Source organism: Elaeis guineensis, chromosome 6 (assembly GCF_000442705.2).
Source record: "Elaeis guineensis isolate ETL-2024a chromosome 6, EG11, whole genome shotgun sequence".
Classification (NCBI taxonomy): domain Eukaryota; kingdom Viridiplantae; phylum Streptophyta; class Magnoliopsida; order Arecales; family Arecaceae; genus Elaeis; species Elaeis guineensis.
The window spans coordinates 94,462,194-94,606,372 of NC_025998.2; the positions used below are offsets into that span (position 1 = coordinate 94,462,194).

Below are 144,179 nucleotides of genomic sequence, written 5' to 3' on the forward strand. Positions count from 1 at the left end.
TTCAATGGGTCTAATTACACCTATTGGAAAGCTCGGATGAAGATATTCATACAAGCACTCGACTATGATATGTGGAGTATCATAGTGAACGGTCCTCACACACCCACCAAGATTATAAATGGTGAGGAGTCAACCAAATCCGAAAAAGAATGGGATGAGGTTGACAAGAAATTGGCACAATTAAATGCCAAAGCCATGAATGTCCTTTATTGTGCACTAGATGCAAGTGAATTTAATCGCATTTCTACTTGTGCATCTGCTAAAGAAATATGGGATAGGTTAGAAGTAACCCATGAGGGAACAAATCAAGTAAAAGAGTCTAAAATAAACATGCTTGTACATAAATATGAATTGTTCAAAATAGAGCATGATGAGTCCATAACTGCTATGTTTACTCGTTTTACTGATATAATCAATGGTTTAAAGAGTCTTGGCAAATCTTATACTAACAGTGAACTTGTAAGAAAGATTCTCAGGTCACTGCCAAGAACTTGGAAAGCCAAGGTGACTGCCATCCAACAAGCAAAGGACTTGAACACTCTACCTCTAGAAGAGCTTCTTGGATCCTTGATGACTCATAAACTTAGCATGAAGCAACATCAAGAGGATGAAGTCAAAAAGAAAAGAACCATTGCCCTCAAATCCACAACTTCGCCTGATTATGAAACGGATGACTCTGAAGATGAAGAACAGGATGAAGAGATGACACTCATCACCCGAAAATTTAAGAAGTTCCTAAGAAAAAGGAAACAGGGGATGAGAAAGAAGTTCACAAAAGGGGAACAAAGCAAAGAGAAAGAGAAAGATCAACCCCTTATATGCTACGAGTGCAAGAAGCTGGGACATTTCAGATTCGAATGTCCACAACTGAAGAAAGGTCCCAAAAAGTTCAAAAAGAAAGCAATGATGGCGACTTGGAGTGCGAGTGATGACTCAAGCTCCGACGAGGAAACCTCAACAGAACAAGCCAACCTGTGCCTGATGGCACACGAAAATGAGGTAACTTCTGAATCCACTAGTGAATTTACTTTTGAAGAATTGCATGAAGCATTCTATGATTCAATTGATGAATTAAAGAAACTAGAGTAGAAAAATAAAGAACTGAAATTGGAAAATCAGTCCTTAGTGAAACAAGCTGAAAATCTTTCAATTGAAAAATTCACCTTGATTCAAGAAAATCAAAACTTTAAGGATGAAATTAACAAGCTGAAATCTATAGTAGATAAGTTCACCTTAAGTTCAAACAAACTAAATATGATCCTTGATAATCAGAAAGCTATATATGATAAGGCTGGACTTGGCTATAAACCCCTGAAGAAACAAAAATTTCTGAAGGATATTTATGTAAATTATTCAAGTAACAAGTCTACAAGTATTACTTGTTTTAAATGTGGAAGAATAGGACATAAATCATACACATGTCTTATTAACAAATATGCAAACACAAAGAAAATATGGGTTCCAAAAGGAACCATCTTGACTAACCTAAAAGGACCCAAGAAAGCTTGGGTACCTAAGACAGAAACTTGATCTTTGCTTGCAGGTGTGTCTAGCATCCCAAGAAGGAAACAAGAAATGGTATCTTGACAGTGGATGCTCGAGACACATGACTGGTGATGAATCACAATTCATCACGCTTGATGCTAAGGATGGAGGGATGGTCACCTTTAGAGATAATGGCAAAGGAAAGATCATCGGGATAGGTAACATTGGTATCACTCCCTCCAAATACATTGAGAATGTTTTATTAGTTAAAGGTTTAAAGCATAACTTACTTAGCATTAGTCAATTCTGTGATAAAGGGATAAAGTAGTTTTTGAATCATCTGTTTGCATTGTGACGAGTCCTATTAACGATGGCATTAAATTTATAGGACATAGGCATGGCAATGTTTATATGATAGATTTGAATGACTTAGCCAAATTAGACATGCAATGCCTAGTATCCTTGAATGCTAAAATCAATGAGACTAGTTGGCTGTGGCATCGTAGACTTGCACATATCAGCATGCATTCTCTTTCAAAATTAATTAAGAAAGATTTAGTTCTCGGTTTGCCAAAACTAAATTTTGAAAAGGATAGAATCTGTGATGCATGCCAATTAGGTAAACAAACTAGAGTATCATTTAAATCCAAAAATACTGTTTCAACTTCTAGACCATTAGAGCTCTTACATATGGACTTATTTGGACCAACAAGAACCACCAGTCTAGGAGGAAAACGATATGGCTTTGTAATTATAGATGATTACTCTCGTTTTACTTGGGTTTTCTTTTTGGCTCACAAAAATGAAACTTTTCATATTTTCACTAAATTTTATCGAAAAGTCTCTAATGAAAAAGGTTTTTCAATTCAAAATATTAGAAGTGATCATGGAACTGAATTTGAAAATCAAGATTTTGAAAATTTTTGTGATGAAAATGGAATTGGCCATAACTTCTCTGCTCCTAGGACACTCCAACAAAATGGAGTAGTTGAAAGGAAAAACAGAACCTTAGAAGAAATGGCCCGTACCATGTTGTGTGAAAACAACCTTCCAAGATATTTTTGGGCGGAAGCTATTAACACAGCATGTTACATTTTAAATCGTGCTTTAATTAGACAATTTTTAAAGAAAACCCCCTATGAACTTTGGAAAGGAAGAAAACCAAATATTGCATATTTTCATGTTTTTGGTTGTCGATGTTTCGTATTAATTAATGGCAAAGAAAAACTTAGTAAATCTGATGCAAAATCAGATGAAGCAATCTTTCTAGGTTACTCCTCCACTAGTAAAACATTTAGAGTTTTTAACAAAAGAACTTTAGTAGTTGAGGAGTCCATACATGTTGTTTTTGATGAATCTAACGATCTTCCTTCAAGGAAGAATGAGGGTGTTGATGATGCAGAGCTACTAATAGAAGGTATGAAGAAGATCACTCTGAAAGACTCAGCAACTCCAGAAGACAAGGATCAAGAAGATAAACAAGATGAGAGAAGTGAAGAAATTCAAGAACAACCTCAAGGTACAAATGACCTACCCAAGGAATGGAGGTATGTTCACAACCACCCTAAGGAGTTAATTATTGGTGACCCTATGTATGGGGTAAAAACACGTTCTTCACTTAGAGATGTACTTAATCATTGTGCTTTTGTATCTCAATTTGAACCTAAAACTTTTGAAGAAGCTGAAAATGATCATAATTGGATTAATGCTATGCAAGAGGAACTTAATCAATTTGAAAGAAATAATGTTTGGACCTTAGTGACAAGACCTAAAGATTATTCAATAATTGGCACAAAATGGGTCTTTAGAAACAAATTAGATGAGCATGGAAATGTAATTAGAAATAAAGCAAGACTGGTTGCTAAGGGATATAATCAAGAAGAAGGAATTGATTTTGATGAAACCTTTGCACCTGTTGCTAGATTAGAAGCTATTAGACTTCTACTTGCATATGCTTGCTTTATGAAATTCAAATTATTTCAAATGGATGTTAAAAGTACATTTTTAAATGGTTATATCTCTGAAGAAGTATATGTAGAACAATCTCCTGGATTTGAAAATCATACTTTTCCTAATCATGTCTTTAGATTAAATAAAGTTTTATATGGATTAAAACAAGCACCTAGAGCATGGTATGAAAGGCTAAGTAAATTTCTACTAAATAATGGTTTTACAAGAGGTAATGTAGATACAACCCTATTTATTAAAAGAAATCAAAATGACATGCTAATTATACAAATTTATGTTGATGACATAATTTTTGGGTCTACTAATGAATCCCTTTGTCAAGACTTTGCTAAGCTTATGCAGGGAGAGTTCGAGATGAGCATGATGGGAGAACTCACCTTCTTCCTCGGACTCCAAATCAAACAATCAAAAGAGGGAATCTCCATCACCCAAAGCAAGTACACCAAGGAACTACTCAAAAGATTTGGAATGGAGAACTGCAAACCAATTGGCACACCAATGAGTCCCTCATGTAAGCTTGACAAGGATGATGAAGGTAAAAGCGTAGACTTAAAATACTATAGAGATATAATTGGTTCATTACTATATTTAAATGCAAGTAGGCCTGATATCATGTTTAGTGTTTGTTTATGTGCTAGATATCAATCTAATCCTAAAGAATCTTATTTGAATGCTGTTAAAAGAATCCTTAGATACTTAAATGGTACTCAAACTCTAGGGTTATGGTACTCTAAGGACTCACAAATTAATTTATTAGGATATTCAGATGCTGATTTTGCTGGATGTAAATTAGATAGAAAAAGTACAAGTGGAACTTGCCAATTTCTTGGAGTTAACCTATTCTCATGGTTTAGCAAGAAACAAAATTTGGTGGCACTGTCTACGGCTGAGGCCGAATACATTGCAGCCGGAAGTTGTTGTGCTCAAATCTTATGGATTAAGCAACAACTCGAAGATTTTGGAATCAAACTTAATGAAACACCAATAAGATGTGACAACACAAGTGCCATAAATCTATCTAAAAATCCAATTCAACACTCAAGATCTAAACATATTGAAATAAGACATCATTTCATAAGAGAACATGTTCAAAACAAAAATATAATTCTTGAATATGTTTGCACTAAAAATCAATTAGCTGATATCTTTACAAAGGCCCTTAGTGAGGATAGATTCTGTGAAATTAGGAGAAATCTAGGAATTCTAGATCCATATGCCTAAACTTCTCTTAATTGATATCAAATATTCTTGGAGCCCAATTTCCAACAACTATCCTGATCCCAAAAGCTCAAATTTATTATTTTAAAAACTTATCATTAAGCAAAATTTCTTCACCCAAAATTTCGAATTTTTCTGGAATTTATTTGCATTTTTTCTGAATTTCTGAACTTCATGAGTCGACCCCCATGAGTCGACTCAATGGCAAACTTGTAAATCCCACCAACTTTCAATGGGTTCATTGTTTTTATAAGGGTTACTGTTTGTGAGACGACTCATCTTCCCATCGTCCTTCTTCCAAAAGCCGTCTTCTCCAACTCTTTTTGCTCCAAATCCAAGGATTAATTTCGAGGCAATTCTCCCTCCTCCTCTCCACCAAAAATCGCCTCCTTGAAAAGGATTTTCTGTGCTTTCTCGCATTGCTTGGCGCGGTTGGAACGTGCCCTAGCACTTTACTGATCTTCCAAAATCCACTTCTTTTCTCCACCAAAATCCTTCTTCACTCTCTTGTGATCCCTCCTCCACTCAATTCAAGTCTCCTTGTCTACTAGTATAGTGGATATGGCTCCAAAGATGAAACTTCCCCAAAGAAGAAAATCAATCCGTGAGCCTGAAGAAATTGTCAGAAAGAAAAGGCAAGCCGCTCAATCTTCAACTGCTCCCACTCCAGTTTCAGTACCTACTCAAGGTCCCTCTCAATCCTCCATAAGCCCCAGTGTAAATCCTCTTTCTGATAGAAAAGTAGAAATCAGGAAAAATATAGATTTTCGGTTCTTTGAGAAAGAAGGTTTTACTTTTGCAAGTAAAATTAAAAATCAAGGATGGAAACTCTACTGCTCCCTTAAGGAAGTCACCTATGTTGACCTAGTTAGAGAATTCTACCAGAATCTACATTATGGAAACGGGTCAGTGACTTCAACAGTCAAGGGAATTGATATCTGCTTGGATTCTAGAATATTGGGAGAAATACTTCAGTTGCCTAGTGAAGGATACTCATATATGGAACTTCCAAATTAAAGAAGAGGGGATCAGAATTATTTTAGGAGAAACTTATTCAGAAAATTTAAACAAATTGGAAGTAAAGATTTTATCCATTGAGATGAGGGTCCTGCATCAGATAGTATCAAAGCTCTTCTTTCCTAGGAGTGGTAGACATGACTTACTTTCCAGCAGAGATGTATGTGTCATGTTTCATGTCATCACTCAGACCCCCCTAAACCTCCCTGCACTTATGATAGAGGCAATGAGAGAAACTTTGAACAGATCCAAGGCACACTTGCCTTATGGTATGGCCCTTACTAGAGTATTCAGGAGGTTTGGAGTTAGCTGTGAGGGGGAGGCTGCTACTAAGCTCTCTCATGTGGACACTTTCAACCAACACAGCCTGCACCGAATGGGAATTACAAAGACTGATGGTGGTTGGATCAAGGGCTCTGAAGAAAGAGCTGAGGATAGAGCTGAAATAAGAGCTGAGAACAGAACTGAAGGCAGAGTAGAAGAAGAAGGTCCATCTTCTCCTGTACATGACTTCAGGGCAGCTTCACCAGATACCCAGTTCATTCCTGATACTGAGGCTGGCCCTTCAGAGTTTGCTAGGATGCCCACACTAGTGTATCAGTCAGAGAGCAGAGCACCTCATTCAGAGTTCAGACTGGCTGACGATCAGATCGAGCATATTTCATAGCGTGTGGCTTCTTTGCTCTCTAGTCAGTGGGGTAGTACTTCTTTTGCATCTGGAGCCACCTCTTCTGATCAGACCATTACTCCCCACATCTCCACTGTGTTTCAGATGATTTTAGATCAGTCCATCAGGATACAGCAGCTTGAGGACACAGTCTGGAGACTGACTGGCAGAGTTCTTGACTTGCAGGGGCAAGTCCTTGCATTGGCCCATCCCAAGCCACAGGAGTCAACCTTTGAGGTCACAGACCTCACTGCAGAGGCTGGCAGGCTCAGAGGAGCACTAGAAGGTGGATATAAGCTACTGAGGAAAGAGATTCGAGGATCGAGTGAGCATGCTACCACTCAGTTCACTGCTCTACTTCAATCTGTTTCCAGAGCACTGAACGTACTTGATTCTATCAGACTCACCCTTTCTGTTCAGTCCTTAGCATCTCAGCGTTCTCAGCCTCCCAGTTCATCTCGTTCTCCTGCTCGTGCCAGAGGCAGACGGGGTAGAGGACGCACTTCTGATCCATCAGCTTCTCATACCATATCTGATGACTCCGATCCATGATTTGTCTTGATCATTACTAGGTCCTAGGAGTTAGTATCTTATTTTAGGATCTATACCTTGGGGCCATGTATTAACAATTAGCTGGTTAAATTTTATTTTTAAGAACTATGTATTGAAACAATTATGATTTTAATGGAATCATCTTTTACTTATATTTCTACCTTTTTGTAATGATATCGATCATATTTTGGTTATATATTTTCTTCTTGTTGAAATATTGTCTTCTCCTTGTTGTTGTTTGCTGTTGATAATTGCTATATTAAGGGGGAGCAAACTTCTATGATAAACTCTAAAAGGAGAAGAAATTAAAGAATGTTTCAGAAAAAGGAAGAGTTAACCATGTTTGATAATGTCAAAAAAGGGGAGAAATTAAACAAACAAAAATTGGAGATATTAAACAAAAATTGGAGAAATTAAACAAAAATTTGAGAAATTAAATATTTGGAGAAATTAAACAAAAATTGGAGATATTAAACAAAATTGGAGATATTAAACAAAAATTGGAGATATTAAACAAAAATTAGAGAAATTAAACAAAAATTTGAGAAATTAAATATTTGGAGAAATTAAATAAAAATTTGAGAAATTAAACAAAAATGGTATTTTGAGAAATTAAGCAAAAATTTAAGAAATTTGATATCAGACAGAAATTAAACAAAAAGCCATCCATCAAAAGCAAAATCATAAGTACAATGCAAATAAGTAATTTTTTATATGCTCTGATATATTTCAAAATTCAAACTTGCTCTGATATATCTTTTGAAATTTACCTTGATACATCTTAAAAAATTTGATTTACTCTGATACACCCTAAAATTTCTTTTAACTTGCTCTGATACATGATAAAATTTAATCTGATACAGTGTGAAAGTTTCTCTGATATATTATAACATTTGCTCTGATACAGTGTGAAATTTTCTCTGATATATTATAATATTTACTCTGATACACTGTAAAATCTTTTCTGATAACATTATAAAAATTATTGTTCTTGCTCTGATACATTGCAAAATTTATTTTCTCTTGCTCTGATATATCTTAAGCTCAAAATGAGTTAATACACTTAAGCTCAAAATCAACTTTTAAACATACTTTGGTACACATAATTTTTTTAAGCACATAAGTATTTTTTTTGCTCTGATGCTAAATGAGAATGGAATTTTCAAAATAGAGCTCAATCTGATAACAAAAACAAGTTTTCTGCTCTAACACCAAAATCACATAATCAAATGAGCATATCTTCAAATCCTTAAGCAAATGGATAAATTATTTTTTGCATATGACTATTTATATTTCATGCCAAAAGAATCATACTCTTTTCAAGCATATACACCTATAATGTATTCTTTTGAAATTAATGCATTCACATAAATATTTTTGTTCAAATATTTTGTCATCATCAAAAAGGGGGAGATTGTTGCTCCTAGATTGATTTTGATGATTACAAAGCAGATTGAAGGGATACAAATAATTTTAAAATAAAAAAGTCCTTATGCTCTTCAAGGGTAAAATCGTAATTTCACTAAAATCCTGATTTGATAGTATCATTTGATAAAACAAATGATTTGAAAACTATTGATGAAAATTTCATTATTTTTGGACTTATATTTTTGAAGTTATGAAGGTTTGAAGTGCATGAGTCGACTCATGAGTCAACTCATGGCACTGTGAGCTGATTGGCACGCTAGTTTTCTGGCTTGGCACGACCTGTGAGTCAACTCATGAGTCAACCCACAAGGCATGAGTCGACTCATGAGTCGACCCCTGCTGATTTGAGCCAAAAATTTCCAGAAACGCATTCTCTGGTAAATGCAACAGAAGTCGACTCATGAGTCGACTCATGAGTCGACCCCTGCGACGGAAAATATCTTCAACGGATAGTTTTTTGCCCATTTTAATTGCCTTTTATGCTTCCTAAAATTGCTCTAACGGCTCTTTATCTGCCTAAATTATTTTCTCTTGCTTCTAATGCTGTAAAATGCTTAAAATGGTGAAAGAAATTACAGATTAAATAGAGATCAAACGTGAGATCAAATACAATAGAGAGGATCCGAAATCTGCACGAAAAAGCCTGAGATCAACGAGATATTCGAAAGAAAAAGAAAAGAGGATCCAAAATCCACACGTGAGATTGTGAAAGAGATTCAAGAGTTTTCAAAGAGAGGATCTTTCAAGCCTATTGTTCAACCTTGATCTAGAGATCGTTCAAAGCCTTCAAGGGATCTTCAATCAACGATCATCCTCTTCTCAAGCATTCGTTCAAGCATTCATCCATCTTGAGAAAATTCAAAAAGGATTTCTTCATTTGAGTAAAGTGATTTTATTGTTATATTCGCTCATTTAAGGAGTTGTTATTGTATTAATTTGTGCTTTAAATTCTCTTACTCTTGTAAGTAATTGTTCTTGTTTTTGGAGGATTTCCAAAATAAGAAAAGGTTGATCCGAACCTGAAATCGGAGTATTTTGGGTTTACTTGTACCCAGGAAATAAGTGATCTAGCTTGGGATAGCTAGTGTCGGAGTTTCCGATATTTTGTATTCGGGTTGAATACAAAGTATAGTGGATTGAAATTCCCAAGTAGGATCTTGGGGAGTGGATGTAGGTGCAAGGTTAGCACCGAACCACTATAAATCCTTGTGTTTGTGGTGTGCTTTATCGCTTCACTTTATTTCTTTATTATATTCTTGCATTCCTACTTTAGGTAATTAATATTGAATTAAAGTCTTTGTTTTGTTCTTCATAAGTAATCAGTTGGGCTTAAAATTTTTAGAAACCCAATTCACCCCCCCCCCTCTTGGGTTGCATAGCTGGGCAACAGTTGGCGTCTTCTCGGGCCATAGGTGCCCTTCAAGTCGTCCCTGTCCTCGCCCCTCTGCATCCCTCAGAGCGATCTAGGTTAGTCCCAGCACCTTCATCTTTCTTCCCGCCACTTAGGGGCCTCTTCTTCGCCATTATTTTTTTGTATTCCTTCGAGTTAGTTTCCTGTGACCTCTCGCTCCTTATCCTGTCCGTCTTCTTCGAGATCTTTAGAGTCCTCATTCGAAGTTATTCGAAATGTCGTTCGGCTCTTCCGCTCCCAGCGGTTCTGGGAGTTCTTCCGCCTCAAACCCCCAGGTCCCTCGCTCTGTAGACGAACCCGCGTCTGGGGCTGGGCTCCGCCCGATTTTTGCGCCGGATGCCATTCCATATTTCCTGACTCCGGAGGAACTCCTTCTGATAAGGGTTCAGTATGGAGTTCCTCCGGAGTACGACCTGGAGCTGCCTGGCCCCTCTGACCGGGCTAGCACTCCCCCACCCGGTCATTTTTGCCTGTATCAGGAGGCGTTCCGTGTCGGACTCCGGCTTCCGCTTCCGTCCTTTGTTGTCGCCCTCTTCCGCTTCCTAGACATCTCTTTGGCTTCCGTTGCTCCGAATTCTTTTAGGTTTTTGATAGGGTTTCTCTCCCTTTGCCACATAGTCGAGGTCCAACCGTCCCTCTCCCTGTTTAGGCACTTCTATACCTTCAAGCGTCATCCTTCGACGAAGGACTGGTGGTACTTCTCCCCTCAGTTCGGCAAGAAGGGGTTGCTGAAAGGTGCCCCTTCTTCAATCCACAATTGGAAGGAGAAATACCTCTTCGTCCATTGCCCGACCTTGAGGCTGGGCCTGCCCCCTTGGGGCTCTCTGAGGGATTCTGTCCGTCGGACCCCCAGTTTGGGGGAGGATGACCTCCAGGCTGCCCGAAAGCTTCTCGCCTATTCCGCTCCTTCCCTTTCCAATCTTCTGAGGGAGCAATTTCTGTTCAACATTGGCTGAGCCCCCAGGATCCTGCGAGTACTTCATCTTTTTCTTTCTCTTCTTTTCTTCTGTCCTTCTTCTTTCTTCTCTCTTTTTCTTTTTCTTTTTTTTTCTTTCTTCTTTTTTTTTTTTTTGATCTCTGATTTCTCTCCTCTTTCTCTTCTTCTTTTCTCTCTTTTTTTTTTTTTAAGGGATGGACGCCGAAGCAGCACGGATGCTTGCCAGGGGCCTTAAGGCCCACAAAAGAAAGGGTGCTGCGGTCGTCGGATCGGCAAAGAGGGCCAAGGCGGAGGAGTCGAGCTTGGCCGCGCCCGTCCAGGTGGCTCCAGCGATCAACATTCCCTCGGACGTCGAACCAACGGCCCCCCGGGCCTCTTCGAGGAGTCCACCGACTGGGGCTCCCGCTTCAGGGGTCCGCCCCATGGAGGCGCCCGTAGCCGAGAGGGGGAAGAGAAGGAAGTCGGTGGCCCGTAGGGTGAGTAGCCACCGAGCCACCGCTGACGAGTCCCTCTGTTCCGAGGAGGAGCCGAAGAATCCCTTCAATGACAGGGACTTGATCAGGCGGTTAATCGACGGCTGCATCCTGCTGGAGGTCGTCGAGAGGATCGACCGCACCGATCCTGAGCAGCGGGTCTGGGACTCCCTAGGGTTCTTCCTCGAGGTAAACAAATCTCTATTTAACCGGCTATTCGACCCCTGTTCTGACCCCTTTATCGCCCTTACAGATTGAGCACCAGCTCCTCGCCAATATCGAGGCGACAAATCGGGCGAGGAGGGATGCCGTCCAGGTGGAGGAGCGCTGTCGGGCCGAGGTCGCCTGCCTTAAAGAAAAGGCAGCCGAAGTAGTCGCCCTCCAAGAGGCCCTGGAAAGAGAGAAACAAGCCTGGGAGGAGGAGAAGCAGACCTTGGAGGAGTCAGCGAGAAAGGCGGAGGCCGAGGTCGCCAACTTGGCTGAGCAGATTCCAGTCCTGGTCTCGAAGGCCAGGGTCCTTGCGGTAGAGGAATTCAAGACCTCCGCGGAGATGAGGGACTTGAATGTCCAATTCGGCCAGGAGGCGTTCATCAAGGGGTTCGAGCTCTACCAAGAGAAGGTGGCCAGAAAGTTTCCAGAGCTCAACCTCAGCTTCCTAGGTGAGGAGTCCGAAGATGAGGCCGGTCCCTCGCCCGCTACCACTGCTATCGCAGCCCCCTTGCCGGGGACGTCGAGTTCTCCAACCCCTGCCCCTGAGGTCTGAGACCTCCGACCTTGTATTTTTATTTCATCGTAATTTTTCTTTTCCTTTTTGTCTTCAAGAATCATCCAATCAATAAAGTTGAATTTCTTGTCGTGGGTGGCTTCTCCCTCCTCCCCTTCTTCTCTCTGCTTTTCTTCCTGCGATGAGTCGTGTTTTGACGCTTTTGCCTTCCGATGGCAGTGTCCTGCAGAAGTACTTTTCCTGCCCCTGGGGATCCTGCTGAAGTCGACGATCCAGCGGCAGAAGAAGGAAGTCCTTCACTTGACAAAAAAGTCAAAGAAGATGGAAGGCGAGCTTCGTAGATTGAGAGAAGGTCATTCTGAAGCCACCGCGGAGGCCACCCACTTTCGGAATCTCCACATGAAGGGGATCATGGAGTATAGCCGGAGGAAGGCGGATTTCACGAAGGAGCTTGAGGAATTCAAGAAGAGCGCCAGCGATCGAATTTGGGCTCAAGCCGCCAAGATTAGCGCCCTCAAGGTGGAACTGTCGGCTGCGATGGAGAAGATCGGCCAGCTGGGAGGAAGTTCGTCCCAGCTCTTGGCTCGGGCCGACGGCGACCGGGAGTGGTCGAAGAAGGTCTCCGACTTTCAGCAGCAGCTTTAGGATGCCGAGGTGAGCTACGACATGCATCAGACCGATTGGCGCAGGCAGGTAGAGGAATATAAAGGGAGACTCAGGGCGGCGACCGACGAAGTCGTCCGTCTTCAGAGGCAGCTGGCTGACAAGGCTCAGCTGACTTCTGCCCGGGATTCCAATGAACTCCAGTCCCTGAGAGAAACCATCGAAGGGCTTTCTGTCGCCCTCGGGGAAAGGACGGCTGAGCTGCAGTAATTGAAGATCCAGCTGGCATACGAGCAGCAGTCCGTTGCGGATGCGGAGGTGAAATCTGAGGTCCTGAGAAAGAGGCATCGAGAGGCGGAGACCGAGAGCCAGCGACTTCGTCGGGCGCTCCAGGATGCGCTGCAAAGAAGGAGAGAGCTAGAAGAAGAAATTGAGAATCTAAGGCAGTCCTGGATGAGGGGTGGAGCAGATAATTCTAGGTCGGAGGGAGCAGAGCTTCCCTAGGGCTCTTTTCGTCCTTTTATCCTTTCATGTATATATTTTTTCTTTTGTTGTTTCGTCCCGCTTTTGTCGTTTTGCTTTTCTTTCCTTGGCCTTCCGGGCTTTGTAGTGTGTATTTCAGAAATAGAATGAAAAGGAGATTTTGTGTTACCTCGTCTGCACGTTGTATTAAATTATCGTCCATCGAACTTTTCTTGTCGTTCGACTTGTCTGATGTTGACATCGTTGAGAGGTGCCCAGTCGTCGATACGTTGGCTTGCCTTCCTCGTCGTTCATGGCCGTAAGCTCGAGCTTGGCGGTCCGAATTCCACATTACTTTGGAGACGTCGCTGTCTTCTTGACCTGTGTCGAGGGCCTTCTTAGAGGCTGGGGGGGTTTGGTGGGAACTCCCCGTCTTTGTTGAGACGAGGTTCTTTAGGCCTTTGGTGTGGTTCGTCCTTTATCTGTTTCCGTCATAGCTCGTCGCTCTTCCTCTTTAATTTTCCTCCTCTTTCCAGAGTGAGGGCCCTCCCCTCACTTTTTGCGGGGTTGCATAGGAGTGTGGAGGTGCCGCTGAGGGGCCTTTTTCCTTCACCCGATCTTGTCGGGCGATCGGGTTTCGTCACCATCAGGACGAGGTTCTCCTCCCATTCCTGCGGGGGCACGTAAGGGCCATCGCCAGGGTCTCTCCCCCCAATCCGGTCTAAAAGAACCAGACCTTCAACTTTGCTCATGTCAGGACGAGGTTCTCCTCCTGTTCCTGATATGGCTGTGGGGGCACGTTAGGGCGCTGTAAGGCCTCTCCCCCCATCCGGTCTAAAAGAACCGGGCCTTTGACTTTGCTCATGTCAGGACGAGGTTCTCCTCCTGTTCCTGACATGGCTGTGGGGGCACGTTAGGGCGCTGTAAGGTCTCTCCCCCCATCCGGTCTAAAAGAATCGGGCCTTTGACTTTGCTCATGTCAGGACGAGGTCCTCCTCCTCTTCCTGACATGGCTGTGGGGGCACATTAGGGCGCTGTAAGGCCTCTCCCCCCATCTGGTCTAAAAGAATCGGGCCTTCAACTTTACTCATGCTAGGACGAGGTTCTCCTCCTGTTCCTGACATGGCTGTGGGGGCACATTGGGGTGCTGTAAGGCCTCTCCCCCCATCCAGTCTAAAAGAACCGGGCCTTTGACTTTGCTCATGTCAGGATGAGGTCCTCCTCCTGTTCCTGACATGGCTGTGGGGGCATATTAGGGCGCTGTAAGGCCTCTCCCCCCATCCGGTCTAAAAGAACCGGGCCTTCGACTTTGCTCATGCCAAAACGAGGTTCTCCTCCTGTTTCTGACATGGCTGTGGGGGCACATTGGGGCGCTGTAAGGCCTCTCCCCCCATCCGACCTAAAAGAACTGGGCCTTTGACTTTGCTTATACCAGGACGAGGTTCTCCTCCTGTTCCCGACATGGCTGTGGGGGCGCATTAGGGCGTTGTAAGGCCTCTCCCCCAATTCGATCTCGAGATAATCGGACTTTCATTTTAGGTATGTTAGGATGAGGTTCTCCTCCCGTTCCTAACATAACTTTGTTTTAGACGTTTGAAGGGGTTATACCCAGTCGTGACAAATCCATGCCAAATGGGAAGAGCATGTCAAGTAGAGAGGAATTTAGATTCAAGATAAAATCGTAAGCGATACATTTACAGGTTTCTCGAGTTCCACAGTTACGGGAGGTCTGCTCCTCATTGAGGCCTTCCGACGATGGAGTCGATGGTCCTGATAGGAGGCCGATCTCCAGGCTGCTCCTCCCTTCTTGGCGGTTCAGGTTGCGGAAGGGCCCTTGGCCGATCTCCTCTACCCTCAGGCCGGCGTCGGATGAACCTGTTGAGTCGACCTCGTCGGATGAGCTCTTCGATCTCATCTCGAAGTTGGATGCATTCCTCCGTGTCATGGCCGTGATCGCGGTGGTAGAGACAGAACTTGTTAGGGTTGCGCTTCCTGGGGTGTGTGCGCATCCTCTCCGGCCTAGGGAGCTGCTCCCTGACCTCCATCAGTACCTGGGTCTTCGAGGCATTGAGGGGGGCGTAGTTGCGGAACCTTCCCAGTGGAGAACCCCGTCGAACCCCGCGATCCGGACTCCTCTGCCTGCGCACCCGGGGTGGAGTATGGGCACGCTTGCGCCCAGGAGGGGATCGAGAACGCGACCGGGCTTCTCTCGACCTTTTTTCAACTGCGGGCTTACTCGAGTCTCCCGCCTGCCGCTCTCTCGCTGTCTCTTCATCCTTCATTTTGAAGGCTTCTTCCGCTCGGACGTATCCTTCAGCCCGAGCCAACAAATCAGCAAAATCCCTGGGGTACTTCTTCTCCAGAGAGAACAAAAGGTCATTCTTCTGAAGGCCGCCCTTCAGAGCGACCATTGCGATTGATTGGTCCAAGTTCCAGACCTCCAACGCTGTGATGTTGAAACGGTTGATGTAGGCCCGAATGGACTCCCCTTCTCTCTGTTTGATATTGATGAGAGACTCCGAACCCTTCCGGGGGTGCCGGCTGCTGACAAAATGGGCCACAAATTGGTAGCTCATTTGATCGAAGGAAAAGATGGTACCCGATTTCAGAGCCGAGTACCAGTTTCTCGCCGCTCCCTTCAAGGTGGATGGAAAGGCCCAGCATAGAATGGCGTCGGGAGCACCGTGAAGCAGCATCATCATCTGAAAGGCTTCCAGATGATCAATCGGGTTCGAAGTCCCGTCGTAGCTTTCGAACTGGGGGAGTTTGAAGTTTGGCGGGATCGGTTCCTGCATGATCATTTGAGAGAAGGGAGGGTCAGTACAAATATCCTCACCATAAGTGGGGGGAGCATGGCGGAGTTCTTCGATCCGTCGGTTCATCTCTTGGAGTCTCCAGTCTAGGAAATCCTTCCGACTTCGAGTCTCGAGGGTCCTCTGACAGAACGGGGGCAGGGATCTTCCAAGGGTGGAGTCGTGGTCCGATTGAGGGCTCTCCACCCTCGGGTTCATTTTCCCAGGAAGGACGGGGCGGCTGGCCCAAGTGGCCCGCCCCGCCATCGGATTCTGGTGTTCCGAGGATACCCTTTCCAGGCGCACTGATGCCTGCGGCTGCTACTGCTGCATAGCCTGCACAGCTTCTGTGAGGCCTCTGACCTGCTGCGCTAGCAGATCAAATTGCTTCGCGTCGACCGTCGTCGCCGGAGGAGGAGGAGAAGGTTGAAAAACAGGAGGGGAGGCCAGAGCCTGAGATCTGACTGCGGAGGCCGTGGATCGTCGCGTGGGTGCCTTGCGGGGAGGCATCGAGCAAGGACCAAGTGGAGAAAGGAGGGGGGAGGGGACGCCGGAAGAGATGTTCGGGGGCGGTCCCGTTGAGCGCTCCTTTAAGAACAAGGATACTGCGAAGACACAGGACCCTTCCTCTAGCGCCAATCCTGTTAGTGCAAAAATTCGTTTGCGCCAGAGAAGCTGGAGTCGAGGGAGTTGCGGTCACCGTCGGGACCTGCAAAAGAAGTCTAAACTGGAGGTGGGGTTGCTCTGGAAAGACCCTCTGATGCTCAAGTCAGTTCTCTGCCTCAACAAGAATGGAGTGCTCGAACGAAAATTTTAGCAGAGTTTTTAGGTAAAAATGAAAGCTTATAGAATAACGTATCTGGGGTTCCACTTTTATAGACGGAGGGGGCAACAAATTGATAGCGACGTCTGTAACCGTCTGGTAGTGGGCCGCCCAGAGTCAGGAGGAATTTATTGCGGAGGGTAGTGGAGTGGGATCGTGGCTATCGCCGTGGCTCGCCACGTGGAATCAGTTACGGGGAGTGGAGCGGCGTCCGCTGTCGTGACTCGTCAGGGAGTGGTAGAATCGCACAGGATCCATCGCAGGGAGTGGAGTAGAATCGTGGCCGTTAATACGGCCTGCCAAGGAGAGATGGAGCCTCGTGGAATCCATCGCAGGAGGTGGAGCAGGGTCGTGGAATGCTGGAGCCACGTGGGATCTGCCGTACGGAGTGGGGCAGAGTCGTGGAGTGATGGAGCTGCGTGGGATCTGCCACAGGGAATGGAGCAGAATCGCGGCTGTTACTGCAGCGTGCCAGGGGGCGGAGGTCTGTCGGCTGAAGTCCGGCTGGAGTGTCTGGCAAGAGGAGCTCGAAATTCGACTTTCGCAGGGGTTCAGACGGAGTCTTCCTTTAGTTACAGCCGGGGACGGAGCCCGGCTCCCGTAGGAGTCCGGGCGGAATCTTCCTATAGTTAGGTGCAAAGTCCAGCTCCCGTAGGAGTCCGGACGGAGCTTACCGGCAGTTGAAGTTGACGACGGAGCCTGGCTCCCATAGGAGTCCGGGTGGAGTCCTCCTTGCGGTTGAAGTCATGGGTGGAGTCCGGCTCCCATAGGAGTCCGGACGGAGTCTCCCTTGGAGTCGTGGACGAAGCACGGCTCCCGTAGGAGTCCGGGCGGAGTCTCCCTTGGAGTCGTGGACGGAGTCCGGCTCCCGTAGGAGTCCGGGCGGAGTCTTCCTTGGCGTCGTGGACAGAGCCCGGCTCCCGTAGGAGTCCGGGCGGAGTCTTCCTACAATTAAGGTTAGGTGCGAAGTCCGGCTCCCGTAGGAGTCCGACGGGGCTTATCGGTAGTTGAAGTTGGCGACGGAGCCCGGCTCCCGTAGGAGTCCGGACGGAGTCCTCCTTGCGGTTGAAGTCATGGGTGGAGTCCGACTCCCGTAGGAGTCCGGGCGGAGTCCCCCTTGGTGTCGTGGACGGAGCCCGGCTCCCGTAGGAGTCCGGGTGGAGTTTTCTTTGGCGTCGTGGATAGAGCTTGGCTCCCGTAGGAGTCCGGACGGAGTCTCCCTTGGAGTCGTGGACGGAGCCTGGCTCCCGTAAGAGTCCTGGCGGAGTCTTCCTTGGCGTCGTGGATGGAGCCCGGCTCCAGTAGGAGTCCGGGCAGAGTCTTCCTGCAATTAAGGTTAGGTGCGAAGTCTGGCTCCCGTAGGAGTCCGGACGGGACTTACCGGTAGTTGAAGTTGGCGACGGAGCCCGGCTCCCGTAGGAGTCCGGGCGGAGTCCTCCTTGTGATTGAAGTCGTGGGTGGAGCCCGGCTCCCGTTGGAGTCCGGGCGGAGTCCCCCTTGGAGTCGTGGATGGAGCCCGACTCCCGTAGGAGTCCGGACGGAGTCTTCCTTGGCGTTGTGGACGGAGCCCGGCTCCCATAGGAGTCCGGGCGGAGTCTTCTTGCAATTAAGGTTAGGTGCGAAGTCTGGCTCCCGTAGGAGTCTGGATGGGGCTTACCGACAGTTGAAGTTGGCGACGGAGCCCGGCTCCCGTAGGAGTCCGGGCGGAGTCCTCCTTGCGGTTGAAGTCGTGGGTGGAGCCCGGCTCTCGTAGGAGTCCGGGCAGAGTCCCCCTTGGAGTCGTGGACGGAGCCCGGCTCCCGTAGGAGTCCGGACGGAGTCTTCCTTGACGTCGTGGACGGAGCCCGGCTCCCGTAGGAGTCTGGACGGAGTCTTCCTTGGCATCGTGGATGGAGCCCGGCTCCCATAGGAGTCCGGGTGGAGTCTTCCTGCAATTAAAGTTAGGTGCGAAGTTCGGCTCCCGTAGGAGTCCGGACGGGACTTAACGGCAGTTGAAGTTAGCGACGGAGCCCGGCTCCTGTAGGAGTCCGGGCGGAGTCCTCCTTGCGGTTGAAGTCGTGGACGGAGCCCGGCTCCCGTAGGAGTCCGAGCGAAGTCTTCCTTGGCGTCGTGGACAGAGCCCGTAAGGATCAATCCCGCTGAGAACTTCGGCCGTGGGTATTTTATACCCAACAACCTGATACTTCATCGAACAAAGTGAAGTTGATGTTTTTACCATTATTAGAGGATTTAGATTTTAGTCGTAGGCTTAGTTGGGGCAGTGCAGTACTAGCTTACCTGTATCGGGCTATGTGTCAGGGTTCTGTGGCAGACCAGTCAGAGATCGAAGATTATCTTATATTATTGCAGGTACAAGAAATATAAATTTTAATTTTTTATATTGTATTATATATGATTTGGGCATATCATATATGATTTTTTTTTGAATTCGCAAATTTGGGCATGGGAAAGGATGCCGACTATCAGTTCATTATGGAGACAGTTGCTTGAGATACCATTAAAGCAGCACGACCCCGATGTTTTATGCAGATTAAATGCACCTTGGGAATATAGATATACAAATATTAATTTCATTACTTACAAAATTTAATTATTGATGAATTTTAATTAATGTGAGCCTACTGTCGAGCAGATGGAATGTTGCATTTGACGTTCATCATGTGTTGACAAAGATGACATGAATTTATAGAGAACAGTTGGATACATTGACTGATTAATATAGACGGATAATTTTAATTTATATACACATATAATTTTGTAGTATTCATAGTCTATTGAAAAATGAGCTTACTAATCTGATTTTATGTTTAACTCTATCAGTTTTTGTGAGAACCATATACAGATCATATATTGTCCATATTATCATAGAGTTGCGCGGATGAACTGTTGGGAATAGTGTCCCAAAGCCAATCGTCAGCCTGTTGACGGTTGTGCTCCTTTTGTATTAGTACATGAATTATAAATAAATAAAAGTTATTTTGGTATTTTTTCATCACAAATGTTTCATCTTCTAATGAACTCCTGTGTTGTGGTGAAGTCCTTAGGACTATTTAGACTCGACAAAGGAGGATTTGTCGTTTAGTCCTTAAACATGTTCGCAACCAAATAATACGTTGTTACCAAGGACGACAATATTTATCGAGCATAGATCGTTGTGTGCCATATGGGTTGGTTGTCCTCATAACCAAAGAGTGTGGAGACACTGGTATGGCATACAGGTGAGATGTAATGGTACATCTGCACTGAACGTAACCAACTCCGGAGCTATTTCTGCTGTCAAGATTTGCTCCGATGGGATATGGGTATAAATATCCCTCCGACCTGAGACCGCCACGGTGACTTGCAAGCAACTCACTGCACTTAGGCACTGGACTACCTGAATTTCTAATTCAGTGACGGAAGGTTGCTGGGTGTAGTCAAGTACTTGACTTGTCAGTGCGTGTGTCAAGATGGGATTGACCACTCCAGTTTAGGAGCTGTGTACAGTCATGTTTCAATTTAGCAAAACCTTGGCCAGGATAGTCCTAGTGAGGAGTCACAGGACTAATTGAGTTGAGCACGATTCGGATGATATCATCAGGGTTGACAGTTTAACCCTGAGTCATCCTAAACACAGGGGTCAAAAGGGATGAATTATACGGTAACCATATTCACGTAGGTTCTGAATGTTGCGATTGCGATTATTCGACCTATCCAGTCGTCGGGTACCATTGCTAGATGGTCACTTCGATTAGTACAGAAATTGGTTCCTGTGCTACCGGCTTAGGTTCGAACCTGCGGGGTCACACACATTAGAGGTTCCTTTCTGATCTGATGGCTGATTATGAGTCTTATCTATCTGGAACTCTATGATTGAGAATTAGAATTCTCTAATCATGAGTTCCACACATTTTGGGTACCGGGGTCAAAATTTTGAATTTCGAATTTTGAATTTGAAATTTGAACTCTTTGATCAGGGTTTCATATCGATGGTCTCTGATGCCTGATTGCCCATCGAATTTGGACTCAACATTTATGAGAGATTTAATTAGTGATTTAATCACTAATTAACTCAATTTGATTGAGTAATTATTTTTGGATCAAGTCCAATTGAATTGGATTCAGTTTGGATTGACCCGATTAGGTTAAATGTTGACCTAATCGCTAAGGTGGTTTAGTCCCTGATTTGATCAGGGGTTAGGTTTAGTTAATTCTTGATTTGATTAGGATTTTATTAAGCCTAATTAAGCCTAATTATGTTGGGTTTAATTTGGTCTAATTGTGCTCAACCTATTTTAAACTAGGTTAGCTCAATTTGAATCAAACCACCTTGTTTTAAATTCCCTGCGTCACCCAACTTCCTTGCACCCATTTGAATTCACGAGAAGAAACTTCTCATGAAATTTTTCTCATGCAAAACCCTTCCCCATGTCCTCATTTGTGCACCATATGGATGGATAAAATAATTATTTAGCCATTCAAATTCAAAGCATGTTTGAATTTGGGTGCAAGGTGAAGGTCCAAAACCTTCCGAGAGAAAAAGAAAGAAAAGAGAGAAAATTGGGCGCAGGGTTTTTGGTGTGTACCCTAGGGTTTCTACCTAGGGTTCGAGAAGTGAGATTGGTGTGCCACGAGTGTCGTGAGTCCACCAAATTTCAGAGAGAGATCCATCAGCCTCTCAAGTAACTGTGCAGATGATCCGGAGCATCCAAGAAGTCGGCACACATCGATCGAAGGAGTTCGATCAACATCTGCCATCAAAAGGATGAAATCACGAACTAGCATTCGTGAGGAGCTGATCAGACGGGAGCATCGTGTGGACGATCTGCAGAGGCTAGACAGTTGGGTGGCTGCGATGTGATGATCAGAGCCCTCCGACGGTGATCAGATTGCGGTGATCGACTACCCGCAAAAGGTGATGTGTTCTGAACACAGTACTGTAAAACGTTTACTGATTCAAATTTGAATTTCAAATTTAAATGCATGCTGTTGTATCATATTTAAATCCTAGTGTAGGGTTAATTAGTATTAATTAATGAGATTAGGTAAATCAGTATGACTGATTTAGGTGCTCCTAATGCCAGCTTTAATTAAATCCTTTTTAATCTGACTTGGTGAAGTCAGTGGGAGGATTGAAATTAGCTGGATGATTTCTTCTCTACTATTCTTTAATAAAATCCTCAAAATTATTAGGTCCCTAAAATGATTAAGTTATAATGATAACTAAGTCATAGCCTCCCATTAAGTGAATGATAATGAGTCCATTAGTTCAATGATCATTGGAGGCCCAAAGGCCTGGTGCTCATTGGCTAATGGAATTATTATTCATAATATGATAATTTGATTGAGTCTTTCTGATGGTGGTTAGGTTGGCCGGCCAAAGTCGGGCCTGATCATTTATTGGTCCGATTCACTAAATTAAGTCATGTTAATGGTTGGACCTAACCAGATCTTTTCAGTGGAGGCCAAAGCCTACTGATTAGGTTCTGGGGCAAAATAAATTACTAGAAGTTGTTTAGAGAAACAACTGGTTAAGAACCTACCCATAGATGCACATGGGTTGACCAACCAAAGTTGGGCTCGTGTGTAGTCTGTGTGGATTCTAGTACCCATTAAGGAATTAAAGTAATTTCTCGAATTGGAGGATGAGGCTACCAGTTCGTAAAAATATTGGGAAAAACTTTAGACTAAAGTCCAAGTCTTTAGTATTAATTTATGTACTAATAGAGGTCTCGTTTTCCTTTAAGCAGCTATGGCCACTACCCTATCGCTCCGGTCATTATTAGATAATGACAAGCTCATGGGACCCAATTTTGATAGCTGGTATCGAAAATTGAAAATCGTCCTTGAGCATGAATGAATCCTTTATGTAGTAACGGATCCAGCACCTGAGGAGCCAGCTCCGAACGCTAGTAAGGCGATCCGAGATACTTACTTGAAGTGGCTCAATGACCGCACCACCGTTCGATGTATTATGCTGGCAGTAATGAATGATGAGTTCAGCCGAAGGTTTGAGAACGCCCAACCACAGGAGATGCTTCAAATGTTGAACGACTCCTTTGGCACGCCTGACGACGTTGAAAAGCACAAAATTAGTTGTGCTATTTTCAATGCTCGGATGAGGGATGGGGCCTCAGTCACTGATCATGTACTGTATATGATCGAGATGATTGAGTGCCTAAGCAAATTGGGCTTTCCTCTGCACGAGCAGCTCAGTAAGGATGCGATCCTTAATTCCTTGCCCAAGTCCTTCCTCCCATTCCTTACTCATTTTCGAATGACAAAGCCTGCAGTAAACTACCACGGATTGTTGGGGTTGCTGCAGAACTTTGAGAAGGATCACCAACTCCATAAGGAGTCGGTGAATGTAGTGGGAGGATCTTCTTCTCGTCGTCAACCCTTTGGGAAGGGGAAGAAGAACAAGAAGAAGAAAAATAAGAAGGTGCAATCTCATGCTGGGACAGTAGCACGGGGTCAGACCAAGAAGCGCAAGCATGACCAGAGCCAGGCGGAGTGCTTCTTTTGCAAGAAGCACGGGCATTGGAAGAGGAACTGTCCTCAATACATTGCCTCACTGGACCCGAACAGGCCAAAGAAGAAGCAAGGTAATTATATGATAACTCCTTGCAACTTTTCGATTTATGATACTACTGCCTGGGTATTGGATACCGGAAGCCCTTATCATATTTGTAATTCGATGCAGGGTCTGCAGGTCAGTAGGAGATTTGATGAAGGCGAGAGGTTCCTGAATGTTGGAGATGGAAGCAAAGTTCCAGTTCTAGCTTTAGGAATCATGAGTCTTGTAATCAATTCTCGTAATGTAATTCTGAGTGAATGTCACTATTATCCAAGTTTTTTATTAAATATTATTTCTGTAGGCCTTTTGGCCATGTACGGTTATGATTTTTTAATAAAAGAAAATATTTGCAATATCATTTTGAATGGTGTTACAATATTTGTTGGACAATTAAATAATGGAATTTACTTACTATCACAGCCTGTTAATGTGGTTCAAAAAATTTGGTAAATGCTCTAGAATAGATAATGTGTCAGAAGTCTACCTTTGGCACTGTAGGCTAGGTCATATCAATAAGAACAGGATAAACAGGTTGGCTCAAGAAGGAATTCTTGAAGTTAGTGATTGTGAATCACTTCCAACCTGTGAGTCCTGTCTTCTTGGAAAGATGACCAAGTCACCTTTTACTGGAAAAGGTGAGCGAGCCAGTGAACTCTTAGGTCTGGTACATTCTGATGTATGTGGACCCATGAGCTCAAGTGCAAGAGGTGGATTTTTCTACTTCATAACCTTCACAGACGACCTATCTAGGTATGGGTATGTCTATTTAATGAAGCATAAGTCGGAATCATTTGAAATGTTCAAACTATTCCGAAATGAGGTAGAAAAACAAACTGGGAAGTGTATTAAAACTCTTCGATCTGATCGAGGAGGTGAATACCTTTCCAATGAGTTTCTGATGTATCTAGGGGAGAATGGGATTCTCTCTCAGTGGACTCCTCCTGGAACACCACAGCATAATGGTGTGTCTGAAAGGAGGAATCGGACCCTGTTAGACATGGTTCGATCCAGATGGGGTTTGCTGGTCTGCCGATCTTCCTCTGGGGATATGCGCTCGAATCGGCTTGTTACCTTCTAAATAGAGTTCCGAGTAAGTCTGTAGCCAAAACGCCATATGAGATATGGATAGGACGTAAGCCAGTACTCTCGCACCTTAGGGTTTGGGGGTGTCCGGCTTATGTTAAACGTTTAATTACAGACAAGCTTGGACCTAGGTCTGACAAGTGTAATTTTATAGGGTACCCAAAAAAGACCAAAGGGTATTATTTCTACCTTGCTGATGAGCAAAAGGTGTTTGTCAGCCTTAAGGCAATCTTTTAAGAAAAGGAGTTCCTTAGTGAAGGAACTGTTGCCTCTAAAGTCGAACTTGACGAAGTTCGACAGGTGGAAAAACCGACACATGTTACTGAACCTGAACCGGATTTGATTAGATCAGATCCGGAGCCCATTGATTATGCACCCTTAAGGCGGTCTGGTAGAGTACCACATCAACCGGACAGATATTATGGTTTCTTGGTCTGAGATGGTGATCCTATCGAACTTGATGAAAAAGATGAGGATCCGATCACCTACATGGATGCAATGCAGAGACCTGACTCTGAGAAATGGCTAGAGGCCATGAAATCCGAAATGGAGTCCATGAAGGTCAACGATGTGTGGACATTGGTTGACCCACCCGAAGGAGTAAAACCCATAGGGTGTAAGTGGGTCTTCAAAAGGAAGAGGGGCGCAGATGGAAAGGTGGAGACCTATAAAGCCCGTCTGGTTGCCAAGGGATATCGTCAACATTATGGTATAGACTATGACGAGACATTTTCTCCTGTGGCAATGCTCAAATCCATTTGGATTATGCTTGCGATAGCTGCCCATCTGGACTATGAAATCTGGCAGATGGATGTGAAGACAGCTTTCCTAAACGGAGAGCTGGACGAAGAGGTGTATATGATACAACCTGAAGGGTTCACATCCACAGATGAGTCTAAGGTGTGCAAGCTACAGAGGTCCATTTATGGACTTAAGCAGGCATCTCGGAGTTGGAACATACGTTTTGATAGGACGATCAAAACGTATGGCTTCGTTAAGAACGGAGAAGAACCCTGCATTTATAAGTGGGCTAATGGTCCAGCAGTAGTATTTCTTGTATTGTATGTGGATGACATTCTCTTAATCGGGAATGATGTCCCTGCATTACAGGGAATAAAGATTTGGCTATCGTCACAGTTCTCCATGAAGGATCTGGGAGAAGCTTCCTACATCCTAAGGATGAGGATCTATAGGGATAGATCCAAAAAGTTGCTTGGCTTATCCCAGTCCACGTACATTGATACTATACTGAAAAGGTTCAGCATGGAGAATTCCAAGAAAGGCTTGAAGCGAAAATTTAGTGCAGGGGCAAAATGGTAATTTTAAAACTTTTTCAAAATTACTATTTTACAGCAGAATTATTAATTAATCTTATTAATTAATACTAATTAACCCAATACTAGGATCTAAATATGATACAACAGCATGCATTTAAATTTGAAATTCAAATTTGAATCAGTAAACGTTTTACAGTACTGTGTTCAGAACACATCACCTTTTGCGGGTAGTCGATCACCGCAATCTGATCACCGTCGGAGGGTTCTGATCATCACGTCACAGCCACCCAACTGTCTGGCCTCTGCGGATCATCCACACGAAGCTTCCGTCTGATCAGCTCCTCACGAATGCTAGTTCGTGATTTCACCCTTTTGATGGCAGATGTTGATCGAACTCCTTCGATCAATGTGTGCTGACTTCTCGGATGCTCCGGATCATCTGCACAGTTACTTGAGAGGCTGATGGATCTCTCTCTGAAATTTGGTGGACTCACGACACTCGTGGCACACCAATCTCACTTCCCGAACCCTAGGTAGAAACCCTAGGGTACACACCAAAAACCCTGCGCCCAATTTTCTCTCTTTTCTTTCTTTTTCTCTCGGAAGGTTTTGGACCTTCACCTTACGCAGAAGCCTTCCTCACACCCCAAAGTTTCTTTCCTAATTTTTCTACGCACGTCTCACCTTTCTCCTCTTTTTAAAACAACGTCGAACGTGTCTTATCTGCGTGAGAGGATAAAGACAAGAGGTTACACATTTGAATTCAAATCAAATTTGAATTCAAACGAAAATCAACTTATCCCTATCCTTTTGGGCGTGAGAAGAGAAAGGGCGTGGCTCTTTGTGTGTGGAAAAGTTTCATGAGAAACATTTTCTCGTGTAAGTAATGTGGCGCACAAATGGATAAGGATGAAAGGGCAAGTGATAAGTTATCCATTCAAATTCAAATATGCTTTGAATTTGAATGGCTAACTAATTAATTTATCCATCCATATGATGCACAAATGAGGACGTGGGGAAGGGTTTTACGTGAGAAAAATTTCACGAGAAGTTTCTTCTCGTGAATTCAAATGGGTGCAAGGAAGTTGGGTGACGCAGGGAATTTAAAACAAGTTGGTTTGATTCAAATTGAGCCAACCTAGTTTAAAATAGGTTGAGCACAATTAGACCAAATTAAATCCAACATAATTAGGCTTAATTAGGCTTAATAAAATCCTAATCAAATCAGAAATTAACTAAACCTAACCCCTGATCAAATCAGAGACTAAACCACCTTAGCGATTAGGTCAACATTTAACCTAATCGGGTCAATCCAAACTGAATCCAATTCAATTGGACTTGATCCAAAAATAATTACTCAATCAAATTGAGTTAATTAGTGATTAAATTACTAATTAAACCTCTCATAAATGTTGAGTCCAAATCCGATGGGCAATCAGGCATCAGAGACCATCGATATGAAACCCTGATCAAAGAGTTCAAATTTCAAATTCAAAATTTGAAATTCAAAATTTTGACCCCAGTACCCAAAATATGTGGAACTCATGATTAGAGAATCCTAATTCTCAATCATAGAGTTCCAGATAGATAAGACTCATAATCAACCATCAGATCAGAAAGGAACCTCTAATGTGTGTGACCCCGCAGGTTCGAACCTAAGCCGGTAGCACAGGAACCAATTTCTGTACTAATCGAAGTGACCATCTAGCAATGGTACCCGACGACCGGATAGGTCGAATAATCGCAATCGCAATATTCAGAACCTACGTGAATATGGTTACCGTATAATTCATCCCTTTTGACCCCTGTGTTTAGGATGACTCAGAGTTAAACTGTCAACCCTGATCATATCATCCGAATCGTGCTCAACTCAATTAGTCCTGTGACTCCTCACTAGGACTACCCTGGCCAAGATTTTGCTAAATTGAAACACGACTGTACACAGCTCCTAAACTGAAGTGGTCAATCCCATCTTGACACACGCACCGACAAGTCAAGTACTTGACTACACCCAGCAACCTTTCGTCACTGAATTAGAAATTCAGGTAGTCCAGTGCCTAAGTGCAGTGAGTTGCTTGCAAGTCACCGTGGCGGTCTCAGGTCGGAGGGACATTTATACCCATATCCCATCGGAGCAAATCTTGACAGCAGAAATAGCTCCGGAGTTGGTCACGTTCAGTGCAGATGTACCATTACATCTCACCTGTATGCCATACCAGTGTCTCCATACTCTTTGGTTATGAGGACAACCAACCCATATGGCACACAACGACCTATGCTCGATAAATATTGTCGTCCTTGGTAACAACGTATCATTTGGTCGCGAACATGTTTAAGGACTAAACGACAAATCCTCCATTGTCGAGTCTAAATAGTCCTAAGGACTTCACCACAACACAGGAGTTCATTAGAAGACGAAACATTTGTGATGAAAAAATACCAAAATAACTTTTATTTATTTATAATTCATGTACTAATACAAAAGGAGCACAACCGTCAACAGGCTGACGATTGGCTTTGGGACACTATTCCCAACAATCTCCCACTTGGCCTAAAGCCTATCGGTGCAGTATCTAATACCCATCTTCGACTTGTAGTCGTTGAACTCCTTCACCGCAATGGCTTCAGTGAATGGGTCGGCCAGGTTCTCCTTCCCGTCGATCTTCTGAAGGTCGACGTCACCTCGATCCACGATCTCCCGGATGAGATGGTAGCGGCGCAGAATATGCTTCGTCCGCTGGTGTGCCATTGGTTCCTTCGCCTGAGCAATGGCTCCAGAGCTGTCGCAGTAGAGCAGAACTGGACCAACAAGGGAGGGTGCTACTCCGAGCTCGGTGATGAATTTCTTCAGCCACACCGCTTCTTTGGCAGCATCTGATGCAGCAATATACTCCGCCTCGCATACTGAATCAGCCACAGTGTGCTGCTTGGAACTCTTCCAGCAGACAACCCCACCATTAAGGGTAAAAATAAATTCTGACACACTCTTGCTATCATCTCGATCAGACTGGAAACTAGAGTCTGTAAACCCTATAAGCCTCAAGTCCGATTCACCATATATAAGCCACTGGTCCTTAGTATTTCTCAAATACTTCAGGATGGTTTTAACAACCTTCCAGTGATTCTCTCCTGGATCAGATTGGTATCTACTCACTACCCCTAGTGAGTATGCCACATCTGGTCATGTACATGTCATGGCGTACATGATAGATCCCACTGCCGAAGCATATGGAATCCTACCCATACACTCTCTCTCTTGAGGTGTTGTCGGACAATCCCTCTTCGAGAGAGAAATTCCATGGCCTATCGGTAGATAGCCTTTCTTAGAATTTTTCATGCTGAACCTTTTCAGCATAGTATCAATGTACGTGGACTGAGATAAGCCAAGCAACTTTTTGGATCTATCCCTATAGATCCTCATCCCTAGGATGTAGGAAGCTTCTCCCAGATCCTTCATGGAGAACTGTGACGATAGCCAAATCTTTATTCCCTGTAATGCAGGGACATCATTCCCGATTAAGAGAATGTCATCCACATACAATACAAGAAATACTACTGCTGGACCATTAGCCCACTTATAAATGCAGGGTTCTTCTCCGTTCTTAACGAAGCCATACGTTTTGATCGTCCTATCAAAATGTATGTTCCAACTCCGAGATGCCTGCTTAAGTCCATAAATGGACCTCTGTAGCTTGCACACCTTAAACTCATCTGTGGATGTGAACCCTTCAGGTTGTATCATATATACCTTTTCGTCCAGCTCTCCGTTTAGGAAAGCTGTCTTCACATCCATCTGCCAGATTTCATAGTCCAGATGGGCAGCTATTGCAAGCATAATCCGAATGGATTTGAGCATTGCCACAGGAGAAAACGTCTCGTCATAGTCTATACCATAACGTTGACGATATCCCTTGGCAACCAGACGGGCTTTATAGGTCTCCACCTTTCCGTCTGCGCCCCTCTTCCTTTTGAAGACCCACTTACACCCTATGGGTTTTACTCCTTCGGGTGGGTCAACCAATGTCCACACATCGTTGACCTTCATGGACTCCATTTCGGATTTCATGGCCTCTAGTCATTTCTCAGAGTCAGGTCTCTGCATTGCATCCATGTAGGTGATCGGATCCTCATCGTTTTCATCAAGTTCGATAGGATCACCATCTCGGACCAAGAAACCATAATATCTGTCCGGTTGATGTGGTACTCTACCAGACCACCTTAAGGGTGCATAATCAATGGGCTCCGGATCTGATCTAATCAAATCCGGTTCAGGTTCAGTAACATGTGTCGGTTTTTCCACCTGTCGAACTTCGTCAAGTTCGACTTTAGAGGCAACAGTTCCTTCACTAAGAAACTTCTTTTCTAAAAAGATTGCTTTAAGGCTGACAAACACCTTTTGCTCATCAGCAAGGTAGAAATAATACCCTTTGGTCTCTTTTGGGTACCCTATAAAATTACACTTGTCAGACCTAGGTCCAAGCTTGTCTGTAATTAAACGTTTAACATAAGTCGGACACCCCCAAACCCTAAGGTGCGAGAGTACTGGCTTACGTCCTATCCATATCTCATATGGCGTTTTGGCTACAGACTTACTCGGAACTCTATTTAGAAGGTAACAAGCCGATTCGAGCGCATATCCCCAGAGGGAGATCGGCAGACCAGCAAACCCCATCATGGATCGAACCATATCTAACAGGGTCCGATTCCTCCTTTCAGACACACCATTATGCTGTGGTGTTCCAGGAGGAGTCCACTGAGAGAGAATCCCATTCTCCCCTAGATACGTCAGAAACTCATTGGAAAGGTATTCACCTCCTCGATCAGATCGAAGAGTTTTAATACACTTTCCAGTTTGTTTTTCTACCTCATTTCGGAATAGTTTGAACATTTCAAATGATTCCGACTTATGCTTCATTAAATAGACATACCCATACCTAGATAGGTCGTCTGTGAAGGTTATGAAGTAGAAAAATCCACCTCTTGCACTTGAGCTCATGGGTCCACATACATCAGAATGTACCAGACCTAAGAGTTCACTGGCTCGCTCACCTTTTCCAGTAAAAGGTGACTTGGTCATCTTTCCAAGAAGACAGGACTCACAGGTTGGAAGTGATTCACAATCACTAACTTCAAGAATTCCTTCTTGAGCCAACCTGTTTATCCTGTTCTTATTGATATGACCTAGCCTACAGTGCCAAAGGTAGACTTCTGACACATTATCTATTCTAGAGCGTTTATCGAATTTTTGAACCACATTAACAGGCTGTGATAGTAAGTAAATTCCATTATTTAATTGTCCAACAAATATTGTAACACCATTCAAAATGATATTGCAAATATTTTTTTTTATTAAAAAATCATAACCATACATGGCCAAAAGGCCTACAGAAATAATATTTAATAAAAAACTTGGACAATAGTGACATTCACTCAGAATTACATTACGAGAATTGATTACAAGACTCATGATTCCTAAAGCTAGAACTGGAACTTTGCTTCCATCTCCAATATTCAGGAACCTCTCGCCTTCATCAAATCTCCTACTGACCTGCAGACCCTGCACTGAATTACAAATATGATAAGGGCTTCCGGTATCCAATACCCAGGCAGTAGTATCACAAATCGAAAAGTTGCAAGGAGTTATCATATAATTACCTTGCTTCTTCTTTGGCCTGTTCGGGTCCAGGGAGGCAATGTATTGAGGACAGTTCCTCTTCCAATGCCCGTGCTTCTTGCAAAAGAAGCACTCCGTCTGGCTCTGGTCATGCTTGCGCTTCTTGGTCTGACCCCGTGCTACTGTCCCAGCATGAGATTGCACCTTCTTATTTTTCTTCTTCTTGTTCTTCTTCCCCTTCCCAAAGGGTTGACGACGAGAAGAAGACCCTCCCACTACATTCACCGACTCCTTATGGAGTTGGTGATCCTTCTTAAAGTTCTGCAGCAACCCCAACAATCCGTGGTAGTTTACTGCAGGCTTTGTCATTCGAAAATGAGTAAGGAATGGGAGGAAGGACTTGGGCAAGGAATTAAGGATCGCATCCTTACCGAGCTGCTCGTGCAGAGGAAAGCCCAATTTGCTTAGGCGCTCAATCATCTCGATCATATACAGTACATGATCAGTGACTGAGGCCCCATCCCTCATCCGAGCATTGAAAATAGCACAACTAGTTTTGTGCCTTTCAACATCGTCAGGCGTGCCAAAGGAGTCGTTCAACATTTGAAGCATCTCCTGTGGCTGGGCATTCTCAAACCTTCGGCTGAACTCGTCATTCATTGCTGCCAGCATAATACATCGAACGGTGGTGCGGTCATTGAGCCACTTCAAGTAAGTGTCTCGGATCGCTTTACTAGCGTTCGGAGCTGGCTCCTCAGGTGCTGGATCCGTTACTACATAAAGGATCCGTTCATGCTCAAGGACGATTTTCAATTTTCGATACCAGCTATCGAAATTGGGTCCCATGAGCTTGTCGTTATCTAATAATGACCGGAGCGACAGGGTAGTGGCCATAGCTGCTTAAAGGAAAACGAGACCTCTATTAGTACATAAATTAATACTAAAGACTTGGACTTTAGTCTAAAGTTTTTCCTAATATTTTTACGAACTGGTAGCCTCATCCTCCAATTCGAGAAATTACTTTAATTCCTTAATGGGTACTAGAATCCACACAGACTACACACGAGCCCAACTTTGGTTGGTCAACCCATGTGCATCTATGGGTAGGTTCTTAACCAGTTGTTTCTCTAAACAACTTCTAGTAATTTATTTTGCCCCAGAACCTAATCAGTAGGCTTTGGCCTCCACTGAAAAGATCTGGTTAGGTCCAACCATTAACATGACTTAATTTAGTGAATCGGACCAATAAATGATCAGGCCCGACTTTGGCCGGCCAACCTAACCACCATCAGAAAGACTCAATCAAATTATCATATTATGAATAATAATTTCATTAGCCAATGAGCACCAGGCCTTTGGGCCTCCAATGATCATTGAACTAATGGACTCATTATCATTCACTTAATGGGAGGCTATGACTTAGTTATCATTATAACTTAATCATTTTAGGGACCTAATAATTTTGAGGATTTTATTAAAGAATAGTAGAGAAGAAATCATCCAGCCAATTTCAATCCTCCCACTGACTTCACCAAGTCAGATTAAAAAGGATTTAATTAAAGCTGGCATTAGGAGCACCTAAATCAGTCATACTGATTTACCTAATGACATGGGTGAGCTCTAATCACCAAGTGATCTAATCAAAATCTAACTTACCAGATTGGCCAGGTAAGTGAGATCAGTGGTGGGGATTTGCCATTAACTCGTCAATGATCGAATCAATGCGAGTAGCTCCCGCTTAAGAACCACTGGTCAAAACTGCCGAACTTACCTTAGACACCAACCGGTTCATTAGTTTTAATTTTGATCAACTTAGTAAATAGAGCTCCACCGCGTAGCCATGAATTAAGTCCATCTTGGTCTAGTTAAAGACATGGACCCATTCAACTACAACTATTGAAGTTGAGTCTAGAGTATCCTTGACCTAATCTAATTCAACTTTTGATTAGATTTGACCAATTACTCCAATTCGTCCATTTTTTAAACTAACCTTAGGTCTAACCCAATTATGGACCTAATTCATCTAACCCATTGACCCAAAAGTTTATGCAATTGTCTTAGGTCTTAATTCACAATTCTAGACCTACTAGACAATACTTAATTCTTTTAATTAAGTACTTGGGCTGATGGGTCAGGGTTTGGCATTTCGAAAACAATTTTCAAATTTGAAAGATTTTATTTTCTGTTCACCAAATGTGTTAACTCATTTCATAAACGGGTCAGCATATTTCATAAACAGCAATTCTATTGCTCATTTCATAACAGAAAATAACTCAAAATAAATCATAAATTTTCTTTTAGATCTAATCTAACAATTCATGATAAATTTCTTAATTAAGTCCTTTCGCTGCTTCATCGGCATGGGATATAATTGCATCGGCACCCCTACCGCCATAGGAGACCCCATCGAATGGGAAGAGAGGGCCTTTAAACCCTACTTTTCTCCTATGACCGGACGGCCATGGCAACCAACCCAATTAGATTACTTGCTACTTGGATCATGTATATCTAAATATACAAATTTCAAAATTTAAATTTTGAATTTCAAATTTCAAATTTCAAATTTCAAATTTCAAATTTGAGATTTCAACCAAATTTCAAATTTCGAATTTTTAATCTTTGAATTTTAAATTTTGAATTTTGAATTTCAAATTTTAAATTTTAAATTTCAAATTTCAAATTTCAAATTTTGAATTTTGAATTTCAAATTTTAAATTTTAAATTTCAAATTTCAAATTTCAAATTTCAAATTTGAGATTTCAACCAAATTTCAAATTTCAAATTTTGAATTTCAAATTTGAAACTTCTAACAAATTTCAAATTTTAAATTTTAAATCTTTTTGAATTTCGAATTTCGAATTTTGAATTTCAAATTTAAACTTATAGATTACACCTTAATCTACGCATGCATATGTATATCATATTCTAGAACCTGCTCTGATACCAATTGAAGCGAAAATTTAGTGCAGGGGCAAAATGGTAATTTTAAAACTTTTTCAAAATTACTATTTTACAGCAGAATTATTAATTAATCTCATTAATTAATACTAATTAACCCTACACTAGGATCTAAATATGATACAACAGCATGCATTTAAATTTGAAATTCAAATTTAAATCAGTAAACGTTTTACAGTACTGTGTTCAGAACACATCACCTTTTGCGGGTAGTCGATCACCGCAATCTGATCACCGTCGGAGGGCTTTGATTATCACGTCATAGCCACCCAACTATCTGGCCTCTGCGGATCGTCCACACGAAGCTCCCATCTGATCAGCTCCTCACGAATGCTAGTTCGTGATTTCACCCTTTTGATGGCAGATGTTGATCGAACTCCTTCGATCAATGTGTGCCGACTTCTTGGATGCTCCGGATCATCTGCACAGTTACTTGAGAGGCTGATGGATCTTTTTCTGAAATTTGGTGGACTCACGACACTCGTGGCACACCAATCTCACTTCCCGAACCCTAGGTAGAAATCCTAGGGTACACACCAAAAACCCTGCGCCCAATTTTCTCTCTTTTCTTTCTTTTTCTCTCGGAAGGTTTTGGACCTTCACCTTGTGCAGAAGCCTTCCTCACACCCCAAAGTTTCTCTCTTAATTTTTCTACGCATGTCCCACCTTTCTCCTCTTTTTAAAACAACGTCGAACGTGTCTTATCCGCGTGAGAGGATAAAGACAAGAGGTTACACATTTGAATTCAAATCAAATTTGAATTCAAACGAAAACCAACTTATCCCTATCCTTTTGGGCGTGAGAAGAGAAAGGGCATGGCTCTTTGTGCGTGGAAAAGTTTCACGAGAAACCTTTTCTCGTGTAAGTAATGTGGCGCACAAAATGGATAAGGATGAAAGGGCAAGTGATAAGTTATCCATTCAAATTCAAACATGCTTTGAATTTGAATGGCTAACTAATTAATTTATCCATCCATATGGCGCACAAATGAGGATGTGGGGAAGGGTTTTATGTGAGAAAAATTTCACGAGAAGTTTCTTCTCGTGAATTCAAATGGGTGCAAGGAAGTTGAGTGATGCAGGGAATTTAAAACAAGGTGGTTTGATTCAAATTGAGCCAACCTAGTTTAAAATAGGTTGAGCACAATTAGACTAAATTAAACTTAATATAATTAGGCTTAATTAGGCTTAATAAAATCTTAATCAAATCAGAAATTAACTAAACCTAACCCCTGATCAAATCAGGGACTAAACCACCTTAGCGATTAGGTCAACATTTAACCTAATCGGGTCAATCCAAACTGAATCCAATTCAATTGGACTTGATCCAAAAATAATTACTCAATCAAATTGAGTTAATTAGTGATTAAATTACTAATTAAATCTCTCATAAATATTGAGTCCAAATCCGATGGGCAATCATGTTGGGAAATGTGTCCCAAAAAGCCAATCGTCAAGCTGTTGACGGTTGAGCAACCAAGTATTGTAATTGATTTGTTAATAAATAAAATATATTTGGCATTTTCATCATAAGCTTTCATCTTCTAATGAACTCCGTTGTTATGATGAAGTCCTTAGGACTATTTAAGTTCGATAAAGAGAGGATTTATCGATTAGTCCTTAAAACTGTTCACGACCAAATGATAGGCTGTTAATAAGGACGACAGCTTCTATCAAGCATAGGTCGCTGTAGGCCATATGGGTTGGTTGTCCTCTTAACCAAGGAGTGTGGAGACACTGGTATGGCATACAGGTGAGATGTAAGGGTACATCATCATTGAACGTGACCAACTCCAGAGCATTCTACTGTCGAGAATGTCTCTGATGGGATATAGGTATAAGTGTCCCTTAGACTTGAGATCACCTCAGTGACTTGCAAGCAACTCACTGTGCTTTGGTACTGGACTAACTGAATTTCTAATTCAGGGACGGAAGGCTTCTGGGCACAGTCAAGTACTTGCAAAGTCAGAGTGTGATCGAGATGGGATTGACCACTCCAAGAGTTGGAGAAGAATGAGTCGCTGTATTTCAATTTAGCAAAACCTTGGCCAGGGTAATCCATCAGATGGATTTGATATTTTGAAATACAATGTGGACAACCTGATCAGAGTTGACAGTTGAGCTCTGGGGTGTCCTATGATCATTTTGGTCAAGGGGATGAATTATATGAAAACTATATCCGCATGGGTTCTAAGGATGTTATTCTACACATTCGACCTATCCGGACGTCGGGTACCATTGCTAGATGGTCACTTCGATTGGTATAGAAATTTATTTCTATGCTACCGGCTTAGGTTCGGACCTATGAGGTCACACACATTAGAGTTCATGATCCGATCGGATGGTTGATCAATGCTTAAGAATCATTATAGGGTTAAATAATCAATACGATTGACATTTAACCCAGTGCAAGTGTTGCAGGAGGATCGATTAGCAATTTGATTGTTAATTGGCTTAATTTGATTAAGCCAATGGGCTGAGATTAAGTTTAATTAAATATGATTTAATTAGATTTGGTTTGGGCTTGATTGGATCAAGTCCAATTGGTTTATTGGATAAGCCAAGTGCAAGGAAAGACTATTCCTAGTTCAACTAGGACTTGGGTCAAAAAAATTAAATCAGATTTAAATCTAATTTAATCTGATTAAATTAGGTTCTTAATTAGTTCAAGACCTATTTTAATTGGGTTGATCTAATTTTGATTTGATTTGGTTTGGGAAACCAAATTAAAACAAGTTATGAGACAGAATCCTAGTAGGACTAGGATTCCACCTTGCACCACATAAACCTTCTCCACGCCCTCTCTCTTATTCAACGCCAATCTCCACTTATTTTGTGCGACAAAAGCCCTCTCTCAGATCTCTCCCACGTTCACAAAAGGTCTCCTCTCTTCTTTCTTACATGGAAGGTGATTTGGATCAAATCTAAAAGGAATAAGTTTGGATTTCGAATTCTATGAGATAGAGTTTTAGAAATCCAAAACTCTTTCAATTTTGCACCGAATTTATCCAAATTTTTTTTGGAATTTTTGTGGCTTTTAGGGTTTACATTGTACACCCTTTTCTAGTGATCCATGCATGAAAATATGGAGGAGATGCTCAAGAGTTGGGCGTCCCTTTACTTGCCATGTTTGGATAAGCCTTGACTAGGTGTTTGACCTAGACAAGGACTCTATCATATCTCTCTATATAAGATGAGTTTCTTCATGAAATTTTAAGGAGAGATATTTTTTTGAGAGGCCTTTCTGCCATCCAAAAATCAGAGAGAAATACCTTTGGGTCGTGGAGATATAAAAGATGCAAGTTTGGGTGTCTAGAGAGAAAAACGTGAAGAAGAAGAGGGTCTTCTTCTAGGGTTTTTATTTTCATATCTTTCCTCCTTCCATCTTGAGTTTCCTGAGAGCGTCTCAGATCTGAAACTCCTCCTTCTACTTTCCATCTTTGGAAGAGTCCAAATCAAGAAGAAGGAGGCACCTGATCAACCATCAAAGAAGGATCAGCGCAGTACTAGCATACTGTGCTGATTTCCTGAAGCAGGACTTCTGATCGAGATTCGTGGGCTCGTGTGGACGACTCCTAGAGGCCGGACGCGTGTGCGGCTTGCAACATCATCCTTAAGCCCGGATCAGCGAGGTTAGAGCGTCTAACTTGCAAGGTAATAGATCTGATCTATTATTTAATACATACATTAGATGTAGCTAGCATAGAAACATGTTGATATGATCAACATGTAGTTCATACTATATTTATATATATTTTAATTTTTGATTTAATGCTATGTAATAATCATGTAATAGGATCTTAGATCTAGAGATTTTCTGATCTTAGAAAATAAATTTTGATTTATTTTAGTCTTCCGCTGTATGATCTTGAAAAAGTTTCAAGATCTAACCCTGAAACCCTAGATCTGGTTCCTTCAAATCAGGCATCAGAGACCATCGATATGAAACCCTGATCAAAGAGTTCAAATTTCAAATTCAAAATTTAAAATTCAAAATTTTGACCCCAGTACCCAAAATATGTGGAACTCATGATTAGAGAATCCTAATTCTCAATCATAGAGTTCCAGATAGATAAGACTCATAATCAGCCATCAGATCAGAAAGAAACTTCTAATGTGTGTGACCCCGCAGGTTCGAACCTAAGCCGGTAGCACAGGAACCAATTTCTGTACTAATCGAAGTGACCATCTAGCAATGGTACCTGACGACCGGATAGGTCGAATAATCGCAATCGCAACATTCAGAACCTACGTGAATATGGTTACCGTATAATTCATCCCTTTTGACCCCTGTGTTTAGGATGACTCAGAGTTAAACTGTCAACCCTGATCATATCATCCGAATCGTGCTCAACTCAATTAGTCCTGTGACTCCTCACTAGGACTACCCTGGCCAAGATTTTGCTAAATTGAAACACGACTGTACACAGCTCCTAAACTGGAGTGGTCAATCCCATCTTGACACACGCACCGACAAGTCAAGTACTTGACTACACCCAGCAATCTTTCGTCACTGAATTAGAAATTCAGATAGTCCAGTGCCTAAGTGCAGTGAGTTGCTTGCAAGTCACCGTGACGATCTCAGGTCGGAGGGACATTTATACCCATATCCCATCGGAGCAAATCTTGACAGCAGAAATAGCTCCAGAGTTGGTCACGTTCAGTGCAGATGTACCATTACATCTCACCTGTATGCCATACCAGTATCTCCACACTCTTTGGTTATGAGGACAACCAACCCATATGGCACACAACGACCTATGCTCGATAAATATTGTCGTCCTTGGTAACAACGTATCATTTGGTCGCGAACATGTTTAAGGACTAAACGACAAATCCTCCTTTGTCGAGTCTAAATAGTCCTAAGGACTTCACCACAACACAGGAGTTCATTAGAAGATGAAACATTTATGATGAAAAAATACCAAAATAACTTTTATTTATTTATAATTCATGTACTAATACAAAAGGAGCACAACCATCAACAGGCTGACGATTGGCTTTGGGACACTATTCCCAACAAGGCTATCTACCGATAGGCCATGGAATTTCTCTCTCGAAGAGGGATTGTCCGACAACACCTCAAGAGAGAGAGCGTATGGGTAGGATTCCATATGCTTCGGCAGTGGGATCTATCATGTACGCCATGACATGTACACGACCAGATGTGGCATACTCACTAGGGGTAGTGAGTAGATACCAATCTGATCCAGGAGAGAATCACTGGAAGGTTGTTAAAACCATCCTGAAGTATTTGAGAAATACTAAGGACCAGTGGCTTATATATGGTGAATCGGACTTGAGACTTATAGGGTTTACAGACTCTAGTTTCCAGTCTGATCGAGATGATAGCAAGAGTGTGTCAGGATTTATTTTTACCCTTAATGGTGGGGCTGTCTGCTGGAAGAGTTCCAAGCAGCACACTGTGGCTGATTCAGTATGCGAGGCGGAGTATATTGCTGCATCAGATGCTGCCAAAGAAGCGGTGTGGCTGAGGAAATTCATCACCGAGCTCGGAGTAGCACCCTCCCTTGTTGGTCCAGTTCTGCTCTACTGCGACAGCTCTGGAGCCATTGCTCAGGCGAAGGAACCAAAGGCACACCAGCGGACGAAGCATATTCTGCGCCGCTACCATCTCATCCGGGAGATCGTGGATCGAGGTGACGTCGACCTTCAGAAGATCGATGGAAAGGAGAACCTGGCCGACCCATTCACTAAAGCCATTGCGGTGAAGGAGTTCAACGACTACAAGTCGAAGATGGGTATTAGATACTGCACCGATAGGCTTTAGGCCAAGTGGGAGATTGTTGGGAATAGTATCCCAAAGCCAATCGTCAGCCTGTTGACGGTTGTGCTCCTTTTGTATTAGTACATGAATTATAAATAAATAAAAGTTATTTTGGTATTTTTTCATCACAAATATTTCATCTTCTAATGAACTCCTGTGTTGTGGTGAAGTCCTTAGGACTATTTAGACTCGACAAAGGAGGAATTGTCGTTTAGTCCTTAAACATGTTCGCGACCAAATGATACGTTGTTACCAAGGACGACAATATTTATCGAGCATAGGTCGTTGTGTGCCATATGGGTTGGTTGTCCTCATAACCAAAGAGTGTGGAGACACTGGTATGACATACAGGTGAGATGTAATGGTACATCTGCACTGAACGTGACCAACTCTGGAGCTATTTCTGCTGTCAAGATTTGCTCCGATGGGATATGGGTATAAATGTCCCTCCGACCTGAGACCGCCACGGTGACTTGCAAGCAACTCACTGCACTTAGGCACTGGACTACCTGAATTTCTAATTCAGTGACGGAAGGTTGCTGGGTGTAGTCAAGTACTTGACTTGTCGGTGCGTGTGTCAAGATGGGATTGACCACTCCAGTTTAGGAGCTGTGTACAGTCATGTTTCAATTTAGCAAAACCTTGGCCAGGGTAGTCCTAGTGAGGAGTCACAGGACTAATTGAGTTGAGCACGATTCGGATGATATCATCAGGGTTGACAGTTTAACCCTGAGTCATCCTAAACACAGGGGTCAAAAGGGATGAATTATACTGTAACCATATTCACGTAGGTTCTGAATGTTGCGATTGCGATTATTCGACCTATCCGATCGTCGGGTACCATTGCTAGATGGTCACTTCGATTAGTACAGAAATTAGTTCCTGTGCTACCGGCTTAGGTTCGAACCTGCGGGGTCACACACATTAGAGGTTCCTTTCTGATCTGATGGCTGATTATGAGTCTTATCTATCTGAAACTCTATGATTGAGAATTAGGATTCTCTAATCATGAGTTCCACACATTTTGGGTACCGGGATCAAAATTTTGAATTTCGAATTTTGAATTTGAAATTTGAACTCTTTGATCAGGGTTTCATATCGATGGTCTCTGATGCCTGATTGCCCATCACTAATTAACTCAATTTGATTGAGTAATTATTTTTGGATCAAGTCCAATTGAATTGGATTCAGTTTGGATTGACCTGATTAGGTTAAATGTTGACCTAATCGCTAAGGTGGTTTAGTCCCTGATTTGATCAGGGGTTAGGTTTAGTTAATTCCTAATTTGATTAGGATTTTATTAAGCCTAATTAAGCCTAATTATGTTGGGTTTAATTTGATCTAATTGTGCTCAACCTATTTTAAACTAGGTTGGCTCAATTTGAATCAAACCACCTTGTTTTAAATTCCCTGCGTCACCCAACTTCCTTGCACCCATTTGAATTCACGAGAAGAAACCTCTCGTGAAATTTTTCTCACGCAAAACCCTTCCCCACGTCCTCATTTGTGCGTCATATGGATGGATAAAATAATTAGTTAGCCATTCAAATTCAAAGCATGTTTGAATTTGAATGGATAACTTATCACTTGCCCTTTCATCCTTATCCATTTTGTGCGCCACATTACTTACACGAGAAAAGGTTTCTCGTGAAATTTTTTCCACGCACAAATAGCCACGCCCCTTCTCTTCTCACGCCCAAAAGGATAGGGATAAGTTGATTTTCGTTTGAATTTAAATTTGATTTGAATTCAAATGTGTAACCTCTTGTCTTTATCCTCTCACGCGGATAAGACACGTTCGACGTTGTTTTAAAAAGAGGAGAAAGGTGGGACGTGTGTAGAAAAATTAGGAGAGAAACTTTGGGGCGTGAGGAAGGCTTCTGCATAAGGTGAAGGTCCAAAACCTTCCGAGAGAAAAAGAAAGAAAAGAGAGAAAATTGGGCACAGAGTTTTTGGTGTGTACCCTAGGGTTTCTACCTAGGGTTCGGGAAGTGAGATTGGTATGCCACGAGTGTCGTGAGTCCACCAAATTTCAGAGAGAGATCCATCAGCCTCTCAAGTAACTGTGCAGACGATCCAGAGTATTCGAGAAGTCGGCACACATCGATCGAAGGAGTTCGATCAACATCTGCCATCAAAAGGGTGAAATCACGAACTAGCATTCGTGAGGAGCTGATCAGACGGGAGCTTCGTGTGGACGATCCGCAGAGGCCAGACAGTTGGGTGGCTACGACATGATGATCAGAACCCTCCGACGGTGATCAGATTGCGGTGATCGACTACCCGCAAAAGGTGATGTGTTCTGAACACAGTACTGTAAAACGTTTACTGATTCAAATTTGAATTTCAAATTTAAATGCATGCTGTTGTATCATATTTAGATCCTAGTGTAGGGTTAATTAGTATTAATTAATGAGATTAATTAATAATTCTGCTGTAAAATAGTAATTTTGAAAAAGTTTTAAAATTACCATTTTGCCCCTGCACTAAATTTTCGCTTCATGAACATGATATATGGACTACTAGAGTGCCGCTTATTTGTTTTGATGTGGTGGAGTGGCACCTTCCAGATCGTATACTATGGCAGTTTGGGTGGATTCAGGACATCTTAGAGTAGTTTGATACCAGCCAGTGATTTCATCGTATTGATCGATGAGGGAGAGCTCATATTGACTGACGTATCAGACATGCACAGTATATCACCATTTGGAATGCATAACGAGATCATATAGTTCATGGTGATCATATATTAGAAGATCATCCATATATCGAGAATTATATGACTTGATTTCTTAGCATTACAGTATCGGTCATCATACAGTCTCGATATGCAGTTTCAGGATACGAGGGTGAGAGTTCTACTATGCGCATGTTGGTAAGGCTTTAAAAATTATGTCTTATGTCAATCTTATATTTGATTTCAATTCATTAAATCTTTATTTTACTTCTTATCGTTAATGCAAAATATTTTATATAGCTACATTATATATTTATTTTATGATCTATAATATAATGCTAATTTTTTTTGTTATGTAGACTGGTCATTTGTTAGGTCTTATACTAGATACTCATCTTGCTTTATCTGCGATTGATGAGGATGAGCAGATTTGGATACTACGGAAGATGGAGAGATCATATTTTGCGACATTGATAGTGATTGGAGCATCCTATGTGCCAGATATGAGATATACACCATCACTATATGCTCCAGATATGCCAGCATCATGTATTCTGCAGATGTCACGCTACATGCTGCATATATACCATCATTTTTTGATCCACAGATGCCAGGGCCTTCATCTTCCTACATACACCAAATGACAGCATCGGATCCAAGTTGGCGTCATAATTCTTCATCTGAGTAGTCCGATTTTTTTATTCCAGACTTATCATTGGATTCATATGAGGGGGCTAAGGGGGTTACTCAGCTCGTAGATGTTTCAACAGCACCTGTTATTCCTGATATGCATGTACAGGAGCAGGAGACGTCCATTATTATAGGGGAGGGACCATCACAGGTGATACAGGAGTAGGAGCATGAGCGAACATTGAGGACCTTCGTGAGAAGGTCCAAGCGGCCACAGGTACCACGACGTCCTTGTAGGACTTAGTATTTTTTAGATTTATAGTATTATGGGATTTTTTTGTAAACTGTATATTTTTATTCTATCTTATATTATTTATTATTATTTCTATCGGAGTTTTAGATATCTTATTTGTTTGATCCAAGTATTAGGATGTTATATGGTTTGTCATGATTTTCACATATATCTCAAAAAGAAGTTAAGGAAGAAAATGTCACATTAACAGAGCTATCTAAATTAGATTTCAAAAATAATATCATGCATCAAAAAAATATAAATAATAATAAAAAATATATCATGTATCCAAAAAAATTGATTTAAAAAATATAAATAAAATATATCATGAACCGAAGGTTAAGATGGGGAAAAAAATTATCTTAGAAATATCATTTGGACATATGCCACTACTTTTGATCCACAGATGCCAAGGACTTTATTTTTCTATATGCTCCAGATGACAGCACCATGTTCGAGTTGGCATCATGATTTTTTATTTGAGTGGTCTGATCTTTTTGTTACAGATCCATCATTGAATGCAGATGAGAGGGTTGAGGGGATCACTCAGCTCGTAGATGCTCCAACAATATCTATTATTCTTGATATGCATGCTTAGGAGACGTCCACTGATATAGGAGGGGCCATCGCAAGTGACACTGGAGCAAGAGCGATCATTGAGGATTTTTTCAATGGCCACGAGCACTACGACATCCGTATGGGACTTAGTATTTTTTTTTATTGATAGTACTGTGGGATTTTTTTTGTAAACTATATATTTTTATTATATTTTATATTATTAATTATTATTTTTATCAAAGTTTTAGATATTTTATTTGTTTAATTTTAAGTGTTAGGATACTATATAGTTTGTCATAATTTTTAAATATATTTCAAAAAAATTAAAAAAATTATATTAAAAAATATTTAAATTAATTTAAAATTATATATAAAAATATAAATAATAATAAAAAGTATATCGTGGCAAAAAAAATGCCACTAAAAACACCATTCTAGATGGTGTTTCTAAAAACGCCATGCAGAATAGTGTTTCTAAAAATATCATGTAGGATGGTTTTTTTTTTATTTTTGTGATAAGTATCCAGATGATGATTAAGATCGAAAAAATATTATTTCAAATGATATATTTTTAAAAAAATTATTTAAAACGATGTTTTATGAGATTTACATCATTTCGGTAAATAAATTGGTATATATATTAAATTGATGAAAAACTTTTTAAATGAGATTTGTACGGTGGAGGACTCCACACCAAACCCAGCAATTTCTCTTTCCTTTTTATTTTTTCTTTTTTCAAATAATAATAATAATAATTATTTATTTATTCATTTATTGCTTTTATTATTAAGCAGAGGAAGGTGAAAGCGACGCCTCTCTGCGCCCTCCCTCTCCCTCTTTCTCGCGTGGCAGCGGCGAAGAGCGAGAGAGCGACAGAACAGAGATGGGAGGCTGCGCCGTTTGCTCCTACCTTCTCCTCTTCCTCCTCTCACTCATCCCACTCCTCTTCCTCTCTTCGAGCCAACAACAGCAGACGAGTCCTTTCAAAGGTACTTTTACAGAAACGCTTCAACTTGTTTAATTCTAAATTTTCGGGTCTAAAATAGATGCACTTCGTTTGTTTGATTTCTTCGCTTCATGGATTGGGATTCTTCCCGCACTTGCTTGAATTCTCTAGGGTTTGTGAAGTTGTCAGGGTCGTGATGTTACTCAGAGTTTTTCTGAACAAATCACACATTATATAGTTTCATGTCGATTGAGGATGTTTCCTGCTTCCAGGTCTCCAAGATCAGGATTTTAGGGCAGTTCTGGCCATGCTAGTCCCCATTTCTTAAGAGTTGGCAGAGAGGAAGTTGTCGAGATTGTCGCCACCTTAGCAAGTCTTAGGAAGTTGTCGTCAAGCCTACCTTACGCTGCCCTGTGCTTTCTGTTCATTCTTGCTTCCGAATTTGGTCCTGCTTATACCGGTTAATCTTGTTCTGTTTTTCTTATTTTTCTTTTCAGCAGGTTTCTGATAAGTGGCTTAGAACTTGGTTGATCGGCTTTCCAAATCAAGCAGATCAAAATTATCATGTGCCTGTATGTCATGATTTATATGATGGATCTTGGGCAGGGGTCGAAGAGAAAACATCTTAGCAGAACTCTCCCTTCAAAAATATCCTCCCTGTATTCTTTTTTAGATTTTGCAGAATCTATTAAAACATCATAAAGGAACGGCAAAGAAAGGGAAGTGATAATATGGGAACAGTTTTCTCCACATTGTTGAAAGGTTTGATTTTTTTCTTTTTTTTTTGAATTTTTTTAACAGGATTATGCGGAATCAGTTAAAGCCTCCAGCAAAAAAGTTACCATGCCTCATTAGTCTTTCCTAATAATTTATGTTATCTTCTTGTATTTCCTGATGTAATATCCATTCAACAATAGGATCCCACACAAGACCCAGCTTCCAATGTATATAGTCCTTAGGCATGTCTGCATATGTTCAAAGGCAAAATTAAACAAAATTGGGAAAGAACAGAACAATTTCATAGCTTGAATTGAAAATTCCTCATGAACTAATTCCCTCAACCCTTTTCTTGTTTTTCAGATGTTAATTCTGACAATAATTTATGAAAGTAATTGTGATAAAAAAACCCACTAAAAATTCTTTTCTTGATTGTGGAGTGCAAAATTTTGTCGTCACTAGAGTTTTCTAGCTGTAAATATAGAGTTTGGCTATAATTATAATATTTTCACACATTTTGCATAATCTATGGTCAAAGTGCCAATCAGTTGATTAATGCAAGTACTTATATATATATATATATATATATGTATATATGTACATACATACATGTATGTACATATGTACATCTACATCCATACATGTATGTACATATGTACATACATACATGTAAGTATATATATGTACATCTACATACATACATGTATGTACATACATACTTGTATGTATATATGTACATACATACATGTATATATATATATGTACATACATATATGTATGTATGTACACACACACATACATACACATACACATACACGTATGCGTACACGTACACACATATACGTACATATATATACACATATATGTACATACACACACACACACATACATACACATACACACACGTATACGTACATGTATTTATACATATACGTACATCTACATATACGTATACATACATGTATATATATATACACACATCTACATATACATATACATACATGTATATATATACATCTACATATACATATATATACATGTCATAACATATACATGTATATACGTATATGTATATGTGTATATGTATACATATATATTTACATATGCATATATGTATATGTATGTACATGCACACACACACACATACATATACATATATATGTATGTATATATATATACATACATGTACATACATATATATGTACATATATATGTATGTATGTATGTATATATGTATACATACATATATATATCTATATACATACATACATACATATATATATATATATGTACATATATATGTATGTACATGCATATATATATGTATGTATATATATATACATACATATATATGTATATGTGTGTGTGTGTGTGTGTGTGTGTGTGTGTGTACATATATATGTATGTATGTATGTACATATATATGTATGTATGTATGTGTGTATATATATATATATATATGTATGTATATATATATATGTATGTATGCATGTAGATATATATATATGTATGTATGTGTGTATATATATGTATATATATGTATGTCTGTGTGTGTGTGTGTGTATGTAGATATATATGTATGTATGTATGTATGTATATATATATATATATATGTATGTATGTATGTATGTATATGTATGTCTCTCTATGTGTGTGTGTGTATGTATGCATGTATACGTACATACGTACGTACCTGTACATTCGTACATATACATGTATACGTGTATATACATATGTACGTATGTATATGTATATGTATATACGTGTATGTATGTTGTATGTATGCAGATCGTTGAGGAAATGATGGGAAAATTGTACTTTAAATGTGAGAAAGACCTAGCTGGTGAGGGTCTCAAAAATTTACTAGTATCTTTTGAATTTTTTGTCATGGAAATTTTTGAGATTAGAAGTAGTGTGTTGTGTTCCCTGTTGATGCCTAACATATACTGCTTGGCCAGCTCTTGCAATAAGATAGGCAAGTCTGAAGTGATATGGTTTGATTTTTTTTTTTTTTAAATTTATTTTATTTTATTTTAATCCCATTGATTGGAATCTATCAAAGAATTTTTTTTCAGAAGCAAATATTTTCTCTTATTACCATAATATTTTTAAAAGAACTTGATTGCCAACAGGTGCTCTTATTTGTTTCTCAAGAGGTTCTAACATTAATTCAGAAAGTATTGGTGTAATTGAGATCATCATCAAAGGTTTTATTGGAGATGTTAGGTCAAAAGAAATGCTCAAATCTTGAAGCTGCATTTGGTTTGGGTTTCAAGGAGAGTTAGATGGAAAAAAGGTCTCTTTAATCCATTTATTCCACTTTAAACCTCTTGAAAACTAACCAATTTATTCTGAGGGCTTAGTGAACATTTTTAAAATAATGGTAAGCTACTTTCTACCTAATCTGTAGTAAACTATTCCACCACATAGGTTGGTGCATTTTCTTCTGGAGAAAGGTGTCTTACGAGCAAATTAATCTATTTTCTCTAAAGTTCACTTATTCTGCAATCAAATTGCAGCCTAAGGAGAAGCTCTATTTCATGGAGAATTTTGTTAAGGATATTCATTTGGCTTCCAAATTCTTGGCTTGTATGTTCTTAACTTGCAACCTAAGATTGGCATACATATCCTTTTGTTTTTGGAGTTCATCTTGTTTGTTGCTTTAATTTCCTGGTTGTTTATCCTTCTTTTAGTTGGGTGCGACATACTTTTGAAACCTCCAAGGTAGCTTGTTCATTAGCAGAGCTGTGGAGGTTTTGGGGTGACTATTGCTACTCCAATTATCTGATTTTTGCTATTTTGGACTGGCATTTGACTAATCCAATCGTTATGTTGCACCCTTGCTTTTTAAAATTGTGGAATTTGTTCTTTTGGTGAGCTAGTTTGTGGGATTTCACCTAATCTTGAACGGGTATGGTAATTTAGATAGATTAATATCCCTAAATTCATGAGTTCTGCTTCTCTGTTTGTTGGAAAGATATGGGACATGCAGGTCTTCTCGGGTTGTTGGAAACATATGGGACGTGCAGGGTTGCATTTACATTTTGAAAAAGAAAACTTTTTCAGCCTTTGAAATTGTAGGATCTTTCTTATTGACCAGCAACAACCAGCAACCTATCATTGATGTCTCCTCTATCAATTCCATTTGCTGGAGACTTTTTGTCATGTTTGGTTTGTGGGAATAAATAGAATAGAATGGGAATCATGATGGAATGGGGATGGGAAATAAGTAGGGCCTTAACTGATCAGATACAGATTTATTGTCAGTATATCCGTATCTGTATACATTTTTATTTGATGAATATAAGTGTGGATATGGATATTAATCGGACAGTGAAATTTATATCCATATTTGTTTTAAACTAATATACACATATATATATATATATATATGTACACACACACAAATTGGATATTGATAGCATGGATTAAATGCTGATACAGATTGGATAGTTGAATTTCATGAATCACTAGATCAAAGATATAACTATATGGACGATGATATTGCAAATAGAAATGGATAAAAGGATATAGATTGAATTATTGTCTACCAACATCCTTATCCATTTTTTTTGGATGGATATGTGTTGAAAGGAAAAGTTCAAAAGAAATTCAATTCATTAATAAGATCTCATCTCTTTAAATGGATAAGAAATAAGTACATAAGGAAAGAAGTACATACTTGGAAAGCAAGTACATACCATGTTTAGAGATATACTAAGTTTAGAGACGTATTCAATATGTCCTTTCTATATAAGGACTTATTAAATAAATATAATTCTAACATTTCTCCTCAAGCTGGAGCATATATATCAAATATATCCAGCTTGTTATATATAGAGTTGAAAATACCAAAAGATAGAGACTTAGTCAAAATATCAGTTAACTGCTTGGATGATGGAGTGAATGGTATTATGCTGGTCTTGTTCATCACAATATCTCTTTGAGGGTGTCCCAGATTTGTTTAGTCATCTTCAGGAACATGACACTAGCACTAATCTTTTCCTCCATGATATTCAACAACCATGACATGACACAACAATCACTAGCCAGCCAGTCATTCATAGGTAGGATCTTTGAAATTTGAAGGATCTTCAGTTAGGTGTCGTGCCTTTCGTTGGATACAAATAAATAGTTTGAACGATTGGACCCACAAAAAGTAGTAGTGCCATTGAGCTTTACGATACTTGCCGTTAGATTTCTTATTGCAGGATCAGAACTAGGAGTCAGAGGTGTCGAGAGTTGTTTGTTGTCATGATGTAAGGATGCCATAGTAGCTAGAGAGGAGGATAGAAACAATCAGACAGTCAGATAGTAAAAAGGGGAAGAAAGGATATCTCTATACGACAGCTAGAGAAATCACAGGCAGTGTACCGCTTCCATGATTGGTAAATAGCCAGAAAGACAGTCAAAAGATTTTTGCATGGTATTGGAAAGGATCTTATGTTGATTTGTCCAAGTATAGATTGCTCCTCGGAAACATAGAAGGTTCCTCAACTAATTTTATAGAATCACAAGCATATTTCAGTAAACAACAAGTAGAAGCATTAATCAGACTCCAAGATGGCAAAGGATGGACTACTATAGCGTGAATAGATTAATTTCAAGACAGCAGTAGTAAGGATCCAGTAAGGATAAGGATCCAAAGTCTTAGGCGATGGCTAGGGTTCTAGTAACAACCAGAGGCAACCATCGCCAGAGATCTCTAATGGTGGAGGAAGAGGGCGATGAAGAAGGCTGACGAGGAGATGGGAAGTGGTGGCGGCGGTGGTTTAAAAGGCTTTGAGTGAAGGATCGGATAGTGCATCGGAACGGTTCGGATCAGACGTAGCGAAATTCAAAATTTTTTTATTTGATTCGATGTGCGAGACTTAGATCCAAATCAGAGAAAATCATAATAAACAACATATTAAATAATAGAAATTAGCATGCATAAGAGATAAGAGGTGATCTGATCACCGTGTGCGGGTAGACGATCTCCGCGTTTGATGATCCAATGATCTCCGAGGTTCGCTGTGGAGCCATGCACGTGTCCGGCGTTTGCAGGTATCCACTCGGGTTTGATCTAGGATGCCTTTTCCTTGATCAATCCACCTACTCCTAGACGAAATTGCAAGCTTCTTGATCAGATTCAAATCTGATCGTCGACGGGACTCCAATCAGCCCCTGATCGCAGTTTTTTAGATTTTTTGTGTAGAACTGATAGTGTTCGACATCTTGAACCCACTAGATGGCTCGTCCAACACCTTTGGATGTGGAAGAGGGATGGATATCAGAGATAGAAGAGGAAGGAGGCGTGGAAAGGAGGAAGAGAGGCATGGGAAATGATCTATTGGCTGTAACCCCTTTGGTTGATCAAAAAGAACTCCTTTTTATAAGAATCTAATCAGATTAGATGCCTTAAAACAGAAGAACTCTCTTAGGTCCATCCCAATCTGATTTTTTCTTTGTTGTGTCGCACAAAACCAACGAGAAATTCAGATTGGCATGGAGATAGGATAAGGTTGTTGTCACCTCATTCCAATCCACTTCGGATTTGAATTCAAACAGTTTTAAATTCGATGTTGAATTCAAATCTGAATTTGAATTTAAAGGAGATCAAATCTCTCATCCTTATCCACTAATAGATGAGACTTATCCCTCTCTTTCTCCCTTATCTGATTTGGGTGACACACACATGGATCCAATCCATGTGGGTGCACCCCATCACTTGGCCGAACAGCATTGGGTGGCGCCAACATTTGGTGCCCCCACAAACCTAACCTAATTCGATCAAATTTGAACTTGGGTGAACCAAGATTTGGAACCCAATTGGAGGTTGTACCAAATTGATTAAATCCTATTTAATAGGATCCAAAATTGAGGAAAAAATGGGTTTAACCATGTGCTAGCATGGTTTCGTTAAACTCAAAACTAGGACTCAATAGCTCCTAACCCAATTAGACTACATTTAGTCTAATTATGCAATCCAAGACCAAAATCTTTGTTTGTGTGACCTCATAGATTCAATTCTGTCTGATAGTGAGATATGTTGTGATCTCTATCATCAACATCATTAAAATTCTTTTCGATGGATTGGAACTCTTTTCAATTTAGCCAATTAGAATTATTGATCATCAAAATAATTCTAATTAGTCTCAAATTCACTAGTGATACCTAGCAGTATATAGTGGCAATCTAGCAAAACTGAAAGATGAACTTCTAGGTGTAGTTACCATGTGATTCGGTTCTTCTATCGTGAGTTCCGACAGAATCGAGATCAAGATAAACTCGTCAAACCTCATATCTGTCATATGATAGAATCAATCGATTTGAATCTGATGTGAAATCCAATAGAAACTCTTTTCTATTTTTCACACTGCCATGGCCATGGATTTTTAGACTCAATCTCATGATCTACATAGGACTGCTCCTCCTCTACTGAGATCAATATATCCCATCTTGATGTAATCCAATTCCTACAATGAACATACTGCAACCAACATACACTTCAAGACTCCATATGACTAGAAGATTGAGTTATGGTATAGTCAAACTATAGCACCCTCAAGGTGAATTGCTGATGCATCTTAGGTCAGAGAACTAAATACACAACTGTAGCTATGAATATGTCACTGACGAGAAGGTAGATATCCTTATGACTGTTCGTAAATGATCACACTCAGTACCCTTATTCTTAACAAGCACGTGTATTTTCGCTTCGGTGTCTCCATATCGTAGATTCAACACTCATCTATCTGAAGGAAGCCATCGTACACCAATCTTCCGGATTGATCACCGTTTTCATGATGATTCTATGATTGAGAGCAATTTATGAGTTAACTAAGATTAGCACATGTCTCAAATTCTCAACTCTTTGAGAATATGTGTTATCTAACCTATTAACCCAATGGATGATTCACAGACATTATTAAACACAATATGAATGAAAATAATCCAATTTTATTAATATCAAAGTTAAATTACAAATTATGTTTTAAAAGTGTTTTACAAGTGTCAGCCAATCTGCCTTTTAGGGCATACATCTAACAAACTTCTACTTGACTTAAAGTCAATTGGCTACAAATCTAAGTCCCATCTTCTTAAGATGGGCTTTAGTCTTTTGCTTGCTTAACGGCTTCGTCAGTGGGTCAGCCACATTGTCCGCGGTGTCGACTTTCTTCACCTCAACATATGTTTTCTCAAGGTAATTGCGGATGAGGTGGAGTCATTGCTCGATGTGCTTGAATTTTTGGTGAGACCTCAGCTTCTTTGCTAGGGCTATGACGTCGTTGTTGTCGTGATAGAGAGGGACGGCATGTAATGGCATCACTCCAATTTCTCAACAAACTTCTTGAACCAGAATGCCTTCTTTGCAGCCTCCGATGCGACAATGTATTCTGCTTTCATGGTGGAGTCTGCTATCACAGTCTGCTTGAAATTCTTCCAGCTGATAGCGCTACCATTGTACAAGAAAATGCTTTCCGATGTCGACTTTCGATCATCGATATCAGACATGAAGTCTGAATCAGTGTACCCCTACACTTTCAGTTCTTCTTTCCTAAAGATCAGAAACATATTCAGTCTTTTTCAAGTACTTAAGGATACACTTTACTGAAGTCTAGTGTTCTTTCCTTGGATTTGACTGATATTTGTTTGCGACACTCACAACATGAGCGAATTAGGTCGTGTACAAAGTATGGCGTACATGAGGCTCCCTATAGTCGAAGCATAAGGGATCTTGCTCATGCATTCAATCTCCTCCGGAGTGTTGGGGCACATTTTTTTGGAGAGATGAATGCCATGTCTGAAGGGTACAAGATCCCTGTTGGAGTTCTTCATGCTGAACTTTTTCGGCACCTCCTTAATGTACATTTTTTGTGATAGTCCTAGCATCCTCCTAAATCTATCTCTATAGATCTTTATCCCCAAAATGAAGGATGTATGTCCTAGGTCTTTCATAAAAAACTCTTTAGACAATCACATTTTAATCGAGGTCAACATGAGAATATCATTTCCAATCGGGAGAATGTCATCCATATATAATACGAGAAAAGTGATAGCGCTCTCACTGATCTTCTTGAATATATACAGCTCCTCGTTCTTGATGAAATCAAACGATTTGATTATATCATTGAATCGAGCATTCCAGCTTCGAGATGCTTGTTTTAGTCCATAAATGGATCTTTGTAGTTTGCAAACCTTGTGATTACCATCACAAAAAGTGAAATTCAGTGGCTGTTCTATATAGATATCTTTCTCAAGATATCCATTCAGAAAAATCGTTTTCACATTCATTTGTCATATTTCATAATCGAAATATGCTGTAATAGCAAGTAATATATGGATGGACTTAAGCATGGCTACAGACGAGAAGATTTTCTGATAGTCAATACCTTTGCGCTGACTATACCTTTTCGCCACGAGCCTAGCCTTAAAGGTCTCTATCTTTTCGTCTGCATCTATCTTTCTCTTGAAGATCTATTTACACCCAATAGGTATAATATCTTCCGGTGGATCTACCAAGGTTTAGACTTGGTTTGAGTGTATTGAGTCAATTTTTTGACTTTATTGCCTCTAACCACTTCTCGGAGTCGATATCTGATATCGCCTCGTTATAGGTCTTGGGGTCATCTCCATGTATCCTATTTTCTATGATGAATATTTCCTCTACATTCTCTAAGATAATACCTAATTACCTCTCAAGAGAATGGAAAATTCTATTAGACTTATGAGGTGGAGGAAGTGTGTGGATCGGCTCAGACTGAACTGGTTCTTCATGTTCCTAAGCTCACTGCTCTTTGGAAACTTTCTCCTCGAGTCTAATCTGTCTTCCCATGTCTCCATCTTGAATAAATTATTTTTCAAGAAAAACTGCATGTCGATTTACAATCACATTGTGGTCTTCCGGAAGATAGAAATAATATCCTAACGACTCTTTAGGATATCCAATAAAATGAGTCCTAAAGGATCTAGATTCTAACTTGTTCGTCTGTTGTCGTTGAATATGGGCCGGACAACCTCAAATCTTGAGATGACTCAGACTCGATTTCTTATCATGTCATATCTCATATGGTGTGGTAGGAACGGTTTTAGATGGAACCTTATTCAATACATATATGGCAGTCAAAAAACAATGTTCCCAAAAAAAATCAGGAAGGTCTGTGAAACTCATTATGGAACGGACCATATCTAATAAGGTTCAATTTTTTTATTCTGAAACCCCATTGAGTTGAGGCGTTCTAGGCAGAGTCCACTGTGAGATAATTCTATGTTCCTTGAGATATTCAAAAAATTTCTCACTAAAGTACTCACCTCCTCGATTTGATCGAAGAGCCTTAAGGGGCTTTTCAATTTGTTTTTTCATTTTATGTCTAAATTTTTTGAACTTTTTAAAGGTTTCAGACTTGTGATGCATAAGGTACACATACCCAAATTGTGAAAAATCATCGATAAAGGTAATGAAGTAAACAAAACCTCCTCTGACCGGCACATCGAATGGGCCGCAAACATCAGAATGCACCAGAGCAAGTAACTCTGTGGTTCTTTTTCCATATCCCATAGAGAGTAGCTTGGTCATTTTGTCTTAAGGCATGATTCACACATCGAATATGACTCGGAAGTCAATGGACTCAATAATTCAATTTTCTTCAATCTATTAATCCTGTCTTCTGCAATGTGACTTAGCCTTGGGTGCCATAAGTATTTTTCGTTCACATTATCTCTAGGACTTTTGGAACCTATAGCATTCACATTTTGCTCGACACAATGAATAGAAACATCAATATGTAACTGAAAAAGATCATTGATAAAGAAATCATCTTCAACTTTATTATTTCTCAAATAAATAGTACAATAATTCTTAAAGAAACTAATTACAGTCTTCATGCGTTAAACAAGATACAGAAATCAGATTTCTGCTCGTGATAGGTACAAAATAACAGTTTCTCAAAATCAAAATATTTTCCGATGGTAATCACAGAAGATAGGTTTCTACGGCCACAACAGCAACTTTTGCTCCATTCCTAATGCGTAGGATCATTTCTCCATTCCTCAGCCTCCTGCTATCCTCAAGATCCTGCAAAGAAGTGTACAAATGAGTACTAGATCGAGAGTCAAGCATCCAACTGGATGCAGAAGAAACTGTCACATTTGTTTTTATGACGAGCATACCTCTAGAAGGTCCATCTTTCTTGTTCTTTAGGATCGTCAAGTAAGCTGGACAGTCCCGCTTCCAATAGCCATTTTTATCACAATGGAAACACTTTCCCTTCTCGACAGCTTTTTTCTTTGGAACCTCCTCCTTGTTCTCCACTTTTTGCTTCTTCACAGACCTTTTCTTCTTCTCAGTAGACTTTGTCTTGGAAGAAGTCCACTCCATAGTAAGTACAAAATCCCTTGAACTCTTCAAGGTACTCTCTGTTGTAACCAGCATATTGACCAACTCGTAAATGGTGCATTGGATTTCATTCATATGGAAGTTTACAATAAGCTGCTCATATGAATCAGTTAAGGACTGCAGGATCAAATCAACCTGCAAGTCCTTATCCATGGACAACTCGAGCTTCTCAAGCTCTTTGAGGTCCTTGATCATTGTCAGACAATGATTGTGGACCGACTGTCCATCACGCATCTTCGTCTTGAGAGTCGCTTGGACACTTCGAAGTGGGTTGCGCGGCTCTGCTCACCATACAACTCTTATAGGTGAGTCAGCATCTGCCTGGCAGTAGTCATGTCGTGTTGGTATTGCAATTCGTTAGATATTGACGCCAACACGTAGCACCTAACTTTGTTGTCATCATCAACCACTTCTCATGAGATGCTTTCTGATCAGCGATCGGACGGGTTGGGAGAGGGGAAAGGTCCTGATCAAGGACATAGGTCAATTTCTCGAAACTCAAAACAATTTTCAAGTTCCGAAGCTAATCCTTAAAATTTGGTTTGGTCAACCTATTGGTTTCTAGTATTCTGGCTAGGGGATTTGAAGCAGACATTGTTCTTGCAGAGAGTCAAAATTTCTAGTTAAATTTTGTAATTGATTTAACCAATTTGTTTTAGGGATTTTATTTTTAAAATAAAATAAGGCTCCCACTATTTTTTCAGTTTTCCTCACTCTCTTGGAAGAGAAGCGAAGACCTCCACGATTAAGAGTCTTAAGTGGGTGCTGCGGTCTCACCAATTGACTCACCACCTCACCAAATAGTTATTGGTGTTTGGTCAATTGATAAGTGGACAACTCTTGTCCAGTGTTTCTCCAAACACGTTGCAGCCAACTTCGGTCTCTAATTTATGAGTCTTACCGTATCCGGAATATTGGCCCACTACTTAGTTAAGTCAGACCTACCGTTTGCATGAAATGGATCCGTCATTGGGACTCTCACCATATCCGAAATATTGAGCCCAACCCCATCTCTAATCCGTAGCATCTCATGCCTAATAGTTATGGTTGCATCTTCTCGATGCAACTGAACCACTGTATTCAGTCGAGAACAATCAATCTCGAGAAGAGCTCGCACAAGTACAACAATGAAAGACCGCAAGACTTAATATTTTATTAGAGAGATTTGATTTAGGTCTTTTCCTTAGTTAGTCATAACGGTTATGACTAATCTAGTGGCATGGGCTAGCTCGAGTTCAACAAGTTGACCTAATATAAAAACTAACCTCTCAAAATGGCTGGATAAGTTAAGATGTGTGGGGGTCCCCCTGTTGCTTTTCTTAAATACCAACATAGTTGTCCAGATCAGACAACGGAATCAATTAAAGAACCACCATTTATGTACTTACCTTAGACACCAAATTGGTTGATTAGAATTGATCAAGTTAACCTATTGACCCGAGCACGAACCACTGAGTCGAATTAGGTCTTAAATTGATCGATAACATATGACTGTTAATCAATCTGACCAAATTTACAATTATTAGATTGGTCTGAAGCACTTTTGACCCAAACCTAGTCAACTCTTGAGTCGGTTTGATCAACTGCTCCCACTAGACCTAATTGAGCTACCCACACCCTTGACTCATGATTTATGAAATTGATTTAAATCTTGAATTCACAATTTTAGATTTGTTTAATTTCATCTCTTAATTCTCAATTAAGTTCATGGGTCCTAATCAGATGTCCAAACAATTTAGACTAAAATTATATCATATACAAATTCTGTGCACAGGATTGGGTCGACTCATCCTGGAATTGAGTCGACTAAGTGAACTCTGTCGGCTCAGTTCAAAGACTGAGTTGACTAACCTGTGACAAATAGAAACCTTATTGACCTCGGCCTGAAAACTTAATCGGCTCAGTTGGAAATTGAGCCGACCCACCAGGGCACTGGGTCGACTCAACAAGGACTGAGTCGACCCAGCAGGCATGCCTGCAGCAGATTTCAGGGTTTCAGCATTTTCTTGCAATCCATGTGTAATAAAAGTTTTAATTTAGTAATTAAAATAATTTTAAAAACTAAATAACTTAATCATGCATCAAAACCTAAGGTTTTTAGATCTAGAGTTTTGTAAGAAAATAAGTTTTTTCTTTTCGTAGTTTTTTTTCATGGATGTATTCACATGGCACCCCTACACACCATAAGAGCATCCCATCAAATGGAAAGAGAGGGTCTTTAAACCTTACTTGCTCTTATGACCGGATGATTTGGTGGTACATTCAGTTTGAGTACTAGGCTACTTAGATAATAAACTAGATCTACGCATATATCATATATATCAAAAAGATCTAGTTTACAACATGCTGAATTTAAATCTAAAACAATTTTAGATCTAACTAAACATGTATTATTCAGATCTAATCTAAATATTTTTAGATCTGATCTTTCTTTAGATCACATCTGAATTAGATCTGATCCAATTTAGATCTACTATCCAAACAACCTGGCTGTGATACCAGTTGAAGGATCGGATAGCGCATCGGAATGGTTCGAATCAGACGCAGCAGAATTCAAAAATTTTTTATTCGATTCGATGTGTGAGACTTAGATCCAAATCAAATAAAATCATAATAAACAGTATATTAAATAATAGAAATCAGTACGCATAAGAGATAAGAGGTGATCTCATCATCATGCGCGGATAGACGATCTCTGCGTTTGATGATCCGATGATCTTCGAGGTTCGTTGTGGAGCCGCACACGTGTTCGACCTCTATAGGTATCCACTCGGACTTGATGTAGGATGCCTTCTTCTTGATCAATCCGTCTACTCCTAGACGAAATTGCAAGCTCTTTGATCAGATTCAAATTTGATCGCTGATAGGACTCTAATCAGTCCCTGATCGCAGCTTTTTGACTCTTCGGATAGAACTTATGGCGTTCGACACCTTGAACCCACTAGATGGCTCGTCCAACACCCTTGGACGTGGAAAAGGGATGGATATCAGAGATAGAAGAGGGAGGAGGCGTAGAAAGGAGGAAGAGGTGTAGAAAATGATCTATTGGCTATAATCTCTTTGGTCGATCAAAAAGAATCTCTTTTTATAGGAATCTAATCAGATCAGATGCCTTAAAACAGAAGGACTCTTTTAGGTCCACTCCAATCTGATTTCTCTCTTGTTTTGTCACACAAAACTAACAAGAAATTCAGATTGGCATGGAGATAGGATAAGGTTGTTGTCACCTCATTCCAATCCATCTTCGATTCGAATTCAAATGGTTTTAAATTCGAAGTTGAATTCAAATCTGAATTTAAATTCAAAGGAGATCAAATCTCTTATCCTTATCCACTAGTGGATGAGACTTATCTCTCTCTTTCTCTCTTATCTGATTTGGGTGACACACATGGATCTAATCCATGTGGGTGCGCCCCATTACTTGGCTGAACAGCATTGGGTGGCGCCAATATTTGGCGCCCCCACAAACCTAACCTAATTCGATCAAATTCGAATTTGGGTGAGCCAATATTTGGAACTCAATTGGAGCTGGTACCAAATTGATTAAATCCTATCTAATAGGACTCAAAATTAAGGAAGAAAAAATGGGTTTAACCATGTGCTAGTATAGTTTTCTTAAACCCAAAGCTAGGACTCAATAGCTCCTAATCCAATTAGACTACGCTTAGTCTAATTGTGCAATCTAAGATCAAAATCTTTGTTTGTGTGACCCCATAGATTCAATTCTGTCTGGTAGTGAGATATGTTGTGATCTCTATCATCAACACATCAAAACTCTTTTTGATAGATTGGAACTCTTTTCAATTTAGTCAATTAGAATTATTAATCATCGAAATAATTCTAATTAGTCCCACAATCCACTAGTGACACCTAGCAGTATGTAGTGGCAATCTAGTAGAACTGAAGGATGAACCTCTAGGTGCAGTTACCGTGTAATTCGGTTCTTCTATCGTGAGTTCTGACAGAATCGAGATCAAGATAAACTTGTCAAACCTCATATCTGTCGTATGATAGAATCAATCGATTCGAATCCGATGTAAAATCCAATAGAAATTTTTTTCTGTCTTTCACACTGCCATGGCTATAGGCTTTTGGACTCAATCTCGTGATCTACATAGGACTGCTTCTCTACCAAGGTCAATAGATCCCATCTTGATGCAATCCAATTTCTACAATGAACATATTGCAACCAACATACACCTGAAGGTTCTATATGGTTAGAAGACCGAGTTATGGTGTAGTCAAACTATAGCACCCTCAAGGTGAACTGCCGATGCACCTCAGATCAGAGAACTAAACACAATCGTAGCTATGAATATGTCACTGATGAGAAGATAGATATCCTTGTGACTGTTCGTAAATGGTTACGCTCAGTACCCTTGTTCTTAACAAGTACTTGTATTTTCGCTCCGGTGTCTCCACACCGTAGATTCAAGACTCATCTATCCGAAGGAAGTGATCGTACATCAATCTTCCGGATCGATCACCATGGAGATGGTGATCCTATGATTGAGAGCAATTTATGAGTTAACTAAGATTAGCACATATCTCAAATTTTTAACTCTTTAAGAATATGTATTATCTTACCCATTAACCCAATGGACGATTCATAGACATTATTAAATACAATGTGAATAGAAATAATCCAATTTTTATTAATATCAAAGTTAAATTACAAATTATGTCCTAAAAGCGTTTTACAAGTGTCAGCCAATCTGACTTCTAGGGCATACATCTAACATTGAGGAGGGAGGAGACAGGTAGGATTTTTTGAGAAAGGAGTTGGAACCTTGGTGCGGTTAGGACTTTGAAGGTTGGCGGCAAAGATGAGGGGCTGTGACATGGGCTACTGCGGCGAGGGCTGCTGCGGCTAGGAAGGGCTGCTACGGCCTGTTGTGGAAGGAGGGGCAGAGGGTGCGGCAACCGTTCTGATACCATGTTGAAAGAAAAAGCTCAAAAGAAATTCAATTCATTAATAAGATCTCATCTCTTTAAATAGATGAGAAATAAGTACATAAGAAAAGCATTACATACTTGGAAAGCAAGTATATATCATGTTTAGAGATATACTAAGTTTAGAGACATATTAAATATGTCCTTCCTATATAATGATTTATTAAATAAGCATAATTCTAACAATATGGATATGAATAAGGATATCAGTTGGATATTCAAATTTGTATCCATATTCGAGTGTCCACTTTTATCCTTGAAAACTAGGAACTTAAATTAACATTACTAGTCCATTGTTTGTGACTTGTGAGTGAAATGAAGGAATACATAGTCAAAAAAAGGTGATTCCATTTTAATGGTTTAGCCAATTATGTTCAGGAATGGAATCAATTTTATGTTAACTTAAATATATTTATAACTGAAGAATAGCAATGTTACGTGGTGCCTTTTGTATTCAAATCCTGATCAAGTCATTCATTCCCATTTTATGCCATAAATATCACTAGCTAGTCCATACCAAAGATATCATTCCTTTCCATTTTGTACATTGAACATACTAAAATATCATTCTTTCCCACTGTTATGAATGGAAATAACAATTCATCCCATGTAAGATTGGAATCACAGTTCGTCTATTTAAGGGGATGGTGATTCTATGAAAATATGATTATGTTATGTGTTGGCAAATCAAACATCAAAATGAACACAAAGCTCGAGTTTCTATTCCATTCCAGTCTTCATACACGAAGTAGACATAGCTCGTGAGTTCTGGAGCACTAATGTTCATTCTTTCCCAAGCATCGCTTCACTAATTTAACTTCAGGTTTTTATTCTAAATGGGTGAGATGAACAAGGGCAAAATGAACAGGGGGAAAACGAGGAGTCTGTTAATTCTTTCTCCCGAAAAATAGGGGTGGTGGAACACCTGAAAAATAGTCTGCACAAAGGAGGAGGTCTAGGTGATAGGTTTGTTAATGCTTTCTCTTTCTATTATCCAATTTTATTTTTTTTTTTTCATTTTGTTTCAGTGGGGTAATTATAAACTGCAGCTCTCCCTAGTTCATAAAGAACAAATCTAACAGCTGACAAAGGGATAAACACAGGATACTTTTGAGTTAAATTGGGGTGGTTATGTGGTAGGGCTTGCTCTATCGTAAGGTGTAATAGTTATTGTTTGGATAACTAAACTTGAGAGTAAGCTTTTTATTGCTGTCTATTGGAAACATAATTTGCAAATTGTAACTTTTTGGCTTTTGATTGTTTTTTGTTTGCTCCTGAAGGAAATCAATTGCTTTTGGTATTGAGTGTGGTGGAAGACTTCCCACTTTTTTTGAATCCACAAATTTTGATTTAGTGGTTCGCAATCTTCACATGCACACAAACAAAAAAGAAAGGAAGATGTTAAGAGATGCCAACTTGATATTTTTAAAGGTGCCATATTGAATTTTCAGAGAATCTTTTCATTGTTAGATAATTGCCAGTTATGCGACGGTATTCTTGTACACCATCTTGGAGGAATCAATACCATTTTTCTGGATTTTGAAAACTACTATTGGGCTTAAATGGTCAATAATGTGGAATGTTTTATGTAACTACATTAGACATAGCAAGGAACTTATAAGTGACTATGCATATTACTGCTACAAAGAAGCCGCCGGTGCGCACAGATTATATTGGAAATGGATATAGTTATGTTTTCTTTTGTGACAAAATCAGTAAAGGACTTATGTTGCATTGACTGAAAGATTGATCCAAAATTTTCTAAAAAGCTAAATAGTTACTAAAGCTACTCAAGCAAATGGTACCAATCATTTTAATATGTTTTTGTGCTCTACTGCTTATCTGGATATTCAAATCCATGGCATCCAAGTCTTGATTCTTTGGATGTATATCTTTTAATTGAACTGTTTGAGATAGTTGACATCCTTAATATGTGGATAACAACCAGATTTCTGGAATCTAATCTTGTGTACTGAACAAAAAGGCTGCTGAAACTAATATATCGCCCAATTGTCATTTTTGAAGGGTCTTGGTTCATCTTCATTAATGACAACACTAGACTACAAGATGTCTTAAAAAGATTTTTGAGATGTAAAAGGATTAGTTTGTTAAATGCATTTAGCAGCTCAAACAGTTGAGCAAATTGTCTCATTGGATGAATCACAGCCTTTGGTTAGTCATTTACTTATTTTCCAGATGCTTGAAGTTCTCTGATTGAGTTCATCAATGTAGTTCTTTCTCTTCAATATCTGCAATTTTTGCACCATGCCACTAAATGCTTAATCATTCTTTTTGAGTTTGTGATTTTTATCCCAAGACATGTTTATCCCTCCCCCTCCCTCCCTTGGAAAAATAATTGTTTGCGATGCTTTACATGCTTGCCAACTACCCAACTGTACTGCTTTGGTTAGGACAAATTTTTGAGTGCTCTTACCTCTACTCATCTTTATGCTGTAATCTAAATTTTTGTTGGCTGCTTTGCTCCTAAAGATGACCCGAAATATCTTATATGGTAGCTAATCAATTACACTTTGTTAGTGCTGGCGGTGACTTGTGTCTTGGTGGTTATTTCATTAATTTTTATTTGAACCTGTTTTATGCTTATGAAGTTTCAGTCTTTGCAAATTAAGCATGTTCTTTCTCCATGTTTCGTCAGTCCTTAATATCATACTCAATATTCTCTGTAGCCTTTGCTTTAAATTGAGATTGAAATATAAATTTTTGTTCGGTAGTTGACATCCTGGATTCATGGGATCACAGATGTTAATCTTGGAAACCCAATGGTACAATTTGTTCCAACAGCCCATGCTGGATATTTGTGTGAGCGAGTTCGCATCACTAGCATATCAAGGTTAAGCCTCGGGAGCTATGCCAGTTCTAGACGTGTTACATTGAAAGTTTCAGAAGCACTACCTGAAAGACTTCATGGAAAACTTGAGGTTTGCTTCCACTGGTATGTTGAATTTTTGACTTCCTTGGTGTCCAATACATATCTGCAAAAGCATTATATATATATATATATAAACAAAGTATTACAAATAATACAATCACATTTTCTAGTGTGTTTTTTATAGAACTACAGTTTTAAAGAATTACCATTGCTAGTTTGTTACACTTTAGAGGGTGTGCCTTGGTGCAATGGTAAGGTTGTTCCATTGTGGCCTAGAGATCATCCTTACAGCCTCTCCGCAAGTGGGGTTAAGGCTGCAGGAGCCTCATGCATTGGACCACTCTTTGCTAATTGTTTCAATTTTGCCTATTTTGGAATGCTTGCAGGAACATTTCTCTTGGATTGTGCCAATGTGAGATGGATGAATGGCAAACTCTTCAAAAGGGTCAATGGAGTGCTGTGATATCACCCTATGAAAACCGATACATTGATGTTAATTTTAAGGATAAAACATCTACTTCGTGCACAATCTCCATTGAGGAAGGTAAAATGTTATTTACTAATTTATCTTGATATTTAATAAAATCAGTTATAGATGACTATTTTTAACTTGTTCCTAAGTTGTTCTTATCACTGAGGCAACTAGATTTTCAAGCCTGATTTTTTTTTTCGTTTGGCTTCTTCACATGCAGAGTTTCAACAGTGGCGTTTGGCTTTCCTTGGTTTTGGATTTCTTCTGCTGCTTTCAGCACCTTTTATAAGTAACTGGGTGCTGTTCTACTATAGCAGTTCAATGGCTTTAGGGATTCTGCTTGTTGTTTTGATTATTCTGTTTCAGGTACTATGCCCTGTCAAGGTCATGATCAAACTTTGTAACTGGAAATATGATGATGACAAAATCTATCTTCATGTTGTTCATTCTTTTTTAGATTGCCTTCAGTATTTCTTTTTACTTTTTCCTGATACGATGAATGGATACTGTTAACAAGGATTATTAGTAATTTAGTGCTGTTTCTATATCCTTTAATTATGTTGTTTAACTAGTTCTAGTAAGATTACATAGACAGTGGATTCGTGTCAAGCCTTGGGCCTTCTTTGACCTATTAAGGTCGATTCCTAATAGCTATTGGTGTTTTGCACATCTTATTTATCTATCTATATATTGTTCCTGTGAAATTTCATTTGGATATGGCCTCTTCACTTGTTTACGCACTAGATCCTTTTATATAATTTGCTGGAGCATGGGTTGTTGTTACAATTCTTTCCTCAAAACCTGTCCTCTTTTACTACTGTGCAGAAATGGAGGCTGCTAACTTGCTATTTTGTCAAGTTCTGCTTTGGGGAATGCTAAGTCTTCTATCCTTATTGAGTATTAATTTTAGTCTTAAAACTTTTGATGTAGGGGATGAAGTTACTACCCATGGGCAGGAAAAACATCCTGTATTTAACTATTTATGGATCAGTGGTAATGTTCTGCCATATTATAGTCAAGTTTGTTTTTTGTTTTTTCTTTTTTTTTCTAACTAAATTTAATAATCACATTTTAAGTTTTTCCCTCTAATTATAGGGCCTCACTTTTCTTCTTTTACCAGCTTGGTGTCGGTTCCTATATTGCCCACTATTTCTCCACAGTGGTCAGCTCCATTCTTGTGAATTTTGGGCTGAGTGAAGAGATGCATAACCCTGTAAGTCATTTATGTTTGTGATTCTCTTTATTATTGAGTAGCGTTAATTGTAATTTTTTCATCACTTGCATATAAAATCAAAATAGTCTGCTTGCATTTGGACGTTTAATTCAAAAAATAATGCTGCTGCTATTCTATGCTTAGGGTTACTTTCATTTGCTTTTAGTTCTTTACATGTTCCTATGTTTTTACAAAGGTCGGAGAGTCTTTTACTTGCTTGATGTTTGTTGCAGAAAATTGGAGTTGATTGAAGATTAGTACATCTGCCCATAAAAATAAATCATATCATCATCTGCACATATCATCAGTTCCCTGGGTTATAAGATGGACATCTTTCTTTAGTTATTATCTGTATTGTACCTGTAGTAGTTTTCTGTAGCATGACAGGTGTCATGAGGAATTTAGTGGAATCCCATTTCTCGTAAGTCTTTGCCAATGTTTTAATTATGCTAACTGTTGTGGGGGATCTCAAAACTGAGCTTACTCCTAAAAGATATCTATAGATGATTTTTAGGCCTTGAAAAATAACCTCTTGAAAAGTAAGCTGAATGATGTTTCTTATTGATGTTCAGATTATGTCATATTGACCTTAAATTGTCATAGGTGAAGTTTATCATCTCTTTGCTTTCATTTGGAGCAAATTGAAGGTGATTTCCTTGCAGGACTAATTCTAGAAAGTGCAATTGGTAGGTACATAGCGATTGAGATGCTTCATGGCGTTCAGTAGACCATCAGCACCATGGCAGGTGGTTTGAGCCCAAGGTGGGCCTCTAATGTATATTGGTATTGCACTGTCATTAGATTTAAGCACTATCATTAATAAGTATAATCAGTTGTCTTTAATAAATATAATCAATCATCATTTATTTTTATATTAAGATTTGATAACTATAGACCTATTTATCAATCAATTCTCTTGTAGAGTTGCATTTAACTCTATGAGAATAGAGAATAGAGGAAAGTGCGGCCTGCAACTACTATCAGAAAATAGAGAAGAAAACATAAAAGCAATGTGAAAACATCAAAATCTCTCACCCTAAATAATACTTGTAGTTAGAGCACCGTTAAACATGATTGGGGAAGTGGGGATTGGGGAAGCATTTCTCACATGTTTTTATGCCATATCCCAAAGAAAAGAGGTTATAAATACCATTTGTTTGTGTGTGAGAGATAGGGCCAGAATTGGGCTTGGATGGGCTTTTCTCGTGCTTGAGCCCAGCCCTGAAAGATATTTAGGATTTTGGTTGGGCTTAAGTTTGAAAATTTTTTCTAGGAGCCGGCTTGAGCCTGACCTAAGTCCGAACAAGCCCAACTTGAAGCCCAAATGGACCTAATGAATTGAGCCTGAGCAGGCATAACTCGAGCCCAGACATCAGCCTCCTCGATGTCATCACTAGGAGTGGCGAAGGTGGGGAATGGAGGTATTAGAAAATAGAGGCTAAAGAGAGAGAGGGAATTCGAGAGAATTGGACACTACAATGTGGTGGTGTCCTATGATATTTAGACTAATTACAAAGATTAATACATAGGCAACTTAGCCATAAATCCCTCCATAAATCACTCACTAGGATTCCTAATAATTAGAAAACTTTCTATAACTATATTCCTAATTAGACTAGGATTCCTTAACACTTCCCCTCAAGCTGGAGCATAAATATTATAAGTTTCCAGCTTATTACAAATATATTTAACTCGAGAGCCACCTAAAGACGAGTAAATGGATCAGCAAGCTGATTTTCAGATCTCACATGAGAGGTCTTGAGAATAGCTTTTTCTTGACAAAATGACAATCAACTTCAATATGATTGGTCCGCTCATGAAACACCGGATTGGAAGCAATGTGAACTGCTGCTTGATTATCACAAACTACTCTATATGCTCTGAATGTGGGAACTCAAGCTCCTCTAAAAGGTGCTTTAACCAAATCAATTCGCAAGTGGTATAGGCCATTGCTCTGTACTCAGATTCTGCACTAGACTTCGCCTCTGTGGTTTGCTTCTTACTTTTCCAAGACACTAGATTTCCTTCTAAAAAGACATAATAGTCAATAGTGGATCTTCTATCATATGAAGATCCAGCCCAATCAGCATCTGTATATTCCTCAACCAGGGTATGCCCATTATTCTGATGGAGCAACACTTTTCCTAGTGCATCTTTGAGGTATCTCAAAATTCTCATCACAGCATCCCAATGACTCGTTCGTGGAGAATTCATGAATTGGCTGACTACACTAGTAGCAAAAGAGATATCCGATCGAGTCATTATTAGATAGTTTAATTTTCCAATCAGATAGTTTAATTTTCCAACCAATCTTCTGTATTGACCAAAAACATCTAATAATTCTCCCTGATCTGCAAGAAGCTTACTATTAGTCTCTATAGGACTGTCAACATATTTAGAGCCCAACATCCCAGACTCACTCAACAAGTCTAGGGCATATTTTTTTTGAGAGAGAAAGATGCCAGAGTGGGAACGGGCAACTTCAATGCCCAAGAAGTATTTTAGTGGACCCAAGTCCTTAGTTTAAAACTTGGACTGTAGAAAGCCCTTCAGGTCTTGTATTCCTTTGTTGTCATCACCAGTAATGACAATATCATTAACATATACAATTAATAAAATTCTTCTAGTACTAGAATGCCGATAGAAAACAAAATGATCAACTCCACACCTTTTAAGTCCAAACTCCATAACCACATCACTGAAACGCCCAAACAAGGCCCTTGGAGATTGCCTGAGGCCATACAAGGACTTCTTCAGTATGCAAACTAACCTTGATTCCCCTTGAACAATAAATCCAGGAGGTTGCTCCATATATGTCTCCTCCTGAAGATCACCATGAAGAAAAGCATTCTTGATATCTAATTGGTACTAAGGCCAATGAAATATAGCAGCAAGAGAAATAAACATTTGGATAGAGGTAATCTTGGCAATGGGAGAGAAAGTCTCAGAATAGTTCTGACCATACACCTGTGTGTATCCCTTTGCCACTAACTGAACTTTTAGTCTATCAATCGAACCATCAGCATGCACTTTCACAGTGTAAATCCATCGGCACCTAACAGCAAACTTATCTAGAGGCAACTGTATAAGCTCCCAAGTATCATTTTCTTACAAAGCATGCATCTCTTCCTCCATAGCACTTTTCCAACTAGGATGAGAAAGGGCTTCTCAAAAAGACTTAGGAAGAGACACGGTAGACAAAGAAGAAACAAATGCAGAATAGGAAGGGGATAAACGGTCATAGAAAACAAACTAAGAGACAGGTTGCATAGTACAGTTCCTTTTACCTTTCCGGTGAGCAATTGGTAGATCCAAATCACAAGGAGTAGAGGAACTAGGTGCTGGATTTGAAGATTGTGGAGAGGCGGTTGATGGAGCATCTGAATCAGAGGATTGATGAACCACATGACGGGGCCTACGAGTGTAAACCTGCAAGTCAGGACGAGACAAACTACTCGAAGAACTCAAGAGGCAAGGGGTTAGGTGAAATAACATGACTAGGTGATGGTAAACACAATTCTAAATCCGAAGGATTATATTTTTCTATATAATATGGAGTAGACTCAAAGAATGTGACATCAGCACTAACAACAAAAACGATTCGAAGAGGGACAATAACACCAATACCCTTTATAAGTGCGAGAATAATCAAGAAAAATATATTTGACTGACCTAGGATCCAATTTATCACCACTTCGACTATGGTTATGAACAAAGGCTGTACAACCAAAAATCTGAGAAGACAAAGAAAAAAGGGGTCGAGAAGGAAAGAGAATATTGCGAGATATCTTGCCATTGAGAACAGAGGATGGCATATGATTGATAAGATGGCAAGTGGTAAGAACTGCATCACTCCAAAATGGTTTGGGAACGTTCATCTAAAGCATCAATGGATGGACAGTTTCCATTATGTGTCTATTTTTCTTATCGGCCACACCATTTTGTTGTGGTGTACTGGTACACGAAGATTCATGAATTATTCTAGATTGTCGCATGAATGTTTTGTATTCATCAGAAAAATACTGTGCATTATCACTTTGAAGCATATTAATAGAAGTATTAAATTGAGTATGAATTTCAACATAAAAAACACGGAATATAGAAAATAACTCAATGTTCCTTCATTAGATAAATCCAAGTCATTTGAGAATGGTTATAAACAAAGGTTACAAAATAATGAAATCCTAACTTGAAAGTAATACAATTTGGACCCCAGATGTTTGAATGCACTAACAAAAAAGGATGATTGACACACTTTTCTACTCTGGGAGTATAAGAAATATGATGATGCTTCCCAAGTTGACATGATTGACATTCTAAAGTGGATAAATGACTTAAGTATGGAATTGACTATTTCAACTTCTGCAAGGAAGGGTGACCCAAAAGGCAATGAATTTCAAAAGGAGTGGCTGTGGTAGAGCAAGCAACACCGGATGGTAGTGGTTGAAAGTAATAAAGTCCTCCTGATTCATGCCCTCTTCCAATCATCTTTTTTGTCTTCAAATTTTGAATAACAACAAAGTCAGGAAGAAAAAGAACTGAGCAATTTAAGTGTTTGGTTTATTTACTAACAGACATCAAGTTGAATGAAGAATTAGGGATATATAAAATAGATGGTAAGAAAAAGGAGTGATTAAGATTAATTGTGCCAATCCCACTCACAGGTGCAGTGGATCCATTAGCAAGAGTAACATGATGAGAGTTATTTATGGAACGGAAGGAAATAAAAAGACTAGATGTACTGTGATATGATCAGTGGTTGCAGAGTCTATTAACCAAGGAGTGGGAGCAGAGGATCGAGAAGTAAAGCAAGCAGTGGATTTACCTAACTGAGCAAAGGGAGCGGTTGGTTTGATGCAAGAGGAATAGATGCATGCTAAGCATGCTGATACTGAAGAAACTTAGCATAATCTTTTTGAGACACTGTCGTCATTTCTTGAGCACCAGAAATTGAAACTGAGCTAGTAGCAGCAGCCATAGAGGAGTCAGCTGCTGCTATGTTTACCACTCTTGGCCTCAGTTGAGGATTCAACTTGTGACATCGATCCCTCATATGACCGTGTCTACCACAGTAATTACACTTGAGGGTTCTCTTTCCTCCTTTTCCACCCTTGTTTCCCTTAAAATCAACCGTAAAAATAAGAGCTGATCGATTAGAGACTGGATCACTGGCCATATTGTCCTTGAAAGATGCACGTAGGATTCTTGAGTAGGCCTCGGCAAAGGATGGAAGTTTAGACCCTCCCAACATTTGTGCCTTTACAGGTTTAAACTCTTATGGCAAGCCTGCTAAAAATTTAAGGACTACCATTGGTTCTCTCTACTTTTGCATCTTTGGACATCCACGGAAATGGGCTGAATCACATTCAACTCTTTATAGATTCCCTTCAACTCAGTATTCAGTGACTGTCTTGTCCCTGTTCTGTAGCTGAAAATACTCTATTAACAAATCATACATCTGGGTCAAATCAATAGCATATAATAATTTAACATAATTCGAAATCTCTTTATAAGTGTCTAAATGTGTACACATATCAGCAACATTCGGTTCCATTGAATTCTATAAAAGAGACATCAGTCGAGCATCTTTCTGAATCTACATATCAAGTTTAGTCTGATCAGTGGGAGGATGTTTGGTCAAGTGTTTGTGCTTATCTTGATCGGTTGGATAAACCTTAACTGCCTTGGACCATTGAAGATAATTCTGATCATTCAACTTTCGAGTTGTGATTTGAGGCGGTAGCATGGTCGAAACTATCGGCTTATTGTCTGTAAGCTTTCCCATGGATGATAGGTTCTAGATAAAAGAATAGAGGTTTTACACACTAATTTGGGTTTGAATACAAGCAAAAATCAGATCTCAGCAATACCTCTAGAATCTTGGCATCGTGGATGAATAGCACCTCGCCGGATGAACGGTAACCGAACACTATTGATGGGAGAAAATCACCGTACAATCCGACATTTCAGCCAAACCGCCATTGGGCTCTATTCAGAGAAGGCGACCATGTCTGTGGAGATCGTGCCATAAAACGCCATCGAAAATGCTCTCATGCGCCGGCACTTGCCTCACATGCGTATTTCGACCACTAGCGCGTGAGCTGGAGGCCGACGATGGCTCCTGAGGCTAGGTAGTTGGCGGCTCAATAGGGTTTGGTTTCTATTAGGGTTTGGAAACCTGCTTTGATACCATGTTAGAAAATAGAGGCTAAAGAGAGAAGAGAGAGAGAGGGAATTCGGAAGAATTGGACACTACAATGTGGTGGTGTCCTATGATATTTATACTAATTGCAGAGATTAATACATAGGCAATTTAGCCTTAAATCTTTTCACAAATCACTTACTAGCATTCCTAATAATTAGAAAACTTTCCATAACTATATTCCTAGTTAGACTAGGATTCCTTAATAGGAGCATTTGCAGTGAGGTTGCTTGGCATGGGATGGGGGATGGGTACAGGGAGGGGGAGAGGGAGGGAGGGTGAAGAGAAGATGAGCCAGCCAAGACTTCTCTATACTCCGTGTCCCATTGGAACCCTCTACAAATTCTTGAAATAGAGGAGCATGGCTGCCAGCTAGAGGACAAGCGGCCGGTTTGCTATGAATGGTGGCACAGGCAATGACGGCTAGAGGGAGAAGGCATCAGGAACAAATAGAAAATGGAGCCGAACAAGGGGCCCTTATTCTCGGTCAATGTTGGGTCCCAACTTGCTCATCGGTGATTTGGACTCCAACCATGGCCATGAACCATCTTGGGCAACTAGTTTATGGCTTCGGCGACGAGCGCCGATGACAAAGATGATCGAAAAAAAGGAGGAAATAGGGTCGGAAGACTTGAAAACAAGGGAGCAATAGAGCATCCTTTTTCTTGACAAATTCTGACGATTCATTTGGCTAGTTTCCGAGATCTTAGGCTAAGAAGATGGGGAGGGGGATTACCTAAAGAATTGGGGGATCATACCTTGTTTTTCGATGGTGTTTGGGCTATGATCCCAGTGGAAACAGTCGAGAAAAGAACTCAGCAATGCCGACGAACTCCTGTCCCAACTTGGCTTTTGCGATATGGGATCGGAGGAAGAAGTTGGGGTTTCTATAAATAGGATGGGAGGGGGCACCAAGAATTCTTCTTGGTGTCGAAATCTCCCAGCAAAATGGGAGGAAGAAGGCTCCCATCAGGAGTCTTCTTCCCCATCATTTTTTTTCTCTGCTTTAAAAGTCGTACGGCCCCTTTTTGGGCCATTTGGGCTGACTATTGCTTCTTGGCCAGTCAAATGGACCAGAGGCTTAGCTTTTGTTAGGCCTACTAGGGTTGGGGTATTGTGCTTGATCCATCCAGTCAGTGCTATTTTTAATTTTACCTCATGCATTGGTAAAACAAGTATTAACTCTAAACAAAAAGTAGTCTCAAAAAATATCTCAGTCACTTTACAAAATAACTCTAACTTCTCACAAATATCTTTCTCTACCACCCACTCTTCTTCATTTGGCTGCAAGCATAAGATGAATCTTGTTGTTTCAAGTGGAAAAAGACATTTGTAAAGCCCTTATTGAAAATAGGGCCCAACCCCATCCCATGAAGAGTGGGAGATGGCATGTGGTATTTGTGAGAAGTTAGAGTTATTTTATAATGTGACTGAGATATTATTTGGGACTACTTATCCTAAAGTCAATACTTATTTTACCAAGGTGTGTGAGGTAAAAATAGCATTGACTAGATGGCTTAAGCCTCCAAGTGAGTTGATTAGAAACATGGCAAGTATATTAGAGAAGTTTGATAGTTGTTGGAATGCAATCCATGGTGTTGTGGGAGTGGTAGCTACCTTGGATCCAAAATTCAAGATGAAATTGGAGTGGATGTTCACTCAAATGTATGGCAATAGAGCTTTTGATGAAATTGCAAGGATAAAGAATATTTGTTATGATCACTTAACGAACACTAGAAAGGCTCCTAATGCTTGCTCTTTTGGTACTTCATCTTCTTGGGCAGAGGCTACTCAACCTATGGAAAAGGACTTTCTTTCTGGCTTTGATTTGTTTGTTGATAGTGAGATAAAGATCGATAATATGAAAGGAAGAATTGGATCACTACCTTGAGGATGGTATGTTGCCAAGAACTATAGATTTTAATATTTTGGCTTGTGGTAAAATCATGGAGTCAAGTATCCCACTTTGTAGTTGATTGCAAGGGATATTCTAGCTATTCATGTATTAACAGTTGCTTTAGAGTTAGCTATTTTTTTTTTTTAATCACAAATTTAAGATTGTTGACCCCTCACTGCTCTAACTTCATTCCAAAATATTGGAGGCAATGGCGTTCAAAATTGGTTATGGACTAAAATTAAAGGCAAGTAAAATACTTTTTTGCCATTCGTTAAGTTTATATGTTTATTATATTATATATTAGATTCTATAATAAATTACAAAAAACCCCTTGAGATAGGGGTAAATAATGCTTATACCCAATAGTTTGAAAAACCTACACTTACGTTCCTAAGGTTTGTTTTTATCCAATACTTTAGTGCATAACTTAATAGAATGTTAGTCAAATTGTTAACCCTTGATGGGACCCACATGCCACATCAGAAAAAAATAGAAAATGACTAAAGTAACCTTAATTGATCTCCTCTCTTCACTCCAAAAAAAAACCCATCAACCTCAACCCTCATCCTGGCTTCCTTTCTCCGACCAGCTATATCGGCTACAAGAAGAGCTCTTGCCCTTTCAAGGATTTTTACATCTAGTGGGTTGATGCCCTTAGGTCCAACCCTTCTTCCCCTCCTCCGTCGCTCCGTGTTCGCCGCTCTCCTTGACCACAACATCGGCCACTGCAGCCTCCTCCATTGTGGTGCCATGTTCTCTTCCTCCGACCTTGTCTCCACCCACACTTAAGCCCTCCATGTCCAAATTTGGGCTCCCCACCCTTCTTGGAACTGGCTACAATAACTTTCGTTGAGCTTATAGAAATCAATGGAGCTAACCCATTTGAGTTGGAAGGAGGCACTTGAAGGTCCTCCAGATCAATTTGTTGAACAACAAGTGGATGTTCTCCAAATCAAGCTGCTTCAAAGCCTTCCTCTTCTACTCGTCTTGAAAGCATCTCTTGGAGCACGAAGAAGAGCTTGTTGGGGATTTTGAATCCCTTCTACTTCGATATGGCATTAAATATGGCATTAATGCAGGCCTACTTCTTGTTCATGTTGCAAACCATCACACCATCAATGGACCGCAAAGGACCCATTTCTTGAAAATTTAGATGCCCAGATTGTGGGGCCTTTTGGGGAGCTCTTGTTGGGGAAAAGGGATCCGTAATGGACTCACAGGGGAGAAGTGATGTGGGATGAGGCTAGTTCTAGAGGATGCAAGCAAATAAGATTAACAACAATGCAGCAGATAACCAGCAAACAATGATAACGGAGGTGATTATGTTAAAATTGGGAAGAGATTATGTTATGCATGCAAATAGTTCAGTCTCTTAGATCTAGAAAAGGATCGTAGATGATTGAGAAACTATCTATGATTAGGGCATTAGATCACAATTAAAAGAATTCAGATCTAATTAATAAAGAAATATAGAATTAACTTTCTACAATAACGATCTACTTAAAGATTCATTTAGAAGCAAGGTATCTCACAAACACGTCGATGAAGACTTCTGGATGAGGGAGGATTCGAACGTTGAATCAGGCCGCGATTGTTGGCAATTCTTTCTATTATCCAAAAACAAAGGGATTCGATTCGAGCATGCGAAGAATTGCCTGCAATAAAGAATTACAAAATCAGTAGTCCTGAAAGGAGTAGATCTTATCAAAGGATGATGGGAATATAGGCGCAGAAAATGGATCCATGAATGATAGATGGCGGCGTAGGGAGGATGCAGGCATTGGGAAGGAGGGTTGATGTGTTGGAATCCTGTAGGTTGATGCGTTGGGATCCTGCAGATTGGTGGGATACTTCGTTCTTTAGCTGAGCAAGACTTATGAGAAGGAAGGAAAAGAGGGAAAAAAAAGGGAAGACAGAGAGGGGGGAGGAAGAAGAGAACTCGTGAGATGAGAAAATAGAATTTTTTTTTTCAATCAATCGCCGATTAGAAGATCATTATTTTTCTTTTTAAAAGAGGAACCTAACAACTTAAACAGAGTAACGTTGAGGAGGGTGTTAGCGATGGAGATGGATCGTGAGTTTTGAGGAGGGCGTTGAGAAGGCGATAATCTGATGGCGTGCGATGAGGGCGATGGGCTTTCCGCGTGAAGAAGCCATGGAGATCTAAAATCACTATGAAGAGGGCACGCACACGTGAGAGGGCAACACTCATCTGGTCGTGTGTCTTCAAATGGTATGCCTCCAAGTGGTTGATCATGAGACTCCTCAAATGATTGGTTCGAACTAGGACTCAATTACGATGCAAACCTAATTTAAAGACTTAATTATAATCCCACTACAGGACTCAAAATAAAAACTATAGGACTCAAAATAAAAAGATTATAGGACTAAAAACCTAATTTAACGAATCACGGTGACTGGTGTCCACACCCATTCTCCCATACTGGAGAGAATTCGATTTCGTCGAATAAAGGCCACCTCGACTTTGATAGTGCTCGAGTAGATCAGGATCAATTCTTTGTAGCTTTTCTCGGATTATCCATGTGTCCTCGGACTTAGGTCGGCCTTGCCAACGAACCAAGTACCTTTGATATCCTTTCCTCCTGGTGGAAATTAACTGCTCATCCAGAATTCTTTCAATACAATTGTATTTTATAGAAAATTTTGGCTATGGACACTCGGGTTGGGGTTCGCTCTCAATGGATGGGTTAGGCTCAAACGGATCAGTAGGTATCGTTATTGGTTCTTTATATTTAACCAGATCCGAAACATTAAAAGTAGAGCTGATGCCATAATCAAGCAGTAAATCTACAATATATGCATTTGGTCCGATTTTCTTTAAGATTTTAAAGGAGCCTGCTCCACGTGCATGTAATTTTTTGACGGTTCCTGAAGGAATCCGTTCTGGTCTAATCCAAATCATAACATAATCACCTTCAGTAAAATCATGGGCTCGTCGGTGTGAATCTACTAATTGTTTATAAATTTGATTGCTAACATTAATTTTCTCTATAATTTTTTTGTGTAGATTTCTAATGTATTGTGCGAATGATTCTGCTGTTTCAGATGTTCTAGTATGCAAGGGTACAGGAATGAGGTCAACCAATTTTCTTGGGTGATGGCCATACACAATCTCGAAAGGACTCATGCCAATAGTCCTATTAACGGAACTATTGTATACAAATTCGGCTCTAGGTAACAGCAAGTCCCAATTTCTCATATTCTCACCAACTAAACATCGAAACAAATTTTCTAAATTTCTATTTACCACTTCAGTTTGACCATCAGTCTGGGGGTGATATGTTGATGAAAATTTCAATTTTGTTCCCATTAAGTGCCACAAAGTCTTCCAAAAGTAGCTAACAAACCTAACGTTCCTATCAGACACAATCGATTCAGGTAATCCATGCAGTCGAACAACTTCATTAAAGTAAAGACGAGCAATTCTAGAGGCATTGGAGGACTTAGAATAGGGAAGAAAATGAGCCATTTTCGAAAATCGATCCACTACCACACAAATAGAGTCATTCTTTTTGGCTATACGTGGCAATCCTAAAATAAAATTCATGCTCACATTTTTCCATGGACAATCAGGAGCAGATAGTGGGGTGTATAAGCCAGTATTTTGTCTACATTGTTTAGCTACAGCGCAGGTTCGACATTGGGCAACAATTTTGGCTACATCTCTTTTCAAACTCGGCCAATAAAACTGATGTTCTATGGCCTTTATAGTTTTGGTCCTACCGAAATGACCGGACAAACCTCCCGCATGCATTCCCATGCTAGAAAATCACGAACAGAGGTACGTGGGATACACAACTTATTCTTTTTGAAAAGATATCCATCCTGGAAGGTATATTCTCTAGATGGTCCTTGTCGGAGTGAAGATAATTTTTTCAAAGTTCGGACAGTCATCGTAATTCTCTTTCAATTTCTCAAAGCCGGTGATCTTAACACTTACTGCCAATAAAAGGTCTACTCTTTGACGTAGTACATTAGTAGTTCGGTCCTTATCAATGACTACTGTCGATAAAATATCGATCTTTCGAGAGAGCGCATCAGCAGCACGATTATCAACATCGGCACGATGTTTCAACACGAAGGTGTAAGACTGAAGGAACTCAACCCATTTTTCATGTTTAGGGTTTAACTTTCTCTGAGACTTGAGAAATCTAAGAGCTTCATGGTCAGAATACAGGATAAATTTTTGTGGAAGCAAGTAGTGCCTCCAAAATTTAAGAACTTGGACCACTACATAGAATTTCTTATTATAGGTGGAATACCTACGCTTAGTGTTATTTAGCTTTTCACTAAAGAAAGCCACAGGGTGTCCCTCTTGACTAAGGACTCCAATTCCTATCCTGGATGCGTCACAGGCAACTTCGAAAATCTTAGAGAAATCTGATAGGCGTAATACAGGAGCGCTGGTTATACGATCCTTAATTTCATGATAAGCTCGATCAGCAGCCTTGGTCCATTCGAAGGCTCTTTTTCTTATACAATCCGTAATGGGAGCCATAATCGTACTAAACTTCTTAATGAATCTTCGATAAAAAGCTGCTAAACTGTGAAAACTTCTGACATCGTGAATGTTTTGGGTTACAGGCCATTCTCTAATTGTATGGACCTTTACAGGGTCTATGGATATAGCATCGGGGGTCAGAACAAAACTTAAGAAAACGATGCATGTGATCATGAAATCACATTTCTTGAAATTTGCAAATAGGCTTTCAGTTCTAAGAGTCTGAAACACTTGATGTAGATGTTCTAAGTGGTCTTAGTTTTGTTATAAATGAGAATATCATCAAAGTACATGACCACAAATATGCCCATAATTGGTCGTAGCACTTGAGTCATGAGTCTCATAAATGTGCTATAGGCATTAAACAGACCAAACGGCATGACCAACCATTCATAAAGATCATCTTTCGTTTTGAAAGCAGTCTTTCCTTCATCTCCGGGCCTAATTCTAACATGACGGTATTTACTCTTTAAGTCAACCTTAGAGAAAATAGTGGATCCAGCTATCATGTCCAGCATGCCATCAAGTCCGAGAATCGAAAATCGATATCTTATCGTTATCTTGTTAATTGTCCGACTATCCACACATTCTCCAAGTTCCATCCTTCTTGGGAGTCAAGAGTGCAGGTACCGCACAAGGATTTAAACTTTCTCTAACAACTCTCTTTCTAAGGAGTTCTTCTATTTGATGTTTCAGCTCAGCGTGCTTTGTGGGACTAAGGTGATAGTGGGGCAGATTGGGTAAGGTAGCTCCCGGAACAAGGTCTATTGTATGTTGGATATTCCTAATGGACGGCAAGTGATCTGGAAGATCCTCAGGGAAGACATCCTTCAAGCTTTCAAGGAGGCTTGCTATCTCCTGGGGGTGATGATTTGTGTCCTTCATGCTAACTTCCTTAACAGCTAGAATCCAAATAGAAGAGTTTTCTCTCAAATCTTTTTCAAATTCTTTTGCACTAATTAAATTTAAGCTTTTGTTTTGCTTCTCTTCTTTGGACTCTAAAGGACTATTCTTCTTTACACTCTTAGGGGGTGAAGGGTATATCGTAATTTTTTTGCTTCTATTCATGAAAGTACAAGAGTTGGATCGACCATGAAGCGTTGCATCTTGATCGAACAACCAAGACCTTCCTAGGATTATGCTTCCTACATCCATAGGCATAACATCACACCACACTTTCTCTTGGTAAGATTGAAATTTAATGGGAACCAGACAATGGTGCCTAACTGGGATGGATGATGCATCTATCCAGCCGACCTTGTATGGTTCGGGTGATCTACGGGTGTCAGACCAAGTTTTGATACAGCATCAGATGAAATAGCATAGACGTAAGTACCACTATCAATGGTGATCTTATACACTTTACTTTCCTGGCCTATGAAGATGTGAAAAATGGTGGTTCTACGCCAATCTTCACTTTCTTTTGGCTGGGCTAAAACGTATCTTACTACGTCCAATCTCTCTTTAGGATCAACTTCTTCTAAAGTACTAGATTTTTCATAAGCTTCGGCTAACTCAGTGTTTGCTATGTATACTTCATCTCCTAGAGAATTTTCAAGATTCTCTTCTTCGGGCTTTTTAATGTGTAGAGCTCGAGATGGGCATTAACTAGAGATGTGACCTAATCCATTGCACTTGAAGCATCGGGTTTCTAAATTACTATCTCTCGGATTTTCCACAAAGGCTCTTTTGTCTTTATCATCCTTTCTCAGTGGGGAATCAATTGGTAGGGTATGATTGGTTGAGTTCTGACTATAGTTGGGTTTAGGGGTCTGATTAAAGCCGGATCTAGGACCAAGAATATCAGGTTTATGTGACTCAAGTTGTCGGATTACCGGCAATTTTTGGAATCTCTTATAATCCTGGGCTAATTGATAGGCTTGCTCTAAGCTATAGACCTCGTGCATAAACAGTTCTCTCTGTATGTCATCCCTTAAATCAGTTCTAAATTATGACAAGGTGATAGATGGATCTTTGCTAACACTACATCGCATAAGGTATTCATCGAATTTGACGATGTACTCAGTAACAGACTTGCTATCTTGGGTCAACCCTTGCTATTGGTTCAAGAGACGCTGCTGATAGGAGGTAGGGAGATTTTTTTTACGAAGTTTATCTTTTATCTTGTCCCAAGTACTTATGGGCTCTTGTCTCCTATGCATGGTTAATCGTTCCATATTTTGCCAATATAATTTGGCTTGACTTAAAAGTCTTATTTTAGCGAACCTGATTTTTCTCTCAGACATATCGTACCATTCAAAATAATGGTTTATGTCCAGTCAAGATACTCATTAAGGTTCAAACGGCCCATAAAATTTGAAGCTTCTACCTTGACACTTCGAAATATTCTCTCATCCTGATCATTATGATCGTAATGGGGTCAGATCACTTGATTGCGACCTCTATCAAAACTAGGATGGTCATGTCGCTCTCTAGGATAGTCAACTAGGAGAGGGGTATTCCTAACATGTTCTTCCATGCCATTTTTCCTTTCTTCTTCTAAGGTCCCTACTCTCGCATTCAAATCCTGGACTGAACCACCTATGGCATTTAGCCTCTCAGTAATGTCCTTAAAGGCTACGGCAAAATCAAAATCCATTTTGTGACTTGACTCTGGATTTTCTAGATAATATTTAGCTCCAAACCTAGTAGACATGCAGTACAACTAACTCTAGTATAACTGACTCTAGGGGTTTCCTAGACTTAAAAGCTCGAATCACTGTGAATCAATCGAAGCACAAGTAGACCAACACTCGAATCCTTGGGTTGGTCAGGTAAGAGGTGGAATTTGTGGGAGGTTCTCCTCGCTCTCGCGAGGTCCTAATTAAGTAACCACAATTCACTCAGGCGTTTGCCGTGTATCTCTAGCTTTAGACACCAGCTTACGGAGTTAACTGTAGATCGAACTCGCACTAAGACTCATTGTAGCAACTGAACTTCACTTGTTTTGATCCTAATCTTTTAATGTCTAATTGATTTTAGCTTAGGCTTGGGTCAATGCACATGAGAGTGGTGGTTTTCGATCAAGGAAAAGTGATGAAATCCTTCCTTTATCTTATGATAGGAGTGCCCTTAGAATAGCTTACAGATGCAAACAAAATGCAAACATTGATTTTAAAATAAAATAAATAGTAACAACTAAGTTATCAAACTAGGAATTGAAACTAAAGTTACGAAAATATAAAGTTCAAACAAACAGAAAAATTTCTAAGTGTAGAAAAATTTCAGGCTCTCAGAAATTCTATTTTTGGATCGTAGAATTCTCTGGTTGAAATTCTGCTATAGGGTTCAGAGGATAGTTTTCATGGTCTTCAAAGCATAATTAGATTCCTTATCGAGTAGGGATTCCAAAAAATCAAGTCTTGGAGTTTTTGGATGTTTCAAGAGGTGCGAGACTGTTTTTTTTTAGGTTGCGCAAAACAGAACAGGTTACAGAATTTTGTGCGCTAACCTTCCACTAACAAACAAATCTGGCACCTATCCTAGATCTATTTTCCAGATTTCTACTTGTAGAAATCTTCCTTATCGAATCTAGTTTTTAAATCATCAAATTTCATGAATTTTTGATTCTCTTATAGATGGGAAAGTTTATTTCTTCCAAGGATGCACAAATAGTTTGCTGAATAGTTTTCAGGTACAGAAATCAGGACGTGTAAGAATTTTCAGAAGGGTCTTCGAGGATCAATTGGTTTCAGATTTCTATAAAATTTAAAACCCTACTTAACAATCAAGTCTAGAACCTACACAGAAAATTTGAGAATTTTCTGATGTCTCTGAAATTGGGAATCGCAGTTCCACTGAGGACTGCACATGGTGCTAGTTTGCAGGTTTTGATGCAGAAAACTATTTAAATGCAAAACTTTAGCCCTAATCTAACATGCTCTGATACCAAAACTGATGTGGGACGAGACTAGTTCTAAAGGATGCAAGCAAACAAGATTAACAACAATGCAGCAGATAACCAGCAAACAATGATAACGGAGGTGATTATCTTAAAATCGAGAAGAGATTATTGTTATGCATGCAAATAGTTTAGTCCCCTAGATCTAGAAAAGGACCGTAGATGATTGAGAAACCATCCATGATTAGGGCATCAGATCACAATTAAAAGAATTCAGATCTAATTAATAAAGAAATACAGGATTAACTTTCTACAATAACGATCTACTCAGAGATTCATTTAGAAGTAAGGAATCTTACAAATATGTCGATGAAGACTTCTGGATGAGAGAGGATTCCGACGTTGAATCAGGCCGTGGTTGTTGGCAATTCTTTCCGTTGTCCAAAAACAAAGGGATTCGATCTGAGCATGCAAAGAATTGCTTGCAATAATGAATTACAAAATCAGTAATCCTGAAAGGAGTAGATCTAATCAAAGGATGATGGGAATATAGGCACAGAAAATGGATTTGTAAATGATAGATGATGGCGTAGGGAGGATGCAGACGTTGGGAAGGAGGGTTGATGTGTTAGGATCTTGTAGGTTCATGTGTTGGGATCCTGCAGATTGGTGGGATACTTCGTTCTTCAACTGAGCAAGACTTATGAGAAGAGAAGGAAGAGAGGGAAAGAAGAGGGAAGACGGAGAGGGGGGGAGGAAGAAGAGAACTCGTGAGATGAGAAAACATAATTTTTTTTTTCAATCAATCACTGATTACAAGACCATTATTTTTTCTTTTAAAAGAGGAACCTAACAACCTAAGCAGAGTAACGTTGAGGAGGGCGTTAGCGATGGAGATGGATCGTGAGTTTTGAAGAGGGCATTGAGAAGGCGATAATCTGATGGCGTGCAATGAGGGCGATGGGCTTTTCGTATGAAGAAGCCGTGGAGATCTGAAATCACCATGAAGAGGGCGTGCACACGTGAGAGGGCAACACTCATTTGGTCGTGTGTTTTCAAATGGTATGCCTCCAAGTGGTTGATCATGAGACTTCTCAAATAACTGATTCGAACTAGGACTTAATTATGATGCAAATCTAATTTAAGAACTCAATTATAATCTCACTACAGGACTCAAAATAAAAACTACAGGACTCAAAATAAAAGGATTATAGGACTGAAAATAAAAAGACTATCAACATTCGAGCTATAACGAATCACGATCACTGGTGTCCACACCAAAAAGCACATTAGAAAGGATCCTTGTAACCAAAGATCATGAGTTCCTCAGCTTTTCTAAAGCTCTCTTTGGATAAGAAAGGAGCTAAGATGAGGCCAAGGCATCATCTCCGCCATACAAAATCGAAGGAAAAAAAAATCAAAACTTTGGGTCAAAATTCAAGAAAACGAGCTGCTTTGAATGAATTAGACGCCAAAAATAGAGTTAGTAGAAGGGAAAAAGGAGAAATATTCAAATACAATCCATGAATATCTCCAAATTTCGCAAAATTTCACTCAAAAGGAAGGATGTTGACAGGAAACCGCCAGGAAAAGTCAGCAAGACAAGGAGCATTAAGAACCATCTTTTGCCTTAAAATAATGGAAATAAAGAAGATATAAATCAACCAATTCATCAAGTTCCCATGAATTCTTCCATTTTCTCACAGAATCTCATCCTCAATTGGCCTACTGTAAAGTTCTCTGCATTTGAGAGGGGACAGCAGCAGAGCAAACAAGCAGAGAGAGAGGAAGATTATTTCTTCTTTCTTCAAAAGAACAACGAGGTCCAAGAAGAAAAATGCTCAGAAGAACAAAAAGTTTCAATTATCATCAGCCACCATGCACAGATTTCTCGGCCCACCCATGGAATATTCTTCAGGACATGAGTGGTTTGTAATGGGCTCTGCCTCAAAAAGAGATCAACATGTAAGAAAAAATAGATCACTATTTAAGAAAAAACTAGATCTATATTTAAGAATGAGGAGGTAGTGGCAGGCTGTCGAGGTAGTAGTTGAGGAGGGAGACGCTGAAGAGGGAGGGGTAGGCAGTGAGGATATGCATGAGATACACTTTGTTTGTATAGGGGCAATTTTGACAATTATATTAGGTAAACTGTTTCACTAACACTATTAATTTAACTGGGTCTAAGTGCAGGTTTTACAAAATATTGGGTGCAAGTGTAATAAAAATAAACCTCAAGGGGGTTCATAATTTACTCTAGATTCGATGTATTATTGAGTCATGGAGTTTATTTTTCTTCATTTTTTTAAGGTTCATCTACAATATGACAATGTAGCATGATTTAACCTATCCGTGATGATTATGATATAATGAAGAAGCGACATTGGTGATGGACAGGAGAAAGATTAATGAAGTGAAGGGCTACTAATTACATGCTTAGGTGTTCTTTTTTTTTTTTTTAAATTCAATGGAGATATGAGTTACTAGAGAACAATATTTTTGTTTCTTTTGTTTCTATTATTGTTGAAAACTTGGTTTGTTTTGTTCTGTGTGTTAGACTCTTGTTTTGTTCAATGTTATGGTTTGTAGTTTGTCTACTTCATCAGGCTTTATGATGTTTAATGTTTTAATTCAAGATGGAGGGAGATCTTAGGAGTTTGAAACTTTGAATGTTATTTCTCCCAAGAGGGAAAACAGAATGTAAAACCTGATATTCTTGCTATTGGATTACCTTATTATGCATGCAAGATTGGGTATGATGGTACTCACGTTATAGAAGAATGGATAAAAGATTGTTCTTTGGAAGAAGTGGTTGAATTGAAAAATAATCATTTGGTCTTCATTGTTTTTTGAAAAGGATTTTTTATTATGAACCATGAGAAGCGATAGTCTTCTCTTGAATCTGATGTAGGATAGAAGAAAATTTGGAGATACAGCTATTTGATCAGTTTAGTCTTTGGGTTTAAAAAAAAAAGCTTACAGTGTAAACATATTTGTTGCAACTTGCCTTACAATGTCCTATACTTTGAAGGTCTGACAAAGCTGGTTGCCTGTATATTGGAAATTGTTTTTCTAAGGAGGTGAATGATTAGTGGCAAAATTTAGCAATTGAAACAAAATCTTAACTTTGTCAAAGATTATTATGGGTTGTTTTGCTGGAACATGTGGACTGAAATGAAAGGCTAGTTCTAGATGAATATCTGCATCAGAGTTGCATGTTGTGGAACAAAAACATTTATATATATATATGTATGTGTGTGTGTGTGTCTGTACGTACATACATATGTATGTATGTGTGTATATATATATATATGTATATATATATATATGTATATATGTGTGTGTGTGTCTATATATATATATATATATATATGTATGTATGTATATGTATATGTATATATATATACATATGTATATGTGTGTGTGTGTATACGTACGTACATATACATATGTATATGTATACATATGTATATATATGTGTGTGTTTATATATATATGTATATGTATACATGCGCACATATACATATGTACACGCATACATATGTATATGTATACACACATACATATACATATGTGTATATATACATATACATACATATATACATAGATATGTATGCATGTATGTATATGTATATATACATACATACATACATACATATGTATATGTATATATACAAAATCCATGGTTGTGAGGATAGTCCTGCTGTTTTCAGGATTCTAGGATCACAATTCGCAATTAAAAGAAACCAATTTCTTTTGGCTCCTCCTATGGACTGTGAGGGTAATCTGGAGACCACTATTGGGATATAAAGTAAGCCTACAGCATGAGATCATTAAAAACAGTATATGCATATCCTTTAGATTTTGGGGTCTGCAGATAGTAGAAAAGCTAGCAAGACAATGGAAATTACACTGAATGTGACTAGTCCAGTTGCTAGTGGATTAATAGTGCGGAGATTGCTTGTGAAGCTAGAGCCATTAATTCTCATTGTTGATTCATCAAAAGGACCAATAATTCTTAGGAGGTGATCAAGTTGCAGTCTAAATATTAATCAAGTTCTTTATTGTAATGTATCATATTAGCAGAGGAAACAACATATTGTAAAATTGTTTTCCTTGCTTGTAACTTCTTCAAAATTTTGCCTGACACGACCTGCTACAACCCACACTATCTAGTTTACCCATCACATCCTGCTCCATCTACTTCACCCGACTCAAACCAACCTGAGGCAGGTATGGGCTCGAGGTTTCCAATTGTGGGGTGGGTACGGGTATTGGCCGATCCAAACCATAGCCGACTTGTTGCTATCCTTAACTAGAACCACCTGTCTTTAGTTGCAAACAGCAGCCAACCTGTTTCATCTGATTTCTGTTGTCAGTAGGTGATGGGGGCCTAATGCAAGATATTAGCATTAGGGCTGTTATAACGAACTTCAGGTGGAGAAAAATTTAGATCAGGTACATCCTAACCTTTTTTTTTCTTTTCTTTTGTAGAGTGACAAAATTAATAAAAGAAGGCATGAGAAATGTGAAAGAGAAGACAATGGGTGGAGTAGAGGGAGAAATAGAGATTTAACAGGAAGAGATGGAGACGAAGTGATAGAGATTCAAGGAGAGAGAACACCTTATAATTTTCCAATTTTCAATGCACAAGCCGATATACAACTTAAGACTCAACAAGCAAAACCTAACAAAGTTCTAAAAATCCCAAAACCAACCTGTATTTTGAAGGGGAATACGTGGGTGAAGAGGGGCAAGTTGTTGCACAATTGAGAAATGGATCTTTCCATTTGTATTTTTCATTTGCTTTGTCCTCTTTCTGTTCATTGGCAAGCGCTTGGAAAGGGCCCACAACTTGGGGTGTGAATGTGCTTTCACTTGCCACATTCATGATTCATGGACTAGTCAAATCCTCCAAACTTAAGATTAGATCCTTTAATCTCCATGGTACAAATAGAAGTGTACAAATTGAAGATTGAAGGCCTAAATAACTAAAAAGCCCAAAAACAGTATTTAGGTCTTCGAAAGATCCCTGTACGTCAATGGATCTATTATGCTCTATATGATAACCAACCTTTATCATTTAATTTACTTTATCAATTAACTGATGCGGGACCCAGAACACAATTTACAAGAACTTATATTTTTATTGTGTTGCACTCTAAGATCCCTTATATGTGTTAACCAGGCCATTTATTAGCTTTAATAAAGGTCTATTCTTTTAACTGTTCTTTTAGAATAAATTTTTGGTGTACTGGTAAGATGGTTTGGGCATGTAAAACAAAGATATCAGGTACCTTGAATGAAGGGGGTACTTTAATTGTTGTTGAAGGATGTAGGAAAGTTGTTGAAGGATGTAGGAAGAGGAGGGGAAGACGAAGGGGAGCATGGATGAATGTTTAAAAGAAAGGATATGGAAAAACCTAAAAAGCTCCCATAAAACATCAGGGGAAGCTCTAAATAGAAATACTTGATACTGAGGATTCATAGAGCCAACCAAATTGTTGGGACAAAGCTTGATGGCTATTGTTATGATATGATTTAGAATAAATTTTGTTTATTAGAAGGTCATCACATGTAAGGGTGGCAAATTTTGTAGAATTATGATGTTAATCCTGGACTTTCTTTTTGCCTTATTTGGAGACTATTACGTGGTGATAGGCCAGAATCTCTTTGATTGTAGGATTTTGTCAGAGTTATAATTTTTTGAGATGGTTATCTCTAATCATCTTATTGGTTTTATCTTTGTAGACAGCTTTGATATTGCATTATGAAATTTAATAATGTTAAAATGCATTTCTAAGATGAGAAAATGAGAAACACCGGGCAGTAGTTTCTCTACATTTTTTTATGGTATTTTTTTGAGGGAATATATTTCTTTTATGATATGAAATTGTCTTCAAAAAGGAAAATATTGTAAATTTGCTGCATCACATTTTCTGCTACTGTGTTATGGAGTTTGGTATCTAGTTTCATGTTCTCACTCTTGAGTCTATACCTTCTAGAAGTATCTTTCATATTTAAGAGAGGAAAAATGAGAAATCCCAGAATGTAATGATTGTGATATTCTCTGCTATCTGAAACCATCTTCAATTTGGAAAATATTTTGAATTTTCTGTCTTGCATTTGCATGTCACCATGTTATAGAGTGCGGTAATTAGTGTGATGTTTCTATTCATGATTTTTTACTTTGTAGAGAGTATTTTGCCTCTTGTCTTTGTTTTATATAGAATCCACATTCACATACCTTGATACAAGGTGAAATCTATTGGTTTTATCTTCCTACTTGGGATGCAAACCAGTCGAGCTACTAGTGAGCTAGTTGAGCTCCACTCGACTTGACTATTATCGAGCTCGAGTAGCAAAATACTAGGCTCGAAAGCTTGCGAGCCTATTCGAGTTTATATGTATTTTTAATAATATTATTTTTATTTATAATATATATTAATATACATTATTAGTAGACTAAGGCTTAAACTCGAGCTCAAGTATGCCTTAATTGATATTCAAGTCAAGTTGAGCCGATCTCGAGTTTTGCCTTTTTTCAATAAGCCAAGCTCAAGCTTGGGATATTAAGGCTCAATCAATCTCGAGCTGATTTTTGAATCTGAGTATTTTGAATTGAGTCGAGCTTGAGCTCCTAACTACTCGGCTCGGCTCGATTGCACCCCTACTTCCTACATAGCTTATATGTTGCTTTATGCAATTTACGAATGTGAAGATTCATATTTGAGAGGATTATGAGAAATCCCAGAATTTAACTGCTTTATAATATTCTAATTATTTATGATCTGAAACCATCTTCAAGCCAAAAAATATTGTGAATTTTCTGTCACATTTGCATTTAACTATACCATGGAGATTGTTACTTGGCCTAATGTTCTAATTCATGAGATTATACCTTGTAGAGAGAATTTTGTAATGGTTGATGAGCCATTTGCAGTGGTGTCATAGAGCACTCATCTATGTATCTTAATATACATATGATGAATCTAATAGCACATGGTGGTTGTCGTTATGGTTGCCGTTACGATGGTAATAAATGATCTATTAAATTGTTAATGTCCATATTTTATGGTTCTTGTTGTTTGTGTAGTTTATTATTTTTCATTGCCCTTAGTGAATTATGAAATCTCACAATCTTAGCCTTTTCTTGATCACAGGTTTCAGTTTTTCTATTAGTAGGAATTATCTTAGCAGGAGCAGCTTTAGGATACTGGATTGTGCGGAAATTTGTCCTTTCAGAAGATGGCAATGTCAATGCTGGTATAGCCCAATTTGTGAAATGGGCAATGCGCATTATTTCTGTGGTATTTGTTTTCCAGGTATGCCCTTTCATGACATGTTCCTTGGGTCAAAGTTCACCATGAATCTCAAAGGCTTAAATTATGGTCTGCTATACCACCCTGTACTGCTCAATACAGGATGTACCATACCATACTGGTCTAGTATCAGTACGATGTCTCGTATCGTAGCGACACTCGGTATGCTATCTTATACCGTATCAAACTGCATGCTAATAAAATGGTACCAGTACGGGGTCTAGTACCAAGATGACAAACCTTGATTTAAATATACTTTTATAGTTCTGTGGTGTCGGACTTCACAATGTCCTTCCGTTGAATGTCAACTTTTTATTATTCAGTCAGATTATATGAATGACCATTGACTTGGTAATTTTTACGCTTAATTCAGTTTGTTAGGAACCTTATTTTTACAACTATAGTAAACATAAGAATCACCATCGAGCCTTGTCCTAACTATTTGGAGATGGCAAATTTACAACTATAGTACTGCTTAATTTGCTCCACATGCTCCTGAGGTACATGAATCTGTTCATGATCTAATGCAATGTGGACGTTGGATGAAGTTGCATAAGCTTAGGCAGCCAAATTTTTTAAAATAGGTCAGAGTTAAAGAATTAGTGATTGACGAATTTATTTTCTGTCATACACTCTACTGCTGAATGCATGAATATTATTTCAATAAAGAGGTACTCTTGTGGAAATGTTTTGTAAAATATTTCATCATCCACACCAACTTGACTTGTAAGATCTTATATTTCTTCCTGTATGAATTTTGTAAGTCAAACTCCAAGTTCAATTGCCATTGTTATCTCTTAAATCAGAATCTTCAGTTTGATGTTTTAAGCAAGGTTAAATAATTTAGAAACTCCTCTAGTACTTTTTAATTTGTATAATTCTACTGTTGTTGGATATCTAAATAGACATGGATGTCAGAAATATTATCTTGTGGAATTTAATTATGACCTAGTATCATATATGATTTTCTTAATAAGAACAATGTTTTGACTTGTCACTCTGTAAAATTGAATTATAGCTAGAAAACAAATTTAATTTGGTAACAAGAATTTACAGGATTGGCATTGTAAGTTGAGATCATTGTTGTAGTATTGTGCCGTGCAATGCCTGCCTTTCAGGCATTTTGTGCACATATAAGTAAGTATTTGACTGTCTATATATGCAGATCCTGATGGGGGCCAAATATTGGGGGGGAGAGGAGTGGTGATTAGGGAGTCAAGATGAAGTTAAAATATGTTTCCTGTCCCAATAAGTTTGCATTTTTTTTAGGATGTATAAAATACTTACTTGAGTGAAGCATGACTTGATTGTACAGAAGGGACCACCACTTTATAGAGTTATTATTATTATTATTATTATTATTCAAATTGTTTTGCTAGCCTTCAAGGAGCATTGTTAGTTCTAGCCTTTATGTGGAGGGATCTCCCAGAAAACATGTGGCAGAACTGTTAATCTGTATTTATAAGTCAAGATGTGGATTTTATTTTTATATTCCACCACCCCCTGTGCTCCCATCACGGAACACGAGTCAATTCTTTGATGAAATTCAGAAGATGGATCAATTTACATTTCTGAGGTGAATATTTAAATCCAAGGTTGACATCAAGAGCCTAGAAATTCAAAGAGATCAAAAGTGGGTTGTAAATAGCAAATCTGTTTTCCACCTCTCTCTTTTACAGTGATCCTAACTTGACTGAAAATTTATAAACACAAAAGTCCTATCTCCTTCCAGTAGTGGAAAAATCTGAAAAAAAGTGAAGAGGCCTATGAGAAGTCCTTGATGGGTAAGGGACTGCAAAGTCCCATCTTTTCCTGATATTCCTTTTTTTCCCCTCTCTGTTCCATCTTTTCTTTACCGAGGAGATGCTCACTTCTGCCCTGGAAAGAAAAATAAGGGCATTTATTGTCCTAAAATTCTAGGTAGGGGAATTGTCTGACATGGTGGTTCGTTGTGTAAGATCAGTGTTGTTACCCAGTCCTTTCGATACTTACACATGGGTTATATGACACTAGGGTACGAGTCCATAGAAAGATTTTTTAGATATTGGAAGGATCAGACATACCTGCACCCAACTCACCTACCTGTCTCTGTCCAGTGTTGCTGATTTAGCTAGTTGTAGACTTGGGAGAAAAACTAGAGCAAGGAAAAGAAAGGATCCTAGTTGAATCTATTTCTTCAGATCCATTTGACAAAAAAACTTGTAAAAGCTGGAAGGTGACTCTCCTGAAACACATAATACTTGCTAGAAGTCCCTTATGCTCTCAAAAAATGCCCTCTATGAATCAAAAGTCAAAACCAGCAAATTTAGGCCTAAATTCATTCCACTGACATTTCTTTCTGTCCCTTTTGTCACAGATGCATGATTTCAGCTATGACCATGTTTGCATTGTCAATGGACTTTAGTTTTTCTGTAGGCAGCGTTTGGTTGTAGGATAACTGGAGGATAAGGCTGAGTTATTGCTCTATTCTAGTGAATACCCATCTTTGTCCTTTGATAAATTTGTTCTGTCAGTTCCCTCAGAAGTAGCTGGAGCAACTTTGTTTCATCTTTGGGTGGGAAAAGGGGGGGGGGGGGGGGGGGGTGTGGGGGGCGGGGGTGCGCACTCTTGAAATAAAGTTAAGCTGCTGGACTCTTTTTTCTCTCCTACTTTTTTTTTCCCCCACTTTTTTGCGATGTATCCCATTAACCCTCTAAATTTCAAGTAACCAGGTGCCCTTCTTGCTAACCCAAGAATAAGGGATTCTTGGAGGGTTTATGAGAGGCATTGTTAGCTAACCTAAGGTTTGATATCCTGCAACCAGGTGCTGCTTTAATTGTACTTGGTAGGGGTGCCACCTACCTGGCTCTGCATAGCTTTATCTTTTAGCTTGGCTAAGTTTCATGCTGTCTTTTTTAATATCAGAATTACTTGAAGTTGTATAACATTTATTTCCAATATCCTCAAACCAATATAGTAAAAAGAACTGGAGGCTTCTATGTGGTATATGACATATCATGATTCCACAAAAATGTCATCTTTAGCTTATATATCATACAAGCATGTGTAGTAAATTAATGAAGTGTATATTTGAGTTCACAATTGTTTGGCTTAAGGTCTGTTGAACCATCCCAATCAGGGTTGTTTGGTGCATTCTGGACCAAACTGGCTGGGAAATGGATGCTTCCGCCTGATTCTATCCTAGGTTGAAATCAGCTGAACTGTTTGGTTCCACATGATTTCAAGTGCTTTCAGGCGGTTTTAGAGCAGAACCATATTCAGTTCTTTTATAATCCTATCCTCCTCTTGATGCTTCTCGCGTCTCGTGACTCTTTCTTCCCTTCTCTTGCAATTCCCCTTGCTAGGATTCGGTTTCCGTCATCGTAGACAATGACGATCCTGGTCACCATCTCTCTCTCTCTCAGTCATCATGCTGCCATTTCTCTTTCTTCCCATTATGCTGTTGCCACTGTAGACAACCATGGGCATCAAAGGCCAAAGATTGTGAATTGGAGGTTGGAGGTAGGCCTATCCCTCCCTCTCCCCCTCCCCCATCTCTCTCTCTCTAGGCCTATCCCTCCCTCTCCCCCTCTCCCATCTCTCTCTCTCTCTCGCGCGCTCTCCCTCTCCCTCTCCTTGTTGCTTAAAACTAATAGTCATGGATATTGATCTTCTTTAACTTACCCATCACCTTTCTACTCACATCCAAAAATTTCCCCCCTCCGAAAAGAACCTATTTATATTGTCAATTTATGTCATCCATTTGGATGACTTTAGGTTGGCCTGAAGCATGTTTGACATCGTTTTAAATTCTCACTGATAAGCATTTGTAGGAATGAGCATGGCTCCAGTAAGGATTATGGGATTTGAATTTGGATAGGAAATGAATGAGTAGTTCATGATGGACCAGATATGAGATCTCCAAAATTAGGTATCTTTCCTGATTTTGTTAATTTTCAAAATATATTCATAAGTAAATAGATATTCATATAGACAACGTAGTCTGACTAGGATAATCTGGTTGTTGGGGGTCTGATTTGAGGAGGTCCATATGTCATGGATTTCAGCCTAGTTTTTGAGGGCCAACCTTGAATATTGAGTTGGATTTGAGAGTGCTATCAATTTTGTAGTCACCATTGCTCCCCATCTGAGGTTCCTCTTAGTTTTACAAGGCAGAAGTGAATTTCTATTAGAAATACAGGGTAATGGACAAAGTGGAGGGGTAGTTTTGGGGTGTTCTGTTATCACTGCATTCTTTTTGACCAAATGCAGCAATAAGTGCTGAGGTTTTGTATGAATCAGGGTTTGGGCAATATATAAGGCCTGGACATGTAAGATAAGCTTAGCAGAAATCTAAGAGCTGCACTGGTTGAGAAAGAGTGATGCAGAGCTGATAGAGATTATGGACAATGCATATTGAAGATTGAGGTGGCATTGGCTGGGGCACTGCATTAGATGTTTGTTAAAATATCAAGAAGCATGGAGGAATCTGGAAATTGCAAGGAGGAGAAAAGTTGGAAGCCTGGAACTGAAGGAATAAATGCTAGGATTCATGACGTGGGTCTTTGATAGTTGTGACATGGCTTCTTGGTTGTGATGCAACCTGATGAACTAGATCTCACTTTAGCTTTACCACTACAGGATTTATAGAATAGCTGATATCCTAGAACATTGTCTAGTTTCTTGATCATGATATACCTTCCCATTTGATTGATCCATAGTTTCTGTGAAGACAAGGCCTATGAGTTAGACATCCAAACATATTTGGTATATATTTAAATTTACAACATTGATGTACATTCGTGTTTTGATATTTTTTTTTTGTTTTTTTTTTGTTTTTCTGGTGATTCTGATCCACATCCAACAAGGATTATGCTATTTGAATTTGATATAAACCTGTGAAATATTTTGAGCCTCTTTTTGCCATGAGTCCTTTTGTAGATCTCTTGGTGTTTCCTTGATAATAAGTGCATATTTGTGTAATTACAATTATCAATCGTAGGGTTATCATGACTTGGAGCCAAGTAGATTCAAGCCCAATAGGTTGAATAGCATTTTGGGTTGCATTAGAGGATATTATCAATTTTAGGGTTATCATGAGTTGGAGCCAAGTAGATTCAAGCCCAACAGGTTGAATAGCATTTTGGGTTGCATAAGAGGATATTTAGCTTATAATCATATTTTTATTATGATACGTCGAAGATCTTTTGAATTTTGGAAGTAGAATAAAATAGGAATCTTGAATGAATAAAATTAGAGATGGCTAGGTAGAGGGGTGGTTTTGGTGTGTTTCATTATGACTTTATGCCTTTCTAAGGTAGAATAATGCTGACAGGATGTATGGATTGAAATCATGGGCAACGTAGAAGGTTAACACATTAAATAAGCATTGCAAAGATGAAAAAATGTCAATATAGTTATTGTAATCAGCTTGGGTAGAAACAACTAAACAAGAAAGAACTTTAAGTTAGGAAGAAGTAGAGTGCCAATGTAGATGATATGGGCACCTTTAACAAAGACTCTAGGAGTGACTTGGATATTTGTTGAAGAGTTAAGAGAGTGGAAGGTGACACAGGTACAAATCATGATTTGAAGAATCGAATCTGAAAGGTCAAAAAACTCGATTGATTGCACCTGACCCTGTCGATTGATGTTGCCGCACCGTCATAATTCTCTCATCTGGTGTCAGAATCGCTATTATGACCCCTTTTTGGAAAGCTCTTTTCGTGCTCTACGGATTGGACCACATCGCCGTCATATCCAATTTCGGAGCCTGATTCTATTATTTGATAGGTCAACGGAAGCTCGGAAGAATCTTAGTCGAATTGGGAGTTTTAATCCTTATGTTAATCTTTTTTCTATTTTATTTTAGATTTTTTTTACTATTAAGTTAGGACTTTTACTCTATAAATAAGGCCTCTTTGGCCAACATTGTAATCAGTTTAGTTTATTTTCGTGATATTGAATCAAAAACTCCAGAAGAGAGTTTTTTTTTTCTTTTGTTGTTTTCTTGTTTCGTGCGTCTTTTTCTTCTTTTCCATTAAAACATGGATTAGGTTGCGTCAGTTGGTATCAGAGCCCATCAATCCTTGAGCAGAGTTTTTCTCTGCAGTCCAGATGGCGGATGGTAGTCGCAAGAAGAACCAACCTGCAAATCAGATGGCAACAGGTCATGATGAAATCATGTAGCGAGAATGGGACTTGATGATAGTGCAAAGATTTGAGGAGAAAGATGATGAAACTAATTGTGCGTCTTACATAATTGAAAACTCTGGTGGCAAGATTTGAGGTGGATTCAAAAGATCGTAGATTTGATGAAGAGACTTTAGATTTCGAGAACCTCTTCCATAGGGGTGCTTCCACCTGTCGGTGAGAAGATTATAGCGATTCGTTCGAGTGATCAATCTGCTGGTACGATACCATCAGAGTAGATTTGCCTAAATATTTGGATAATTTGCAAATATAGGTATTTCTCGATTGGTTGGATCAGACTGAGCGCATCTTTGAATATAAGGAGGTTTTCGATGACATGAAGATGAAGCTTGCCATGTTAAAATTGACGGATCGGATTCCTGCCTAGTGGCAACAGCTGAAGAAAATCAGGAAGCGTAGAGGCAAGCTAAAGATCCAGGATTGGGAGAAGATGAAGAAGGCATGCGGGAGCAATTTTTGTCTTTCAACAACACGCAGTCCTTGTATCAGTGCCTGCAAAAGCTTTGACAATGGTCCAGATCTGTGGATGAATACATGGAAGAGTTTTACGTAGTTGCTAGAAATGATTTGGCGGAGAGCAAAGAGTAGATGGTTGTAAGGTACCTTGATGGACTACGATAGTAGATTCAAGATGTCTTGAGGCTCCACTCCTTGTGGACGGTCAAGGAAGCTTATCACCGAGCCTTGGTTGATGAGAAGTAGCTGCGATGATCTGTGCCTAGGCCTGATCCTTTCTTGCAAAACAATCAGATGTCAGAGAATCAGAGGGACATACGGTGCAACTCAGCTTCACCCCTCCTGTTTGTAGCGCTATTGATGTGAAACTCTCGAAACCAGCCCCAGTTGGGTCTTCTACGCTATGGTGCTACAACAATGGCGAGATCGGGCATACATAAAACGAGTGTGAGAAGTCTGCTGGACGGTCCAGAAAGTATTTACGGATCGAAGAAAAACTATCTGACAAAAATCAAGAGCCCATCTATGATGGAGGTGATGAGGAGGATGATTTCCTATTGTTTGGGGATAGAGGAGAGGCTGTAGTTGTTCGAAAGAGCCTGCTTGCACCCAAAAAGGAGAAAGAAGATTGGAGGTGGACCAACATCTTCCATACTTGTTGCATCATTGGAAAAAGGGTCTGCAAGGTCATTATCGATAGAGATAGTTGTAGAACGTCATCTCCTAGGAGACTGTCACGAAGCTGAATCTGACTATTGAAAAGCATCTTCGGCCATACAAGCTGTCATTAGTTTCGGAAATGAAGCGAGGTGGTTATCAATAGTCACTATCTTGTGTTGTTTTCTATCGGATAGAAGTACTTTGACAAAGTGTGGTGCGACGTTGTTGCCATGGATGTTTGTCATTTACTTTTAGAGAGATCGTGGCGATATGATCGCAGTGTGACTTATGATAGTCGTCGGAATATTTACTCATTTTGGAAGGATGGTAAGAAGATTACTTTGGTGTTGATGGAGGATCTACCTCAACCAAATCTAAAGATCCGCATTAACCTTCTGACGAATTTTTCTTACTTGGAGAAAGCAATGAAGACTCCTAACTCGAGGATGCGTTCTTCCTAGTTTGGGGAGTATGATGCATACATCTTATCTGGTACAAATTGTGATTTGAAGCAGGGTTTGCCGTACCGGGCCGAACCGTCCGGTACGGGGCGTACCGAGCCGGACCGGTCCCTTACCGGTCCGGTTCGGGCCTGTTTTTCGGAAAACGATCCCGAACCACACCGAATCGCCCGGTTCGATGCGGTTCGGGCCCATACCGCCCGAAACCGGACGGTATAGCTCGGTTCGCCGTCGGTTCGGGGTGAACCGAACCATACCGCCCAGGGGACCATTTCACATGGGGGAGGGGGAAGGTGGGGTCCTTTTCACGTGGTTGGGGGGAGGGAGGGGGGAGAGAAATGGGCGTGGCCCACTTCACATCGGGGGGAGGGTCTGGTGCTTTAATAAGCACCAGGCCTTCGGTGTTCTCCGAGAGTTCTCAGAGAACACTCATGGCCGTGGGCAACTTAATCGTTGAGACCTCCAAAAAATTAGAAAAGAAGACAATTTCGTGAAATTGGAGTGATTTGAGAAGAGGCTGATCTTTGATCGGAGGTAAGATAATCTGTTATTTTGTTAGTAAATATTTTTTTTTTTGTTTTTGTTGTTAGAAATAGGATAAAAATGAGGTAAAATAAAAATTGGAGAAAATCATGTCAAAATCTTATGATTTTGGTATGATTTAATTATATGTGATAGATCTTTGGAAGATCTACACGATGACATCAAAATTGTTAATTTTTGTTAATTATATATTTTTTAAATATTTTTAAATATTTATTTATTTAAAAATTAAAAATATTTAAATTTTAGAGAAAAAAATTAGAGTTTGGGAATCATGTTTAGAATGATTCAAGCTACTTAAATCTAATTTCAAATTTTTTTTTCAAATATTTGAAATTAAAAAATTATTTTTTTAATTATTTAAATTAAAAAATTTAATTATAAAATAAAAAATATAAAAATAGTGTTATATTTTAGTTAATTTAAAAATATTATTGGAAGCATATAACATATTTATTTTGAATTTATAAGTTTTAAAATAATTATTAAAATTATTTTAAAATTATATATAATTATTTTAATTATTATTAAATTATCGTGTTTTGTTATACTTACATATATTTTAATTATATATATATACTGTGGATGATCTTGCACGTGGAGTAGGGTCCATGGATGTATCTGGATCATCCTCGCATTATGGATCCTATTATCCACAGCCACCTTATGATCCATATGCATATGGTGCATCCGAGACATCTAGTGATTACTACCTTATGCAGCCTGAAGCATCTTACGGATCAGATTTTGCTACTGACATATTTGGATGGGCTCCTCCATAATCGTACCATCATCTCGAGGATACTTCTCAGAGTCAGAATTTTAGCGAGAGGTCTGAGATGTCTTACAATCCAGAGAGGATGCCTTTTGGGATGATGAATATTCGAGAGTACAGTGCAGTTTGGCTAGAGGGTTGGACTGATATCCCTTTAGACTATGTTGATGATCCAGACATCTACGAGCGTCACAGATACTCGACAAGAAATTAAATACAGAGTATATCTTAAGGTTCGTATATCAGTTATTGCGCTTTGTACTTAAATATTTAGATATATTTTAATGCGTATTTTATATATTTTTTCTTTAGTTTTAAGATGATAGTTGAAATATTATGTAAATAAATATATGTTTGAAATTTTGGATCAAGAGTCTTTGTACCGCAACCTAACTCCAAATTGAACCCAAATATGTCAATAATATGCAATATAATGTCATATTGAGGTTGTATTTATCAATTATTAACTTCAAAAATCTAAAAAAAAATTGAAAATCGAAAAAAATATTGTGTACCGGTACCGGACCGGTACGCCTAGGCGTACCATGTGTCGGTATGGTATCGGTACCGTACCGGTCCGGCACCGGCACGCTGTCCGGTACCGGTACAGCGAACCTTGTTTTTGAAGAATTGGATCCGAAAGATCAAGAAATCAGACTGATACCGTACCGTACCGGTCCGGCACTGGCACGCCTCCGGTACTGGTACAGCGAACCTTGTTTTTGAAGAATTGGATCTGAAAGATCAAGAAATTAGGCTGATTGCACGTGATCTTATCGATTTTGATACTGCCATGCTAGAATGACCATAACTCTCATCCAATGTCAAAATCGCTATTATGACCCTATTTTGGAAAGCTCTTCTCGTGCTCTACGGGTCTGACGTTTCGTCGTCACGTCCGATTTTGGGGTCTGATTATATTGTTTAATAGGTCAACGAGAGTCCGAAAGCATCTTAGTCTGATTGGGAGTTTTAATCCTTATGTTCATATTTTTTCTATTTTATTTCAGATTCTTTTTGCTATTAGGTTAGGACTTTTACTTTATAAATAAGGCCTCTTTGGCCAATGTTGTAATCAGTTTAGTTTATTTTCGTGATATTGAATCAAAAACTTCATAAGAGAGTTTCTTTTTCCTTTTGTTGTTTTTTTGTTTCGTGCTTCTTCTTTCTCTTTTCCATCAAAACGTGGCCTAGGTTGCATTAGGTTGCATTAAAAGGCTAGACTAGAGATAGATGAACATATGAATGGTGGAAAAGGATTAGTGTAGCAACCTTAAATAGTTGGTACTTGGGTTGAAGGTTAAGAAAATAGATGGCAAGACTCATTCTGTTTTGATCTATTCTATACTGGTATGCAGGGATATTTGTTGCATATATCCAATATGTACAAATCAGTTCAAGCTTATCCTCAAATCATGTTTCATGATTTTGAGTGTTTCAATATACTTTTCTTGTTTTACAACATTTGAGTTGTCTTACTGTCGGGATTTAATTTTGGTAGTTGAATGTGTTTTGGGTTGCGTATGTGTGGAAGGAGGGCATGCATGTAGGGAGATGTTTTGTTGAGAGAATGGTTGATTTGAAAAGCTAAGAAGGGTAGTTTGCTTATAACAAAAAATATGAAATGATTTTATGGACCAAATGTAGATTTGCATTTTAATATAAGCTCTAGGAAAGAGCTTAATCTAAGAAGGGTAGTTTGCTTATAACAAAAAATATGAAATGATTTTATGGACCAAATGTAGATTTGCATTTTAATATAAGCTCTAGGAAAGAGCTTAATCACCATACAAGTACAGTAATTTCAATATTTTTTACCAATACTAATTGATAAGTGAGGGACATATGAGTTGGTACAATTAGTGGTATTTCTATATTCGGTATTTTAAGAGGTACCATGCTTGTTTGACATTTTTTTTTTCAATTGTTCTTAAACAATGAAATTGAATAGAGTTCCCCTATTTTGATTAGAGGTTTGAACCATGTGTCTAGGGATGGCAATGGGGCGGGTTTGGAGCAGATCGGCCCTTTTCGTGACCCACTCCATGAGTTAGATACATAGATTTATTCCACTCCATCAATCTTTGACAAGTTTGTAAATTTGATCCAAACCCTTTATGTTTTCAAAAACTTGGACCCTGACCTGCTCCATGAAAACCCATTTAAGCTTAAATAAATTTATAAAATCTAAATTTTCATTATTGAAGTTATTTTTTTTTCCAATCCAACGCGCTCCAACCCACCCAATCCAACCCGCCCTGCCCCAATCTAACCCGCCCCAGACATGTTATATGTCTTTGATCTATTGATAGATCTCATCTCATAAACAAATTTCTTGCCAAAATTCCTACATCTCCATATTATCATAACAATAATCATAATAAAAAGATCCAATCATTTATTCAAGTAAAAAACCAAGAAAAATAGCATTACAACAGTGTGTGTGTGTGTGAGAAACTTAGGGTACTTTGGACTTTTCACATATACGAGGTGGGTTCGCGGGCCGGGCAAGAGCAAACCCTGACCCACTCCATCTCACCAGCGGATTTGTTAATTTTTGACTTGGCCTACCCCTTGATCCGTTTAGCCGATCCATTTACCTGCTGCATCACGGGTTGGAGCGGGTCGGGTTTGCCGGTTACCCGCCCCCTTGCCATCCCTACATGTGTAAATCAAAGTTTGCCCTATTGGTTAGTACCATACTGTACCGGACGTACCATACCAATATCTAATGCAGTCTCGTTCCATAGACACTTGGTACACCTTGTGGTCTCGTACTGTATTGCATGCCGACACCATAATATGATGGTATTGATATGGGGTCCGATACTGAGATGGCGAACCTTGGTCTAAATACAACTAATATCACAAACTCCTTTTTTGTTGTGATTGACTCAATACTTTCCCTCTTAAGGTGGATGTTGTATGATTCACCAATTCTTTTTGAAAGCCAAATTCTTTTATCTATCTTTCTTTGGTCTTTTCCAATCTCTAGAGTGTGTAGAGGTCTTTGAAACTGGCCCATCAAGCTTGCTATACTTGCACAATGCTATCCCCTCAACAGTTTTGGAAATGGTCTACAATTCTCCTATCTTTGTGACATAAGATGCACACTGTTGTTTTGGAGAACCTTTTTAGATTTCATTTTTTGGATGCAATCATTTATCAGAGATGCATTGAGTTTTACTTCCCAATTACTTCCGGAGTTTTTTTTTTTCCATTTATTGGTTTGAACGGTATGCCATATTTTGGCATTGCAACATCTACAATTCACATTTGGCTGAAGGAAGGAAGAAGTTAAGCTGCATCTCCCAACATCAAAACATTTTGTCTAGCAGTTTAGCGATGAACGGTGATAAAAGAGAGATAACTGGTAAATCTTAATAATGAATAACCTAGAGGTCAGCGGAAGGAAATTTCCTTATCAAATCTTCTGCTAACTTAGCCTCCACCTGTCCCTGTACTCTTCAATTATCATTTGCCTGCAAAATTTTATTCTGGATACAAAGGCTTGATTTGAATCACCAAACCTGCACTTCAGAGATATATGTATACACAAGGAAAGGTGATCCTCATACCTGAAGATGTAATGTGGATAGAGTAACAAGAACAAACTTACGGCCATTTCGTATACCCTCAATTTTGTGGAGTTGGCTTTAGTAGTTTCAGACTTGTTGCAGATTCATGTTCTATTAAGATAGAACTAGGAAAAACAAATGTATTGATTATTTTAAAGAATTTAAGATAAATTTATCATCTTTACTTATTAATCAATGTTATTGGACTTCTTTCTTTTTGCACCATGAGAAGTATTGCCTTGTGTCACTCTTGAATTTTCCTTTCATGAATTTGTTGCCAGAGCACATTGGATGCTCCTTTGGTGTTGATTGCATGGGTTATTTCTTGGAGTATCTGCTCCCTCATCACTTCGAAAAGGTGGAGAAGTGTATAGATTTATTTGAAGATAGGACCTAGAAAAACAAATGTATAGATTTATTTTAAAGAACTTAAGACGAATTTATCATGTTCGATTATCGATGTTATTGGACTTCTTTCTTTTTTGTGCCACTAAAAGTATTGCCTTGCCTATTGAATTTTCCTTTCGTGAATTTCGTGCTAGAGCACCCTGGACGCTCCTTTGGCACTGGCTGTGTTGGTTATTTCTTGGAGCATTTGCTCCCTCATCACTTCGGTAAGGTGGCAGTGTGCATCAACAATGTAAGTTCCAACAGTATCTATCTTCCATTGTTTGCTTAAAATTAGAAGTCTGAAAGACTTGTAGCTTTTCATGTAGAAGGCAAACACGATTGGTGAAAGGAAGTTCAAGGCATCAAGGGTCTCAGCAAACATCTGCTAGTAACAGACATGCTGAATTCTTGAGTCGCTCAACTAAGAAGGATAGAACCGTGTTGGTGACCTCTAGTCCATATTCTTGGTCCAACTTGCCCACGAAAGGTACAAATACAAATTACCCGTACTTGTGTATTCTTTTCTTTTTTTTTTTTTTCAAATATAGTTATTTTTAAGCATCAAGCTGCAGCACGTGATCATAGAAATGTCGAAAATGGATTTTCCCCCCTTTTGGCCATTAGAAATTTCTTACTTATTTCAAGTGATTTTTTATTTTAAAACATTTAAAAGTTACAATTATTGAATTGGATAAGGTCAAAAGATAAAATCCTCCTATTAGTTGGTCTTTTGATAGGGTAATTAAACATCGGTGATAGAGTCTGGTGATATGTTGCAGGTTTTCTCAAATTCATATTGGAAATGACAAGATTAGCTAAATGTTAAATGAACTTTTCACACTATGGAATTTTGTACAACAGGAGAAACGCAAAATTTTAAGAGTTAAGCTATTGTATTTTCAATAAAATTCTCATGGTGAGAACGTTGCACCTTCATAATTTAAGCAATTTAGAATGATAAATTTCTTATCTTTTTAACGGTAACTTCTATAGATAATATTTGTTCCCCTTGAGTAATATGTCTGCAATGTTGCCAAGGTGGCTAAGCAATACCTAGTCAGTAGGGACTCTTATTGCCTAAGCACTGCCTGGGCCCCTAGGTAGACCATCCAGCAACAAGCATTTTGTCTTTAAAAATGGTGCACAAGGGTATGTTCGCTTAGATCTTATCAAGTCTAGATCGAAAGATGGGGGTCCCACATTGATGTTCCGAGCCATTGGATACATGTGCATGTATGTAGAGAGATAAACTTGGCTTCATTTGAATGGATCTCCATTTAGATCTGGTTAAGTCTAGATCAGATTATGGGGCTCCCACATCGATATTTTAAGCTGTTGGATATGTTCTACTGTTCTAAATTGCTTACATACCAATGTGTTTTTGGAGGCCCATACTTATATACCAAGTGGTCAAAAATTGGATAGTCTAAATCAAGGTTCGTTGTATCGGTACCGGACGGCGTGCTGGTACCGGACCGATACGGTACGGTATCGGTATCGTACCGTACCGACACACGGTATGCCTAGGCGTACCCGTCTGGTACCGGTACAATATTTTTTTTGATTTTCAAATTTTTTTTTAGATTTTTGAAGTTAATAATTGATAAATACAATTTTAATATGGCATTATATTACATATTATTGATATATTTGGGTTCAATTTGGAGTTAGGTTATGGTACAAAGGTTCTTGATCCAAAATTTCAAACATATATTTATTTGCATTATATTTCAACTATGTCATCTTAAAACTAAAGAAAAAATATATAAAATACGCATTAAAATATATCTAAATATTTAAGTACAAAGCGCAATAACTGATATACGAACCTTAAGATGTACTCTGCATTTAATTTCTTGTCGAGTGTCTGTGATGCTCGTAGATGTCTGGATCATCAACATAGTCTGAAGGGATATCAGTCCAACCCTCTAGCCAAGCTGCATCGTACTCTCGAATATTCATCATCCCATAAGGCATCCTCTCTGGATTGTAAGACATCTCAGACCTCTCGTTAAAATTCTGACTCTGAGAAGTATCTTCGAGATGGTACGGTTGTGGAGGAGCCCATCTAAATATGCCAGTAGCAAAATCTGATCCGTAAGATGCTCCAGGCTGCATAGGGTAGTAACCACTAGAAGATGATGCCTCGGATGCACCATATGCATATGAATCATAAGGTGGCTGTGGATAATAGGATCCATAATGCGGGATGATCCAGATACATCCATGGACCCTACTCCACGTGCAAGATCGTCCGCAGTATATATATAATTAAAATATATGCAAGTATAACAAAACACGATAGTTTAATGATAATTAAAATAATTATATATAATTTTAAAATAATTTTAATAATTATTTTAAAACTTATAAATTCAAAATAAATATGTTATATGCTTCAAATAATATTTTTAAATTAACTAAAATATAACACTATTTTTATATATTTTTTATTTTATAATTAAATTTTTTAATTTAAATAATTAAAAAAATAATTTTTTTATTTCAAATATTTGTTTTGAAATTAGATTTAAGTAGCTTGAATCATTCTAAATATGATTCCCAAACTCTAATTTTTTTTCCTAAAATTTATTTTTTTTTTAATTTTTAAATAAATAAATATTTAAAAATATTTAAAAAATATATAATTAACGAAAATTATCAATTTTGGTGTCATCGTGTAGATCTTCCAAAGATCTATCACATATAATTAAATCATACCAAAATCATAAGATTTTGGCATGATGTTCTCCTATTTTTATTTTATCTCATTTTTATCCTATTTCTAACAACAAAAATAAAAAAAAATATTTACTAACAAAATAACAGATTATCTTACCTCCGGCCAAAGATCAGCCTCTTCTCAAATCACTCCTCCAATTTCACAAAATTTTGCTTTCTTTTCTAATTTTTTGGAGGTCTCAACGATTAAGTTGCCCACGGCCATGGGTGTTTTCTGAGAACTCTCAAAGAACACCAAAGGCTTGGTGCTTATTAAAGCACCAGACCCTCCCCCTATGTGAAGTGGGCCACGCCCATTTCTCTCCCCCCTCTCTCCCCCCAACCACGAGAAAAGGTCCCCACCTTCCTCCCTCCCCCCTTTCCCTGGGCGGTACGGTTCGGTTCATCCAGAACCGAGTCGTACCGCCCGGTTCCGGACGGTATGGGCCGAACCGCACCGAACTGGGTGGTTCGGTGCGGTTCGGGGTTGTGTTCCGAAAAAAAGGTCCGAATCGAACCGGTAAGGGACCGGTCCGGCTCGGTACGCCCTGTACCAACCGCCCCGGTATGGCGAACCATGTTCTAAATAACTCTAAACGATACATGTTTTTTTTGACCACTTAATGCTTGTGTTAGAGGTCCCCAAAATCACATGATTTTTTATATGTAAATAGTTTAAAGGCAGTAGATCACGTCCAACGACTCGGGTGATCAATGTGTGGTCCCCATCACCTGACCTAAACCTGAGTGGATTTGAGTAGAGATCCACTTGAATGCAGCCAATTCAATCTCTTTCTCTATAAGGTCTTAAAATAATACAATTATTTTTTTTCCCCAAAATGCACATACAAATAACCAAAATATGACATTATATCATAATCGGAGTTGAGAGTGCTTAAAATCACGTCGTGCTTTCATCGTGCATGAACTGATCAAGTTGAATTAAGAGTGATAAGTGATAACAAACCAAATTTGTGAGAAGTTAAATTTGAAAGTACTGATTTTATAAGTCTAAAAAGTATTCGAGAGTTCATAAGTCCTAATTGAAATCCCATATTTGCATGCACTGCTCCAAGGAAGAGAATGGAGAGCAAGCAGAAAAAAAATAGAGGGAAAAAGACATATGGATGAAAAGGAGAAAAGAAAAGAGGAAGCGGAGAAGAACAATGATCTTTCAAATGTGAAGGGGAAGAAGAACAGCAGTAACATGCAAAGATAAGAGGGAAAAAAGGAAAAGAGTCAGTATGAAAAGTTAAAAAAAAAAAAAAAAGAACTTGGGGACTTTTGGACAATTGTATGACTGTTAGAAGCCTTTTGAAGGACTGCGGCTGGTTGCACAGCTATTGGAGGGCTATTTACCTGCCCTGGCATCAAGAGATGAGGGAGGCATCAAGTTGTGACAGATGGGAGAAATGAGCAAAGCAAAAATAAAGTAATATGATAGCAATGCTGTTAACAACAATACTTCTATGTGTCATACAGAAAGAACACCACTGAGAATATCTTGGTCTGTTGCCCTTTTTAACAATTTACCAACTGGTAACTATATAATGTCTTCATAAATGTCTCACCAGTTAATCATGTGAGAGCTGCAAACCATGAAAAGAGCAAAAAATAGGTGAGGACTGCTTATTGTTCCATCTATGCAAATACCATATTTCATGCCATAACTGGAGGAATTTACCATGCATTTGTTAAATGGAATTGTGATCACTTGCCACTCTACCAGGTAATGTGCCATTTATAAATTATCTAAGTTGAATCACATTCTTTCATGGCGGGTTGATTGTTGATTTGATGCAGCATTTAATTTAGAAAAGGTAATATTCTTTAAAATAAGAGGCCTTTGTCACTTGAATCGTACTTGTACCATAAAGTTTCAGATGGTAGTTTTAGCTTGTGATTTTGTAATGTGCCCTGAAACCCCACATCCTAAAGGAAATTTTTGGGTGATCTCCCTGTGCTATACACAAGTACCATGGACGGTGATGCAGAGTTATATGAGGATTCCCTGTTAAGTTTTTCAACATTTGGTAATTAACTTGATGCAAGATTCTGAGATTTAGCAATTTTTCTAGGAGGCGATAAGCAGAATCCCAAATTTTAATGGATGTAAAATGCTGGTCCCAGTCCTCCCGTTCTTTCCTTTCCTTTCCCATTCTTTCTTGTTTCTCACACAATGTATCTCTTAAAACCATGGAGGTCATAACTCGCCTTTTTTGAAGGATTGTAGCTTAATTATGGATATGACGTTTAAGAAGCCCCATGATAAGTGACTGTTTTGGCTTGACAGAAAATTTTCAACCTCAACAGATGCTTCTGCTGTGCTATCACTGTGTAGATCTGGTATCCCAACTCCTATAGTGGATTGTTTGGATGTTGGACAATCATATTATCTGAGGTTAACTTTTTGCTAACTTTGTTAAAATTTGGAAGCTTTAGAGTGCAGGTACTTTAAAAAAAAATAATGGTGCTAGACTTTGGGGCCTGGGATGAGAAATGATTAACCTTTTTCCTCTTGTATTAATGATTGGCCAAGGATATATATTGTCTGCAGCCAGCTGAATTCTAGAATGACACTAGCTCTATATAAGCTGAAGAATCACAAGAAGTTCGGTAGGTTTTTTTTGTTGAAAAACAGTCATGGGCATATTAGAAGAGACGTTGGTTTTGCATAAGTTAAAGACAAGCGATGGAGAATTAATGGAGATCAAGGTCCACAAATTTGGCTAGGAACCGTACCAGTACATTGATAGTTTGATGTAACATGGTCAGATACCATATGCTACCATACAGTGATAGGCTCCCATCAGTTTTTTCTCACTTCCATCCATAGTACTGCTTGAAACCGGGTGGTTTTAGGCAGTTTTTCTCCGTTTGAAGCAGCATAGATATGTTCAGTTCATATATCGAATTGAATTTTAGTACCATACTGGTATGGTCATGTCGGTATGGTGGTGGTACGGGTTGATATGGCAGACCTTGATTGAGATGGTATGAACAAGTGCAGTGGAGATTCAAGAGGGCTCCATTAAGGGGAGGTACATAATCTGCATTGAAAGATGTAGGAAAAGGACGGGTGGATCTGAAATAATATAGTCGGAGGTTGTAAGAAAGTACGAGGAAAAGCTTGAAATAATAACATTAGAGATGGCCCTAAACAGTCGTTGTTGGTGGGTAAGGATTTGTGAAGCCCTTCCTCTTAAAAAGGATCTGTAAAACCCCAAAAATTTGGGATAAGATTGGCTTGTTATGACTGTGAAAAGGTCCAAGATGCCTGTGTGCTACTCCTGCACCTATAACTGGATTGAGCATGTCAAAATCTAGGGCATGTAGAACTCTCTTTGGTGTAGAAGAGTCACTTCCTGCTTGTAATTTCTGAGTGGATGTGTTTTCATTTTGTTCCTGCAGGCAATGTCTACTCATCCCCCTACAAGAGAATGGCACATCAATTTGAGGACTACTACTCGACCTACCATAGGATGCCCACACGCAAGTTCTCGAAGAAAGAGTGGGAGGACTTCACAGGTGAATCGACCAGGGAAGCATTGACTGATTGGGCATCAACCCCTGAAGTCGCCAAATGGGTAGCTGATAATGCTCAGCGCATGCAGCTCAATCCAGACAGCAGCTCTGATGATACTATGGAGAGCTCCTCAGGCTCCTCAGAAGAAACTGCATTGGAGAATGGCAGCACGCTTGGCCTTTTCAAGTGGGGTTGAACTAAGCCTGTCGTAGTCTGCAACATACTGGAACAGAGATTGATCTGGATTAGCTATATTCTCTCTCTCTCTTTTTTTTTTGACTAATCTTGAAAGAAATTTAGGTTAGTATTACTGTCTTTTGACAAGCTGGTCGCCAGTTGCCAATTTTGTTCCCTCTGATTTTTTTCTGTCAAGGGCTGCACTGGTAATCTAGCTTGATAACAAATAGGATTATGGCTAGGCTTCTTGCAATGGTATGACTACTTTGTTTGCTTTGTAGTATTTATCGCTACCACTGTGAGAACTTTCTACTGGTACATTATTATACAAGATTAGGGCTAGGTATTGTCGTTGCTTGTGTTGTAGGCTGCCACTAATATTACCACTACTAGCAGATCATCATGTTAACGACTAATGGTAAACCTCTTCTGTTGGATGACTTTGTCGGTAATTTGATCAAGCAAAGTTCATATACAAGGCATTGTTGGTAACTAGTTTATTTTCTATTCCACCCATATGCCAAGATCCTTCTTTGTAGAATTATCTAGCATTGAATTCTATGGAACTTAATGCAGAGTGCGGATGAATTCTAGATCAAGCCAGTGTTATGTTCAGGCTCCTGTGATCTACTGCCACATGCCTGACACGAGAGCACCTGTACTATATCGCTACCTGCCTGATCAAAAAGCATACACGGGCTAGAACTTTTTCTCTATATGTTTTTGGTGTTTTACATATCTTCTCTTTCATTATAGAATAATTGCACAGAAGACTTCATATTTGTGTATTTGTTTATTAAAACCTTTTTATTTCAAAAATTTTCTGATTTTCACTGGTCATAATGATTTATTAGATTCTTTCCATTTCTTTTACATGATAATTTGCAGCTTGTTGCTAGTGAAGAAAATCGCTCCTCGACACTAGTCTTCAAGTTCAAGATGGAATCAAGGTACTAAATCTAGCAACAAAAAGCATGTGATTATTGGCTAGAAGCCCCGAGTATCATGTTAGGAGAGACCAAAAAAAAAAAAAAGAAGAAAAGACATTGTGAATATTACCATTATGGTTGATGAAAAGTTGACTTGTATTCTATTAGAGCATCTCTGGGATAAGAAATATGTTGCTTTGCAAATATGTAAAGTATTTTTATGAGATTAGTACAAAATGGTGCTATGCATAATAAATAAATAAATAAAACTGAAAATTAGAATAAAAATAAAAATGTATTTTGATCCCTCTTGTGCAACCCCAGTTATAGCGGCTTCTACTGTTGTATTAAACAATGACTCCAGCAGCAAGGAGCTTGCAATTTGTTTTACGTCACAGACAAGTAGAATGGGTCACGGAAGATGGTTGAGAAGTTGTCACAGAGAAGTCAAATTGGGCTTCAGATAGGGAGATTTTTGAGAAGCCATGATTGTCCGCTATCCACTGCCTCAATTTGGCTGTGGCAACCTAAGCAGCCTGTTGGTGAAAATAGGATAAGGCATTGTTGATCGTTGGTACTTGAGGTAACACAATGAAGGTGCATAGTATGTTTCAAAATAATTAACTGATGACTCTCAAAACTCACTATTACTTATTTTCTGTTTGGGGGTTCACTTTTGTTTTTCTGTTGGCGCCCCCCAACACCCCCGCCCCAAAATCCTTGTGCATGCGGTACTGTGATTACTGCTTCAACTTTTGATGATAGGAATATGCATCTCTTCAAATCAGACTTCTGTTAAGTTATTGTCTTAGCCAATTGCATTGCAGGCAGAGTTTGAATTGTTTAATCTGTGTGCTTGCTGGTATTCATGCTACATTCATTTTTCTTTTTATTTTATTGAACGCTTAAATATGTGGAATTTTAAGTTTGAAAATTAGTTTGGCTTTATATCTTTCGATTTGTTTGGATGCATATGTCAAATGGAAACAGCTAGCCTTTAGAAAAGCTTAGAAATGTTTTGTATCTGACCTAATTTTTTAATCCACTTTTTTGATGTAATTGTTGCAACTTATCTGGTTTATGTGAGATTTCTTTTAGATCTAACAAAATGAGGCATACAGTATTTCACAATATGTTATGTGGGACAGAAAAGAACTATCCGTGTGTAGAACCTGATAGTTCAAACTATATTTACATCTTACTATAAAAATGTTGAAGGGTTGGAAGCTAGCCAGACATGGAAAAAATTGGTAGACTTCCAGATTTGCCTACTGGTATTTGGTATTTGTGGTGCAGAAGGTCATAGTTAATGGAAGAAATATGGCTAGTAAACAAAGGTCCAAGGAGAGATGGTGTCATCTTCCTTGAGTGTCGGAGGTGAAAGAGTGACAGAATATGGGAGGCCATGGGGAGAAGTGATCTTGGGCTATAATCACAAAAGGAAACATTGAGAAACAGGCTAGGAGACACAACATGACTTACCAATCGGCGAGCTTTCACAGCCACATAAAAGGACAGGTTCTCAGAAGGTATCATCTTTCATGAAAAATATGTTGGAGGTATTTCAAAAATAAATCAAAAAAGATTACATAACTAAAATTGTGTATAAAATCCAGAGCAGTTCGTTGAAATTGTTTCGAATGTCAGTTTGTAACTATGAAAGTGGAATATAGAAGAACTTAGATTAGAGGCATGCTAGGCACTATTCTAAGAGCATTATTGGCCCTCATGCAAGGCCGATGGATCTGAAGCTTGAAGATACAATTGATCCCTAACTTAGTTTGGCTCCGTCTAGCACAGGATGAGTATGTGGATGACTTGACTAATCGACTTGTTAGTTGTCTGAAAATATATATTATTTTAAAAAGAATATAAAATATGGAAAAAATAGCAAGGAAAATGATGAAAATTTTGAGTGAGGAAGAAAGGTACAAAGAGAGCAAGGGATGATCATCACAAAGAGAAAGGGCTCTCTGATATGTAAAAAGTGTAAGTACCAAAATCCTTATATAAAGGTTGTTGCTGCAGATTCCCTAGCTTGGGTCTGACTGAAGGTGAACGGTGAAGGCAGGACAGCGGCGGTGCTACCTACAAAAGAAGTCCTAGTCTGGAGGTGGTTCTGGCAGGGATCTTCTGACACTCAAGTTAGAGATCTGGAACAGATGGGAAGGAGTGAGTGTGAAGGAGATGGAGTGCGTACTTTGAGATCCCCAATGAGTTGGTATTTATAGGTAGATGTCGGATGCCATAGGGAGGTGGGAACACAAGGCGTCATCTCTGTCGTATTGGGCGTAATGCTCTGACATCCTTGGCTTGATTTTTTAGGATCTGAAAGGTTTGTCTAATCCCTTATTTGCTGGTCGTTAGCTGTTTTCAATGATCGAAAGATCTGGGAGGTTACGCGAAGTTGGTGGTCAACCTCTCCTATTATATTGGCATAGAGAGGCTTTGGAGTGCTCTAGGTCAGCTAAGATCTGGGTCGGTAGGGCCGAAGCTTCCATTACCTTGAAGTCACTGACAACAAGTACCTCGACATCAGTTGAGGCAAAGATATTTATTCGTATCATATGTCCCCTCCTTCCGAGTCAGAGCTAGGAATAGGTCGAATGAAGGGAGTACATCAGGTTAGTTCTTTCAATGCTGCAAGGGACACATGTCACATCTCCGATCTTTTAGATAAATGTCGTGTCTCATCCTTTGGGCCAGTCAAAACATCGCATCCAAAGCTCATCATGATTCTCCAAGAGTTGCTAGGTGCTGATCATTAATGGATCCATCTGAATCAAAGCATCATGTGTGCCATTTGGCACATCCCCATAAATGGGCCACCAGAAGAAGCTAGCCCAGCCAATTAGATAATGCCATATGGTGGCCATCCAACAGCCCTGCTCGAATTAATGCAATATTCGGGCTGTCTGAGGTATCTATAAATAGAGGTCCGTCTTCCTCACTGTTACCTTTTGCTTTCTCTCTTCTCCAAGCTCTGTTGCAGCATTCTTCTTTCAGTGAAGCCCAAAGCCCCTTTGATGATTTCTAGCCATCTTTTCGATAGTTCTCATCAAGCAACTAATTGCAGGTCGGTCCTCGTGCATCCCTCAATTTTCCAGCCTTCCATTTGAGTTTCTTTTCCTCATTCTGTTAATCTTTGCCCTTTCTCCTCCTCTTGCTTGTTTCTTCATTCTCTTTCTTCTTTTTTCTTATTATTATAATCTCCTAGTCTTAGAATGGGTGAATCGGAGAACTCAGCAGGGGGCTAGTTCTCTGATGCTTCTTGAGGATTAGGCCCGACAAGTCGAATGCTAGGCATGGGACCAAAGAGACCTTTGTGCCCCAGTGCTTTTAGTCGATGTTGGGCTTGGATGACTTGAGTTTGATCTAAGCCTAGTTTGAGATTCCATTCGAGTATGAGCTAGAACTTTCGAGTCCAAATGGTCAGATTTGCCATTCTCCCCCAGGCCGATTCGGACTTTATGAAGGATCCTTTCGAGTTGGGCTTAGGCTCTCTCTTCAGCCTTTCATTTTTCAACTTTTTAAGTTTTTTGATATATCTTTGAGTTCGGTCATCTTGAACTCATGACATTTTGTTTGCGGCTTTACAGCCAAGCTGCTTCCCAATCAAGGATCGACCGACTATCTCTCTTTTTAGAGCCATCTTTATCATCAAAAGGCCCCTTATGTAGGTGACTGGTGGTATGCCTTACCTCAGAAAGGGGTTACTCCTCTGATCTGAGGTGCTCCCTTCTCTATCCAAAGTTGGAAGGAGCAATTCCTCTTTATCTCTTGCTCTTCGATCGAGAATTGAGGTTTTGCTTTGTGGGGCCGACTAAGGAAGTCAGTCCTCCAAGCTCCAGCACTTGGGGATGCCGACTCCCGGCACTTCAAAACTTTGAGCGGGCATAAAGTCTCACTATTGAAGGAGTAATTGTCAGAGCAGATATTCTTCAACATTGGTCTTAGCAAAGCCGACCCCCAAGGTGAGCGTTGGTTTGATCTGAGCGTTGGTTTGATCCTTTCTCTATTTTTTGAACTAATTTACCTCAACTTGATGCAGACATGAGGTCCGACGAAATCAAAATGTTGAAGAAGGCCACCCAAAAGAGAAAGGAGACCTCGGTTGTCCCCGAGGTTCAATGGAAGAAGCAGTGGATGACTGAGGCTGGACAATCGTTAGCATAATCCACCCGAGGGAGTTCGTCTGTTCTAGCCAGGTGATCCTTGCTTCCTTGATGCAGGCTCATGTACTAAGGCTTAGGTTACTGTCTCCCACACTACCTGCCCCATAGGTTGGGGGCCTCACTGATCATCTTGTCAAGTCGAGTAGAGTAGATCAGCTGATGCCTACTCCTGCTTCAATTGATTAGGGGTCGGCATCTCAATGGTTTAGCCTTCAGATTTTGCCTTGAGGAACTAGCGGGTTGCCCATGAGCGGATCCAAGGGATCCTCTTTCTGGATGACATCAAATAGCTAGAGGGTTGGGGTTTAAATGTCCAATAGAGGGATACCATTGACTCCATCCTTCAGATCAGTCTTTCCTTGACTTGTCCTTTATATATATTCGTTAGAGCTAACTTTTCTTTTCCTATCTTCACAGCTTAGCCATTATATAGTGATATTCATCAACTCGATAAGGTTAGTGTTGACCATATGACTGATTTTGATGATAACAAAATATGAAGTAATTATAGTACTATTCATGTGTTTCAAAGATAGATGTAGGATTTCTTAAATGCTCACAATGAAGAAATTATCCATAAAATAAATCCTCTCAAGATGTCAAAGTACTTAAAAGAATAAGTTCTTACAAGTTTGGATGGTTCATTATGAAAAAAAATAAAATTGAAAGAAGTAACTATCATTTGGAAGTATTAGAATCAAGAAATTCAAGTTTGAGAGGCTAAATTTTGAAGAAAATATAGTTGAAAGTCATAAATTGACCCTATATCTTATAAGCTATCTGAAACTCCTTTTGGCAGGTTTGGCACATGCTGAGCTGACCTAATGATCAACCGAGCATACCCAGTCTGAAGTTGAGCCGATCCAGTGATCAATCGAGCTGACCTAATTTGGAGCTTAGCCGACTTAGTGAAGAGGAGAATCGATCTAGCCTCAAAGGAAGATAAATATAGAATTACGAATTAACAAATCTTCTGAGACGAGTCAGAGAATTTCTGAATCGAGCCAAAGAATTAGCAAGCCGAGCCAGAGAATCTTCTGAGCCAGTGAGCCGACCTAGTTGTTTTGACGCACTAATAGCTAGTTTTTCTGTTCTTCTCCAATGGCTTATTTTTGGCTCTAACAGCTCTTTCAACAGTCAAAACTCATTCTCCAACCACTTTCAAGCCTATTAAAAGTTAGATAATCATTTGAGAGGTAAGATAATGTAAGAAAAGTATTAGAAAAATAATAAATCATTGGCATGATTGATGTCATTATTGATTAGGCATAATTATTGCCATAATTAGGTTGAATTTTGAATTTGAAATGGTATAATTGTAGATATGAAATATGCCCTAAAAGATAGTATGTAATTATATAAAATTGCTATATATAATGCAGTTTATAGCCCTTGAAAGGGCACCCGATTCTCACACAAGTAAATTATCTTTTGTATCATCTTTTTCATGGTATCAGGGCATTGAAATGCCCATCAACTAGCTTCATCCAAAACCATGGCTACCTCTTCTTCCTCCTCAAATAATACTCTTCTTATCACCAATATTGCCAACTTTGTTTCCATCAAACTTGATGGAAATAACTACTTGTTGTGGCAAGATCAACTTGAATCCATACTTATCAGCATAGATTTGATAGGTTATGTGGATGGATCAATTCTAGCTCCTCCAAAGATGATTTCTTCTACTTCGACTCATGGCATTTCTTCTACTGTTTAAGATTTAGCAAATCCTGATTATATTTCATAGAGGAAATATGATCACTTTGTCAAGTCTTGTATAAATGCCACACTTACAGAATCTATTTCTATACAAACACTTGGCATGAAACTTCCAAAGGGGCATGGGATGCATTGGAAGAGATTTTTCAACAACAATCTACTACAAGAAAAGCTTATTCACATAAGGAGCTTCAAAAAATTTGAGGAAGTGACATGAACACAAACTATCTTCAAAAAATTAAGATTTTATCAGATTCTCTTGTTGCAATCAAAGAGCATATACCAAATTCGGATCTGGTCTAGTTTGCACTCAATGGCCTTGGATCAGAATATAGGCCATACATCACCACCATTGAAAACCGACATCCGTCTCTTCGCTTCAACAAATTTTGGGCTAGTCTTCTTACTCATGAACAATGTTTATCTCGTGGCTGTGGTAATATCACTCATTTCCCAAACTTAAGTACTCATATTGCTCTTGACAAAAGCCAGCAAGCACACTTCACAAATCACTTAAATCAGCACAATAATAAGCAAGGGCAAAAATAATGCAATGGATCAAAATTCAATCAAGATTCCCATATGCACAACTATACTCAGTTTCCAAATTAGAATAACAATGGAGCCATTTTCTTTGATTCTTTGCCTCATTTATCTCAAAATCGACACAATGTGAAATACCAAATTTATCAAAAACAAGATCATTCTGTCGATAAATGCTGATTTCATTTGGCTATAAGTCATAACAATTATCCCAAAAGTCTTCATCAAGCTTTTGCAGGTCTACAATTAGCACCTCCATCAACTCAAGCACAAGTGACCATTCCTTCAAATATACAATGGATTTCAGATTCTGCTACTTCTCACATGACCTTCAACCCAGCGATGCTCTCTTAATCACTTAATTATCAAGGGTTTGATCAAGTATATATTAGAAATGGTAAGGCTCTTTCCATCTCTCATATTGGTTCTTTCTCTGTTAGCACATCCATTGAAGATTTACAATTGAAAGGTGTATTAGTTGCACCACATCTCACCCAACATTTACTACCTATCTCTAAGCTTACAAGGGATAATAATTGTTCTGTGGAATTCTTTCCTTGGGGTTTATCTGTGAAGGATCTTCAAATCAAGAAGACTTTGTTAATGGAGCCATGCAAGGGTGACTTATACTCACTACCGGCATCTTCAAAGTCTCTCATGAATGCTCAAATGGCTCTTCAACAAATACAAGTTTCTTCCAAGTTATGGTATCGAAGACTGGGTCATCATTCTCTTCAAGTTCTCAGTATCCTCAATAATAGTGAGAATCTTGAATTTTCAGATTTCTTGCAAGTCAATAAACTTTATGAATCATGTTGCATGGTAAAAAGTCATAAATTACCTTTTGTAAAGTCTTCATGTTTATCTTCTATGCCTCTAAATATCATCCATTGTGACATTTGGGGACCTTCTCCTATTAAGTCCGTGAAAGATTTTTGCTACTATTCATATTTGTGGATGATTTTAGCAGGTTCATTTTGATATATCCTCCACGACATAAATCTGATGCCTTGCAATACTTCATTCACTTTAAAACTATGGTTGAGAACTTATTTTCTACTCATATCAAATACTTTTAAAGTGATGGTGCATTAGAGCTAACTCATAGTGTCTTTAGAGACTATCTTGAAAAATGTGGCATACTTTTTCAGATTTCATACCCTCATACCACTGAACAAAATGACATTGTTGAGCACAAGCATCGACACATAACAGAGATGGAATTAACTCTTCTATTTGAAGCTAAAATGTCTAAGAAATATTGGCTTGAAGCTTTTGTTACTACAGTATACTTAATCAACAAATTGTCAACTCCACTTCTTCAACAACGTAGTCCTCATGAGGCTCTTTTGGGCTCTTCTCCTGATTATAACTTTTTGCGAGTCTTTGAGTGTCATTGCTTTCCTTGCCTGTGACTGTACAGATCTGATAAGCTTAGTCCAAAATCACTTCCATGTGTTTCATTGGATATACTAATATGCATAAAGAATATCATTGCTTGGATCTAAAAGCTTGTCGCATGTATATTTCTCGTCATGTGGTCTTTGATGAAGAAATCTTTTTTTTATAAATTTATTGAGTTCTACTACTTTAACTGCTCAAACTTCAAAAGTCTTACTTTCTACTCCTACTATACAACATGACAAATATACTTCATCTGCAGATACTACAAATGATCATTCTGATGCATCCATTGTCTCTCACTCTATAGGTGTTATAGCATTTACAGAATCAAATATTTCAAATATTGATAAAGATGCACATATACCTTCAAAACCATCTTCATGATATCCATTGATTACAAGATCTAAAGATGGAACTAAGAAATCAAAAGTTTTCTTCTCCACCAAACATCCAATTCCTCAAGCTTTTTTTTTCCACTCTTACTTCTATTGAGCCTACTTCCTACAAGGAGGCTTGTAAGGATCCAAAATAGGTTGTTGCAATCGAGAATAAGTATCAAGCTCTTCTTAATAATAATACATAGAGTTTGGTTCTACGTAAACCATCTATGAGTATAGTTGATTGCAAATGAGTTTATCACATCAAATAATATAGTGATGGCTCTATAGAAAGATATAAAGCTAGCCTAGTTGCAAAAGATTTCAATCAACAATTAGGAATCGACTTTTATGACACCTTCAGTCCGATTGTCAAGCCTGCTATTGTTCGCACTGTTCTTGCAGTAGTCATTTCTAAAAATTGATCCATTCGACTACTTAATGTAAAAAGTGTCTTTCTTCATGGCACATTAGATGAAGAGGCATTTATGCAGCAACCTCAAGGCTTTGTAAGCAAAACTCATCTCTCTTTCGTATATCATCTACAAAAGGCTATCTATAGGCTTCATCAAGCTCAAAAAGCTTGGTTTCAATGCTTTATCTCATTTCTTCTTCATGCAGGCTTTGTTCGTAATCATGCTAATACTTTTATGTTTTTTCTACACTCCTCTCATAGTATGCCTTAAGATAATATGATAATCTTATGGATATCATACTTGCTACATGACCTTCATGTCACTATCAACCTCCCTATGATCATTTTTTGTGATAATATGAGTTCAACACACATGGCTAAAAATCCTATTGTGCATGCTCGGACAAAGCATATTGAAGTGGATTATCACTTTGTACATGACCTTGTTACAAATGGTTCGTTTTTGGTTCAGTTCGTGCGCTCAAATCATCAACTTGTGGATATCTTCACCAAAGGCTTACCATTACTGAGCTTTCTTTGTCATCGTTCCAAACTCTTGATAGTTTCTACCAATAGTTTGTGAGAGGATTTTAGGAAAACAATAAATCATAGGCATGATTGATGCCATTATTGATTAGGCACAATTATTGCCATGATTAGGCTGAATTTTAAATTTAAAATTATATAGTTGTAGATCTGAAATATAGCCTAAAAGGCAGCCTGTAATTATGTAAATTTGCTATATATAATGTAGTTTATAGCCCTTGAAAGGGCACACGATTCTCACGCAAACAAATAACCTTTTGTATCATCTTTTTCAGGAAGAGGATTAAAAAAAAAAATACATCATTTTGTGAGAGCATTATTGAATATCTTTGAGAAGAAGAAAAAAAATTAAGTGCAGAGATTTTAGTGAGCCATTCCTACTTCAAGAGTGATCCATTCCTACTTTAGCTATATCCTTTCAATCATCAAAGAAGAGAAGTTTAAGCTACAAAAGAGCAACTTATCAACAATTTCTCCTAGCTAAAAAGAGATCTTATTTTCTATTTTTTATTTGTGTTGAAACTTATTATCTTTTGCATTTTGGGTTTCTTTACAAGATTCTTTGGGATGAAAGAAACTTGGATTAGGCACATCCAAATCTAGAATTGGACATCATATGATTTTGGTTGGTGAGCTAGAAAATCAAATGGATGTTAGATGTATATCCTAGAAGTCAATCTTGGCTGACACATACTTTTCTTTAGGATATATTTTATACTTAATGGGTAGTCTTGATAACCAATCATGTCTTATGTGTTCATGATTTGTCCTATAAATTAATAAAGATAATTTTGTATAATCTCAAGATATTGAGAATTTGAGACATACATCATTAGTGGTTAATTTTTAAATACTCCCGATCGGAGGATCATCACGGAGGATAGTGATCAATCTATTCAAGATTGGTGCATGGATTACCTCCCTTTAGGATAGATGAGTCTCGAGTCTGCGGTATAGAGACACTGAGATGAGAGTACAGGTGGTTGTTAGAGAACAACTTGCACTGAACATGACCAATATGAGAAATCACTTGGATGTCTACTCACTCGTCAGTGATTTTTTTGATGCTGCAGTGGTCTGACTGGTCCTTTGACCTATGGTGTATTGGCTATTCGCAGTGAGGCTACTTAATTTGACTGCATGTTTCCTTGGTCCTTAGCCATTCAGGTCTTTGCTGTGTATGTTGGCTATTGTAGGTTCAGATTCGCTGTTTGGAATAGGATGCACCAAGATGAAATTTATCGATCTTGATAGAAAAGGAGAAGTCCTATGCGATTCACAAGACTAAGTTCAGAAAATCTCTGACCAGAGTAAGTTTGAATATTGAAAAAGAGTTTTAATGAAATTCATATATGAACTCGAGTCAGCCAATCTAGCATACGATTGACGATGGGGTTTGACGAGTTCTTCATGACCTCTATCCAGTCGGGACTCACGATAGAGGGATTGCATCACATGATAACTACACCTAGGAGTTCATCTTTTCTGTTCTGTTGGGTTGTCATTACATACTGCTAGACATCACTAGTGAATCGTGAGAACTCACTAAGATCGTTTTTGGATCAACGATCCTTGTTGAGGTGAGTTAGAATCATTTCAGCCCATCGAAAAGAGTTTTGATGATACTGTGATGGAGATCACGGTATGTCTCACTACCAAACAGAATAGAACCTAAAGAGTCACACATAAAAAGAGCATGACCTGATCAATAGCTTGGATCATATTTGAATTATTAATTAAATTGATAGTTTAAATTTTAGAAACTACTAATTTGTAAGCGTTACAGTTTTGGCAGCTTAGCACAGGGACTTAATTACAAATATTATAATTTTATTGGAACTGATTAAATTATGGATTAAGTCTTAATTAATTTAAATTAGATTTAATTAAATTAAATTAAATTTAATACTAATTAGATTCAATTATCCAAATCAGATTTGGATTTCAAGCTTGATTGGATCAGGCTTGATAGCCTTTCAAATTTGACTCGATTCAGACTCGATTTGAACCTGATTGAGACCCAATCTGAATCAGATGAACCATGACTCAAAGAGCTCAGTTTTTTTGAGACTCTCTCTAGATTTTATGCTAAGAAGGGGAGGGCGTGCATTGAGATGCGCCCCTTTATTTTCTTGCGCATGTAAAGAGTAGAGGGGTGCCAATAGTTGGCTCCCTATCCTTCTGGGACTCTCTCTCTTTAAGACAACTATCCAAATATAATTTGAATAGATACTTTATCAAGAGAACTTTCTAATCAGATTAGATTGGGGTGTGGAATAATTTTTGTGCGACAAAAACTTTAAGAAAAGGTGGGCGTGCGCTAAAAGATTGGCGTGAGAGATCTCACACGATTTCTCTTTGGCGCATAATTTTTATTCCTTCCTCTTTTCATGCCATAGTTCCCTATTTCGATTAGATCTGATCTTATCTCTTTTGGAGCATGAGAGATTTCTTGGTGTGTGACAAAAATTAAGAGAAAAAAATGGGTGGCGTGCGCTAAGGTAAAAGGGTCTTCTTTCTTACCGCATAGCCTTCATCCCAATGCCTCCTTTCTTTTTCCCCTTCATCCCCAATGCCCAGATTTGATAGAGATCAGATCTAAGAGAGAAAGAGAGAGAGAAGAAGAGAAAAAAAAAAGGTTCTTCTTCCCTTCTTAGTGATCTGATTCAGATTTTATCGGACCTGCACAAAAGAGTTCACACAGCATTCTCCTTCTTCGAGATCTAGAAGAAGAGATCTAAGTCCTAGGCTGAGGAGCGAGATCTGTAAGGTGCTAGCACACTGATGATCTCGATGCTCTGATTAGACATCTCCATGTAGATACCAGTAGAGGTCGGGCACATGTACGGCTATGATCAGAACTCCGGACATCTGCAGGATCCAAGGTATGGAGATCCGATCTTCATTTTGATTTTACTAGCGATTATTTTTTATTTTAGATTTCAGATCATGGGAGCATGTTCATGTCAAGATTCTAGTTATAATTTTCAGATCAGATTTGGTATGTGTTTAAATTAAAAATATTTTTATTTATTTATTTTTACTGTATAAGATTTAGAAAAAAATTTTAAACTTCACGTACGAAACCATAGCATCTTCTAACAGTGGTATCAGAGCCTAAGTTCTGATACGAACATGAAAATCTTTTAGATCTAAAATTTAATTTGCAGAAATTAGATCTGAAGGTTAATAAGATGATCAATGTTATTCTGAAATAAGGTTGCTCTGGTATAATCCTATTATACTGAAAGGTTGTCTTAGAACGATATAGAACATCGATTAATGTTAGATCTAATTTTTTTACATGCTGTAATATGATTATAGAATTATTTTGGATCTAAAATTATTTCAGATCTAAAATAAATTATGAGTTATTCAGATTTAAAATTAATTTTAGATCTGAATATATTAATTAAGATTTAATTTGGATCTAGTATGATTGCTGAAATTTTTTCTTACATGCATAGATTCAAAATTATTATTCATATGTTTGACATGTGAAAGATAATTAAATCTAATTTTTAATTAATTACATATATGAGATGTTAGATTAATCTCTTAGTAGCTTAGTAATTGAATTGGGATAATCACCATGACCGTCTGGTCATAAAAAGATGAAGGGATTAAATTTTCTCTCTTGCCAATTCGATGGGTTCTCTCTTATGACGTATAGGGGTGCCGACTGTGATATTTCTCATGAAGATGAACAGCAAACAAAAAATTATATGTGTTACATATTTAGATTTAAATTAGATTATGTATGTATTTTTATATATTTTAGATCACTAAATATTATATATGATATATTATTTTGACACACGATCTAAAACTTAATTTCTACAAAATCCTAGAACCAAAATCTTAGGTTCTGTTTGCATGAAACCATAAAACTGTGACTGGCATGCCTGTGGAGTTGACTCGATTCTCAATGGGTTTACTCGAGTGCTTGGTGAGTTAACTCATTTTTGTTGAAGTCAACTCAAGACCCTGGTAGGTTGGCTCATTTGCTGATGAGCAGACTCAATTATGCAGACTAGGTCTATAGGTTTCTATTTGTCTCAGCTTTGTGTCGACTCACTGTGATAAGTCGATTCATGTACTAAGATGAGTTGACTCAATTCTATAGACAATCATATTGTATGGGATACAATATAAATTGTTTAGATTAGAAATTATTTTGAGATGTAAACTTAAATCCATGTACATAATGTACTTAATTGAGAATTAAGATTTAAAATTATAAGATCTAAAATTATGAATTTAAGATCTAAATTTTAATGCATAAAATATGGACTTCGGGTATGGGTTGAACTACAACTAGGATCATTGATTAGATCAGATTAGAATTTTTTTTCGATTTTGAGCAGTTGATCAAACTTAATCAAGAGTTGGTTGGGATTAGAGGCTCAAAATTAAATTTAGTTATAGTTGGTCAAATTGATTCACATTTGATATAAATTTATTAAGTTAAGACTGAATTTGGCTTAGCGATTAGAGCCCAGATTTATAGGTTAACCTAATTAATTCTAATGAACCAGTTTGGTGTTTAAGACAAGTCTTAGATGGTAGTTTTTTAATTGATTTCGTTGTCTGACCTGACCAATTCGTTGGTGTCTACAGAAAGCAATGGGGGACCCCCACTCATCTTCACTTATTTGACCATCTTGGGAGATTATGTTTTGTATTAAGTTACTTGTTGACCTGAGTTCACACATACGGACTAAGTTGGTCAGACATAAAATGTGTTGACCCAAATTAGATTAGTCATTATATCGGATGTATGTGACTAATTAGAACAGACCTGAACCTAAATCTTCTCACTAAATATTAAGTCTATTGATCTTCCACCGTTGTAGAGATGCGGATTCCTTTTTCAGTATTGATCGTTTTCGATTGGTTATAATGGTTCGATTGCATCAAAAAGGTATAACCACTTTATTGGCATTAGATGCCCCTGGGTAAAGATGGGGTTAGGCCCAATAACTGTTGGGTGAGGGACCCAATGATGGCTTTGCACTTGCTGGTGAACGATGGGTTGGACTTAACTAAGAAATGTATCAATAACTGTTAGGTGAGGCCACAGGACTTAGAGACCAAATCACTGCAATATGCTTGGAGAAGCATCTGGATAAAGAGTTGTCTATGTATTGGTATATGTGTCACCAATAACTGTTAGGTGAGGTGTCGTACATCGATAGGACCGTAGCATCCACTATAACCACTTATCGCGTTAGTGTTTCCGTTTCTCCACCCGAGGAGTGTAAGAGACTCAAAAAATTAGTGAGAGTATTTATTTATTTTTAAAGTCTCTAGAATAAATTATTATAAGTATAATCATCTAATTAAATCTTTACTCTCTATAGTCAATTTTGTCAGCTTCCAACCCTCTAGCTCGAATTCTAGATATCATCCACTTAACTGAAATCAACTACATATTCTGGCTCAGAAATCTAAGAATAGTTCTTAGCTTTTAAAAATTAAGCCATGTTCTTGACTAGATTAATCCAGTATCATCGGCTTGTCTAATCCATAGTCAATGAGCTATACTTTGATAAATGGTTGGACATTGACAATTAGGTTAGGTGTTATAAATTAGACTCCATAGTTGATGAAGTCCAATATATGCATAAAGATATGTAGACTGCCAATGACATGCTGATTTATCTATAATAGTTGTGAGATGAGCAGAGTCGCATAGTACATGAGATACGTGATGGACAGTTTATCCATGATTGATGATCAAGGACATTGAAGAGTTTGAGAAGCTCGACATGACCATGTATAAAAAATTGCTAATATATTTGATCCTATAATTTTTGATTCATATGGATAGTTTGTAAAACTATTATATGTATAAATATTATAGCACCTTAACTGAATTGATCAATATACTGGTAACTAAAGAACTTTGAAAAGTTTGAAGGAACATACCTGGAGAACCTAAAGAAATATTGATATACCTTTGGAAGGTATGTCGAATTGCTCAAATTTGATCTTACGATTTTTTCTTTTTCAATAGACTCTGGTACATATTACACACTTTAGTATAGGATCTAAGGAAGGAAGAGGACTGAGAAAAGGTGAAGTGACTCTTTTGAGTCAGCAATGATGCAAAAATTGCATTGAGGCCGTGGGCACCTAACCTTGGTGATTATCGTTTGGATTTAGTTCTTTATCATTTGCATGGTGATACATTTTATGAAAATTATTTGAGCAAAATAGTGAATGCCATTGGGTCTGAGAGATCCAGAATCAAATAACCTGAAGTATATAGATGGTTCTTTTGGCTAGGTCATGTATGAGAAAAAATAATTTATCGACTGGAGAAAAAGGACCTTTGGGCTCATTGATTGTTCAGTCATATCTAGTCTGTGAATTATCTTTTTGAGGATTAATGACCAACCTGTCCTTTGTGGGTCAAAGGGATAAGGACTATTAAGATACTTATCCTAGTACACATATGATGTGCATGGCCCATTTGATGAGCCTGACTAGGAGGTTATCACTACTTCATCACCTTTACCGATGAACAGTCATGGTATCGATATGTATGTAAGATACAAATTTGAAAGACTTGAAAAAGTTCAAAGTATTAAGATGTGAAGTAGAAAAGATAAATCAAAAAATTTTTAAAGATACTTCGATCAGATCGAGGATGCAATACCAAATAAGAAATTTATCAATTATCTAAAGAGAATGACATAGTTTCATGATAGAATTCTCCTTGGTGTATTTGTGAGGAGTAATGGTGCTATATGAGATATGATCCAGTCCATCATAAATATCACTAATTTAACTATTATTTTTTTAGAAATAAAAAAATTTAATTTTAAAATTTAAATTAGATTTCTTCTAAAGTTGGTTTCACCACACCATGTGAGATATGATATGGTGGATAGGTTAGAGGATAGGTTTGTGAAAGCTTATTTATGGGATATCCCAAAAGGATTTGGGATGTCACTTTCTCTTCCTAGTGGTTCACAATGTGATCATGAATAATCATACTATTTTTTTGAAAATAGTGGGAGGATGAACTCAAAGAGAAAGTTTCTAAAGAACAATGAGTCACAAGATCTGTATAACCTATTTAAGATGAGCCAGTATATATAGTAACTCCTCTACCTCATAGATCTAGTAGGATCTCCCATCCTGAAGAAAGATACTTGATATTCTTATAAAAGATTTAAAGAAAGTATTTCTTGAGGAAGATCGGGAACATAGGGATAATCTCAAAATCTACAATGAGGTGATGTTGTACATCGACCTCGAGAAACAGATGTGTAGATAGCCCTGCTAAATGGATATCTTTGAAAGGTATCTATTTACAGTGGTCTATGAATTTCACTTTCAGTGATAAAGATTACACTACGAAAATTCATTTATAGATTTATGCTAAAATCTTGGAGTTGGAATTATTGTTTGATTTCATCAAAAATGATTAAGAATCATGTGGTTACATGAAGGTCAGTGGGAGGGTCCCATACTGACATCAGTTATGATGTGGTTACATATAGAATTTTCTTATTAAAAATCAAGATCAAACATTCTATATTCTAAAAATAAAAGGTCTATAGAGATAGGTCCTAAAAGGATGTTTAATTTTTATAGATAAGTACATAGAAGAGGTGCTGAAAGATTTCAGCATTAAAACCTCCAAGAGGGATCAGTTATCTTCTTTACCATAGGTGTATGCCATGCTATGTATTCAACTTGATATATCTTGCTGTAAAAGTCATGAGTACATATTAGTCGAATTCATATCGGAAGCATTGGATGGCTGTAAAAATATTCTTAAGTGCTTGAGAATCACTAAGAAATTATTTTTCATCTTTGAAGAAGGGTTAGAGCTAAGAGTGGGAGGATACACTAATGTTGATGGTAGAATATCTACATCAGCATGTATTCTTAAGTTATATTGGTTCGGTATGTTGGAAGGGTTCCAGGCAATCGATCAATAGAAGTTGAATATACTATAGATATGCAGGCTACGTTCTGATTCTTATGGTAGTTGCAAAACTGGATGTCATACCATTAGATGCTTTGACGTTGTACTGCAAAGATAATGATCCATAGACCTCGCTAAGGAGCCAAGGTCTTACCAGAAGTCCATACTCATAGAGTAAGGATATATGCGATCACCTCAAGTAGAAATACATGGAGGTATAGAGAGTAGGCTCCACATAAAAGTAGTAGGTTCGAGTCACTTAGTCAGCTAAACACCAAAGCCTGTCTTCAGAAGATGGGGCTCAAGTATATGGCAGATTGGCTTTAGTACAAGTGAAAGTTTGTTAGATGTGTATCCTAGAAGTCAATCTTGGCTAACACATACTTTTTTTTAAGACATATTTTGTACTTGATGGGCAGTCTTGATAGCCAATCATGTCTTATGTGTCCATGATTTGTCCTAAAAATTAATAAAGATGATTTTGTATATTCTCAAGATGTTGAGAATTTGACACATACATCATTAGTGGTTAATTTTTAAATACTCTCGATCGAAGAATTATCACGGAGGACAGTGATCAATCCATTCAAGATCAGTGTATAGATCACCTCCTTTTAGGGCAGATGAGTCTCGAGTATGTGGTGTAGAGACACTAGGGTTAGAGTGCAGGTAGTTGTTAGAGAACAACTTGCACTGAGCATGACCAACATGAGAAACTACTTGGATATCTACTCACTCGTCAGTGATTTTCTCGATACTGCAGTGGTGTGATTGGTCCTTTGACTTGTGGTGTATTGGCTATTCATAGTGAGGCTACTTAGTTTGACTGCACGTTCTCTTGATCCCTAGCCATTCGGGTCTTTATTGTATATGTTGACTATTATAGGTTCTGGTTCGCTGTTTGGAGTAGGATGCACCTAGATGGAATCTATCGACTTTGGTAGAAAAGGAGAAGTCCTATGCGATTCGCAAGACTGAGTTTAGAAAATCTCTGATCAGAGTAAGTATGAATACTGAAAAAGAGTTTCAATGGGATTTACATATGAACTCGAGTTAGCCAATCTAGCATATGAGTGACGATGGAGTTTGATGAGTTTTACATGACCTCCATCCAGTCAGAACTCACGATAGAAGGATTGTATCATATGATAACTGTACCTAGAAGTTCATCTTTTATGTTCTACTGGGTTGTCACTACATGATGCTAGATGTTACTGGTAGATCGTGAGAACTTACTAAGATTATTTTTGGATTAACGATCTTTGTTGAGGTGAGTTGGAATCATTTCAGCCCATCAAAAAGAGTTTCGATGATATTATGATGGAGATCACAGTATATCTCACTACCAGACAGAATATAATCTAAGGGGTCACACAGAAAAGGAGCATGACCTGATCAATGTCTTGAATCATATTTGAATTATCAATCAGATTGATAGTTTAAATTTTAAAAACTGCTAATTTGTAAGCGTTATAGTTTTGGCAGTTGCTAATTGTTAGCGTAGAGACTTAATTGCAAATGTTATAATTTTAATGGAACTGATTAAATTATGAATTAAATTTTAATTAATTTAAATTAGATTAAATTAAATTAAATTAAATTAAATTTAATACTAATTGGGTCTAATTAATCAAATCAGATTTAAATTTCAAGCTTGATTGGATCAAGCTTGACAGCCTTTCGAATTTGACTCGATTCAGACTCAATTTGAATTCGATTGAGATATAATCTGAACCAGATGAATGATGACTCAGAGAGCTCAACTTTTTTGAGGCTCTCTCTTTAGATTTTATGCCAAGAAGAGGAGGGTGCATTTTGAGATGCACCCCTTTATTTTCTTATTAGCGTGAAGAGTAGAGGGGCACCAATAGTTGGCACCCCATCCTTCTAGGACTCTCTCTTTTTAAGAGAACTATCCAAATATGATTTGAATAGATGTCTTATCAAGAAAACTTTTTGATCAGATTAGATTGGGGTGTGGAATAATTTTTGTGCGACAAAAACTTTAATAAAAGGTGGGCATGCGCTAAAATATTGGCGTGAGAGATCTCACGCGATTTCTCTTTGGCGCACAATTTTTTTTCCTTCCTTTTTCCATGCCATAGTTTCTTATTTTGATAAGATCTGATCTTATCTCTTTTGGGGCATGAGGGATTTCTTGGTATGCGACAAAAATTAAGAGAAAAAAAAGGGTGGCGTGCGCTAAGGTAAAAGGGCCTTCTTTCTTATCGCATAGCCTTCATCCCAATGCCTCCTTTCTTTCTCCCCTTCATCCCCAATGCCCAGATCTAATAGAGATCAGATCTAAGAGAGAAAGAGAGAGAGAAGAAGAGAAGAAGAAAGGTTCTTCTTCCCTTTTTGGTGATCTGGTTCAGATCTTATCAGACCTGGGCAAAAGAGTTCGCGCAGCAATCTCCTTCTTTGAGATCTAGAAGAAGAGATCTAGATCCAAGGCTGAGGAGTGAGATCTGCAAGGTGCTAGCACATTGATGATCTCGATGCTCTAATTAGATATTTCTGTATGGATACCAGTAGAGGTCAGACACGTGCGCGGCTACGATCAGAATCCCAGACATCCGTAGGATCCAAAGTATGGAGATCTGATCTCCATTTTGATTTTACTAACGATTGTTTTTCATTTCAAATTTTAGATCATGGGAGCATGTTCATGTCAAGATCCTAGCTATAGCTTTTAGATCAGATTTGGTATATATTTAAATTAAAAATATTTTAATTTATTTATTTTCACTGCATAAGGTTTAGAAATTTTTTTTTAAACTTCACATACGAAACCATAGCATTTTCTAACAATGGATTGATTGTGAATTTGAAAAATAATTGGTCTAAGATTTTGATTGGTGAGCCTAAAAAATTAACTAAATTTGACTGTGAGCATGTATAAAACAATCGTACTATAATCAAATTTGATTATAGTAAAATTTTTTAAAAAAAATTGGAGAGTGGACATAGGTGCTAGGTTGCATTAAACTACTATAAATTTGTTTGTCTTTATAGTGTACTTATCTTATTTGCTTTTAATTATTGTATTGCATTATTTATCTTTTAAATTTTGCTACTATACTTTCAATACACATCACTTGCACTAAAGTTAGTTTGATTAAGGTATATAATTGTTCAAATTTAGATTTGCTTAGAAGTTTTTGAAAAATCCAATTCACCCCCCCTCTTGGGTTGTTAATCTTTTTGGGCAACAAGTGGTATCATAGTAGGTCCTCTTATATCTTTGTTAACATATTGGTTTTGAGCTAAAGATTATGACAACCCAAGTTGAATCTTTTCTTATTGAAAGTCATTCTATAAATTGACTCCCTACTTTTTAATGGCTCCAATTACACCTATTAAAAAACTAGGATAAAAATTTTCATACAAGTACATGATTATAATTTATTGAAACTTATAGTTAGTAGCCCATGTACACCCACTATATTGATTAATGGCTTGCTTCACCTAATTCTAAAAGGGTATGGTGTTGGAAATTATGTCTTAAAGTCAATCATTTGATGATTGTACTAATTATAAATATATATGAATTGATAAATAATAAAAAATATTTGATATTTTTCATCATAAGGTTACATCTTCTAACGAACTCTTATGTTGTGATGAAGTCTTTATGACTACTTTAATCGATAAAAGAGAATTTATCGTGTTGTCCTTAAACTAGTTCATGATCAAATGATATGCTATTACTAGGATGATAGCGATATCAAGTATAGATCGTTGTATGCTATATACGTTGGTTATCCTTGTAACCAAATGGTATGGAGATACTGGTATGGTATGCAGGTGAGATATAGAGATACATCATCACTGAACGTGACCAACTGTAGGATACTCTGCTGTCAAGGGTAGCTCAGAAGGGTATGGGTATAAGTGTCTCTCCGACTTGAGATCACTACGATGACTTGGAAGCAACTCACTATACTTTGATATCGGACTAACTGAGTTTCTAATTCAATGATGAAAGATTTTTGGGTGCAGTCAAGTACTTGTCAAGTCGGTGCGTGTCAAGATGGGATTGACTCCTCCGAATTAGTAGGAGATATGCATCAGTGTATTTCAATTTAGCAAAATCTGGGCATGAGTAATCCATATGATAGATTTGAAAAAGATTAAAATATAATATGGATGACTTATTCAAGATTGACACTTAAATCTTAGGTCATTCTTGAGCATTAGGATCAAAGAGATGAATTATACGATAACCATACGTCAATAGATTCTTGAATGTTGCTTCGCGTTCATTCAACCTATCCGGACATCGGGTCACCATTGTTAGATGGTTACATCGATTGGTTCAGAAAGGTGTTCTTATGCTATCAGCTTAGGTTCGAACCTATGGGGTCACACTTAAAAAAAATTTTTGACTGATCATGTGGCTGATCAATGATTGAGAATCATTCAAGGGCTTAATCATCAATTCGATTGATGGTTATGAAGGAAAAATTGGCTTTTTCCTTGTAGGATCTTCCAGATCTAATGAGATCTGGGATGAAATATTTTAAAAAAAAAATATCCTATGATATTTTAGATCTAAGATTTATTAGATCTAATTTCTATTATCTGATATTAAATCTAAAATTAAATCTAAAATCATGAGGAATAGAGAAATACCTCTAGGATAACTAGATTACCCCGTAGATGATCGCAGCAATGCCCGAGGTTCTAAAATAGCCACGTAATCATCTAACCTCTATCGATATCCACTCAAGTAGGATCTGGATCATCTTCTCCTTACGAATCATTGCTCCAAAAATCAGATCTGGATCTAATCTGAAAGATCTTCAAAAGATCTTCTGAAGCTGGAGCAGCAGTTTCTTGATAAATCTCTGCAGCCTTCTAATCAGGAAGCCACCACGCCTTGGACAAGCACCAGATGGATGCCCAACCTCTAGGATATGAAGAGGGGAGGGAGAGGATCAGAGGGGGCATAGAGAAGTGGAGAGGATTCAGGCTTTTGCTGGATATTGAGCAAAGTCTCTAAAAACCTAGGTGCAGACAGGGTTTAAATAGACCCTGCTGTGCCATGCAGTGCCACATCATTCGACCAATCAAAAAATTCCAATTAATTTTGGAAAAATTTTGATTGGTGGAGTGATGTCATCTGATCATATCAGATAAGAATCCCCATAATCCCTCCTACTATTGGCACCAACACTGGATAAGCACAGTGAGATTGACGCCCCACAGTCCAAATTGATCAAGGGATCAGAGTCCTCATCTCATGGGACTCTATCCTTATCCACTTGGGGCGCACACCCAATCTAAATATGGCACCCACTTTGAGACCCAATTTAGCAGGTGGACACTCCATAAAAAATCTCCAATGACCTCTTGCCAAGTGGCCTTCAGTTCAAGGTCCATGGATCAACGTTTGACCAATATCCTAAAATAAAAATGGTAGGTGACAGGAATTAGCAGGTGTTGTCTTCAATTCATCTCATGAATTAAGACAAGTCTTTTCTGAGCTGGATTGGCTCTAGTCAGACTGAGAGAAGCCTTCTCAAGGTTCTTTGGATGAGTCAAATCATATTTGGCTCAATCGAGATAGAAAAGATTACACGAGGAGAAAGTTAGGCTCAATCGTGTGCTAACACGATTTCTTTGAACCTAATTAGATCTAATCCAAATCAATCGAACTGGGCTAGCTCAATTGATGACATCCAGATCCTAACTCTTGTTTGTGTGAGCTAGTTAGGTTCATTTTCATATGGTAATGAGACATGTCGTGATCTCATCATCGACATCATCGAAACTCCTTTTGATGGATCAGAACTCTTCTGATTCAGACAATTAGAATGATCGATCATCAAGATCATTCTAATTGCTCCCAAAATCCACTAGTAACACCTAGTAGTATATGGTGGCAACCCATCAGCAATGAAGACGAACCTCTCGGTAAAGCTACCTGTGTGATTGAGTTCTTCTATCATGAGTCCTGACTGAATTAGGATTAAGATGAACTTGTCAAACCCAACACAGTCATATGAATCAATCGATCGATCCAAGTCCGATGTGAAATCTTAATGGAAAACTCTTTTCCATTATTTCACTCTACCATGGACATGGGCTTAAGGACTCAATCTTTCGATCATCATAGGACTACTTCTCTTATCTACTGAAGTTGATAGATCCCATCTTGGTGCAATCTGGTTCCTATAATGAATATGCTACAGCCAACATACACCTCAGAATTTCAAATGGCTAGGAGATCGAGTTATGGTGTAGTCAAACTATAACATACTCAAGATAAACTATCGATGTACCTCAGGTCAAAGAACTAGACACACAGCTGCAGCTTCGAGCTAGTTATCGAAGAGAAGGTAGACTTTTTTATGACTGCTCGAGGTGGTCACGCTCAATACTCTCATTCTTAATAAATATCTGTACTCTCGCTCTGGTGTCTCCATATCATAGACTCAAGACACATCTACCCTAAGAAAATGATCATACACCAACCTTCCTGATCGATCACCATCCTCGTGATGATCCTATGGTCAGGAGCTGTTTATGAGTTAGTTATGTAAATTCATGCCTTAAATTTTTAACTCTTGAAAATATGAATTAACATTTCTACTAACTCAAAGGATGTATCACAGACATAATGTACACAATGTGATAGTAGAATAACCCTTTTATTCATTTATAGTCAAAATTATAAATTTTCTCTTATATTTGTACAGGAATGTGTTAGCCAATCTGGCGTCTAGGGCAGATATCTAACAAACTCTCACTTGACCTAATGCCAATTGGCTACATATCTAAGTCCCATCTTCTCAAGGTGGGCTTCGATCTTCTGCTAGCCTAATGGCTTTGTCAGTGGATGCCACATTGTCTGTGAAGTCGACTCTCTTAACCTCAATATAACCTTTTTCGAGGTAATCACAGATCAAATGAAATCGCCGCTTGATATGCTTAGACTTCTGGTGAGACTTTGGCTCCTTAGCTAGGGCTATGGCACCATTATTGTCGCAATAAAGAGTGATGGCATCTGATGACATCACTCCAAACTCTACGGCAAACTTTTTGTACCAGAATGCCTCCTTCGCATCTTTTGATGCAGCAATATACTCTGCCTCCATGGTAGAATCAGCAATCACCGTCTGCTTGAAACTCTTCCAGCTAACTGCACCACCATTGCAAATGAACAGACTCCCAGATGTTGACTTTCGATCATCTATATCAGACATAAAGTCTGAGTCTGTAAATCTCTGAACCTGAAGTTCTCCATTCCCAAAGACTAGAAACATATCCTTAGTCCTTCTCAAGTACTTAAGGATACATTTTACAGAAGTCCAGTGCTCTTCGTCTGGATTCGACTGATATCTGCTTGTGACACTCACAGCATGGGCTATATCAGGTCGTGTACATAGCATGGCATACATGAGGCTCCTTATTGTCGAAGCATAAGGGATCTTGCTCATGCATTCAATCTCCTCAGGTGTGCTAGGGCACATCTTCTTGGAGAGATGAATGCCATGTCTAAAAGGTACTAAACTTCTTTTGGAGTTTTCCATGCTAAACCTTTTAAGCACCTCCACTATATACATCTTCTGTGAAAGTCCCAGCATCCTATTTGGTCTATCTCTATAGACCTTAATACCCAGTATAAAGGATGCCTCTCCTAGATCTTTCATAGAGAACTCCTTAGACAACCATATTTTGACTGAGATTAACATGAAAATATTATTCCCAATTAGGAGGATGTCATCTACGTACAGTACGAGGAAGACAACTGCGCTCCCACTAATCTTCTTGAACACACATGGTTCCTCCTCATTCGTGATGAAATCAAACATTTTGATCACATCATTGAAACGAGTATTCCAGCTCTGAGATGCTTGCTTAAGTCCATAAATGGACCTTTGCAGCTTGCAGATCTTGTGATTATCATCACTGGATGTGAAACCAAGCGGTTGTTCCATATAGATATCTTTCTCAAGATATCCATTTAAGAATACCGTTTTCACGTCCATCTGTCATATTTCATAATCGAAATAGGCTGCAACTGCAAGCAATGTGCGGATGAATTTTAGCATGGCTATGGGCGAAAAATTATCCTGATAGTCAATGCCTTCGTGCTGACTATAATCTTTCGCTACGAGCCTAGCCTTGAATGTCTCCACATTTTCATCTGCACCTATCTTTCTCTTGAAGATCCATTTACACCTAATAGGTATAATACCTTCAGGTGGATCTACCAAGGTCCAGACTTGGTTTGAGTGCATCGAGTCAATTTCTGATCTCATTGTCTCTAACCATTTCTCGAAGTTGATATCTGATATCGCCTCGTCATAGGTCTTGGGGTCATCACCATGAGCCCCATTTTTCATGAGAAATATTTTCTCTACTTCCTCTTATATAGTACCTAAGTACCTTTCAGGAGGACGGAAAACCCTAGTCAATCTACGAGGTGGAAAAGGTTGTGTTAGGACTAGTTCTAATTGATTGGGTTCCTCAGGTTCTTTAGCTCGTTGCTCTTGGGAGACATTCTCCTTGAGCTTAATTATTCTTTCGATGCCACTATCTTGAAAAAACTATTTTTCAAGAAAAATAGCATGTCGATTCACAATCACATTGTGGTCTTCTGAAATATAAAAATAGTATCCTAATGACTCTTTAGGATATCCTATGAACCAAGCTCTGAAAGACCTGAACTCTAACTTGTCCGCCTGCTGTCTTTCGACATGAGCCAGACAACCCCAAATTCTGAGATGACTCAGACTTGGCTTCTTACCATGTCATATCTCATACGGTGTGGTAGGAATAATTTTAGAGGAAACCCTATTCAATACATATATTGCTGTCATGAGACAATATCTCTAAAGAAACTCAGGGAGGTCCGTGAAGCTCATCATGGAATGGACTATATCTAATAGGGTCTGGTTCCTCCGTTCTGAAACCCCATTGAGTTGTGGCATTCCAGATGGAGTCCATTGAGAGACTATGCCATTATCCTTAAGATAGTCTAGGAACTTCTGACTAAGGTATTCACCTCCTCGATCTGATCGAAGAACCTTAATGGGTTTTTTTTGTTTATTTTTCTACCTCATGTCTGAATTCTTTAAACTTTTTAAAGGCTTTAGACTTGTGTTTCATTAGAAACACATACCCGTACCTAGACATATCATCGGTAAAGATAATGAAGTAGACATAGTTGCCTCTAGCCGGCACATCAAATGGGCCGCATACATCTATATGTACTAGTGCAAGTAGGTCTGTGGCCCTTTCCCCATGTCCTGTAATAGGAAGCTTGGTCATTTTGCCTTGAAGGCATGATTCACAAACTGGATATGACTCAGAAGTCAACAGACTCAATAGCCCGAATTTCTCCAATTTGTTAACCCTGTCTTCTACTATATGACCTAGCCTTAGGTGCCACAGATACCTATCATTTAGACTATCTCTAGGCCTTTTAATTCCTATGACATTCACATTTTGTTCGATATTAAATACAGATACATCAATATGTAGCTGATAGAGATCATTAATAAGAAAACTATTTGCAACTTTATTATTTTCATAAAATATGTTACAATGGTTCTTATGAAAGCTAATCACATAGCCTTCTTGTGCTAAACATGAAATAGAAATTAAATTTTTGCTTGCTGTAGGCACATAATAAGAATCTCTAAGAACTAAATCTAATCCTAACGATAATCGTAGAAGGTAGATTCCCACAGCCACAGCAGCAACTCTTGCTCCGTTCCCGATGCGTAGGATCATATCTCCATCCCTCAGCCTCCTGCTCTCCTCAAGACCCTGCATAGAAGTGCACAATGAGTACTAGAACCAGAGTCAAGTACCCAACTGGATGCAGAGGAAACCATAAGATTAGATTCTATAATGAGCATTCCTCCAGAAGGACCATCCTTCTTATTCTTTAGGGTGGCCAGGTACTGAGGATAGTTTCGCTTCCAATGGCCATCTGAATAGCAGTGAAAATATTTTTTCTTTTCAGAAGCCTTCTTCTTCGGTTTCATCTTCTTCTTCTTCCCATCCACCTTCTGCTTCTTCACAGACTTCTTCTTCCTTCCAAAAGGCTTTTTCTGGGAAGAAGTCCGCTCCACAGTAAGGATTGAGCCTTTTGAACCCTTCAAAGAAAGCTCAGCCATAACCAATATGTTCATTAACTCAGCCAAGGTACATTGCATCTTATGCATATGGAAGTTCATGATGAGCTGACCATATGCATCAGACAAGGATTGAAGGATCACATCAATCTGAAAATTCCTATCTAAGATGACACCGAGCTTCTCAAGCTCCTCAATGTCCTTGATCATTGACTAACAATGATCTTGGACTGACTGCCCATCATGCATTTTAGCCTTAAAAAGTCTTTGACAGACTTGATACTGAAGGAAACAGATCTAGGGTTTTAGGGTTAGATCTTGAAACTTTTTTAAGATCATACAGTGGAAGACTAAAATAAATCAAATTTATTTTCTAAAATCAGAGAATTTTTAGATCTAAGATCCTATTTCATGATTATTACATAGCATTAAATCAAAAATTAAAATATATAAATATAGCATGAACTACATGTTGATCATATCAACATGTTTCTATACTACATCTAATGTATGTATTAAACAATAGATCAGATCTATTACCTTGCAAGTTAGACGTTCTAACCTCATTGATCCGGGCTTAAGGATGATGTTGCAAGCCACACATGTATCCGACCTCTAGGAGTCATCCACACGAGCCCACAAATCTCGATCAAAAGTCCTGCTTCAGGAAATCAGCACAGTATGCTAGTACTGCGCTGATCCTTCTTTGATGGTTGATCAGGTGCCTCCTTCTTCTTGATTTGGACTCTTTCAAAGATGAAAAGTAGAAGAAGGAGTTTTAGATCTGAGATGCTCTCAGGAAACTCAAGATGGAGGGAGAAAAGATATGAAAACAAACAACCCTAGAAGAAGACCCTCTTCTTCTTCTCGTTTCTCTCTCTAGACACCCTAACTTGTGTCTTTTATATCTCCATGACCCAAAGGTCTTTCTCTCTAATTTTTGGATGGCTCAAAGGACTCTCAAATCTCTGTCTTCTTCAAAAATTTCATGAAAGAAACTCATTTTATACAGAGAGATATGATAGAGTCCTTGTCTAGGTCAAATACCTAGTCAAGGCTTATCCAAACATGGCAAGTTAAGGGGCGCCCAACTCTTGAGCACCTCCTCCATATTTTCATGCATGGATCACCAGAAAAGGGTGCACAATGTATACCCTAAAATCCATAAAAAATTTTAAAAAAATTTGGATAAATTTGGTATAAAATTGAAAGAGTTTTGGATTTCTAAAACTCTATCTCATAGAATTCGAAATCCAAACTTATTCCTTTTTGATTTGATCCAAACCACCTTCCATGTAAGAAAGAAGAGAGGAAACCTTTTGTGAATGTGGGAGAGACCTGGAAGAGGGCTTTTTTCACACAAAATAAGTGGAGATTGGCGTTGAATAAGAGAGAGGGCGTGGGGAAGGCTTATGTGGCGCAAGGTGGAATCCTAGTCTTACTAAGATTCTGTCTTATGACTTGTTTTAATTTGGTTTTCCTAACCAAATCAAACCAAAATTAGATCAACCCAATTAAAATAGGTCTTAACCTAATTAAGAATCTAATTTAATCAGATTAAATTAGATTTAAATCTGATTTAATTTTTTAATCAAATTAGAAATTAGATTGACCCAAGTCCTAGTTGAACTAGGACTAGTTTTTCCTTGCACTTGGCTTATCTAATAAATCAATTGGACTTGATCCAATCAAGCCCAAATCAAATCTAATTAAATTATATTTAATTAGACTTAATCTTAATCCATTGGCTTAATCAAATTAAGCCTATTAGCAATTGAATTGCTAATCGATCCTCCTGCAACACTTGCACTGGGTTAAATGTCAATCGTATTGATCATTTAACCCTATAACGATTCTTAATCGTTGATCAACCATTCGATCAGATCATGAACTCTAATGTGTGTGACCTCATAGGTCCGAACCTAAACCAGTAGTACAGGAATAAATTTTTATACCAATCAAAGTGACCATCTAGCAATGGTACCCGACGATCAGATAGGTCGAATGTGTAGAACAACATCTTTAGAACCCATGCGGATATAGTTTTCATATAATTCATCCCCTTGACCAAAATAATCATAGGACACCCCAGACTTCAACTGTCAACTCTGATCAGGTTGTCCACATTGTATTTCAAAATATCAAATCCATCTAATGGATTACCCTGGCCAAAGTTTTGCTAAATTGAAATACAGCGACTCATTCTTCTCCAACTCTTGGAGTGGTCAATCCCATCTCGATCACACTCTGACTTCGCAAGTACTTGACTGTGCCTAGAAGCCTTCCGTCCCTGAATTAGAAATTCAGTTAGTCCAGTACCAAAGCACAGTGAGTTGCTTGCAAGTCACTGAGGCGATCTCAGGTCTAAGGGACACTTATACCTATATCCCATCAAAGACATTCTCGACAGCAGAATGCTCTGGAGTTGGTCACGTTCAATGATGATGTACCCTTACATCTCACCTGTATGTCATACCAGTGTCTCCACACTCCTTGGTTAAGAGGACAACCAACCCATATGGCCTACAGCGACCTATGCTCGATAGAAGTTGTCGTCCTTATTAATAGCTTATCATTTGGTCGTGAACAATTTTAAAGACTAATCAATAAATCCTCTCTTTATCGAACTTAAATAGTCCTAAGGACTTCATCATAACAATAGAGTTCATTAGAAGATGAAAGCTTATGATGAAGATGCCAAATATATTTTATTTATTAACAAATCAATTACAATACTTGGTTGCTCAACCGTCAACAGCTTGATGATTAGCTTTTTGGGATACATTTCCCAACAACTCCCACTTATCCTAAAGCCACTCGGCACAGTATCTAATACCCATCTTCGACTTGTGGTTGTCGAACTCCTTTATCGCCAAGGCTTTAGTGAAGGAGTCGGTCAGGTTCTCCTTTCCGTCGATCTTCTAAAGGTCGACGTCACCTCGATCCACGATCTCTCAGACCAGGTGGAAGCGGTGCAAGATGTGCTTCGTCCGCTGATGTGCTTTGGATTCCTTCGCCTGAGCTATGGCACCAGTGCTGTCGCAGTAGAGCAGGACTGGACCATCGAGGGAGGGTGCTACTCCAAGCTCGTTGATGAATTTTCTCAGCCACACAGCTTCCTTCACGGCATCCGATGCTGCGATGTACTCTGCTTCACAAATAGAGTCCACCACAGTATGCTGCTTGAAACTCTTCCAGCAGATGGCTCCACCATTCAGAGTAAAGATATAACCCGACATGCTCCTGCTGTCATCATGGTCAGATTGAAAGCTAGAGTCTGTGAACCCCACAAGTTTCAAATCTGACTCGCCATAAACCAACCATTGGTCCTTAGTATTTCTCAAATACTTAAGGATGGCTTTAACCACTTTCCAGTGATTTTCTTCAGGATCAGATTGGTATCTACTCACTACTCCTAGTGAGTATGCCACATCTGGTCTGTACATGTCATGGCGTACATGATAGATCCCACGACTGAAGCATATGGGACTCTACTCATACGCTCTCTCTCTTCAGGAGTTGTCGGACAATCCTTCTTAGAGAGAGAAATTCCTTGGCCTATCGGTAGATAGCCCTGCTTGGAATTCTCCATGCTGAACCTCTTCAGCACAGTGTCTATGTACATGGACTGGGATAACCCAAGCATCCTTTTAGATCTATCCCTATAGATCTTCATCCCTAGGATGTAGGATGCTTCACCCAAGTCCTTCATGGAGAACTGTGATGACAACCAAACTTTTATTCTCTGTAGTGCGGGGATGTCATTCTCGATTAAGAGAATGTCATCCACGTACAAGACAAGGAATACCATAATTGGACCATTTGCCCATTTATAGATGCAGGCCTCTTCTCCATTCTTAATGAAGCCATACGTTTTGATCACCTTATCAAAACGTATGTTTCAACTCTGAGAAGCTTGCTTCAATCCATAAATGGATCTCTGAAGTTTGCACACCTTGGACTCATTTGTGGATGTAAACCCCTCAGGTTGTATCATATACACCTCTTCGGTCAGCTCTCCATTCAAGAAAGCTGTCTTTACATCCATCTGCCAGATCTCATAATCCAGATGGATAGCTATTGCAAGCATTATCCGAATGGATTTGAGCATTGCCACAGGAGAAAATATCTCATCATAGTCAATACCATAACGTTGACGATACCCCTTGGCGATCAGACGGGCTTTATAGGTCTCCACCTTTCCGACTGCGCCCCTCTTCCTTTTGAAGACCCATTTATACCCAATGGGTTTAACCCCTTCAGGTGGGTCAACCAATGTCCATACATCGTTGACCTTCATAGACTCCATTTTGGATTTCATGGCTTCAAGCCATTTCTCGAAATCAAGTCTCTGCAATGCATCCATATAGGTGATCGGATCCTCATTATTCTCATCAAGTTCGATGGGATCACCATCCCGGACCAAGAAATCGTAGTATCTGTCCAGCTGACATGGTACTCTACCAGATCGCCTTAATGGTGCAGGTCATTGGGCTCCAGATCTGATCTAATCATATCCGACTCAGGTTCAGCTATTGGTGTCGGTCCTTCTACCTGTTGAACTTCATCAAGTTCAACCTTAGAGGCAACAGTTCCTTCACCAAGGAACTCCTTTTCTAAAAAGATTGCCTTAAGGCTGACGAACACCTTTTGTTCATCAGCATGGTAGAAAAAATATCCTTTTATCTCTTTGGGGTACCCTATGAATGAGCATTTGTCAGACCTAGGTCCAAGTTTGTCTGTGACTAATCGTTTGATATAGGCCGGGCACCCCCAGACCCTAAGGTGTGAAAGTGCTAGCTTACGTCCCGTCCATATCTCATATGGAGTCTTAATTACAGACTTACTTGGAACTCTATTTAACAGATAACAGGCCGATTCGAGTGCATATCCCCAGAAGGATATCAGCAAGCTAGCAAAACCCATCATGGATCGGACCATGTCTAACAGAGTCCGATTCCTCCTTTCAGACACACCATTATGCTGTGGTATTTCTGGAGGAGTCTATTGGGAGAGAATCCCATTCTCTCTTAGATATGTGAGAAACTCACTAGAAAGGTATTCTCCTCCTCAATCAGATCGAAGAGTTTTAATACTCTTCCCAGTTTGTTTTTCTACTTCACTTCGAAATCGTTTGAACATTTCAAATGAATCCGACTTATGTTTCATCAGATAGACATATCCATATCGGGATAGGTCATCCGTGAAAATTATGAAGTAGAAATATCCACCTCTAGCACTGGTGCTCATGGGCCCGCATACATCAGTATGTACTAGGCCCAAGAGCTTAGTAGCTCTCTCACCTTTTCCAGTAAAAGATGACTTGGTCATTTTACCAAGAAGACAGGACTCACAGGTTGGAAGTGATTCACAATCACTGACTTCGAGGATTTTTTCTTGAGTCAACCTGTTTATTCTGTTCTTATTTATATGACCTAGCCTCCAATGCCATAAGTAGATATCTGACATACTATCTAATCTAGGGTGCTTGCCAGTAGAATAGACTCTTATCAGGCTTGATCTTTTTGGTCTGACTCTGCACTGATGTCCCAGCCTGAATTTGCACCTTCTTCACTTTCTTCTTCTTGTTCTTCTTCCCTTTCTTAAAAGGTCGAGAACCAGAAGACGAACCTCCCACTAAGTTCACCGACTCCTTGTGAAGTTGGTGATCCTTCTCAAAGTTCTGAAACAACCCCAATAACCCGTGATAGTTCTCTTCAAGCTTTGTCATTCTATAATGAGTGAGGAATGAGAGATAAGACTTGGGCAGCGAGTTAGTATTGCATCTTTCCTAAGTTGCTCATGCAAGGAAAAGCCGAGCTTGCTCAATCGTTCCATCAGCTCGATCATGTATAATACATGATCAGTGACAGAGGCACCATCCCGCATTTTGGCGTTGAAGATGGCACAATGAGTCTTGTGCCTCTTTACATCATCGGGTGTGCTAAAGGCATCCTCCAACGCTTGAAGCATATCTTTTGGCTGAGCCGTCTCGAATCTGTGACTGAACTCATCGCTCATGGTAGCAGCATGATACAGCGCACCATGGTCCGGTCTCTGAGCCACTTCTGGTAAGTGTCTCTGACTGTTCCACGTGCATTGGCAGCTGGCTCCTCAGATGTAGGATCCATTATCACATATAGGATCCGTTCATGCTCCAGGACTATCTTCAACTTTTGGTACCAGCTACCGAAGTTGGGTCCCACCAACTTATCATTGTCCAACAATGATCGGAGCGATAGAGAAGTGGCCATATTTGCACAAAGGAGAACCATAACCTAATTAGTAATTGATTCATTAAACCTAAAGATTTGGACTTTAATCAAAAGATTTTTCCCACTATTTTATTCGAATTGGTAGCCTCTATCTCCAATTCGAGGAATTACCCTAATTCCTTAGTGGGTACTAGAATCCACTTAGACTGCACACAAGCCCAACTTTGGTTGGCCAACCCATGTACATCTAAGGGTAGGTTCATAACCAATTATTTCTCTAAATAATTTCTAGTAATTTTAATTTTACCCCAGAAATCTAATCAGTAGGCTTTGGCCTCCACTGTAAGGATCCGGTTAGGTCCAACCATTAACATGATCATACTTGGTGCATCTAACCAACGAATGATTAAGCCCAACTTTGGTTGGCTCACCTAACCACCATTAGAGAGATACTTTCAAGTCATCATATGATGAGTGATAATTTCATTAGTCAACAAGCACCAGGCCTTTAGGTCTGCAATGATTATTGAGTTAATGGACTCATTATCAAACACCTTAATGGGAGGCTATGACTTAGTTATCTCCATAACTTTATCATTTTAAGGACCTAATAATTTTAGAGGATTTAAATGATTTAGAGGATGAGGTCAGATGAACCAGCTTATCATGATCCTCCCACTGGCTTCACCAAGTCAGCTTAAGGGAGACCATTAAAAGGGCTGGTCTAGGAGCACCTAAATCAGTCACACTGATTTACCTAGCTGACATGGGTCAGCTCGAATAGTTAAGTGATCCGATCAAGACATAATTTCACCAAGAGGCCAGGTAAGTTCGATCAGTGGGAGGGTCGGCCAAAGCTTGCCTTAGACATCATCAGAAATGGCCAGGTAAGCGGTTTTTCAATTAAAAACCATCGGTCTGGTTTACCTTAGACACCAACTGGTTTAATTAGTTTTGATTAGATCAACCTAACAGTTCGTGCTAGACCGCTTA

At 38.8% G+C, this 144,179-nt stretch overlaps 1 protein-coding gene across 9 annotated transcripts; it reads left to right on the forward strand.

Annotated features, from left to right (window-relative positions):
* Positions 1-44,790: 44,790 nt before the first annotated feature.
* Positions 44,791-109,994, forward strand: LOC105035223 (uncharacterized). Of its 9 annotated transcripts, XM_029261879.2 has the most exons (12): positions 44,854-44,981; positions 45,211-45,321; positions 45,439-45,700; positions 63,747-63,939; positions 64,263-64,420; positions 64,569-64,714; positions 65,279-65,341; positions 65,469-65,561; positions 89,187-89,348; positions 102,553-102,650; positions 102,715-102,887; positions 108,533-109,240. In XM_029261879.2, the coding sequence occupies exons 3-12, from the start codon at positions 45,670-45,672 to the stop codon at positions 108,841-108,843; spliced, it is 1,428 nt and encodes a 475-aa protein (XP_029117712.1). In that variant the 5' UTR covers positions 44,854-44,981; positions 45,211-45,321; positions 45,439-45,669; the 3' UTR covers positions 108,844-109,240. The 9 variants fall into 9 exon arrangements, with proteins under 9 accessions (XP_019702828.1, XP_010908997.1, XP_010908990.1 ...); XM_010910692.3 differs by lacking the exon at positions 45,211-45,321 and having other exon boundaries at positions 44,842-44,981; positions 45,436-45,700; XM_073259585.1 differs by lacking the exon at positions 45,211-45,321 and having other exon boundaries at positions 44,845-44,981; positions 63,719-63,939.
* Positions 109,995-144,179: the final 34,185 nt, after the last annotated feature.

What these genes read in the sequence shown, in the direction of transcription:
- LOC105035223 (XM_010910688.4), top strand. Translation starts at nt 44,876, where the DNA reads ATGGGAGGCTGCGCCGTTTGCTCCTACCTTCTCCTCTTCCTCCTCTCA. An exon ending in TTTTGATTATTCTGTTTCAG is followed by an intron (nt 64,715 to 65,278) that starts GTACTATGCCCT and finishes CTTTTGATGTAG; the next exon opens with GGGATGAAGTTACTACCCAT. An exon ending in CTGTGGTATTTGTTTTCCAG is followed by an intron (nt 89,349 to 102,552) that starts GTATGCCCTTTC and finishes ATTTCGTGCTAG; the next exon opens with AGCACCCTGGACGCTCCTTT.